At 44.3% G+C, this 102,662-nt stretch overlaps 4 protein-coding genes across 4 annotated transcripts; 2 read left to right on the top strand and 2 right to left on the bottom strand.

Moving 5' to 3' along the window:
- Positions 1–8,640: 8,640 nt before the first annotated feature.
- Positions 8,641–27,329, bottom strand: CHST10 (carbohydrate sulfotransferase 10). The gene is made up of 6 exons (XM_056328316.1): positions 26,953–27,329; positions 21,730–21,864; positions 18,852–18,949; positions 15,979–16,213; positions 13,248–13,353; positions 8,641–11,359 (listed from the first exon to the last, which is right to left on the bottom strand). The coding sequence occupies exons 2-6, from the start codon at positions 21,839–21,841 to the stop codon at positions 10,822–10,824; spliced, it is 1,089 nt and encodes a 362-aa protein (XP_056184291.1). The 5' UTR covers positions 21,842–21,864; positions 26,953–27,329; the 3' UTR covers positions 8,641–10,821.
- Positions 27,330–42,916: 15,587 nt separating this feature from the next.
- Positions 42,917–49,901, top strand: NMS (neuromedin S). The gene is made up of 5 exons (XM_056326951.1): positions 42,917–43,011; positions 43,177–43,232; positions 43,581–43,631; positions 44,744–44,803; positions 47,529–49,901. The coding sequence occupies exons 1-5, from the start codon at positions 42,939–42,941 to the stop codon at positions 47,763–47,765; spliced, it is 477 nt and encodes a 158-aa protein (XP_056182926.1). The 5' UTR covers positions 42,917–42,938; the 3' UTR covers positions 47,766–49,901.
- A 15,209-nt stretch (positions 49,902–65,110) lies between these two features.
- On the bottom strand, positions 65,111–65,509 carry LOC130144859 (histone H2A-beta, sperm-like). The gene has a single exon (XM_056329085.1). The coding sequence runs from the start codon at positions 65,507–65,509 to the stop codon at positions 65,111–65,113; it is 399 nt and encodes a 132-aa protein (XP_056185060.1).
- An 8,615-nt stretch (positions 65,510–74,124) lies between these two features.
- Positions 74,125–82,507, top strand: PDCL3 (phosducin like 3). The gene is made up of 6 exons (XM_056329320.1): positions 74,125–74,361; positions 75,759–75,888; positions 76,570–76,660; positions 77,314–77,457; positions 79,628–79,836; positions 82,078–82,507. Exons 1-6 carry the CDS (start codon positions 74,140–74,142, stop codon positions 82,218–82,220), a joined length of 939 nt encoding a protein of 312 aa, XP_056185295.1. The 5' UTR covers positions 74,125–74,139; the 3' UTR covers positions 82,221–82,507.
- Positions 82,508–102,662: the final 20,155 nt, after the last annotated feature.

The following is a 102,662-nucleotide window of genomic DNA, read 5'->3' as shown; positions in this document are numbered from 1 at the left end:
CCCTAACCTGTCCCCTCACGTCTATGTGTTATGCCTGATTCTCCTCCTCCGTGGCTGGGCAGCTTTTCCATGCTTCGTTTTGTCCTTCAGGTCATGTTTATATCACACTACCCAGAGCAGGACTGAGAAACCCCTCATCTTTTCTATTCCTGTAGAGTTTTCCAGCCAGTAATTATTTGCCTGAAATGCCTGTGAGGTGAAGGAACATGTATTAACCCCAAGTGGAGATGTGGTATACAGAAAGCCTAAGGAAAAAATACCCACCCATTTTGGAGTGTCAGCTGAGGCACCTAAAATCTGATTTAATATTACATTCAGACTACAGCTGAGACACCTAAAACCTGATTTAATATTACATGCGGACTATAGCCTTGACCGATTTCAGTTGCAGCTGCAAACTAACAGGGTTTGTGCAGGTCCTATCCCAAGGCTTGCTGTTAAAGAATGAGGAACTTGTAACCAGTGACATCACTGGTGAGAAACCAGGGTGACATAATTAGCATCACACAAAACTTCCGTGGCAACTGCTGGCAGACTGTAAGATGATCTCTTTTTTTATTCATGCAGTTCTCCCCTCTCTCATACCCACCTTTTATCTTCTGCAAGAGATAACGAAGCAGAACCGCAGGCATCTTACTCTTCTTCAATACCCTGCTCAGGCCAGGAGCCTCCATCATCTCCCGTACAATGAATGAGACATGAATTCTGTGAAAAAATAACATGTGACAATGTAACGAGAATAACTCCTATGCTAAGAAGCATGGGCGAGAATGGCAGGGGGAAGCCCCTAATGTTAGTATTTCCCAGCCTTTTGTACCAGCTGTTGCAAACTCAGAGTTTCCGGAATGTAAATTTCTAGACATAGCCCCCCCCAAAAAGCAAAAAGCAAAGCAAGTCCCATCAGCTCCAGCATCCTTCGCAGGTTCTTAGCGTAAGTCTTCTTGCACAGTCAATCCCTTGCTTCTCCTTTGTCTCCCACCCTGTTGGATTTCAGTCCCATAACTCTTCCCTCCCAAGCTTCCCTGAAGCTTCTCCTTATCCATGCCTACATCCCAGATTACCCCCAAATTATCCTCGTCCTTCCAGTCCCCAGTGGCACACCCCTCAGGTCTAGCACCTGAGGCTGCAGCAGGCTGTTGCAGTGAGGAGCAGTGATTGATGGAAGAGACCTCTTCACCATTTGCAGGCTGGGACAGGTCATACCCCCTATGAAGAATTTAGCCACCAAGCTCTAGGGCTTTTCCCAGTTTGTGTGGCCTGAATTATTCAAAGATTTGTCATTTCTCCAGTGGTTTTACCACACAAACAGCAAAAGGCACATTGCAAACAACAGAGCGACTTCACCTTCTCTCTGAGTTTTAAGTCCTTCATCCCTTGCAAGAGATCAGTGGCGCACACCAAGATTTTTTTCCCATCAAGGGCACACCACAACCTAAGGAAATTTCCTAAAGGGTATTCTCAGAAATGGAATAACCATTTTAGCTCTTAAAAACAGTCAGCAAGATCAGAAGTAATCAAAGCCAGACGTTTATAAAAGAAAGCATTTAGGAAACTTAATTGCAGCTGGCACTATCAGCTCTACATCGTGTAAAAGAAACTACCTCAGCCAAATGCCCTAAGCCGTTTGTAAGCTCCTCCAGGCTGAAGACTAGGTGCTCTAGGATCCAGTCACACTTGCAGAACTCATCTCAAGTACACAGGTGTTAAAGCAAAACTCAAGTAACCCCACGAAAGGCCAGGTTCCCTGACGCTCACCTGCCCCCTCAGGTAGAGCAGAGACTACACTCAATCTTTCTGTGCCTGTAGCTGAAGTGCCTAGCAGAATCAATATGTTTCAGAATAATACATTACAAAGAAAGCCCTCAACTGGATGTTGATGTTTCAGATGGCTAATGAAAGTATCGCTCCCGGTCTGCAGCATGAGGTTGCTGCACCGACTGCAAACACATACACCTCTGACCGTCCGTGTGTCAGGGCAAAATTAAAATAATGTATCACATCAGCTCCTGACAGTATTCGGTGTAACCTGCATTAGCTGTAAGCACTGGCAACCTACATGCTAAGTTCAGTCTGCATGATTGAACCCAGAGGTTACTATTGCCTTTTAAAGGTATCTGCTGACAATAAAGCCATTAATATTTCATTCCTCCTCTGTCCTACAGGAACTTTTCACCTTCTCTAAACGCGTTAAAAATATCTTCAGTACTCCCAGCCTCATAGGAAAAGTTTTGTTTACAGGGCAAAGTCATCAGCAAAGCTTATTTGGTATGTTGCCCCCCAGCAATGGCTTCTCCATGTCTGGCAAATCACCAGTTCCCCTCTGTGGAAAGTGTTTGTTATTCCTCCCTTCAGGGACGGGGATGAAGAGGTGGATTGAAGCTTGGTGATTCATTTTCAGGAGGCAATACTGGCCTGAGTGGGATCTGCCGAGCCTGCAGTGGCAATGCCTTCTAGAGGTCCACCCCAGCAATGACACTGCACAGCCACCTGTGTGCCCTGTGCCACGCTGATGGTCACATCAGTCTGGCCAGTCAGAGGTGGGATACCTGGACTGGAGCAGAAGTCTAGTTTCAGCGTGCTGCCCAGCCTCTCTCTTGGATTATGAAGGGAGGGGGGCTGGGGATCCCCAAAACTTTAAATGAAGAAGTTATTCCATGATACTCTTTACCTTCGCTGTTGTTTTCTACCAAGTCACTTCTGCTTGTGTCAGACATCAGCTTCAAGCACTGACAGAGAGAAGCACTGTAGGCTTTCCACTGAAGAAACAAAGTCTGGGAATTAACTCCACACTCCTGGCTCCTTACAAAATTTGACATTTCTTCAACCATCTCCAAACATGATTAATGTGCGCTGAAGAAGGTAAGGAGGCAGGAGATGGCATCAACACCCCAGCTATAGCCCATCCCTTGGCACACAAGACTTGGCTCTGTGAGACTGGCTCCACCTGTCTCTGCTGATCCTTCTCCTCCCAGCTGGACCACCCAGCACTCACACACCAGCTCTGCTCCGCTGCCCTTGCAGCCACAGCTCACTGGTCTGAGAAAAGACATGGGACCTGAAGGATCAGTTGGGAACTGGGGGTGTTTAGCCTGGAGCAAAGGAGGCTCAGGGGGACCTTATCGCTCCCTACAGCTGCCTGAGAGGAGGCTGTGGGCAGGTGGGGGTCGGTCTCTTCTCCCAGGTAACAAGTGACAGGACAAGAGGAAACGGCCTCTAGTTGTTCCAGGGGAGGTTTAGATCGGGTATTAGGAAAAATTTCTTCACTGAGAGGGTGGTCAAGCACTGGAACAGGCTGCCCAGGGAGGTGGTGGAGTCACAGTCCCTGGAGGTTATTTAAAAGACATGTAGATGTGATGCTTAGGGACATGGTGGTGGACTTGGCAGTGTTAACAGTTGGATTCCACCATCTTAAAGGTCTTTTCCAAGCTAAACAACTCTGATTCCCTGAAGTCGAGACCACACCAGACAGTGGCATAGCAGCCTAGTATTATTTTGCTTCCTTTATATACAACAAAATGACAACACAGGTTAGGAAACCTTTCCTCAGTTTCCAGCCTCAGCTGGCTCCTGGCCAACTCAGACTGCTTTGTCTTTGTGACTGCATTATCTTTTGGTTCCCCTCCTTCTCTGGATGTGAGCTTCTTTCACTCCTTCATTTCCCCCAGTCCAGGTTTAGACAGCAGTTATACCCCATCTCCTTCCTTAGGCTGCTCACTGCCTGGGAGGTGGGCTCTTTGTTCCATTCGAATGCCAGCAGCCCCTCTCTGCATCCCAGCTAAGGTCCCCCTGGTCACAGCTGATGAGAACTGGAGGAAACAGGGTCAAGGTGAGGCCTCTCCACAGCCTTAGTCACCATATTCATATTTATTGGCCATTATTGGAAATATTTAGCTGGATGTGCGCAGAATCAGGTGGTAGCTTTCTCACAGCCATGTTACACGGCGACCTTCCAGTTCTCCCTTACCGCCTTCACACTGTCCTTCTGGTCTACCTCCAGTCCAATTACATACTTTCCAACAAAAAGTGTTTAAACTTGAAACAGTTCCAACTAGAAGCTGCAGAAAAGAGGCTCCAAAATAACAAGAGGTATGAAATCTCTGCCAATACTACTTCAGAACAGGAGAGGAGTGCACAAAGCAAATCTACCATGCTGTATTTTAAGCCCCAAATCCATCAGTAAGAGGATTACAATAAAAAAATATCACTATCTAATGAAGTGATTTCTCTCTGACTGGCAAGCAATCATATGGTAGACCCTTACATGGAGATAGCAGCAATGCGCATAAGTTGTTTTCCATCAGAACGGCATTTCCAATAACCTATTAAGTCAACCCTAAACCCACAGAAACCAATTTACTGCAGTACCTTGCTCTCAGAGAGAGATGTATTTAAACGGTGTGCTCAGATTAAAACCTAATTAAAGCACTGCTGTTATCACTGGTTGGCTTCCAGAAAAGTGAAATTATGTTTATACTGTCTAGTAGTCAAGAAGGGTAAAGGAACAGATGGCCACAGCTTATAAAGTAAGAAAACAGTACCTTTGCTCCATCTTTGCTACACAGTTCTGTAATGTTTGATGGGACAAAGGTCTAGCCTGCAAGAACCTATTCTGATTACACAAGAGAACAGCAAGTGCATGCATGCATGCATGCAACTGAGACAGCAACTAGAAACCCACCTACACTACACGCTACACTTGACCTCATCCAAAAGGCCGAGAACCTAGATCTTAAAGGCAGCCAAACAAGACTATACAGAATGGAGTGAATGGTGTAGAACTGTGAAAGGGGACGTGGAAGCCCCTTCTCATGCTGCTTTTCTTTCTTGCCGCAATTCTGTTCCTTATCTCTTTCCTCTCACACGTTTCTAAATCTGTAATTTTAATCATAAATACAAACCCTGACGGGTTTTACAGCGAAGAGCTAGACTGAAAAGATAATGAAAGGAAAACAGACGCTGGCAGATGAAAGAAGCCTGTGAAGTGGACAGAGGCATACAAATAAAGGCTCGCTTTGGAGTCCTGTTCTCTCCGGAGTACAAATGATACAGCACTGCAAAGAACAGTCAGAAACTGAGGAAACCGAGTGCCAAGAGGCAACTCTTACTCTACAGAATGCTTAGAGTAGAATGTGAGTAAAATAGGTGGATCCGAAGTGAAGCTTTGCAGTATGGTAGATTTCAAATTGTACTTGCTCCAAAATATTACTGGAAGCCGTTTAAAGCATAAGAACAAAGATGCCAAATACAGAACAGAACAGCAATAATTTTTCCCTAAGTGAATTCCTGACCAACACATGAAACATCTAAGAAGTAGCTCATGCAATCTTGATGTTTCACAGTCACCACAAGTCATTTGTGAATGATAACAACTCCCTGAATTTTCTCTTTACATTCCTCAAAATTATGGACAATATTTCGTATTTCCTACAGCCTCTTCTGCCTTTCTGATGAGAAGAATGATGGGTCATACTGTCGTGTATCATCCAAAGACCTCTCAGGACATGAAAAAGAAAACTAAATAAAACAGAAAGGCTGTAGACAGGAGGAGAGAAAGAACTACAAGACAAAACGTTCCTATTTCTTAAATCACAGTAGGTGCACAACACGTAGCTGTTGAAAGAGCTAGTTATTCCACAAGCACTTTTTATTTTCCCTGTATGCTTCCAGCATAGCTATACATTTTTCCTAGATGAGATCCATGTACTTAGGCACAACTGAGAGCCTTGGCTAGGTTCTCAGTCTTAAATTGCGTTCCAGAGCATGTACAGACGCCCTGTGGTCCACATTTACTCTCCTATTTGCAGATTTGCTTTTGTCCCACAAACTGCTCAGAAATGACTTGCAAACATCCAGAGTGGTCAATGTATTTCTGGCAGTTAGGGCGGGTACTGCATTTCCAGGTGGGCAACCTTCAGGATTATTTTTTCATTACTTCCTTTCCACTTCCTTTTTCTTTTTGTTCCTTTCTGCGATTTCAAACAGACACACACAGCAGATGCTCCATGCTTTCAGCCTGCCATGTGCATGCTGTCCCACTGGCAGCTGCTCCTCTGGCATGCACATACACCATACGGGGGAGCATGCCTGCTCCTCTAACACCTCCCATAAAGCCTCAGCAGCTTTTCTTTGACATGGAGTCCAGCATCTCAGGGGACTTTAAAGCAACTGCTCGCAGCTTTTTTCAGTGTTACTCTCCCAGACACTGCCTTGTCTGGGTTCACCAGTCTAGAATCTCTTATCAGAGAGGCTCCTTTTTATGACACAAAGCAAACACACATCTTTTTTTGCCTTTCACTCCTGCCTGGATTAAAAGGGAAAATTACAATTTTATAGCAGCTAGCCCAGAACATCATCGTTTGCGTGCTTACACCAGCCTGTTGCCACCAGCTGCATGGCTGCAGGCCTAATGCTGCTCACTGCATAAGGCAAACGTCTCCTACTTGCATAGCAAAACAGGCTGCAGACCTTTCAAAGCTGCTCTGGTGGTGACAAAATGAAGCACCTCAGGCTACTGCCACATGCAGGAAAGCAAGATGACAGCTCCGCTGCACACAACTGCATTAAAAGCACAAAAATAGAGATTTATAGAAGGCAGCACCGAAGTCGGCTGCGCGCATCAGTGTAAGCCAAACTCCTTCCTCCTCCAGGAAGGAGGCACTCTGCTCACCACCTCAAGCGCTGCAGGCTTTGCTGCCAATAGGATCATTTCCTTCCAAAACCTTCCCCACGGCAGCAGCCCAGGAACATGCACAGCTAACTTAGGCTGAAAGGGAATTTTCCACCACCCACAAGCCTCTTTCCACCTTGCACAGATCTTCTCAAGCACAGGCCACAAAGAAATGGCACCAGCCTCTGCAGATGACATGTAAGAAGCAATTAGCCACAATAAATCTTCAGGGCCCAACGCCTGTGTCAAGTTTCCTTTACACCCTCACATTTAAAATAAGCACATGATGAATTTACACCTCCTTTCAGGTCCCTTCATGTTGTCATAGTAATAGGACGGGAGCTTAGTGTAAATCACGATAAGGCCATTAAGCAGAAAGATCATTCACCCTCTCTCTGTCAATTAAGGGATATCAGATACAGGCAGATACACTGGCAAGACATCCTTTTTCATCTGAGAAAATAAGCTTAAGCAATCCCTATATAATCACTCTTTTCTCAGCAAACTTTCTAGAGCACAGATAAGATCAAAGGCGGCTTTCCCAGCCAACAAAGTTATTAACACCTCAAGGAAAAAGTAATGTTACACAAAAGCCAGAGCTGTCTGATAGCTTCCTTGATCTGAGGACAGAGACAAGTGGTAGCAGAAGGGGGCCGTTGCCCTCAGTACAAACAGGGCAGCATCTGAGCATGAATAGAAAAACAACATGCTTATCTGTGAAAAATATGTATTTTCAGGACATTTTTTAATTGTGACTTCTTTGAAGGAAATAAAAAGCTGCACATATATTTTTAACTACAGGAAAACATCTTCACAGCATGTGATCAGAAAGCATGCTGGTGATAATGCCATGAAGTTAAAAGGGGACAAGGTATTGCCCTTAAAGTCAGTTCACAAGCAAGAGAATTCTGGATCCACTTTCACCACAAGGAAGAAAAAAATCCCAAAGCCCAAGACCTCAAAAAAAAACCCAACCCCAGTCAGCTGATGTCCAGAAGTGCCCTTAATTTTATAAGAAACATGAAGATAACAGACCCACGGAATATATTTTAATTTATGATTTTTGTCTTTGTTAGCTGAGATCAGAGGTCAGACTCAGAGCACTGGGGAAGAGTCCACGAGAAACAAGGAGCTCCAAGACGAGCAGAAACAGTAAAACTCAGTTTCCTGTCTGTAGTTCCCCTAAAGCTAACATACAGGATAGACTCTGTGATGTACAAAGAACATTTTCTCTATTTTCAAGAAGATTACCGCAATTCACTCTCCCCAAGAGCTCGACTTTCCTCTGTAAAATGTGGTTATGATTGGCCACAGGATTCAAAAGCTTCTGAGGAGAGACAACAAAAAGAGACAGAGATGCACAAAATAAGGATGTGAGTTTGTTTTCTGAAGCTGTAATAACAATAAAAAAAGAGGAAGAACAATCCGGGCCAGCAGTTCCCAAAATATGATATAAACGTTACCTGCAGTTTGAAAGCAGTACACAAACGACATCCAAACAGCCAAATGATGTTCATGCACGCCACCAGGACTAAATCTGTACTCTATACAAGGCTTTTACAATCAAGCTAAAACAAACCACAAACATTTAATTCATCATAACTAGCATGGCAAGAGCCCACTCACCAGCACAGTATACTCAGGCCACCCTACCTGCACCGGACCGACATAAGGAGAACCCTACCATACTTTGCCAAGGTCTTTCATGGTATCCAAGTTTCTGCAAGAGTCACGCCAAAATTGCACCATCATTACTTCAGCCACACGAGGAAAAAAACCACACTTCTAGAAGGAAAACATAGCTCAGGAGGGTATCACTAAAAGAGGAAACTTTTTGGTTAAGTTGAATGTTCCAGTCTCAGCCTGAAAAGCATGGAGTTGGGGGAGCAGTACACACCTCTGCCTACGTCAGTTCGTAGCTCTGTTCACATTTGCTGTCAGATGCCCGAGAGAACTCAACGCAGAGAAAGCTATTAGAAAAAAATATTATTACTTAATATTTATGTAGCACTTTCCATCTGGCAACTTTTAAGCAATAGATACATTAAGTAATTTACCAAGAAAAATAAAAACATACATTGGCGTTTTGTGTGATCAATAGCTTATGCTTTCAGAGGAAAACAATTCTACTTCATCTTTATTAGAATTAAACTTTAAGGCCTGAATTTACTATACATTATTCACTGTTACATTTTAAATCAGCAGAGAGGTAATCAATCAGGTCATTAGCTCCAACATTTTGCTAAGTTCCCACATTAAGAAAACCACAGAAAAACCTGGAGCTGTTAACATCTTTTTATCACTGGTTATGGACTAACAAGATAGGGCACTGTAATTGTTGTTTGGGGTTTTTTTAAGGAAAAAAAAAAAAAAACAACCTGAAAAAATCCCATCTTCCAGCTTTGCCACCCTGAGCTATTCTTTTGCCAATGACGCCCAGTTAATGATTCTCCCTTATTTCAACTAGTCTGTTGAGATCTTTCTGAAATCATTTCCAGCTACAACAGAGCTTCCTTTTTGTGGGTAGCAGCACATGTCAGCTTGGCACAGCTTTCCTTTTTCACAAGTGCAAGGCGCTTCCTTGTGTTGATACAGGAAGCTATCAAAAACATACTGTGGCTGGATTTAAGAGCAGATTCCATAGCACTGGCCATCATTAGCATTTCTAGCCAGCAACATTATGCTGATCTGAAAATTAATCTTTTGGGTCTAAAATTTAAAAATACAGTTCACATGCTCACTGTGACAGAGCAATTCCTGTATTTCAGATACACGGTCTCTCTCTCCCATGGCCTGTTGGGATGAGGTGGCGGTGCACTCATTTTTATTGCTGGTGAACTCAAACAAGAGACTGCTCTTTATGAGACACAATGCAAGCACAGGCAAATATGATGGCTGCATTCCGTTCTTGGTTTTGGCTTTTTAATGCACAAAATGGGTACACAAATTTAAGTGACATTCAAACTCCTGGGATGTAGGCAACTCACCCCGTTGGTAAAACAACCGTTGGGCATTTTTGAGTCGACATCATGGCAGTGAATCACTGGAAAAATCAGGGATTCATCCTGTCGCCTTTAGCAGCAGGGAGATGAATTTTCAGAAGGGGGTAAATTTTCTGTTCTCCGAGGTACTGAACATTGAGCAAGACTGGATATAAGAAAAAGGTAGATCATTAATCCAAATAACTCTAGCAGCTCTTTTATAGAACATCTCGCTTTTGTGGCTTCTTTATTAATCTTAACTGTTAGAAGATGAAACAAGTTAAATTGTGTGAGAGCATCTCGTGATTTCTGTATGTGCTCCTGCAAATACAATTAATACTTTATTTTAAATTCATTTTCCTTGAAGTTCCCCTAGCAGGTTCGTATTTCTTCTATGCTCCATTTGCATCTGGTGTTCTCAGATAGCTTACACAACCAGGAGTTAAATAATATCTTGAAAATCAAAAGTAGAATTACGAGGCTCAATAGATCAGTAGTAAGTACAGTAAACACTTGACAAAAATACAAAGACAACTAGGGTCTGGAACCAGTCCCTTTTTTAACACCTCTAAAGCTTCTGTCTAATGACATTCATTTTGTGACAAAACAAGAATGGGATTAGATCAGCATTACTGTTATGATAGCAGCCACATGACAGAACCTAGATGATTTTATTTGTCAAGCTTTTAATCAATTTTTAGTCCTATACTGGCCTGTCATTTTCAAAGCTCACGGGAGACTACATGCCTTTCTCATGAGCATGAATCATCAAGTTCACCCACATTTCAGAGTTAACCTACAGTGAAATTGCCATTGTTATAAATACTTCACAACACTTTAAAAATGGCATTCCATCTGGGAGTAGGAAGATCATAAGCCCATTCGTTCTCCTCCTTTTTTCCTGAAGGGAAGAGGGAAGAAATGGAATTCTGTATTTCAGATAGCAGAGACTTCATTCCTAACAGATTGCAATGTCACATATTGAAAACATGGTCAGTAAACAACAACTATAAGCCCCTACTTGTCCATATGACAAATATTTCACTGAAAAATGGAGCAACATCAAAAAGCTAGAAAACAAATGGTCATTCTCAGCTCTGTCCGTGTTGCAGCTGGTATGCACGCAGTTTTAGATTAATCCATGAGACACTTCTTCAGAGCTTATCCTAAGTGTCAGTTAAGCAAGAAATCCGGCTCCCGATAACCAAAGAGTTTAAAATCGCCTTCAAACCGTGCGTAGAGGCGTCTTATGTCTCTCTTGCTAATTCCTGAAAAATACCGCTCTACTTTTGTTTTGTTGTACACCGTTATGCCTGGTGGAATCGTAGGGTATGATACCAGATGGTCTATGCCGGCTGCTTTCAAGATATATGGAGCATCATCCTCCAGGGTTTCATGGTGTCCAATCACACTATACGTGATTTCACAGGGGGCACAAAGTTCTACATATGTTACCCAATGAATGATGTGGTCACCAAACTGAACATCCAGCCATCGGTGGTTAGGATCACCCAGATAGCGCACAAAATCCTCAAACTGTAGCCCTTTGGTCTCTGTGCGATTCTTTCTATATTTACGAATGATGCCAGGAGCAATTTCATGCCGGTACCAAGGTTCAAACCGAGGATTGTGCACAAACTTGTCCTTAAATGCAGAAATAAGTCTTTCAAATGGATCTCTAACAATAAAAAACTTGAAGTATAAATTCAGTCTAAACAGAGGAAGGAAAAAAAAAAAAAAGAAATTAAATAATTAAAGAAAATGTTTACCAAAGTGTTTAAAGTGCGTTTAGCAAAGTCTTACACAGCAACGTGAATCTTGCACTACTCGCATAGTCTGTCAATATTATAACCAACAGGACAAGAAATACAAGTTCTGTCTTCTTACTAACAGTTTTTATACGCAGTACAAAGTGGAAGTATTTCATTCTAGTTTTCACATTTTATTCAAACTGGAGGAGTCTGAATTTACTGGAGTTTATTCAAACTGGAGAACACAAATGATGCTGAAAGCTCTGAGTCAAAAGATATTTTAAACGTCATGTGATTAAGCTCAAGAAGCAAAATACACAAAGGCATGGAAAAAGTGGCTTGGTGCTGCTAAATGCATACAAAAGGCTGCATTTTTCACTGGCAGGTAGTTAGACAAATCACTTCCTAAGTAAACAAAGAATTCCGGTATTTTATTTGATGTTTTGCCGTGCTTTCAATAATGGCTGAGAACATTATTTTCATGAGACCAGTTTTCAACAGAATTTCACATTTTATTGTGATATTGTAGTATGTAATATTCTGTAGTCAGAGATCATCTGTAGGAGGAATGAATTGAAAACAAAGTTTATTTCAGTAAATAGCTGAGAAAGGACGTTTAGAGCCCAATCCACACTGAAGTAAGTGGCTAGACTCTTTCTAGCCTCAACAGGCACTTGTATCAATCTTCAGGTTCTCCTGACTCACTCCTAATCAGGCAGGGCTAGAGGTCAGCAAACTAGATCAACAGATCCACACCATCCCTCTCTGTACACCTAAGCTCTCTGACAATTTCAGAATTCCCAACCAAACCCATTTTATGCCTCTCCAGCACAACTTTTGTGGTGGGCTGACTGCAACAACCCAAATCATAATGGCATTCAACTTCAAATGCCCTAGCTACTGCTCATCCCCCAGCTGAACAGTTACTTTTTATATAGTGCTGCTCACAGGGACAGGGAATGGATCCATATTCTCAAGAACATAGTGACCATATTTCAACTTGCACGCTATCAACATAATCAAGTGACCCCATTTCCACAGGTACAGCTGTGACAAATGGATTTGTACCACTGAATGTAACAAACCTTGGGACTGAACTCTACTGATAGCTGACACCACATGTATAAGAGGCTGGCTCTTCAGAACGGCTTAATACCCACAAAACCCATGCAAGCACAAGCTTACAAGTGTCCGCTGTCATCTTATGTCCTGGTCTTTCCATGCTGCCACCCCTTACGAGGATTATATATGGCATAGGCTCTAGTAAACATGAGAGCAGACACAGTCAAAAATATAGCCAAAGTAATTTAGAAGGCTCTACTGCGGAGAAGTATTTTTTCTGCTTTGAGAAGAGCAAGAAGCACCCAAACAGGAAGATAAAGTGGTTCAGCTGAACAGACAATACTCCCAGGCTAAGAAGCACTGACCTTTTAAACTTACCCAGTTCAATCCCAATAAGTAAATTTGCCTGCAATGACAATGTTATGTGCAGGCAGTTAGATTTACTATATATACAAGGCACCAGGGTGGACCTTCCAACTAAACCTCCCCTTCTCAAGGTCAGCTATGTAACAGCTAGGCATGCATTGAACTACAGAAACCCTATATCCAGCCAGAGCTGGCTGGCTCACTTAACTATATCACCAGTTACACTGGTCTCCTTCAAAGCCAGCAGGAAGGTAGTGACAGCAACATCTGTGAGGACAATAGAATAGTGCCATAATACAAGCAGTGGAGCAGAAACCCCATTGTCCTCAATTCCAGATGTAGACTTTAGTTGCACTCTTGATTGCTCATAACACCACTGACTCCAAACCCCTCCCACACCCCTGCAAAGCCACCTCTTACCGCTTTTTAATTTCAGAGTCGCTGAAGGAGGACAAGCGTGGAAGGCCATTCTTCTCATGATCGTGCACAATATTTTCTGGGATCTCTTCTATGGAAGAAAAAGCTCCTAGACAAATCAAAAAGGGAGCGCAAGTGAATTTTTCAAGGGAAAAGAAGTGAGTACAAGCAGGTGTGTGTCTTTGGCTGACAGCTTTTTGCTCTACCATTCTCTTTTCTGGATTTTTAGCACTTACAGTTACTATGTTTAAAACTGTTAAATGGCGAGAGATTCTGACTGAGAAGCCAAAAACTGTTAAAATCCTTCAGGGTATGTGACATCAAGGTCCAAGACCAAATGGCCTCAAAACTTTCAGAAAAGCATGTTACACAAATTTCATCAGCAATTATGTCTAAGCCTGTAATTCCCTACCTCACTGTCCCCATTCTCCTTCCCTCTGCCCACACATACAAAAGGAGGAAGACTTTGAGGATTAACTCCAAAGAAGGAACCGGCTTTTTTGCTGACAATCTATCGCCAACAAAAAATAAATGCTGCTGGCTGCTTTTGGAACTGCTTCAACACAAAAGCACTTCGCTGTCAGCATCTATGAAGTTCTTTTAACAACTACACTATGCTAAAACAAAAATTTCAATCATACAATACTACACAGCTTAAAAACCACTAACATTAACAATAAAAAGTCTCCAGATATTAATTTCTGCAAGCACATAAGTTGACAAGAAAAATAACGTCACTAAATTCTGATGCATTTATTTTAAGATCCTGATCCTGGAAGTTTTTACGACCTTGAGAATTATCTCACGTGGGCCCCTTGGGCTTTAGGTGTAAGCCTTCACACAACAGCATCATTTCACGGTATCAACCTGCAACAACAGCAGGGTGCTACAAAAAAAGCTCTTTAGATGAAAGTCTCTTGGCCGTCTCTGTTTCAGAACTGCAGTGAATAATCCACACCATTCAGCAGCTCAGTTTTGTAATTTGTTGGGTTTTTTTTCAGGGGGTGGTGGTGGTTATATTTTATTAATTTGAGTTTTCTAATTATATTTTTTGGTACTTTAGGTGAATTACATGTGGACAACAGATGCCAGAATAGATAGCCTCAGAAACTGAAAACTTGCATCCATCCAGAGCACAGTTCTGTACAAACAGTAGCAGAGTTAGCTGCCCCACAGTGCCACAGCTACGCTTCTCCATCCTGAACCTCCAAATACAACTTAGGTACTCAGACATAAACTATTCTCCCTGAAACATCAGTCCCACCTGCCGCAATTACCCAAAGAGGAGAAAGTCAGGTCAACAGCAGCAGTAGCCTTTGTCAGCAAACACTAGTACACTGGCAGCTCAAGGCAGAAGAGACCAGTGTTTATATGGAAACAACTTTCTGTCATTATCCAACATGCCAGAACTAGGAAGCTCAAGGTGAAAGGTTCCCTGCTGGTAAGACATGAATTATCCTTCACTGCATGCAGCCAACAATTCCTGTCTGTCCTGAGCTATTCTTTGCATGTTATCAATGTTAAATTCTGGTAAGAGCAGGTACTTCTACTATACTCATACAGTTTCATATTTAGTACTTTCTTGCAGTGTGGCTTTCATAGGTATTTAAGACACATGCCCATATCTAGGCATGTGCCTGTCTTTGCTGGATTTTTAGCTCCCGTCCATATATCAAAGTTGAAACTAATATTAAAGTTTTTAAGGACATACTCTTCACTACAAAAGTTTTGCCAATTTGTGACTGTTTCCTTCTGGGTGTGCAAACTACTTCATACAAGGTAAAGAAAATATAAAAAAACACCAGTACAGAGCTGGCTGTTCACAGGGTGCTTCTCATAAGAAAGCTGGGTTTACAATGCTCAGGATTTGTCCGCACCTTGGTGAGTTATGCCATCTGCAAAACCACAGAAGGACCTCAACTGACCTGACTATAAGTAGCAAATTCACAGCCCTAGTGCACAGACAGGAAAGAGGGTCTCATGTCCAACAAGACTGTGTTATGTTAAATATGATCACGTTAAGTTTGTATGTGCAGGTAGTGGTACATTAGAAAACCTTGAGGAAATGCATTATTTGTATTGGCATACCAGGCTACTAGAAGAGGATGGCAGACTACATGCATACAGGCAGCGTTCACCCTGTAGATTGTTTTTCAGACAGACAAATCCCTTTACTCCTTCTTCTACAGTCTAACATACCTTTGTTGACCAAACTATTGCCTTAAGCAACTCAGAATCTTCATAACTCCTATGATGGCTTACTGATAGCACCCACACAAGATTTCAGCAGTAGAAAACAACAGCAGCTGCCAAGTTTTAACTAGCTTTAAGAATCCTAGTTAAAAGTGAGTGGCCTTAAGTCAGAAATTTTATATACTACTGTTTCTTAGGGAATTGTGATACCTTGTAATTCACTTGTTTCAAATTCTACAGATTAGTGCCACCCTTCAAAGATAACAGATATACCTACCACATGCATATGGGTACTCTTTCATGATTCAAATCACTTTTGAGCCAAGTAATAGCAATTATTTATTTTCACAGAAAGAACAGGTGTATTTTCATTAAAAGATGTTTTGAAAGGACTAGAAGCAACCATGAAGAATGAAAAACTGAAATTAAGCATCAGTGTCAGAAAAGCAGAAAGAATCCATTCTTGTGATGTCCCAGTTGGACCAAATTTGTTCTTTCCTCCTCCTCAAAGAAACCCACACACCCACAACAGAGTAGATACCATTTAAAACGATCAAGACTTTTTTCCATTGAGTGTTGCCCACTTTTGGCGTCTGACAAAACAGGATCTTGTGCTTGTCACACACAAATATTCGGTCCAAGACGAATTTGGAAACTGCAGTGTGAGAGAGATCTCTCAATGCAGTGTCTCTGCAGACATTCCTGAGAAGCTCAAGTCTTTCCATATGAACCAGGGGTTGACGGATCAGATTTCCAGAAAAAGCTTTTCCAGTTGGCTTTATGAAATGCAGAGGGGAAAGAAAAAAAAAAAAGTGCAAGAATTTAGTTTTCAGATCAAATTCTAAAGTATAAAAATACCCAAACTGTGCATACTAATGCCTCCCAGATTAATGATTAAAACACTGTTACATATTAACTAAACACGTAGCACACAGTTTCCTTCTGGTGCTGCTGCTGTACACGTTGGTTCAACTCTTAAGTCTTTATGTAGTAGAAAGTAGTAAGAGCTTTTCCATTCAATTTAAGTCTGCTGCAGAGCAGCAGGGTCTTATCTGTGTGGATAAAACTTGCCTTGACCAAATACTGGAACTCCCACGAAGCTTCAACAGCCAGTAAGAAAGCTTCTGAGGAGTTAGGACAGGAAATTAAACAGAAATAAACTTTAATCTCTGAAAAGATGGGGCTTAGAAATGCTGACCCATCTGGCTGGGATAGAAGAATTTCAGATAAAAGTTCTGTGCTGTTTTCTAGCACCTGTATTCATTCACTGTTTCCATTTATCCAAGCTGCAAAAAATTAAGTGGACAAAAATTCACACAATGAGCATCAGTGCTTACTGTGGCAAGTAAGAGAAGCAGGCAAGATTCCCCTCCCCAAAAATGGTTGAACTGTTTGATGTATCTCATTTTTCTGAAACTAAGACAGAAACCATGACCACCTCTGCCTCATGATTAGTGGGGAGAGGAAAAAGGAGCTTGTCTGATTAACAGGTAATGAGAAATTTCTACTGACAAATCTTGCCCCTTGCACTAGTTGATTTACACAGTTAGCAATCCCCAATATCAATACAGACTAGGAGATGTACTGACTGACAGCAGCCCTGCAGAGAGGTACTTGGGGATACCAATGAATGAAAAATTGGATATGTGCCGGCAATGTGCATTTGTAGCCCAGAAAGCCAATCGTATCCTCAGCTGCATAAAAAAGCAATGTGGCCAGCAGATCAAAGGAGGTGATTCTGCCCCTCTGCTCTGCTCTGGACCTAGAGTACTGCACCCAGCTCTGGGGTCCTCAGCCCTGGAAAGACATAGACCTGTTGGAGTGGTCCAGAGGAGGGCCACAAAAATGGTCAGAGGGCCGGAACACCTCTCCTACGAAGAAAGCCCGAGTTAGGGTAGTTCAGCCCAGAGAAGAGAAGGCACTGGGGATTGCGGCCTTTCAATGCTTACAAGGGGGTTATGAGAAAGACTGAGAGAGACTTTTTACTGGGGCCTGTAGTGATAGGACAAGGGATAATGGTTTTCAATTGAAAGAGGGTAGGTTTGGAATAGATAGAAGGAAAAAAAAAATTCCCAAGAGAGTGGTGAGACACTGGAAGAGGTTGCCCAGAGAAGCTGTGGAGTTCCATCATTGGAAGTGTTCAAGGTCAGATTGAATGGAGCTTTGAGCAACCTGATTTAGTGGAAGACGTCCACCCATGGCAGGGGGGTTGAGCTAGATCATCTTTGAAGGTCCCTGCCAACCCAAAACTATTCTGTGATTCTATGATTTTAGGTACAGTATCCAAGCTACACATGAAAAAGGAATGATTTTACTTTTTGTCCCAATCCTCCATAAAGAAAAAAACTCACTCTACTTTTTCTGTTTGTTACTCTTCTTCAGTATCACTTGGTCAGAATGTAATCTGAACCGCCTGACTGATTATTTATCTGTCAGAACAATTCCTTTTGCATGCAACCAGGATTAATATTATTGTTCTGCCTTTCATGCTGTCAGGAAGTCAAGAGGGATAGAATTAGATTCAGAAACCTTATTATCCTCTTCCTACAAGTGAAGGAAGGTATTAAAACTCACTACACCAATCTGCCAGCCTTCCACTGAACAAAGTGTTTCTCTCAAGTATTTTGAGGATAACTTATATTTCATTTTTTTTTACATATGAAAACAAGAAACATCATGTTTTACGGAAACCTACCTTCCATGCTTCACCACAAAAATACTCTAAACATGATGACTTATGTAACCAACAGAAGAAAAAACTGGACTTAGCCCACTGTGCAACTAGTCTCAAATTTACATTTGCGTAAGAGATCTTCAGAATTCCCTTGTAAATTAGCAAGTACCACATTCATTCTGCTTTATTTCTGAAAGCACAGAACTATGCATCGAAAGGATCAACTGATACTGAATACCATTGTGTTCATGTTCTACTTTGGAAAAACACTGAGATGTGAAGCACAAAGAGTACAAAACATGAAAAAGGAATGGAGATTGATAAAAAGAATCGGAGAGATTGGGCAGAGCACTAAGAGAATAAAGACATAGGCTTGCCCTCAAGAACCACAAACCTGATGGCTATGACAAGGCAGAATAAAAGTGATCAAAAATTGGGCCATTATATTAAAAATCTGGCAAAAATTACTGTCTCGACTTGATAAAGGAGTACTGTAACAATTTTCTCCTCAAAATCGAAACACATTAAGTTGAATCACTGGGATGAAACAAGACAGCAGGTTACAGTAACAAACTAGCTTTGTGAAGCTAAAATGAATTCTGCTTGCGCTATCTAAATAGAACAGTCTGAATAAATAATTCCTGTCCAGCAATTTCTTTCAACAATGGGAAGCCCTTACTTAACCTCTTATTTTCTCCCACTCTTTTAATACATGTAACCCTTATCTCAACAGTATGCACCTGGAATTCTTCAGGCCAATGTTTCTCCTCTGGCATATGTACCTCCTCCACTTTTGTCACGGCTGTCAGTATCAATGGTTCTTGCTTGGCACCATAGCCTAAAGAAGGACGAGAGAGAAAAGCATTACAGAAGGTGGGGGGGAAGGCAACTATTTCTGCTTTACTAACACAACTGAACATTACTTTTTGTATTAAGCTTACAAAACATGTTCCCAAATGGGAAGATAACAGATAAGACATGAGACAAACTATGAATATTTTAAAGAATATACTCTGGGGGAATTTTGGATACAACTTCTGTTGAGTTTTATCAAAGAAACATGTCCATAATCTTTTACTTTGGTCTTTTTTAAACAAACTGTGCAGAGAGACATAGAAATCATAAATCCAAGTATCACGACTGACAGACTGAGTATATTATATGGACCTGAGAGTAGGAGATTCTTATTCTTCAATAAACTTTCCAAAGCACATCCAAATAAAAAACTTACTCTATCAGGTTTCTTCCTCCCCTCAGATCAGTACATTTCTTCTGTTGTAAACTCTTAAACATTACCAGAATAAAAGTGTCATTAATGACCACCTTTGATTTCTTTGGTGCTCTAAGTAAACACCTCTACCCAGCAAGAAATACAAGATCTCCTCTTCCTTTATTACTGGACTGATGTCCTTCCTTAGAGACTCCCACAACAAAAGAACAAACTCAGGTGATACTCTTGTTCTTTCTTAATAATTTTAGGGCAGCTAATAGTTAGAGACCAATTAAAGTATGTAAGGGAAGAACCCTTTGCATCTTTTGCAATTGGTATGCCACAGGAAAACTAAAAAAAAAATAACACAAGGCTCTAGCTTTACTTTACATGGTGTGGAAAGATCAAAAATAATTTGAGGCAGCTTTTACTACCTACAAAGCAAAAAAAAAACCCAAAAAAACTTATTTCTTCACTATTTCCATCCACACTGGCCTATTTTCCCCTTTATATAGTTTCTTCTGTGAATAATCTTTCTTTGGCTTCATCCACAGTGGTTTACTGTTTTGTGGTCAAGAAAATGTATGTACTGCCTGTGTCCTTTTCTTAAGGGAGTACTCTACTCTGCCTACACCAGATTTTAACAAAAAGCGTACATGGAAAAGAAAGTTAAAACACGGACTTACTTCACAGTATCCTGTTGTAAAATCAAAGCAATCTGATTCAGTGAAAGAGCAGCTAAAGTATCTTTCATTATTACTAGGTAAAAGCATGCCTGCAGCTGCTACTAGAAATGATGAACTGAAACTTGTTCCTTCTCATTAAGAAGTTCCTATTGCTCACGCACCTGAGACATCCGTAAAAGGCTTAAACAAAAGAACATGGATTCATTGAGCATCTGCTGCTGTTGTTCTAGCTGCTAAGTAGACATATCCGAATAAGGAAAATTTCTGACAAGCCATATTTTATTAAGTCTATAAGAGTTCCTTCAGATCGGCCATCCTGTTTGGACTTTCTCAAAAATTCTGTTGGTATATTCAAATTACTTCCTTTCATTAGTCCCACTACAAACACTGGTATCTCCAACACATACATACACTCAGCCATAGTCATGCCTTTGCAGGACTGGAGCTTAAGAAATTATACCATCTTCTGCTCAGAGACCTATTCAAAGGGGAAGGAAGATTCAGCAAAGGAAAAAAGGAAGAGAAAGGAAAAAAGGAAGAGAAGGGAAAAAAGAAAAAAAAAAAGAAATTGGCAAGCCAAGATAATAAAAAGCAAGTAAATGCAAAGGGTATATTCTTAGCCTTTTTTTTAAACTACACTTTAAACTTCCTGACAAATTCTGATGCAAAGAATCACTCAAAGAACACCTGAGCTGAGAAACAAGAGTTGGCATAGAATGAAGTACTGGAAGATTTAACTACCTAACGTAAGACCAGCTTATTTGCAGATGTACTAGGGCTCAAACACAGCTGGGACCAAGTAAAGCTAAGTTAGCCTACAGTTCTCATCTATAAGATTTGCTGAACAAATCTCCACACAAGAGGTATGCTATTTAAAGAGGTACACCCAATATATTTATCAACTATCAAGTCACTGAAACAAATGGCACTAGTGATGTCAGTACTTCAAAAGTTACACATTTTTTCCATATCTTAAAGAGATCTGTATTTCTGCATCTTCCTACGACTGCAAGTCATGTCATCACCTTCACCCTGAAGTCTCTGTAGGATGGCTTTGTAACAGTAGTTCCTCAGCAGACAGAAAACTGTAACATGCTGTATGGTGTCATCAAATGGCTTAAATTCCTCATCAGCTTACTACCATCTGGGCTACTTAACCTAAGGAAAAGCCTATAAGCTGTTTGTCAGTCAAACAGCAGAGGATAAAACTGAATGCAAGAAGCAGGGCAGAGGTGGCTAGGCTAAGTGCATTGCAAATGAAATAAAACTTTCCACAAGTTTTACATAATACTGCAGCCACAGGACAAGCAGTCACAAGATGACAGAAACTACTGTCATGTGAAATGAACCCTTTTGATTCTTGTGAATCTCCTTTGTCTTTGAAAAGGTAATTGTGCTCTGTGCTTTGCTTGTCACTTCTAGGGGATAAAGGTACTGAAACTGAAGGTATTTGAAAAAGCAGGCCTCACAAGACAGTACTGCCAAACATCATCCCCTCTGTTCTTAACCACCAAAAAAAGACATGATGTTAGTTTTGCAGACTTCTACCAAGACAAGCAGAAATTGAGTATCAGCACTGTCACTTCAAGAAATTTAGTTGCTCTGTTCTCAATTCTACTGAAGAAGTGGTAACATGCCAAGAACTACTTTGCACAGAAAGAGTATTTGCATGAAGCACTATTCATTTTTCTGTTCCATACCAGACATTAAAATTGAACTTACCATCTGGGTCTTTAAAAGTCAATGTGATAAACTTGCTAGCAACCATGAACATGAATATCACCCAAAAGCATGCAGCTAGCAGCAGCCACTGGTGGTGCATGTTGTCAGACATGAGCCATATAAAGCTGTTGCTTCCTGTTTGAAAGAGGAAAGATCGACACATCAGTTATTATTGTTCCAGTTTAGAAAAATACTTTCCATTACAAAAATGACTAAACTCTAATACACGTGTGTCATAAAACATAGCTGCAGATGTCATTTCTTTCTTTTTGGCTGGGTTTTTAACCAATGTTAAGGCTGACGCAATGTAACTGCCAGCTTCCCTCCTCCTTCACCCCTACGTACACATTCCCAGTCCCCTCCCTGTGCTGGAAATAGCACCAGCTGGCTGGCTGCTCACGGAGACAGACAGCAAACCCCCTGATTTTTTTAGTTTATTTTTTTATTTAACTTTGCAAGACAGCTTACTGTAAGAAAGGAAGGGAGAACAAAGAAACCTCCCTTCTCGGTGGTAGCTACTCAGCAGATCAGCCAAACTGTACCATTAACAGTATTCTTAGTTACCCCAGGTCAGGTAACATGTGCTCCTCCCCTGCCCAGCCTACATGAATTACAGGCTGGAAGCCGTCGAGCCAGAACACTAAGCTTAACCTGACAAAATATTTAAATATATTAATGTCCCTTCTCATCTTGTCACTTTTATCAACTGCACTTGTCACTAAGTATCAACCACAGGTACTGGAAGACTTTTTTATTGCCATCATGCTAAGCACTATCTACGTAAAGGGTTCACTTGCAGCAGCGTCTACTACCTGTAGCTGCATCCCAGCAGGTAAGCCTTAAAGATAGGACTTCCCCAGGAGTGCCAGAAGGGTTACCCAAACAACTGAGACCACAGATGTAGCATGCAAAGAAACCACAAGTCTTACTGAATCCAAGCAGACTGAGGATGGTGATACCGCACTGTATTATGAACACATGGTGTCTGCCCTACCTTGCAGTTTGTAAGTTTGCTCTGAACACTTCTTAGCTTCATTTTACGAACTCATCCTAATAAATTGTTCTCTTTTATGGTTAAAAGTTACGACACAATATAAGGAAACCAATTACAAAGACGATTTAAGTCCCCAGCCATTAGAAGAAATAGAAAATTTTAAGCTACATCTTTAGCTGAATTTCCAGCCTCTTGATGGGCAACGCACCCAGGGTAGCACTGGGGCCAACACCAAGTATCTGTGAAAGTTTCACTGCAAAATTTAAGCTTCCATAACTAAAAAAACCCTAAACCAACAAAAAAAACCTAACAGCAAACATCGCTGCCTACCTACCGAAACCTGAGACACCTCACTCTTGAATACTTATCCTGCAAAAATAAAGCATCATTGTGTCAGTTGTTGCTGGAGACGTAAGACAGCCGAGGGCCTGAACTTAGGTGCTGGTAAGTGAATGCTTCCTTTGAAGGATGCATACAACACACTTCAGAACACTTAACAGAAGAGGTTCTAACACAAAAACCTCATACAATGAGATCCTCTCAAAAGTCCTGTGAGGTTTGTTGCTTGTAGCGTCGGGAAGAACAAAAAACCAAAATACCCATGTAACCAGCAACAGGATCAAACTCAGTCCTAAAGTAGACACATGCAACTTCAATGAGAGTCACATCTGCATGATTTGTGATCACACTTCCTATACAGCCACTTCAGTGAATTGCCAGGGAATGAAAGAGATTGCCCTCATTCCCAGCTAAGATGCTAAAAACATGCTAGTTAATACTTCTATGCAAACGTGTTAAGTTTTTCATTCACATACCAAATTCCACCTTCTTCATTCCCACAAAGCTTCAATAACAGAAGTGAGCCTAGTTCTAACATTGTTTCAGCATGTCCACCTGCAACATCATTTCTACTGCTACAGGCGCTGATTGCTTTTCCAACTAGCTTTTGCCTTGCAGCAATGCAAGTGTTTCCAGGAGGGGTTCTCGCTGCAGCTGACAGAACTGAAACATCTTCAGGGTATGCTGAAAGCCTGTGCAGGCAGACAAGCAGCTCCAGAGTTGGGACCCCAAAGACGTATGTGAAATGGGCGAGAAGAAGAAAAGAACGTAATATACCCAATTTAAAAAAAAATCGTAATTTTTAGCTAGGGTGGCAGTGTTGAGGCCTATTTTTATTTTCTCAGTGCAATATTTTTCAGTTTGACTTCTGAGAGGTCCTTTTTTTCCTTCTTTCATGATTCCATTTTTAAGTACTTCTCCTAAAAACACTGCATTTAAGGTAAAAAGATGCAACTGTCTTTTGGACAATTACAGGTGACCTCCATGAAGATTACATTTGTCATCTCCTGTTTTATGCTGCACTTTCTAGCTGCCAACTGAGCATGCAATGTCCGACACACGTTATTCTTCAACATCAAATACGGTTAGCCATGAAGTATACAATATATGCATACAAATAATATGGCATGAATTCCAGAGCACTAACCTCTTTCCAGCTAAGTAGTTCAAAACTTATTCTTATCCTACCATTGCACTAGTACAAAACGTGCCCCAAGTTTCATGCTGAAAATGATGAGGTCCATCTCTCATTTAGAGCACTGACATTTATCACCTTTGTTTTCAGACATCACAATAATTTCAAAAATTTTCCAACTCTCACAAATGAAAGAAACGCAAAATAGATGTTAGGACACAAAAGGTAGCAGTGACCTTTCTACTTTTTGGGTAGCTCTGCTAAAACCGTGAGAACCATTCAACATTGAAAATACAAACAAACCTGTCTTCCAAGGCAGCAGACGGACAGAAGCTTGCAGAGAACATTCTGCAGGAGGAGAACTTCTTTCTAACCACCAGATGCAGGTTTTTCAGAGATATAACGAATGGTATGGGCCAGACCTTTCTGTATAACCCTGTATATTTGTTCTATATAAAGAATGGTAAAAATGGTCTGCAACATTTCTAGCATCCCTGCTAGTCTGCCCACTTTTATAGTGGCGATGGATGCACACCATTCAGTGAGGATTATTGATCTATATTCCCTTACGTAATTCACGTATTGGATTTCTAAGAAGTTGTGTAAAATGACAGGGGGAAAGCAATTTCCACGTCCGCTGACCTGAAAAGCTGTTAGCACACACAGGACCCTGCTGCTAGATCATGTGCTCTAGGGATAGGAGAACAACATTTTAGCCAAAAACACCTACAAGCAGCATTCTACTTACCTCAAGGACTGGACTGAAAGGGGACAGAATTGCAGTCATATCCAAAACAACCACCGCTATTACCCTTCAATATGTCAAAGCTGAGAGGAAAATATTAAGCAGTTTTGTCTTACTCGTTTTTTGATGCACACAACAAATCTGCAACCATACTCCTCAGTGGTAAGAGTCTTGTCAGAGGATCTGTCATAATGTAATTACAATGGCTAGCACTGTTACTTCTAGCACCCTAAACAAAACTACATTTATATCAGCAGCTCATGACTTGTCTCAAGCAGCAGGACTGTTCAAAACTGTATACAGGAGTAACTCAACCATTACACTCCAATGCAATGACTAGTAACATTTTAAAAATAACCTGTGTATGTTGTTTCCCTTTCTCTAGCTTCTTCTTTAATATTTTTACTGTGTTCACATAAGGTAATCACACTTCCTGTTATATCTCCAATCTTACTGCATTTCTGTTGCCTCTCCTCTTACCTTCTAGTGAATATATACTAGCTTCTATTTTTGGGGGATTGTTTTTTTAGCTTCCTTCAGCTCCCAAATATATCTTTTACTTCTTCTTCTCTAAAAATATTTCTTCTTTACAAGCAGAAAACCCAAGAAAGCTGTTGAAGGTTTAGTCCATTTTCTCACAATGAAATACGCAGGGATTCTTAGGTTACTCCTCCTCCCTCTTGTTGCAACGCTTTTTAGGAGCACAAGGTCCCCAAACGCCTTCTCTCCATCCACTCCTCTGTCCTTCCCTCCCTGGGCTACTGACCCCAAAGACAAAATGGCCACATAACCCTCGGGTCAGCCAGATGCCAGTTTTGCCTGAGAAGAAATGGGACTGCAAACACACACACAAACACAAACCAAAGATCAGGACACAGACCACGGCAAGCTTGACCCGTTACCTGGAAAAGGCACCCGTATTTTGCGGTAGACTGCCATCTTCATGTGAATGATGGGACAAAGCAAGAAAATCTAAACAACAGTAAAAGTCGGTGCCCAGCCTCTACTGTGCAGCTTATGCTGCTTGGACAGGGGCTGCCGGGCAGGACAGTCCCTGCATGCACGGTGACCAACAGTGGCACACTGGGAGCCTCAGACCACCAACCACCTACCCATCAGCACACGACTGACTGTGGAATTTGAAATGGAACTGGTAACGAAGGCCAAAGAGCAGCTAGCTGGGATATCTAACCCGTTTTCATCAAGTTCTCCTTTGTGTAATCTTGAAGAGACCTGGACGATTTACTACACTTAAAAAAAATAAAATAATGACTGGGACTAAAATCTATCACACTTTGGTGAGTCGTGTGGTGCCACTGAACGTTATAACAGGCGTTTCTGAGGCCGGTTCTTCCCTGCGGCTCTCCTCACCCCGCTGGCAGGCGCAGGCCCCTCGCCGTGCCCCCCAGCCCCCGCCGGCCGGCGCAGCGCTCCCTCCGCACGCACCACCCACCGGCCAGCGGGGCAGAACCGACTGCGGGAGCAGCCGCGGAACCCGCCCCAGCCGCGGGCAGGCTCCGGCTGCGCCAGCCCCGCGACCCCGAGCGGGAACGGCACCCTGCCTCCCCCCGCCCGACGGGCGCCGGGTCCGCCTCCACAGGGCTCCTCACCGCCGGGAGCGGCCGCGGCTCCCGGGGCTCCCCCAGGGCGCCCCGCGCTGCCCACGGGAGCGGTATAAAGAGGGGGGCCCTCAGAATACGGGACGCAGCCGTGGCCTGGCGGGCAGGGGTGAGCCGAGGCAGAGCCCAGCCCACCAGCCGGGCTCCGGGCGCACGGACCGGGGCTGAGCAGGCGTAAACTTTTCCGTTCCGGCCGAGGAGGCGGGCAGGGCTTCCCCTCGCCCCCGCCAGGCAGAAGCAACAGACGCCCGCAGCACCCCCTGGCTACCTCGCCCGGCCGGCCGGAGGAGCCTCTGCCCGAGGCTGCCGGCCGCCGGGCCTCCCCCCGCGGCCCTCCCCAGCCCCGCCCCAGGGACCGGGCCTCCCTCGCAGCGCCCCCTCCCCTGCTTACCGGCCCTCCAGCGCCGTTCCCCGCAGCCTCGGCCCCCAGCGGCTGGGCGCTGCTCCCGCCGGGGGCCCGCCTCACTCGGCGGCGCGGCCGGCCCGCTCAGGCGGCCCCGGCTGCTGCTGCATCCCCCCCCTCCCGCCCGGCTGCGGGCGGCAGCGACAACGGCGGCGCCTCCCCGCCCGCGCTCAGCCCCTGCTGCCGCCGCCCGGCCCCGCCGCCGCCTCCATTTCCTCCCGCCGCGGGCAGGCCCCGGCCTCGGCCGCCCCCCGAGCCCCGCCGCCGCGGCGGAGAGGAAGGTGAAGGCCGCCGCGGGGACGGCTCGCTTGGGCTCCGAGGAGACGCAGCGCCACACCCGGCCGCCCGGAGGCGGGAGGGAGGGATGGAGGGCGGGCTGCTCTGGGCCGCCCCGCCTCGCCCCGCCTCGCCTCGCCCCGGCGGCAGCGGCCGTCTCAGCCGGCGGCCCGGGCGCGACCCCCGGCGAGGGTGCGGTGGCCGCTTCTGGCCGGCCTCGGCCCTTACCCCGCCGCAGCCCCCGGCCCGGGCCCCCGCGGCCCCCCGGTGGCTTCCAGTTTTCGCAGGGCGGCTGGTGCTTCTCGGCGGGGTCGACGGCCACCGCTCAGCTGGACTCACCTATATACTTGTGTTTGGGGCTTTTTGCTATTAAAAATGTCTTTAATAGGTCCCTAACGTTTGTGTTTCAAAAAAAGAAAGCTGCAAATGCGACTTTTGTGCACCTGCAGGACACCAGTACCCACAAATCCCATCAAAACCAGATGCTGGTGATGGGCCTGTTTTTAACAGCTATTTAAACAACTTTCGGGGATGTATCACAGTGCGTGGCTGTAGGGATGTGTTATAGTGCTGAGGTGGTGGTTCCTAAACTCTGCAGAAATTAAAAATGGTGGCCCAGGGCCCTCTGGATGGTGCCTGGAGCGGAGGGTCATCCTAGAGCGAAGCCACCCCAGTTTAAAGCTCATCGAACGCTGATGGCATGTCTTCTGGTGTGAAATCAGGTGATGGAACGCTACGGACAGGTTTTATCCTCTGACCCCAAAATATGTCCTGTTACCTGACCCAGCACACAAACTGATGTAGTATGTCTTCTTGTGTCTGCCCACCAGAATTAATTTGCCCACTGGGAACTGGTAAATTGGGGGGGAGGGGGGGGGGCACATGGAAATCCCATCTTTCAGGTGAAGAATCCGAATAAACAGCATTCTACAGGCAGTCCTGTTGATCAGTCCAAACTAGTCATACAGGCATGCTGCGTGAGAAGCCCTTGCTTCCAGCCTTCATCTCTTCTTCCCAAGTATGTTGTCTTAAGAAAGACCCATACAAACAGGATCATTTCGAGCTCAGTCATGGGAGAACTGGGAGCCCCAAAATCCACACAAGGAAGAAAACATGACTGAGAAATCTAGCTGGATTTTTAGGCTTTGGGGAATGATCCCTGAATCCCAGGCCACATGGTCTGATGTCCACGCTATGCAGGGTTCACCCCCTCTGCAGTAAACCGCTGCAGTTCATGCTACCCAGCATTTCACCCCAGTTTGTCTGTGAGATTTTGCGTGGAGAATGTGAAACAAAATTGCTAATTATGGGATTGTGTAAATAAGTAAATACCCAAACAACATCTAGTCCTTTGAAGCTGATTTGCCATGGAAGACTTGAACCCTAATAGTCATGCCCTAAACCTTAATGAAGTCTGTAACGGGCACAGGGAAGCTTGCTGCAGGATCAGGGCCAACAGTTCAAGACAGGGCAAATTCAGAAGAGACACAACTGTAGTAGCAGTTTCTGTTTGTGTGTCCAGTTATCAGTTAATGAAAATAATCCAACGGAAGTAGAGTTTAAAATGGTTTCACAGCTAAAAAATATATTGTAAATTTATTAGAGTCCAAATCAAAACTGATAACAAGCAAGTTTAATGCCTCTTCTAGAACAAGGGGGGAGAAGAAACATAGGTTAGGACAGGCAACCTTACTTAAGTACTCACCTCACATACTTTCCAGTCTCTCACTTCATAGTCTGCATGACCGTATGGAGTCTGAGACTCACTGACACACACGCACATGCGACTTGCATGGTTTCCACGTCTGAGTTGCAGGTAGTAGAACTGTGTGCTACATTAGATGCCTCATTGAATGACCAAGAGGCAGCATTCCTCACTGTGAGAGGAGGATTTAGTGCCTCTTATTCATGCCTTTCCAGACTTGACTACCATGGTGCGCTATGCTATGGAGCAGAATGGGCTAATGAAAATGCATTAACAACTGCACGTTCAGTGCTATGCTGACAGCTGCTAGCCACCAGTGAAGAAGCAGAAACATAGATCTCACTGGGAATCAGTGGCCAAACCCCAGTAATCAGAGACCCGAGTTCTCTGCCTGAGTCTATACCAATATCTTGAGACACTGCATGCTTGTGACAGCCTCCCTTCCTCTATCTGTGAAGTAGAAATGGTGATAGTGATAGTTACCTTGTTGGCAAAGCACACTGGAAATCTGTGGCTGTCACCAGTCTGAATCTTGCACAGGTTAGAAAGCTGCTTTTTTCTTCAGGCTTCAGAGTGATGACTACAATTGCAGCCATGCACAGATTTATTAATAAGTGATCTCCAGCTGTGGAACCAATTCCTGCCAGATTATCTGGCTCAACCCAAGTATTTTAACCTTTCAAGCATGTTGTTACTGACATGTATAATAATTAATCCACTATAAAAGGAACCAATTTTCCTAACTAAGCACAGTTAATAAGCTTTGTTGTCAGTAATTGGGCCTGAAAGTGTCTGATGAAGTTGAAGAATGTGCTGCATAGGCAACTGTACCGTTGGATTATACAGTTGCTAGTTCAGGCCAACAGGATTCTTGCTACTAATAATGCTAAACTGTAGTGGGGTTTAGTGCTTTAAATAGGCAGCAAAACCAACATTTGAGCCTGGGTTCTTTTTAATACTAGAGAATTTTTACACTGCCAGAGCAATATAAAGGACAATTGTGCTGGTGAAAAGTTACCCTCCTCTCTCTGGGATGTTCTGAAGTGACTGTGGCTTCCTCAGACATATGCTGCTAAAACTAATGGAAGTGATACACCCATTTTTCTCTGAGGATATGGGCCCAAAGTGGAAGATTTCATCTTAGTAACATGTTCAATGTTTATGCCATTAAAAAAGGTTTTTATGACCTAATAACTCTTGTATAACTTTATTCCAGGTTTCACGTTTCTCCTGGAAGAGTCTTACTTGCAAAAGATCAACATTTGCAGCTTGGCCAGTCAAGAGGACCAGGTGTGGCACTGGACATATGAACTGCAAGAGCAAGAAATTATCTGTCTTGATTGCCCTCAGTATGAATTAATTCTAAATAGCATTTATGCATACTGAAATGTTTAAATGAGTCCCTGTCTTGGACAAGTAATCATCCGTTTATCAGTTTGCATTTTGAACACATCCAACCTAATCACACTGAACACACCTTCGTTTTCCCTGACCTTCCAAGTTCACCCTATTTGGCAGAAGCATGGGCTTGCCCATATTGTTAAACTTATGCTATGTTTATTTTTTGCTCTTTGCTGTTATTTCAGGTTTTAATCCAATGCCAATTATTAGGATTAGTCTTTAGTAGCCCTTTTAGTTATGCTTTGCCTCTGTGAGAGCTGACCTTAAGACAAGTCACCTGTTCAGCATCGAGTACTTGGGAAGAATTTTAAGTCAGCAGAAACACATGCCGTCCCTAGTGTACTGCCATTGTTAGTGAAATCACTGATCTGCTTCATGCCTGCATTTCTGTGGCATGATTGATCACCAAAAGAGATCTCTTATGTACAAGTATCTTGCTTTGTAACTGGGCAGGTGTGACACTTCTGATACGTAGTACATTTATTAGGGTGTGATCTTCATCACTAGATTCTGTCTTTCTGGAACTTGAGCAAGCTGGTTTAAATGTGGGTCTGGTTGATACATGACAGAACTTATGGAATACCTTCTGGCCTCCACAGTCATAAAAGACACTGCAGCAATCAAAAAAAAAGAGGCTGAGGAAAACAGCTTCATACAGATGCAGGATTTACTAGTATGGTCTACATATAATATATAAAGTATTATATATTTCCTGGATTAAACTTTATGTAAAATAACTTTAGCAAGGAGTGACCTATAAAGTGCATGTCTAAAATAGATGGTATATAGGAAAGACTCAGGTATGTGGAGAGATTGGGCAGCTTAGGGCTGATATCTGCAGCAAAATCAGACTGGCTTTAGCAGGGACAAAGTCAGATCCATAAGCAGCAAATAAGACTTGTTTTCGTTTGAAGATTAAGTCCACTTTTTATTCCAGGGTAGAAGCAAGTTTTATCTCATGATAGCTGCCTTGGAAATTGGTAAATCTTTGTATATCATTACAACTATTTGATTGCCTTCTGAGTAGGAGACAAAAAGTTTAGACTGAGGCAAGTAGGTTGTTGGCTGAACTATCTAATTTACCTTGTATTCTTAAGTCATTTAGTCTAAGCTGGTAGCTTGAAAGGGAAAACAGCTTTGTGGAGTTTATTAACAGCAATGAGCTGAACATGTTGCCAGGACTGGCTAGAGTAGCTAAGAACTACATTTAATTATCAAATCAATGTCAATTAAAATTGAACCAAATAATTCAAAATTAATTATATAGGTCATGAAATGAGCGCAGCCAACAAGCAAATTATCATGTCAATGTAGCAGGATAAATCTTTTAAAGATAAGTTTTTTAAACAAAAATCAGAAATAACAATTGAGTTTCAAGTCCCTGTTATGGGTGTTTTCCAAAGTAGAGAAATTAAGACAATTGACTGAATCAATTAGTATGCAAAACAAGTTACTTCAAAGTAACCTGCTACCCTCTTTTAACCCTGCCCTTTCCCCATGGCCTGAATCAGACAGCTGGATTTACTAACTTTTATTTCTCTCTGTGGCTGACAGAGTCAAAGTGGCAAGCAGCTGAGTCTTAAATTCACCTGTTGCATCCGCCAAAGGACAAATTAGTTCCAGACTATTTCCAGGTGACAAAGTTGCTGTGACACTGCAGGTATGGCACTCACCATCGCTGTCATGGGACTGTGAGAAAAGAAAGAGAGGGGTGGAGGGAGAGGCAGAACCCAGGTCTCGTTGGCTAATGAATAGTGTTTTACATTAAATGGAACAGCTTTCACAGGGACACTGAGTGCTTCAAATAATTTATACTTGCTGGTTGGGCTGGCTCTTGGGAGGTGGCAGATGTGGTATCTATCAGGAAGAATTTGAACATTTGTTCCCCATATCCCTGTAGCCCAATAATTAACTAGGAACAGCACCACTCTTGTGAAGGCAAGAAGAAAATGTTCATGCCAGAAATTCTAGGCGATGTAAGTCTAGAGGGGTTGTCCTAAAATGACAGGCATTGCTCTACAATCTGAACTAAGGAAGGCATTCTGTGAGAGCTGGGACTTGACTTCACAGCTCTTGGCATGTCCTCCAGCCAAGGCAGTGCAAAGGCAGTCTGTGCTCTGGCCACAGAGGGTCACTCCCCAGGGCCTGTGGACTCCTGCACAGTGCAGCCCCTGTGCCTTACCCTTGGTGCCTGGTCCTCAGCCAAGAGCAATTTTGGAGCTCTTTATGTCTGACTGTTTCCAATGGAAATTAAGAGCCTATTTTTTTTCACAGAACCTGAAGCCTGGCCCATAATTTCCTTGATTCTTTATTTAAAAAGAAAAAGAGAGACACAAGGTGGAAATTCCTTGTGTTTTTAGGGGATTATTCTGCTGCTTTCCCGAATGTGAGCTGTTAATGCTACCATATGCCCTTGAGCTCACCATGCATGTTCAAATGCTAAAATATGAAAAAGAAAAAAAGGCACAAGGAACTTTCCTGGTCAACTTGTAGACAGAAATAGGCATAGGAGGAAGAGTTAAGAGGGAGAAGTTGAATTGTTTTGAAGAACGTGGTCTTTGGGGCTGCAACACAGTGGTCAGCAGAATTCTTTGGCTACTGAAACTTATGTTGAAGTTTCTTGCCCTTGAAAACAGAGACAACAGGCCCACAAGATATTCTAGCTTTACCTTTATTTTTTGTGGCAAATTTTTGTTTCCTTCAGCTTAATGTTTCCCAAGATATTAGTGCACAGCCAGTCCTGGGCTGCAACAATAAAATCTTGTTCTCACTAAGGTGAGAATACATGGGAGACTGTCTGTTTGAAAGGTCTCATTTTTAAAATAAGCATTGTAAGCAGTTGTGGCAACAACCACCAAGGAGAGCCCTGAAAATATGAGGGGCTTGGTAAATACAGAAAGTTGTATGACACAGCTTTCAGCCTCACTACAAGGAAAAGGCTGGAGAGTGTAAGGTGATTCAACACTTAACATAAAGCTTTGACATCTCCTCAAGTATAACTGATGGTCATCAACAAACTTCTCCATTTATTCAGCTCACCCTAAGAGCAGTTGATGGAACTGCATGACCACCAACCATTCATCAAACCTTATACCAGGACCAGCTGTGATAGCTCCACCATAAGAAGCATGATGGCTTATCCCCAGGAATTTCTTCATCTAAAAAGACGGAGAATGATTTTACATCTTCTTGCTATGCATTCAACTTAAATGAAATAGGGTTAATGAGATAAAATCTGTATTCACAGACAATCTCTTAAAAGTATTTTAAGATACTCAGTTACAAAGCACACAGTTACATGAAGTCATTGTTGCTATTGCAATTGATATTTGATAATTAGCAATATTGAATGTGCCAGTTTTACACTGCAAACAAAGAAAAACATCATTGTTGTTTAATGTATTACACTATGCTTTGTATCCATCACTGTAGTGTTCAAAGAAGTATCAGAATGTGTTTTTTCAGCTGATGCTGATGCTCTAAATTGCAAAATCTACAACTGAACTCAAAATGATGGAATGAATTAAAAAATGACCAAACCAAGCAAAGATGTGGTTTTCAAATACGAAGTAAGTGTTGTCACAAAAAGTGGATTTTTAGTGATCCAGGATACCATCTTGGAGCACAGACCCTACTGACATGACTGTTCTCAGTTCCTTTATAAATATTGTGGATAGCCCAGATCAGCTGTATTAAGCATTCTTCCTCTTGCAATCTAACATCATAAATTCTTATTGAATACAATCTTTTTTGACCATTCAGAGCCAAACTTTTCCCTTTCTTCAGCTGTCAGCTCTTGCTGCAGGGACTAAGTCCTCTGTTCATCTTCAGGCCCTGCTCACAAGAATCTTACAGAATCACAACTATTTCTTTTTTTAGAATAAGGGACACCCCAGCCCTGCATTTGGAAGCATCACACCATTTTAGGCATGTTTCCCCAGAAACACTGTCTTTATTTTAAGTTGTATTCCCAGAAAAGAAGAAGGCTGCCACCCACCCGCCCACTTACCAATTCCCTCTAGACATTCTATCCTTTTATTTTTGACATTATTTAACTAGTAAGCTTTCCCAGGTTTGAAAAAAGCACCAGAGCAGTTAGCATGTGCTTCGTTGCGATATCATTATTGCCTAATTTACATGCAGCTTCCTTGAGCACTTACTTCATTAAGGAAACCATGTCACTGAGCAGTGACATTGATCCAGCCAATGTAAAGAGGGCAGATTTTTTTGTTCTTCAGGAACAATAACAACAGCAACACACTGGGCCTCATTCTCTTGGGTAGCTCGTGGTGCTAGATTGTGCCTAGCACTCTTGCTGCTTAAATGCGCTCCTGTTACAGAAGTTGTTGGGTCATATCCATTTCTGCTCTTTTCTCAGGAATGTTGGTGGAGTTAGAATAGGGAAAATTCATTTTGGCTGTGTTTTCTCTGAACAGAAGGCGGGGAGCTCTGCTTGATTGCTTCTTTCTTTGCTTTATTGTCACACCATAGTCAGTATGAAGTTAACCTTAAGCCACTGCACACAGGTTTCATCTTATCCAACTCTTTCTCCCCAAAGGAAAAATCTCCTTTCTTCACTAGGATTTTACAACTGGATAAGTGAAGCACATTATTGATTCCATGGTGAAAATAAAGCTGCTTTAAAAAAATGTTTGTGAATGGTAGTTTTGATACCACAGTTCCTTTAGCACTGCCTTTCAGAGTTGCAGGGAATATCATGGACCAGAGCAGCAGCATTATTATAGGCCAAAAGCTCAGCAAATGACTAGAACCTGTCAGGCTACACTGTAAAGTGAACATGTAAATTTTTAAATTTAATGATAGCTTGGATTTTGGAAATATATGCAATACACTCTCTAGAATTTGTTTTTTTAAATTTTATTATGCATCATGAAGCATTAATATAGTCTTTAATGGTGTATCCTGCCTGGCTTCTTTAATGTTATACTCATATATCTTACTGTATTTCATCACAGATGGATTGGTTTTTAATGTTACATCCCTCCTCACTCTTCTATTAAACACTGTCTTCTTAGACACTGTATTGCTGGCCAGGAATATGATAACTTTTTCAACAGAAAGAAAATCTAACTTGCATACAATTAATTCTCCTGTCTCAGGACTATTCAACTAAACAAGAACAATGCGATCTCCAGTTTCATATGACTTCGTGAGAATCACATACCTCTAGCCATCTCAAATCTCTGAGGTTAGCATGGTAAACCAAACAGGATTAACCACTTATTACACTATATCTTTTTATACGAAGAAGTGATAAGATGCAGTCTCAACGTATCATCTTTGCTAAAACCTCATCCCTAAGATGTACTTGGGAGAAGGTGGCTGAGGTAACCATTGATGTGGCCACCTGTTTTCTTTCTGAGTTTTGGCTTTTCCTCCTTCTGTAGCAATTAAGTCTTTCCAGGTGAAAACCAGAAGTACTCTGCTTGTTTTTAAGTGTGGTGTCTTACAGCAAATTATACTGTGGAGGAAAGTCTGGCTTCTCCCCTTACATGCAGACAGGAATGCTAGAGAGGCTCCATCCTCTGCTTGTTTCTGGTAGTAGGGCTGAGACAGGCAGGTACTGTGTTTGACAGAATATGAGGACTAGAGTACTCCTTCGCTGAGTTAGAACTTATTTTTCCCTGTGGGTAGTCACTGTAAGAAACCTAGCTCTCCACTCTGTCATTATTTCCCTCAAGTCATGCTTATTCTCTCTCAAATTTTCCCCCTTCTTTTTTGGCTTTGGAGTAATTCCCTCTTTACTTTGGAGACTTCAGAGCCAAGAGGAAGTGCAGCATGCCATTTAAGACGGACAAGATGCATTCTTAAGATGTGTTACTACAAAAGCTCACCTTATTTCATGCACAATGTTGCTAGCATTGGGGGACGCTCAGGTGCATACAGGATGTCCAGGGGAAAACTGTTCATAGTTTAAAACAAACCAAGATTGAAGGGGTTTATTAACAGCATATAATTAATCAGCTATTGGTGAATAAACTACAACACTAGACACTCATAAACTGTTACTGAACTCCTACAAATTTTTGAACGCTTTTCTAATCCCCGAAAGTTCAAATCCTGCACAGGGAGTGGCAAATGCCCATCCCCTTCCCCTGGGTGTGGGGCTCCCCTCCCTGCCCACTTCTGCTTTGGGGGATGTGTCTGCTCTGGCTGTGTGCAAGCCCCCACTGCTCCTGACAACCCCCTGAACCCCCATGCTACTGAGGAAGCCCTGTTGGGCCACAGATGCAGGGTCCCTCTGCACTGCACCCACTGGCTCACCCCCCCACTGAGTGCTGGCTGTGTCCCCCGTTCCATGTGGATGCTGCAGCCTTGGTGCCGGGCAAAGGCTGTGGTGTTGTGGGACCACCCCTGGCACTGCCAAACCCTGCTCTGTTCCCATCACCAGGGCACTACCCTCTGTTACAAATTTTGGTGCATCTTCTGTACTTCTTTCAAGCTCACTCCCTTTTTTCAAAAGACTACAATTCCCTGTTTACTGTTAAATCTTGCTGATGTTCGTCTTCCTCTTTAGCAGCACCAGTTGGGGCAAATGTTCTCTCAGACAGTTTCTGGTGCTCCACTTGTTGACATTCAAGTTCCTTTTTATCAAGGGTGGTCCGCAAAAGCAGTCCCACACACAACATTTTGCTGGCAAGAAATACTTACAAAGAGAAAGTAAATGCAGATGAGGGATAGAAGCTACAAGATGTCTGTAATCCTGCCACCATGTTGTTGTCCCTTATTTGTCTTGTTTGGTCAGTGCATCATAATAGGGGATCTCTTTTTCTAGACGTTTATGTCTAACCACAGCTTTGGTCCCTGTTGAGCTCAGCAGGGGCTCAGCACCCAGTGCAGAGACCAAGTGAGCAGAAGGGCTTGTTTGTGGAGTCCTTCCCTGTGCAGGGAGAGCTCCCTCAGTCCAAGGTTTGGCCTACATGGAACAACTAAACTCAAGAAGATAACTTGTAAACAGGGTATTGATGGAGGAGCCAAATTCTGTAACACAGAGCCCTTATTCTATGCCTATAACAAAAGCCACTGTGCTTCTGCAAATAGACTGAAACTGCCTTCAAATTTATTTGAGGAGGAGATTGAAAGCTTTAAAAAGATATTCACTGTGAAACAGGGAGTCCCCTCCAAAGAAAGTCCACCTTTTTTTGTTTGCCAGTGGCTCTTCTGGCCAGCTGCTTACAGGTAGACCAGGCAGATCTTTGTGATCCTCTGTAGGGAAGGGACATACATGCTCTGTGCACGAAGGGCCTCTGGGACTCAGGTGTGGAGAGGAACAGATACCGAGGGTGAGAAGCCCTTCTCAGTAGAGGCTGTGAGGGAGGCATCACTACTGACAGACAGTTTTGGACCCTAGTCCAAACAGAATAAGCAGACTTATTATTAACGGTGCTTAATTTATTGTTTGTCAATCTCGTCTGATCACTAGACCCTGGAGTGGCTGTTTCCCTGAAACTTACAGTTCCAATATTTTCAGGCTCATAAAATACTTTAAAAGCTGAAAAGTTTTGCTTTTTGCTACAGTAAAGCTTTTGAAGAGTGATATAACCTAATCAGATAAGCAAATACTCAGGCAATGCATGTCCAGGCATAACCACTTTGGCCAAGGGGCAGAATAGAAGTTAGCCCAAGTCTTACAGCTGTCAGGAGTGAGAACATACAAAAGTTCATACAAACAAAATGTAACATGTCAGGGAAGCAATCAGTTAATTGCAATGCTAGTAAAACTCTGTATAAATACATTTGAACTGAAACAGAGTGAGAAAATTAAATTGCTTTCATATTAAATGAGTCAAATTACTTAACAGGAAAAATACAGATATCTTTAGCAATAATTGTAAGTGACATTGAGTGCTTACTCATTTTGGATGGCACTCAACTCGTATCTCTGACAGGAGTAAGTGCTGCTAAATAAGTCTAAGGGAAGCAAACCTTTAAACTCCTTGCTCCTAACTCGGTAGTAAATGCCTAACTTGGAGTGACCAGAGGCCTGAGCTGCCAGTTATTTACACACTCAGCTTCCTAGATGTGTTGGGTTTTGTGTGTGGTCTCGAAGTCAGCCAGATAATAAGCAGTATCACAAACACAGGGTTGGTGGGTCATATGCTACTGACATGGATTAATGTAGTCTGGTGGTTTCTTCTCTCTGGCTGGTGGGTTTAGGGTGAGTGGTGTTTGAGGAAACTTGGTCAGATAGTAAAAATGGTCTGGGATCCGTTGTCCTTGTACCCAGCTCTTGCTGAGACAAACATTTATTTTAACATATTCTCTTCACATGTACTAATGGATTTAGGATTTAGGTATTTGCCAGGAATCTGAGACATGGTACACATGTTAGCCTATATGCTTTACTCTAGTAATCAGTGTAAGGTTTCCATTACCACAGACTGTGGTTATCCCTCAATAAACACAAAATTATGATTTACATATAACTATACTCAAAGAAAATTAAAGCTATGAATTAAATCATTCAGATTTAGGAAGCATGGATGAATGAGTTCTGGCATTATAATTAAGCTACTAAATTCAGATCTGTTCAGCTGGTGATGCTAAGTATGTGTCAGCCACTCCAGTATTTGACTGGGAGACCCCCTGGAAATTTCTGGTAGGGGCACAAGCTAAGAAGCCGGGAACAAATCATTCTGGACAAATCCTTGATGAAAGCTCAACCACAGATACTGATTGAGTTATCCCACCAGTTGCCTAAGCAGAACAGCATACCGCTTCCCTGTCTGACTGGAGAAGCACCAAATAAAATCAAGCCAAGTGGACTTACAGATTGAAGATCTTTCCAAATGCCACAAAGTGTGCTAATTATAATGAACTTTCAGCCCACTTTAGTCCAGTATAGCCCACTGCCACAGTGCTGTTTCTATACAGCACAACCTAGTAGGTGCAAATTGCTTCATTTCAGAGGAATTTCCATATCTCTGGCTGAAAGTAGCAGACATAAAATCATCTTTATCCAAGAAATTATCCAAAAGAATGCAAATGGTCAGACTCCTGGTCTAGTTCTCTAACTTCCCCATTAACACCCATCCTCCATTTTGATGCTTTTGGTTAGCTTCTTGTCTTTGAACTGCTACCCTATGGGGCATGCTTTTACTAGTGCCCTTGAAATATTTACTTGCTGGCCGACTCAACTTTAAGACCATGGCTTTATAGCTGTAAAGTTTAGCAATCCAACTATAAACAAAAGCAAAAAAATTAACTATTCTGTACTTACTTGACATTCTGACAACCAAATCAACACCTATGCTAGATGCCAGTTTTATAAAATGTGATGTGTGCTCGTAAAGCAAAGTTTGGCCCCACAGCCCTGCGTGCTGGGTGAAGCTTTGCCCATGTAAAAACAAAAACGAGACGATCTCTCACTCTTTGGACCCCTTGTCTGTGCTGGGAAGGTAAATTAATGTTAACTAAACCCACATTAAATACAGCCTTGTATTCAGTATAAATAGGCACTGTCATATCTAATAGAAGAAAAGTAGTGGGAGATATCTGCAGGCTTTATGGCAGGTTTGCCTAATAAATACCCTCCAATTTCTGCAGTTTTCCTCATCTTTCCAAATGGGTCATGGGTTAGGTATAGAAAGCGCTCAGAGCAGGATAAGGCTTTATAGCAAGAATTGCCAAGATGCAGAGGGTGAGAAGCATGTGCAAGCAGAAGCGAACCAGTTGGGATGTGCTCAGGAACTGCACAATGGCGATGTTTGGCCAACTCAGTCCTCCTTGTCTGCGATAACCTGCTGATTTCATTGCAGAGATCATTTACAAAAGGGAAGCCAGCCCTTCACCCTTATGCCCACTGAAGCCAATTTTCCTTCTTATTCTTTATTTATCAATTACAGGATGTTTTATTTTACGAGTACCGTGACAGCGGTATTGCTAAATATATGCCAAGCCTCCTGACTCACCATAAAAAATCCTCTGGTTTCTCATTGACTCCCCACTAAAGCTTCATTTTTAACTTGTTTGTGATTCACTGTGGGCACTGAAACTCTTAACCTATTTCTCTCTCTGCATGCAGGAAGGCCAGGACTTTAAAGCAGGAATTTCATTTGTGCAGTAAAAGTATGGCTTATTAATGTGGCTTGGTGCTGATATATCGGAGCTGCACCTTAGCGAACACCTATGAAATGAAATGTGTAGCAGCAAAGAAAGTTCTGATTTAAGGAAGGTGAATGCATTCATATGACACACTCATCTGTTTGAAATTTTATTTTTAAATACTTTTCCCCATTCTTCCGTCATACGGCACAGTCACTGACAAAAATAGTATTTTCAGTTTGGTAATGTGTTGTATTGATGTTTTTTAATGAAGCTTGTATGACTTAATTTTTTGTTTCGTCTTTAAGGATAAATCTCACTTGAAGCAAATTAATAACTCCACAGGCTTCATGGGACAAACACAGGCAAAATTCGCTGAAGGAAAGCACAGGATACATTTAGGGTACTCACTGGGAAAGGGTGAAATATAGCAGCAGATCCTTTATCACGCATGAGAAGGAGGAAGGATAAGTTCAAGTAGCATCCAGTATTTTATGTCAGGGAGTGGTAGATTTTACCCACCCAACGTGATCGCATACCCCTTTCTCTATTGCAAAAAAATTCCCACTCCTAAACCCAGATATATTTAAATACTTTGAAAGGGGCTGTTATTCAACAGGCTGTGTGGGACAGAAGTGGGAATTTAGGCAGGTAATGAGTAGCCTGAGAAAGAAAGCAGCAGACTGAGCCTTTCTCACCAGACAGGGAAAGCCAGAGAACCACGCTCTACTCGAAAATGTAGCAAATCATTAAGATTTAAAAGTATTAGTATCTAATATTCTAGCATTCAAAAAGATAGTAACAAACACTGAATCTACAATGGCTCTCTAGGATCCCACGTTCCTGCAGCATGGGAGTGATTTGGGTGCAAAATCTGCGATAAGCATGGTAACAGAAACACTATTGGTGAACAATAATTTTCAGTTTGGTTGAAGTGCCAAAAGACAGAAAGAAGATCATTAATACAAAACGGTGCAGTCCTTTGGAGTATCTTTACCTTCCGTCATTTTGCTGTCTAACCCTGATGGGCTCAGCTCACACTAGCGTAGCTCTGCTTTCACATTTCTGTGACCACTCTGGCTTAAATGAAATTACACTGAACAGGAACCTGCTTCTTGCTGCTATCAGAAATAAAATGCCATCCTCCTTTTCTGAGAAAATATAACAAGTACTTTCACACTGGGATTGCATGGGCTTGGACAAAAAGCAGGGTTGCTGCAGAAAAGGGGTACAGGCTTCCTGGAACCCTCCATCTCCTCATTACTGAATGCCTGGGAGGGTTTGCTGTGAGAAGTCATCATCACAAAACTCACTGCAATCTTCCATAGCTCCCATAAAGGGTAAAAATTATGCAGTCAGAAGGAATAATCTCTTCAAATACTATCCTGTCTTGAAACTCCAATCTCCAGTTCAGATCAGTAAGAAGCGAAGAGCTGAGTGCCTGCTATAGCAATGCCTGACCTCTCCTGACAGCTCCCCGCTCAGATTATTGCACCCAAGGGGCTGCGATGAGGCGAAGACGGCCGCCTCTCCCAGGGGAAGGAACAAAGGGTGAACTAATGGTGCTGGGGTCACTCAGCTGCTCCTGCACCTCTTTACGTACTCAGGACACACAGCTGTGGAGCTGGCGAAGTCACGTGAAGTCTGGCTCTCCTTTTCCTCGCCGTAAGAAAGCAGGTGCCCCTCCTCTCTGACTGCTCTGAGATGCTGAGATGCTCGCACCAGGAACCCCTTATCCGTGCAAAGCGCAGCGGCGGAGGGACGTTATGAGCTGAGGTGGGCTGCTGTGCCAGCAGTACCTTCTGCAGCTTTTTATGCCTTGTACCTCACATGGCGCCATCGCCTCCCGAACATCTCTACTGCATATGTCAGGAGTTGGATACCTGGATATGTATTGGCTCCAGCAGGCCCAGAATCTATAAAAAAGAGGTTGGGGAGGACTCTGCCTTTCTCAGTCTCAGACCTGATTAGAAAGCGTTGCCCGTAGAACTAGCTCTGGGGAAACCAGGAAGCATTTCCCCATGCAGCGGTGGAATCAGCTAGAACAGAGAATCCCCCTTCGTTAGGGCAGATCCGCGTCTGGCCCACACCGCCTAGGGCGCGAAGGAGGAGGTGGGTGGCTTTCCTCATTTCCCGTGAAGGGAAACACGGTAAGATGGGCCGGGGCTCGTTCGGCACGGGAAGTTCTCACGCGCCCCGTTCCGAAGGCAAGCTGTGCCGCCCCCGCGCCGCGGCGGCCCCGGCGAGCCCCGGCAGGACGTGCGAAAGGGGGACGCCAGCAGCCCCGCCGCTTCCCCCCGCCCAGCCTCACCTCCCCTTCCCGCCTCCCTCCCTGTCGCCTCCTCCAGAAAACCCGCGTCGCCGGCGGTTCCCAAGGGGCGGGGCCGCCCGGCGCAGGACGCCGGCAGCCCGCGGGCGGGGGTCGCGGGGGCGGGGCCGCCCGGTGCCCACTGGCGGGGCGCGGCCCGGGCTCGGCGCGGCCCCATAAAGGCGGCCGTCCCGCCCGCCGCGCGCCCGCCGCCCCGCCATGCCCCCGCTGCCGCCCGCCCTGCCCTGGCTGCTGGCCGCCTGCTGCCTCTGCGCCCTGCCGCGGGGCTCAGGTACGTCCCGCCCCCGGCGGGGACACGCGCACACCGGAGCCCCCCTGCCCCTCCCGCCCCAGCCCAAGCCTTGGGAAGAACCGTCCCCCCCCTTGAGCGGCGCCGTCGGGGCCGGGCTCCGCGGCGTCCCCGCACCAGCCGTGACCCCATCCCGTGTCCCCGCAGGGTTCCCCCAGCCCTTCTCGCGCTACGGGGACGGCGCGGACCTGCCCAAAAGCCAGGTACGTCCCTGTGTGTCCCCCTGCCTTCCCCGACAGCCCGTCTGAAAGCGACGCGCGGTGGAGGGGTAGGACGGGGGCGCGCCAGCCCGGGCTGCCCGGGGCGGGGGTGACCCGCCGGTGACGGGGGGTGCGGTGAGACAGTGGCATCGGACTGGAAATGCGGCGTGGGACCGCTGGGGGTGGTGGGGAGCGTGGGGGGCTGGAGCCCTTTGCAGCCGGGGGAGGGAGGTGGGACAGGTGTGGGCAGGGGTGCGATGTGCGGGGTGGGGTACCCGGGCCGGCAGGAGCTGAGGCGGGTCCCCACGTGTGACAGACTCACTGCCAGTGTCTCGCCCTTACTTTTTAAAGCAACTGGCGCTGTGCTTCAGTCAGTGGATGGAACTGTCTAATCAGCCCCAGGTAAACTGACTTTGGTAACGTGTTTGATCTGCTGGGACTTTCTCTTCCAGACATACTAATTGCCCAGGGCAACCCTGGGCGTCCGTGTCTGCAGGCGGCAGAGCCTCCGCCACAGAGCGAGTGTGCTCGTGGCTGTGCTCTCCTCCCTGCAGAGCTAACTCAGACCTAGAGAAAGGAAAAGGTGGAAGGAAAAAAAAAAAAAGTGCTTTTCATCCCCTCGCGGTGGTAGGCAGCGTGGCAGCAAGAGCTGCTGGTCAGTGCTGTAGGGGATACCGGCAGGGTCCCGCCTGGTCCCAGCTCACTGATGGTGGGTTGGATGGGTTTGCTTCGGGGTGCTTAGAGGAGAGGGGAGCGAGGGGAAGTTTTCACAGGTTGTTTCGGCTGTGGTGTCTCTGGCCCAGACCTTGCAAACAAGTTAAAAAACAGTAGTTTTGAAAGATCAGCCCCACTGCATTAGATAGTGAGCCCAAGGGTCATTCCCTTTTTCTAAGGGGAGAGAAAAATCTTGGCAGGATCAGGAATTATCTGGAAATTTTGAATATTTTGTGCAGACTTTTTTCTTTCTGAAATCTTTGTTTTGTAAACCAAAACTTGTGGGAAATGGCTCCCAGAGCCAGTTGTTCATGTGTCTTAGACTTTACTTCCTTTGGAGCCATAGTTATTTCTCATCTAATGTAATTGCATGCATCGGCAAATCCCTGTCCTGTGGCAGTGAGAGTGGGACAGTGCATTTCAGTATATGGTTAAAGGTTTATAGTATTGATTAACTGAAATGCTTGTAGATTAAAATGAGTGTAGATGCCGAAACCCTAAGTATTTCTAGAACACTTAGCACAGGAAGATGTATTTTAAATATAATAATATATATAAAATTTAGATCTCTTTATAGCACAGGACTGTGACATTAGCAGTATTGTGTGTATTCTCCTCCTACAAAATAGTAGTTTTTAGCTTGTAATAGCGTCAGTAAGTCTTACCTTGCTGTTGAGTGGTTTTAGTGTAACTGTGTTCATTTTAAATTGTGCTGGGATCAGAATCAGGCCTGTTCTATATCCAACAGGGTATACCACAACCCCTCAGTAAATGTATTAAGGTACTGTTTGGCTTTACAGATCTCCAGCACAGTTTTGGATCTCTGTTATTCCATATTCAACAGCATGCATACAAATGAGGTAAGGTGTAACTGCTTCATTTATTTCAAAGCAACCCCTCCAAAAACAACTTTCTGACATTTCTTTCCAAACAGTAATGTATAATCTAATATTCTCATGGTTTATGAGATGTAGGAGAGTATATAAAAGACTGTCTTCTGTCTTCTCATTATTAGTTTGCCTGTAATTCTTAACTCTATTAAACTATATCTGTGAAATTGCTGTTTTTCACCGATTCAGAGCTCAAGAATCAAAACATCTACTTACACCCAGGATCAGTATTTTAACCCTCACTTTTGAATAAAGCAGGGTGGAATATACTAAAAAAAATAGATACATATATAACAGCATACTTAAGGTCATGCTGAACATGGAGGTGTATGAGTTACTTTACTGATTTTAATACTTTATTTGAGCTTTTCTTGTGTTTCTGACTGATCCAAAAAATTAAGTTGAAGAGTCAGTGATTATAGCTCTTCCTCATTGGTGCAGTCATATTGGAATCTATCTCTGAGTAGTTTTGCTTTATATTAATTCTTTATTATTACCAGTTTATTAAGAGCCTTTCCCATAAAATTAACTCTGTGGCTGTGGGTATGTTTAAAAGGCCAGTTTACTTGAGTTTGAGTCCCCTGTTTCCAATCACGAGCAGAGCTTTCAAGACAATAATAGAAAGTATTTTGACATGAATTTCAGTATGTCTTCCTGCTGGTGCCTTTAGCTTGTAATTCCAAGCATGCTTTCCTAAAGCAGCCATAAAACTGCAATACTGTAGTTGATGGTATAAAATTCTATCATTTCAGTTTTAAATAGCTAATAAGTGTTTTTGAGTTCTATATTGACTCCTATGCTTCTGCAGGTTAGCTAATGAAGGGACATCCAGAATCATCGGTAACTTTGAATGGAGCCTTATTCCTGGTTACTATTTCAGTTGCTAATTTTGGAAAAAAAAAAAATCACTTTCTTGTGCATCATCGAGATTGGGACCTGAATCTTGTGCAGTATCCTTTCAAGACATATGACATATCAGCTACATACATGCAATATGGCTTCTAGGTGTGGTCTGATTAAGTGGCAGATCAAATATAAATGTGAGGTATGGGAAAAGAACTAGGCAAAAGTAGCCAAGTTTTACCCTGCTGAGTAAAATTCTTATTACATGAAGTTGTACTTTCTCAGCCCATTCAGAATCTTGAGAAAGTACTGCAAACATGAGTCTGTAGTACACCCAATCAAACGGTTATGAAATCCTACTGATTTTAACTGGACTTCAGCTTTTTACATGATTTTACATTTGCATGGATTTTTTTTAAAAAAAAATTGATTCAGTGTTGCAGACTACATGGAGAAGGTAGATGGTGTTTCAAGAGAGGGAATGGGACCTCAGCACTCTGAAAGGCAAAGTCAATGGCAATTTGGGCATTAATGGGACTTGAATTCCATCTGGGGAACTTAAAATCTTTTGGGAGAACTAATAGACTATTTAACTTCGATGTCTAGTCTTTGGGTAAATCTTGCAGATGGAACTTTCAGAAGAATCAGGAAGAGCTACCTAAACCCAGCTGTATTGCAGTCACCTCCACAAGTTTGAAATTTCCATCCTAAAGTCAAGCTGACACACTGTTTACAAGCTCAGTTTTTACCATGTTTCTTCCACATAGTAAACCCTCACCTGTTATAAATTAGCTAGGATATTTGAAGCTGCAGGTTAAGTCATGAGTCAGTCTCTGTCTTTGGTATGTAATAGTCATCTCTGAGCAAAGCTAGCATTCACACTATCTATTTGCTATAGTCTTCTCCTCTGCATCTTTTAAAGCACCTTGATGGAGCAAGCACTTTTTTCTTCCATAATATTTCATAGTCCTGTAAATCATAGTCTTGAGGCTTGAACCAAGGTATCATCATCTCATACCCTGAATCATGATTTCCTTCTCCTTGCTCGTATATTTTGTAGCCTTAAATTCTTCCTCACCAGTTTCCCATCTACATGCTTTTCCTGTGTTATCATTCCCTGTCTTCATGTCCTTGTTCATTATATGTGCTTGTTTTTTCAAGGCTGTCCCAGGTAACTCAAACCGTTCATGGATATAACCGTGGCTGTGGCACACAGAGCTATCCCATTCCTGGACAGCTGGGACCATGCAGCCTGGAAACTGTGCCATGGGCAGGAGGGCTCCCAAAGCTGGCCAGTGTACCAGGCTGCAGGTTCAGGGCTTTGTTAGACTCCGAGCTTAGCTGGCTTCTGTGAAGTCATGGTGAGAGCTTCTGTTCCTTGATGTAAGGCTGAGTAGAAAAATGAGCAATTTTCGTGAAGCATAAAGGGTGCAGGGGAAGGCTTAAAACCAGCAATCATGCCTGGGTTAAAACAAAGGTCAGTCCGAAAGGCAAAGAGCTACCACATTTTAAAGTAAGAGCTGTCGGTACAATTCAAGCCTGAGGAATGGAGCTGCCACGTTTGCTCCAGGTGGAGCTCTGCTTCAGCCCCCAGAGCATGGCTGTGCTTTGCTGCACAGTGAAGGGGGCATGTTGAATGGTGGTAATGAATGGGTTAACATTGGTTAAGGCAAGGTTTACAGTCAGTCATTAAAAAGATCCATTTGCTGCTGTTCTTACGCTTATCACAGACAGATAAAAGATTATCCCTCTTCTCACACAAGAGTGCAGCAACCTCATCAGTGATGGAGGATTACTGTAACAAACCAAAGAAGTGACAGCATCTTGATTAACTTACATTGTCCACTTGCAGGAATCACAGATTGCTGCTGCCAAGTTTACAAAGAAGGTATGTAAATGTGGAAACAAGTGCGTAGCCCTGGACAGGGAAGTATGGCCCTTCCCCTGCTTTTTTTGCTGCCTTTTTTTTAAGTCAGCTTGGTTTTTTTCCAGTGGTTGGAAAGCCAGTTGTGCTGACCCTGCTTCTGCAAAGCAATCAGCTGTGTGTAAAGCTTTTTTTATACATTTTCTGAAGCCTGTGAATCTTTAATTATGGTAATTTAGTATATTTACACTAGACAGAATGGATAGTTCTTGACAATGCCCTTTGGGGTATTTTTAATCTGCGTTCCAGATGAATGGGTATTGGGGACTATCAGCATCTTGTTAGCAGGGCCTTTTTCAACAGTGTGAATTAATTGCCATTCTGATGGAATGACACCAAAACCTGTCAACAGATCTATGGAACTGAGTTTAAACTATTTTGTTATTGTTTGTGTTTTTATTTTACAGGATAGTCATGGGACTCTGGGACGCCCTTTTTTCCTTTTCAGGGTATCTGAATCTCTTACTACTTATAGATTCTGAACCAGTGTTAGATATCTATAAATGAGCAGCTGTTTGCCTTCACAAGTTCTTGCTGCACTTCTTTTGACTAAAGGCCAAATAACCTTTGCTTGAAAGCTTAGGGAAGTTTGTTTAAAAAGCTCTGGTTCAACTAAGAGATGACGAGACAATGACATGTAGTAATAGATTAAATACTTCTGTATTTGAAGAGGTGACTCTAAATATCTGGCTCTAGATAAAATGTTTGCAAAGACAGAAGTAGCATATGGGTTTTATCTTTGAGGCTGCCAAGGTGTGCTGATGCTAAATGTGTTAGATAAAGTGTGTGTGAGCTGAATGTCTACTTGGTCTGAAAGGTCTGGCCAGTAAGTGAGGCACACTGCATAACAGGATGAAAAGCCAAAGAAAAACTATGGATGTAATTTCTCATGTTTTTCACCCATTGACTTGCTGAACTATGGCACGGTCTAATGCAGAATATGCTGTTTTAGAGACACTCTGATTAACATCAAACTAGTTTTTAGGAACATCTCCAACACATTAACAAAAAAAAAAAAATGTTCTAAAGTAGGTTGTAGCAGGTAACCAGAATCCCAGTTCAGCTGTCAACTTACATTTTAGCTCACTTGAGGTGTGTTTGGCCGGGTATTTTCAGTGCTTGTATTTATATGCTCTTTCTTAGGCATCTACATATAGTACCCCAATGAATTGGGACCAAGACCCTTAACAAGAATAAAGCCAGACTGTTTAGCTCTCTGGACAGAGGCTGAATGAATATTTCTGTTTCAAAGGCAAAACCCACCCTGCATGGATCACCTGGTATTTGACAGGCTGTCCCTTTAAATGAAACATTCTCAGTCTTATGTACTCTGTCTGCATGATGGGAGACTTATTTTGGTGTGCTTATAAATCTGGCATCTAATACTTCTGCACAACCATCTAATTACTTTTTTTTTCAGCCTCGAAATGGAAGAACTATCGAAGGCAGTGGTAAGTAGGCATTCAAAAGTGAAAAGAACTTGTTCTGGTTTTCCTCAATAATGATGATCCTCATGACAGAAGGAGTTACTGAGAAGTATTACAAACCTAGATACCCACATGGATGTTTCATGTAGTCACTAGGAAGTGTCTGGGCAGAAATGCATTTTTCATGCTCAGATATTTACAGTGTATGCTCTTGGCAAAAGGATTGTTTTCTCTTTAAGGTTCAGTAAGGAGGAGCTTTCGTGCTCTGCAAATGATAGAAACAGTACATAAATTATAAAGTTTAAAAACAGGCTGTAAATTGTGCATGGAACACAAAAGCTAGACTGCTTTGTTCCAAGAGAGCTTCAGTCACCTGATCCTGCATGAGACCACTAATACAGGTCTGCATGCAGGTGGAGGAGTCATCCTCACATCAGAATTGGGACCTGTTTTGGGGTAAACATTAACTAGAAAGAGAAGGGGTGGGGATATAAGGAAGGAAGACAATGAGATCTAATAGTATCACTTAGCACTTGTATATCCATCTTTGAAAGTGTTTGTTAAAGGTCTTCTGAGCTTTAGTGGGAAATGAACAATACAGATGTTCCCTCTCCACCAGTATGTGTCCCTCTCCACCAGTCTCTCCTTCCAATATCTCCTTCCCTGCAATAAACAGAAAATGGTGATCTTTTGTAGTATAAAATTACATTACATTCCAGCTGTTGACTGAAAAGGTTGGATATTTTGGGACAGGACAGAAGGATAGGAAAGAAAAACTGCACGCACAAAGAATACCTTTATATATTCAGGAATAAACTGTTTTATAAAAAGAAGGAACCAAAAACTTAGGAGAATATTGCAGAGCGGCATTGTTACTTGCTGGCTCTGGTCTCAGGCCTGCTCTGAGCATCCATTGCTTTTCATGGATGGAAGGAAGATAAGGAGCTATATGGATCATTGTTTTGAGCTGATGCAGCTGTTCTTGTGTTGTTAGATCTGCATGTGTGTGGGAGACATTTCTTAGCCATGAAACCTGTAGGGGCAGGTAGTGCTGCCCAGATCTGTTCAGAGTTACACGGAAGCTTGAGCTGACAACCAACCACTAAGATAAGCCAAACAGGCAGAGAGTCCCTATAGATTTTGGGCAACGCAGTTCAAAAATCAGTTCGAGTAAACTTGCATGAAACTATCCAGAGTACTCTGGAGTTAGCATAACTGCTATGCTATCAAACGAGTCTCGTTGAAGTGCTGGTGTAGAAGCCACTACTCTGTAATCATGCCCTAGCCTCCCATGCAGTGGTAAATCGTATCCACAGCTCAGCCCCCTGAACCAGCCTGGCTGCAAGATGCACACCACGCCTCCGTACTCTAAAAGAAGGACAGTGGAGTTAGGACACGGTGGAGAGACGAGAACTGTACAAGGAGGGAGGATTCATGTTTGAGTAAAAATAACAGCTCTGGGCACTTATTGAAACTTTCAAACTTTCATTCATCTTGGTTTCAAATTCTAGCACCAGAAAATTATTTTATTTCAAACTTTGAGAAGGACTAGACATATGGAACTGAATACTAAGTCATATGCAGATCAACATCTCAACATAAAATATAATACTGTGTTAATTTGTTTCAGAATACCGTGGAATATGATGTTCATGGGTCAATTTACCAGCTTGATGACTTGGTTTACATAAAGAACAGAGACTTCCCATTGCACTGGCTGTCTGTTATGTGACTCAGTTGTCTGGAATTTACTGTTCCATGTAATAAAATCGCAATCATTAACTCATCTTGTTGTCCTTTTTTATTGAAGCAGGTACTGGACTTTGTTGAGCTATGCTGTAGCATTGCCTGGTTCCAACTGTATTCAAAGGAAATAATAATCTGAGTATTGACCATTTTCAAATCCAACAGTGCATTTTATATTTATAATATCATCTTTAATAGGGTCATGAACAGATAAGCTTTCCCTTTTGACTAGATAATACATTTCCCCAGTATCTCAGAACATGCATCCCAAACAGCATGATAATGTTAAAATAATCATAGACATTTCAATGATTTAATTCTTATTTTGAATAACTAAGGGCTTGAGTGTGGTACTTGACGAATCCAAAGCACTCTGAAAGAAAGAGAACAAGTACCACTATTACACAGGGGCACTATTTGATCAGAGGATGTATTTTTTCCAGCCTTGCCTTACTATTGTAAAGCACAAGTCATTTATGACAGAGATTTTGAACCTGCTCTTTTACTGAAGTCATGCATTTAAACTTGTGGTACCGCCAATTGTGTTTGCAGTGTATAGAGTGGGGTGATGTGTTTTGTTAAAAGTTTTCTGCCCACAAATATCTCCACTTAAAGTACTAAGCAGTTACTTCCTTAGGAAGAAAAGAGCACAGTAAAACCCAGGGTCTGGGGATACATACCAGGTTGGTATTCCTCGGCACAGCGTCCCATAGTACAGAGTTCCTCAAGCCCTTTGTTATTCCCCCTTCCCCCTCTGTGGCTACTCTAATCTTAGTGCCAAGGCATGGTACCGTCTCTGTTACGCTGGCACAGCTGTGTGTGAACTGGATTTGGGAACTCCTCTATCCTTAAAAACAAACCCTGAGAAACTGGGTAAGTTCCTGATTTGGGTTGTATTAACAGAAGTTTGGCTGATAGATAAAGTGATGAGTTATTTGGCAATTGTTAGACCACACCTAGGGTAGCGTGTCCAGTTTTGTGCCCCACAGTACAGGAAGGGCATGGTCAAGCTGGAGGAAACTCATGGAAGGCCTTCAAAGTGGTGGGGACTGGGGCACTTGCCCTGTGAGGAGATGCAGGGGCAGCTGGGCTGGTTCAGCCTGGAGGAGGGATGCCCCTCCAGTGCTGTGAGTGGTCATCAAGGAGGCAGTGAAGCTCCTTACAGCAGGTGAGAGGACAAGTAGCAGCAGGCGTGAGTTGAAGCAAGAGAGGCTGAGACATCCAGGTGCTGCAACAGGTTGTCCAGAGAGGTTGTGCCATTCAGTCCTGGGAGGTTTTCAAGACCGGAGTAGACAAAACCTGGTCTGAGTTCCTGCTTGGGATCAGGCTGGAGACCTCCTGAGGTCTCTGCCAGCCTCAGTTATTCTGTGCCATGAGTACCGTTTTGTGCTACCTATTTCAGCCTCTGACAGGGTCAAGCCCTGGCTGAGTTGCAGCTCCTGAGCCTCCACCTGAGCAGAGTGCTGGTGGGGTAGGGGGTCCCCAGGCAGGATGCTCAGGGCAATTAAGGCCGATTTGTGCCCTCAGGGCACCCTGTTGCTGCTGTTCACCATGTTGTCAAATCCTGTTGGAAATGATTAGCCTATAGAAAGACTACCAAAGGGCTGCTGGCTCCTCCGGCTCCTCAGTATTTGGAGCCAGCTGGGGTGCCCCTCTGGAAGAAACAGCTAAGCCAAATGCAAATGGTGGTGATGCACTGTGGTAATGCGAATAAACAGAAGATAATGACACAAAAACAGCAATGGCAATTCTGGCCTGTTTGAATTCAGAGGCCAAAGCTGAACTGTATCCAGTTTTGCTCAGTTCTGCATAAATATTTGTACTGGTTTTGGCTAGGATAGAGTTAATTTTCTTCATAACAGCTTGTGCTGTGTTTTGGATCTGTGACCAAAACTGCACTGGTAACACAGGGATGTTTTAGCTATTGCTGAGCAGCCCTTGCACAGCCTCAATGCGTTTTCTGCTCCCCACCCCACCAGTGAGCAGGCTGGGGGGGGGCATAAGAAACTGGGAGGGGGCACAGCTGGGACAGGTGACTCCAACCAACCGAAGGGGTATCCCGTACCGTATGATGTCATGCTCAGCATATAAAGCTGGGGGAAGAAAGGGAGGACATTTGGAGTGATGGTGTTTGTCTTCCCAAGTCAGTGTTACGCGTGATGGAGCCCGGCTTCCCTGGGGATGGCTGAACACCTGCCTGCCCGTGGGAAGTGGTGAATGAATTGCTTGTTCTGCTTTGCTTTACCTATTAAACTGCCTTTATCTCAACCCATGATTTTTCTCCCTTTTACCCTTCCAGTTCTCTCCCCGATCCTGCTGGGGGGAGTGAGCGAGCGGCTGCGTGAGGCTGAGCTGCCTGCCAGGGTTACCCCACAGCAATGCTGTACCATGGGCAGCCCATGCTGTGTTCGCGCCATCAGCAGTGGCTTCCTCCACCCACAACAGGTTTCAAGAACATCTATTTGGGCCTTGAAACTGGTGAAATGAGACTGACAAATAGGTGGTAATTTGCAGGTTAGGACCTAGCTTATGTTCCTTAGCCATATTTCTGTAGTAAGTGTGTCTCCTCTGTAAAATGCACAGGAGAGCTCTTGTTCACTGCTCAGTGGAAACCTTTGCTCCCTGGAGCAACACAAGTGTCACCTGTGGAATAGGAGAGATTAATAATATTGAAATGTAAAGGTCACCCCTGGCCTGAAAATCTTTCTAAACTCCCCACTGCAGAATCCACAGCAGAAACTGAGGAGTGCAGACACAGGTGACAACAACAATTAGAAGCACAGAAAAAATTCTGCAAGAAAAAGAAGTGAAAGCTCAGTTCCCATTGTCAGCAAGAGAAGAGATAAAGAGTGACATGACAAGGTATACAAAGTAATGAGGGCATTTAGAAGAGTAAATCTGATGCTTATCCATCCTCCAGTAATAAAAAGGAGCAAGGAGGGAGACTCAATTACACTGAGAAGCAATACATTTAAGCTGCAAAGGGAAATTTATTTTCTAACACTTGATCAACTCTTGAAACCAGTTGCCACAGCTTAAAGCACATGGTTAAAGACAGCTTTGCTGGCTCTTGGGAAGGCAGGCATGTTCAGGAGCGCACACCTTAATTGCCTCAAAAATCACTTTAGGCTGGCCCAGGACCTCCTGTTTAAAAACCTGGCCTGCTCGAGCTGGGCTTAGCAAGGCTTTGCTCAGCAGAGTGCACAGCAAGGCACCTGGAAATGGGCTCGCTGGTGGGGGAGTGAGTGCCGCCCAGCCTCACGACATGCTCCTCACCAAAGAGCCAGAGCACGAAGCACAAGAGGAAAACCCTCTTGGTGCTTTACTTCACTCTTTCTGGCTCCTTCATGCTCCTTTGCCTCGGACTGCCTCACTCCCTTCTCAGCTCCCACAGGGAAGAGCACACTTACTCAATCTCCAGGTGATTGCAAACTGGGAGGGACAGCAAGCACTGGAGGACAGAGTCATCATTCAGAAAGGTCTTGGCAAAGATACATCTGGAAAAAATATGTACAGCTCACTGAGGATGAAAGGAAGGTATTGCACATACTGAAGAATAATCTGTTGCAGATTTGCAGCAAAGGGGATGGGTAGCTGCAGGCTGTGAAGTATCACAGTGTTGGGGAGAACACAAAAATATGATGTGGAATGAGTAAGAAGCTGTAGAGACTATGATATGAGATGTGTTGCACTGCTGATTATAAGGAAGACTTAATGTCCAGAGAAGCACTGGAGAAGGAAGAGGGGGCCCAACAGGAGAGAGCCCAGCAGAGAGGAAAGGCAGAGGTCAAGGAAAGTTGGTACCTTGAATGATGAGGGTTTGGTTTGCAAGAAGGGAAGTTTGAAGAGGGGAATGATAAAATGCTTCATCTTAGTTCTCAGCACTCCTGGCGGTATCCACTGTGCCCATGGATGGGTACTGCCGGGAGAGATATACTTAAAATGAGGAGATACATTAAATCTGCCAATCATCGGGAGAATGAAGCACTGACTTACAGGCAGTTACCTTTTCTTGGTCATAAAAATTCTCCCGGGGGACTGACACCTCACTTGGACTTTAAGTTACAAAAGTCCCCGCTCTGAAATAACTGCAAGCAGCATTTTGTCTCTTCAGTGTTACATCATGGTGCAATGTTTATTCCTAACTATGTTCCATTTAATGAAAGACTAGTACCATTGTTTTGTTGAGTATCTAGCATACCTTGCATAGAAGTTGCTCTGGCTGCTTCTGGAGAAGTGGAAGATTCAATCTTAGAGAACCCAGCACTTACACCTTATTTACTTTTGTCTTGTGACAACACTTACCACACTAACAGCTGTGACAAGTGGCACCTGACTCCCAGAGCTGCAGGGCAGCCCTGGAAAGGACATTGTCTTTGCTTCTGGAACACTTGTGCAAAACAAGAGAAAACATCCCAGCATGGAAAAGGAAGCATATGGATTACAGAACAAATGGGGAAGCCCATTTGTGGCCTGCAAACTTAGACTGCACACAAACTGAAGTCCTTTGAAAATGCAATGAGAGGATTCAGATGACTGGCAGTGAGGGCTGACTGATGGCTAGCGAGATAACTGCCGCGTATGCATGACATGAAATACCATCTGGGAACCAAAAACACATCAGCTGACTGCTTGTCTCATCTTCACAATTCTCAGCAGGTGACGACACAGAAGTAGCTGCAGAAATTGCAAATCTACCTGCTGGAGATTTAACACCATTTGCTTAACATAGCTGGTTGGGCAGAAGACAGGCAACTGCTTGACAGGCTGGCCAAATGCTGCCAGTGTTGCATTCCAGGTTTCTTAGTGCATGTAAAGCTGCCAAATTAACTCCTGCTACAAGATGGATATGCTTATTATTCTAAACATAGCAACAAAATACTTATTTCTTTGCTGGGATCTTAAGAGTCAGTGGTGATCTAAGGATCTCTACTGGCATCCAAGAGCGATGCTTATGTGGGGATCGCTCTGAAGGGTTGTCTTACTTCTCTGTTCCAGACAACTCACACATTGCAATTGCCACTTCTCTACCTTATTAAACAGGGTAAAAGCATATGTTTGCCTGGGCTGGACTGCATAAACTGTCTTAACCGATACATCTATCATGCTGATAGATTTCTGCACTGAACAACTAGAAGTAACTGCCAATTCTCTTCCTCCAGTCATTTCTGGATCTACTTTTTCCACACGGCAGGAACAAAAATGTGACTGATCTTATAGCTGCTTATGATTCACCATCTAAAATGTTGACATTTCTTTGGGGTAAAGGACCTTGTACACCAAACACCATCATGTACCTATTAGCCTTAAACCTGCTAGGAGATCAATAGAGGAAGTCTGAAGGAGAACATATGGCAAACTCAAATAAGTTTTGAATATGTTTACCACAAAGCTTATGCACCCAGGGGTTTCTACACAGCAGTTCAAACAGTGCCTGCAGAGTTACTGTGTAGGGGAGATGTGTGCATATAAATGCGTTCTTCTGGAGCAGAGTTATCTAAACATCAGCCAGCAAAACACCTAAATATGAACTAGAACTTCTAACAGAAAAGGCAAAAATGCAGAACACGCACGAACCGACCTCAGAGCGCAAAGGACCGGCAATCACGTGTGACCCACCAGGAAAGTAGCAAAATCCAGGAGCCTCTTTCAGCGTAGGACCAAGCTCTCTCATGACCCTGGAGTGGAAGGAGATGCCACAGCCACCCACCCTGCTGGGCAGTGTGGCCTCTCCGGGCACTACACCAGAGACACTGCTACATAAATAAACACCAAAAATAGATTTTGATTGATTGTAACCTGGTAACCTTATACCACATCTTCCTCATTTCCACAGCTGTGCATAGCCTGTAGAGTTCCACAGACTACGTGTAATTAAGATAACCCAGAGTCACTATTTTATACTGGCTTGCGATAGGGTGCCCCACTCGACTTCCAGGAGGACGAGGATGTTCGACGCTGCAATATTGGGAGCGGTCAGCAGAGGGCACCACCACCGCCAGCTCTGTGGTGCTCGGGGGGGACCCGGCCCCGCGGCCCCGCAGCCCCGCGCTGCGCGGGGTCCGCTCCTCACCCGCCTTGAGGGGCGAGTCCGGAGCTCGCAGCCCTTGCTCGCCTGGACACGGCTCTCCGAGCCCATAACTTGGGATGCTTCCGCTCCTTACAAAGAAAGCGAAAGTGACAGAAGATGGCAAGTTTATAAACACACAAATCTCAGCGCGCAGTGAGCTGCAAGCGCTCCGCACAACTGAAACATCCATCAGCAGCACTGGTCCTCTAGACGGGTAAAAGAAGAAGAGCTTTCCCAGGCGTCATTTCATCTCCACGCTTCCATCTACCCACAGCTTCATTGAATTGTGGAGCACCACGTACAGACATTTTCTAATGGGTATTATTGAAAACATCCATTTTCCTTGACAGACAATTGTGCCATGTCACAATTGAGTTAGGAATGTAACGCTACATTGAGATAAATGTGTTTTGCAGTTTTGGTAACAAGAGAGGTGTCAGAGAGGCCGTGTTTTGAAATTTTTCATTGCTTTGTTTTACAACTAAGTCACGTGCTGGCCTCAGCTACGGGTGGCTAGACCTAAGCTGAAATCTGTAGGATGGGACATGAGAGAACTAGTCATGTGCAAAACTACCATGCAATGAACATCTTATTTTACTAAAGTAAATGAGCATTTCTGTGACCAATAGAACTAGCAGAGTTATTTCTATTAGATTTGTACTTTGAGGAAGTTCTCCTATATACGTATTTAATGGAATATAGTTTGTTACCATTTCATTAGTACAACTTCATGCTGCGGCCCCTGTTTAAGTCCTGGCATACATCAGAGCTCTTTCTTTTACAGAGCAACCTATTTCCATGTAACTGGTAGGAATCAGCTTATGGTTTCAGCTCTCCATCATATTTGCATAGAACGGCTTGGCAGATTCAGAAGTTGATGGATGAGGACAGATAGATAAGCAAGCAATGGTGTACTGCCATAAATGTTTGCTTAGGAGGAAGGCCAAAAAACTGAAGAGAGTAAGGCAGCTGAGTAAGGAGTGCATGAAATGGGGAACTGGGTGTCTGAGCTCTAGTTCTGGCTCTCTTGCTGTGTAACGGTACCCCTACATTTCAGTGAACCACTTAAGGTCATGATTTCCATACTTACCAAGTGCTTACCTGTGGTATGAGGTTAAGCTTGTACACTACCAAGATGGCACCTTTCCACCTGACTCAGATTCCCTCTTTGTGAAACAAGGGTATGGTTACTTTGCCTCAGGTTTGCTATGATACCCTATGATACAGTTCATTTCTGTTCAGAAACAGCCTCAAAATCCTCAAGAATGTCTATTAAACAACCTGGATAAAACCCCAACCTTTCAAGGAAGCCGGACATTGATGTTCTGGGTATTTGTCTGAATTTGTTCCAAATCTCTATGTCTAGAATAAATAGTGACATCAGTTATTGTAATAGATTAGTAATTTTTTTTCACAGAGTTTAACTTACAATCAAATTAGATAATTTATCCTTACATTTAATTTATCCTCAAATAAAAGCTATCATCTTATTACCTTAATGCATCATTATTTATCAGTGTAATTAGCCCTACTCCAGTAAACATTCAAGTACTCCTCAGTGCACATTTTGCAAAACCAGGGGCCAAAACCCAGTTCTGCATTCATCCCGTTCAGACTGGTAACACCATTAATCAAAAAACCCCAACTTTTCTCAATGTTCTATCCCCAGGATTCTGATTATCTATCATTTCTCTGCTGACATGTTGTAAGGCAGCAGTGAAGTGTCATGACAGTGTTTGTTTCCTCTTCAGCAGCAGACGTTTGATGTATTGGTGGCCCCTGCCAGGGCTGCTACAAAGCTTAATGAGCTGCATTCACTTTTAACAAATGCTGTGGAAGGAAGAATATGTCTGGAAAATATCAGTAGTCCTGTTGAGTAGGTAATGGGACTGCAGGTATAAACGCACAGCTAGAACGGCTGGAAAGTACCCTGACATTCATCTTGCTTGACAACCTCCATAGCATAAATGAAAGAACATCACCCAGTAATTCCTGCTACAAAGGGAATTATTCTTTTTTTTTGCTTTGTTCTATCATGAAATGCTACTTCACACAATAAATTTTATGTTCACTTCCTGCTGATATTTATGCTGCTCTTTCCTTCACTGTGTCTATTTTTACAGCATTTTCATCTTCATTCTCCCATTTCATAGTTTCTTGACACTTCAGCACCATTTCTCCCAACAACTTCTACTTTAGCCCTTCCTCCTCTGGTTGCCCTGGTGCCAAGTGTCCTGGTACAGATGAAGGAGGCAATGGATGTGCTCAGAGTAGGAACATGCTTCAAGGCAGGAACCAAAGCAAATTTCCTTTGAGAGGAACTGTAGATTGTTAATGTAGTGAAAGTAAGTTAAAACCCCCTGGATGTGGAAGAGTCACTTTACTTCTTTAAAAGTTACAAAAATTACTAACAAAAAAGAAGTACGGATCCATGGAGGAAAAGCGATGGATTACAGGGCACAGAAGGAGGAGTAGATCCCTTCTTAAGTTCTTAATAACTTGCATACTCACTTGTACCACAGACCAGTACTGAATTTGTAATCTGTGTTAAAAGGGAACAAATGGCTTCATCAGTTTCTGGATCTTTTGCAACGATTTCAGAGGAAGGAAGACTAGTTCTATTTAAAGAGAGAGTGAATTTCAAAAAGAGACAGCTTAAAGACATGAGGAGTCCCAACGCACACATCTTTTAATTTCTCAGAAGAATGCTTCAATTGACAGTACTAAGTGACGATGAAGCACTCAGATTTTGCAAGGATATTATTTTACCAGGATTTAGTGTTGCTGCCATTGTCTTGTCATGGAAGACAGCCCGTTATGCCCATCAGGAGGGTACAAGGGACGTGCTCAGCCAGAAGCAGGCCATGATCCAAATCTCCAAACAGTTTCACACCAGTGTATCTCCACCAATTCAAACAGATTTAAACTAGTCAGAGTGAGAATCGGGCCTGTGTAATAACATGTGGAAAGAAGACCCCAGACTTGTAAATAGGAAGCACACTGAGGCAAGCTTCCCAGGTCTTCTGCTGAACGGTGTCCCAGTGAGCAGGGTACATGTATAGGGTACCCTGGACAAGCTGGGTCCCAGGTATGTTATCTGATCTGTTACAATGACCCTGGTAGGAGGTATCAATAATGGAAAAGTAAATCTGAAAACCTGAAACTTGGGAAGGGAGAGGGACCAGGATATGTGGCAGATGCTTAATGTTTCCTCGACAGATGTATGGGCTGTGTTTGAGTTCCCTTAAAGCAGCGAGCACCTTCCTTGGTGAATTCAGCTGGCGAAGTATGATTTAAGCCTCATCAAGAAACGGCATGATGTTTGAATGAATAGAGAAGCTCATTAAAAATATATCTGTTTCCTATTTCAAGCAGCAATCTTCACTGTTTTCTGGGCATGTTTGAGACTCAGCACTATCTGAGTTTCAAAAGAGAAAGTTGTCCAAGTGCTGTGACAGCTTGACACAGCCCCTCACTGTTTTGCCATTAATTCCAGCTTAACCAGTGCCCTGGATTCAGTGCATGCTGCAAGGAAAAAGAGCCAATTTTCTCCTCTGACCTAGATGAAAGACAGCTATTTTAAGGTTACTAACTCGCACTTCTCTTGTATTCTGCATTACACAAAGTAAGCCTCTTGGCTCTGCCTTTTATCACTGTGTGGTATGATACCTAGAAGCATACTCATGGGCTGAGATCACATCTGGACTAGCCATTGAAATACAAGGGAAAAAGATATGTCAGTACCCCTGCTGAGTTACCTAACCACTGAGTAACAGAGTCACGCTCCCTCTTTCTGTTGCTGTGCTGACTCTGCACGGTACCTTCACTTACCACAAGTCCTTGGTGGAGTCGAGAGCCCTAGGTTCAACACGCAGTGCAAAGCAAGGTGCTGGGATAACGCAGCTCCAGGGCAAGCTGTTAGCAACAGAGCTGGCTAATGCCTTAGGCTGACAGCAGCAAGTCCAAAAGAAAGTACCACTGCCAAATCAAGCCTTAGGCAGCTTCGTGAAAAACCTCCTGGACCGGGGGCATGTGCAGAAAGACACCTGAATTCTGGTGCTTAGGAAGAAGAGAGGTACAGCTTGACCTGGCAACGCCTGAGAACATGTGTGCGCATTCCTTGGCTTGGCAGATCGAAAGCTTGCACTCCGCCAAAGGATGCAGCTAGCAAGTTGATGCAGTGAGTGTTTTTTTCTGAGTCTGCCACTGTGAACAATGCATTCAAAATCTAACTCAGCCTAGTGACCACATCCCCCTTCCCTGCTTTCAAGAGAGATCAGAGCACAGAGTTAACATAGGGTCAGCTTGGGCATTTTGCTGGTTCATTGGTTACGCGTTTCTAAGAGTATGACTGGCTCCTCTCCCCAGCTGCCACGTTGTTGCAGGCATAGTGTTAAAATGGTTGCTAGCCGAGTTTAAATGAACTTGTCTTTTTGGGGGGTAGAATGATTAAGAAACCCCACCATGGCACTGCTGGCAAAAGTATTCTCACAGATGCTGTGTACAGCACTGCAAAGAAAGGCACACAGATAGCTGGAGCAAGCTGGAAAGAATACGCTTTTCATTGCAATGCTGGAAATGGTTGTGCTGTTCTCTCCCACACACTCTTTTCATATAACCCCTTGTTTGGGAGTCTAATGAGCTGCTTGTATAAACAAAACAATAATTTCCAGTAGTTCTAATGCTCAACAGCCTCAAAATAGTCAGTGAACATTAGCTAGTTAATAAGCAATTTGCTCCCTGAAGTATGTAAGTTGTGACACAAAGGAGAGCTGAGGAAGAGAGACCCAGAAAGAAGCGAAGCTGGTAACAGTGGTGGAAACAGGAGCAGTGTGACCCAGCTGCTAGGACAGCCTTCACAAACCACCTGCTTCATGTATTATCAAGGTATTTATTTGGGACAGAGTAATGCACAACCTGATAATGAACAGGGGTGGGGATACACTAGAAGACTGGACGTAGGTTTTATTGTGTATTTAAACTGAGACTGGATTTGTTTAATCAAAGATTAGAAGTGCCCCATTGAAGCATGCATAATGTATCTTCAAAAGAAAGACAAATCAGGCTTCACAGCTGCAGCAGAGAAACAGAACTAGGAGAATTAATGAGTTCCCCAAAACTGATGTCTTAATGTTGGGCATTATCTTTTCAATTGTCTTGAGACTACACAAACCCAAGAAGGAATGCACTGATTGTTCTGCATTTAGAAACAAAACAGAAAAGCTGTAGTCAGTAGTCACGAGCACAGAGAACTAGATAGCCACAGCCAGGCATGTATCAGGAACCAGAATGTCTGTAGGTCAGCTCTAATCCCTAAAGACTGAGCAGAGCTGCATGACAGGAGCTGGGACTGCTGCATGCTCCAGGGATGCTCTTTCTCTGTGGCTCTCCTTGGACCTATCAATGTCCTCTCCTTGTTGCAGTATTCCTCCAGTTTGTTCTCATCTGTTGAGTTTTGCCAAGGAAGTGAGGGTGAGCCACTGCTGAAGGTGATGCCTCTCCCCACCTTGCAGTTTAGCAGACATGGGCTGCAGACCCCAGAGCACCTATTTGGCACTCAGCTGTGACAGGGCACATCTTCCCAAGCTTGCTGCTTCTAGAGCAATGGGATGCCTTGAGCTTGCCAGCCACCCTACAGTCACACTTAAGCCTACGTAAATTTCTGGTAAAGCTAGCTGGGTTTAATACAAGATGTATTGAATTGGTTATTTGGCTACAAAGACAGAGACACGTACCAGCACCATCCCTGATGGTTGATTTCTCTCTGACCAGGTCTCAGACTGAGTCCTGTGCCCTGGGCAGCAGCAGCACCTCTTGGCTAACTTGACCCAGCAAGGCCATACAGCTTCTTGAGATGGGGGCATTCCTTTACACAAGCCAGTGTCAAGCTTTGCTTCTTCTGCAGAAGAGCTGAGACTTGGAAAGAGGTCTCCATTAATTCCTGCCCACCCCACCCCCTTTTCTTTTTGGTAGGATTTCTATAGGCACAGAGGGTTGCTGAAACGTCCTGTTCCATGGGTCATGTCTCAACTCATGAACCTGGTGTGATACAACTTCACTCCAGACAGACACCTTTGAAATTCCCATTAGGCTTCACAGTCACAGCCCACATCATGGAGGCGTCGAAAACAGACTCTCCCTCCGCAGCTCCAGCCATCATCCCACCCTTGGTCTCTTCTTCCTACCCCCACAGAAACTTTCAGGTTGTGCCAACACCACTATGAAGGGTGGGGTTTTGCTTTAAGAAACAAAGGAAAATAAGAACAAGAAAACTGTTAGCACATGAGCCCGGCAGCCTGGTTTGCAGTAGAGGCCATGAGCAGCTGTGTTGGCACAGCGACAAGAGCGGTGTGGCGTGGCAGGAGCCGCACAAGCCCACGCTGCTGCAGGGGCACCCATGCTGTGGGCAGCTGGCTTGGACAGGCCAGGAACAAGCCTCTGAGCCCACACAGACATGAAACATAACTGTCAGCCTGACAGGGGAACAGAGGACTGTTTTTCTTCAAGCACAGCTCATACGGTCAATGTTGATTGAAACTGCTGTAGAAAAACATCCAGCAGCCCCCTAAGGAGCCACTGCTGCTTTCCGAGACAGACACTTGGGTTTGTGGTGCAGCTCAGCAGCGTTTCACCCGCTAGATCTCTAGCCAAAGGTTGCAACGTTCACGCAGATAGCAATGGCTGGTCCTATGACTGCCCCAAACCCCATTGTCTACTACCCACACTACAAACCACCTACCTCCTGTGCTCATAGCAGCCAGTCAGACAGGGACTGACCCAATACCAACAGACTCTCCTCCCTTTCTCTCCTCACAGACTGCATAGTAGGCGTTTGCAGCTTACACACATGCCAGAGGTTTCACACACAGAAAGGTCTGGCTGCAGTCCCACCAGACCTCATTCCTGGCTTCTTGCCTTTCATTTAAATTCCCTAGCCTGCCTATATGAAGAGATGAGGTCTCTGCAGCTCATTCTTCAATAGGTCTCAACTCTTACAAGACCAGAAAACCAGGGAGAGATCTGAATTATGCTAGAGAAAGCAGCAGAAAATATGGATTATTATAAGGCAGATACGGGAGAGAGAGGCTCCCAAGACCTTGAAATAGGTCAGTTTTGAAGCATTTCTCTAAATAACCTTTCTACCTGGATGAATTAATAAATCTGAAGCTGGCGGACACTAGGGCCTTCCCATTCCATGTTATGAATAGAACGATTCAAACACCTGGTAATGCAGTTATAAGCCTCTTAAATTTGAGAGGCATCCTGCTGGTGCAGCTGTCCAACAAAAAAAGTCTGCAGCACAGCAGACATCAATTACTAGCACGTGTCCACCACAACATAGCAATCCAGAGTGCAAATTTAGTAGTGCTTAGGTAGGCTTTCAAGCCGCATAGGTGGATGACAAGAATTTTGGAAGGTCCTGGAAAAGGCCATTTCCTGGATTGCCTTGTAACGCACAGGTTTCCTTGAGCTGGTTCTTAATGGAACAAGCCTCAAAGCAGCTAAGGAGACTCTCAGTACCAGAGAGGTAAAAATTATATTTGGATCCATTCTTAAGAAGAGCTTCTAGAAGACCCTTCATGCTCAAGCGCTGACAAGGTTTATATACTGTCTGCAGAAGACTGCTTGGATCGCAGAATCAATGCAGAAACTCAGAGGATGATTCCAACACAACCTTTGGACCAAGGTGTGTGCAGTGATGCTGAAGTTACAACACAGCTCTACCTCCATATCCAAATGTTAGAGATGATCCATCCATCAGCTTTGCCACCATAAGGCAGTCCAGTTTAAGTTTCTCAGGTGCATCTGCTTACACTGAACAGTTAACTGTGCCCATGACGAAGTCTAAAGCAGTCAGATGAAGCAGACTTTTACACATACTGAATAAGGAGATTCCAGCCATGCACATGGAGACACAAGGTTTAAAAACCATAAAGCAGGTTTCCTTAGGTAAGTGTGCTGCCAACGAAAATCTTCTGCTTGGTGCAACAAATTATTTTATAGAAGGGAATAAGATGGACATGAGTCCTTTGCACATTTGTTTATCCATAGAAGTAGTCTGTTGATTTTTTTTTCTTTTGAAGTACAACTAGGGGGACATAGACAGAGTTGCTAGTTATATTTCCCTGCCTTTAGCAGCTTTCCAGACATGCACACAGGTAGACACACATGAATTGAGACCAAAAAATGCTAACTGGCATGAAAAACTCTAAGCTGTTGAGAAAGCCAGAATCAACACCACCACAAGGTCAGGAGCCTGGTGGCAGCTAGAACTCCTGTGACTGGACATATTTGCTGGGCAGTTTAAGTGACATGGTCTTCTTAGGAAGAAGCTTGGGAAGAACATTAGATAATACCCAGCCTTGAGCAATGGTCACACGGGAGAAAAGCTTGTTCAGCTCATCATCATTTCTCACGGCCAGCTGGGTGTGCCTGGGCAGGATCCTGGCTTTCTTGCTTGCCTGTGCAGCGCTCCCTGCCAGCTCCAGGATCTCCACGCTCAGGTATTCCAGCACCGCAGCCAGGTAGATGGCAGCACCAGGACTGATCCTGTCAGAGTAGCTCCCTCTTTTAAGGAGCCTGGAGACACAAACCACAGGGAACTGCAGACCAGCCTTGTGTGATCTGGTTTTCTTTGGCACGAGGAAGAGCTTTGTGGTTTTCATCGCACATTCAGATATTTTAACATCAAGTCTAGTATAAAATGAGAAAGAATTAAAAAAACCCAAAACACAGAAACCGAGCATTTAAGTCCTTTCTTCCTCCTCATTTCACTGCCTTTCTAATTCTCTTACAAATAGTTTTCACATCTCTGAAAGCTTGCTAGCTGTTCATACTTTTGTCTGAAGGAGCAGATGGGTCAGGCTGCCACTCCAGGAGTGTCTGACAAGTTTCCAGCCAAGAAGCATCTACAAGCTCAGTCAGAGCAGCAGGTCAGCCATCTGCTAGATTTCCAAAATTTTTCAGGAGAGTCAGGTAGAACTTAGGAGCAAAATCTTCTGACCCAGTATCAAAGGAGAGCTGCTATTAAGGAGAAACATTAAGCAAACTAGGCTTCTAGATACTTACAAGTGCTCAGAAACCCTACAGGAAAGCTTCTTTGAACTTACCCCTGGTAGGAACCTACGCAGTTTCTACAATGATGAGCTTGAGAGCACCAGAGCTAGAAGTTTGTATCTGTCTGAAGTAATAACAACAGAAGAGAAATTCACCCACTGGAAACCACTTCAAATGGGTCTTATCTTCCAGAGGTAAGGGGACCTATTGCTGCAGGTAATGGGCCACAAACAGGAACAAAACTTATGGGGAGAAGCTTTGTTTTACGTCAGACACCAAAATTGCTCTGCTTAGCACGCTGTGCACCAGGCTACTACAAGTGCACAAGCACCATCTTCTTGTACAGTATTGCATCCATTCTAACAAGCCCTTTCACTTACTGCTGGCATAAAGTCTCTGGTACTGAGTAGTACCAATGACACTTCAATGCATAACACTAAGCAACTGGAAAACAAACATAGGAAAATGCTGCTCTTGTATATAGAGTTGTTCTTAAGTTTTAATCATTAGTTGTTTTTAAGTAGTGAGAAGCTCTACCAAGATGTGGGGAGGAACTAAATCAGATACCAAGCTGAAGTGCTTAAAAATACAATAAAGAGTTCTTTCAGGAGATTTTTGTGGGCCTTAGAAAGATAAGCTTTTAAAAATACACTACACAAGTAAATTTATAAATAAATACTTAAATATTTATAAAATTATAAAATCATAAAATTTAAAATTATAAAAAAATAAATACAGTATGCACTAAAAATAATTAAAAGCCCCCTTCAGCAGCCTTATACCAAACACAGAACTTTACAACCCCCTTATTTCCCTCAGGAGTTTATCTAACAAAGCGTGCTGTCATTTCTTGACAACAAACTCTCACCTGAAGAAATTATTGACTTCACCTCTTTTTCTAACACCACCACTACCCAATCTCCCAAACCACAGTTCCTGGCAAGAGCTTTCCCCTTTTAAACTCCACAGCGGTAGCCATATAATTACTAGCTCTTGCATCATTTAATGCCACCACAATAAAAAACCATCAAGGCCCTAACACAAGAGCAACTCAGTACACCCCCTGAGAGCACGAGAATTTGCCACTACTCCTTGTGGAGCCACTTAGCACCTGGTTAGCTGATCTCCTCTGGTAACAAGCCTAATATTTACTGTCTCGGAGAACTGCAGTATTGCTGGCTGGCAATTAAATTATTACAGCTGGAAAGGGGGCACACTTCACCTTCCTGTAGTCATCAAGAATTAAACCCACCGACCCATACTGCTGGTCTTTGTGCTGCTAGCAGTGGCCAAACTGTTTTGTGACCATGCTGCAGAGCCTGGGAAAGCTCAGGACCTCTGACGTTGGGTTCTCTCTCTTCTAGGACTTGTTCTCATCTGTCACATGGTGCAGTTTTTTTCTGAAGTCGTGCATAGCTGTGTTGCAAGCTATAATACGTCTTTTCCAGCTTCAAGGGTGTGGTGACAGCTGAATAATTTTTTTCTTCAATATACGAGTGCTGAAAAGTTGAGGTCTGGCCCAACAGGAACTTTTGCTGAGCAGCTGGGTTAGGAGATATGTCCCCTCTGTTGCTGTGAACCAGAGGGGTGAGTCTTCAGATCACTATGCTATCTGGTTAATTTACAAATGGGTTGAACTGTTGACTAGAAGAAAGAGTAATTGTTCTTGATCAGAGAAGTACTTGAAAAATTGACTTTTGATATGGACCATTACTTCGACACAAACTCTGTCTTTAGGTGTAAGTAGAGGTAGGGCCACACAGGTCATTCAGTGCCTTTTAGCATACAGCAAATGGCAGGTGGAGGCATTTCTAGAAGCTACTTAAGCACTGGCAATGCCTTTCAGGGTCTGTTTGGTGTGGTGCAGAGAAGACTCACAAGAGCATCTTGCATCCAGGAGTGGTGTGATGAGACACACAGCTCTCCAGATTAGCCAAGAGTGCTATAAGCACCATGCTTAAAACTGCACAAAATTAGTACCTTGCTCGAGTCTACCATTAGTGCAAACCTTTATACTTTTGCTTGGTCCAAAGAACTAATCATTCCCTTGCCGTGGTCAAATGGAGGAAATAATTTGAGTTTCATGTGTTCATGTCTCATGTACTTCCTTTAAAGCTTTTTTTTTCCATTTACAGGTGTAAATACTTGGCACCAGGCTAGTTACATATAGCACCTTCACTATATGCACAAAGCTTAAGATCTACTCTCAGACATTTTTACTTCTCATTGCTACAGCATCCTCTACTTTTTCTCACTTCACTGGGTAAATTGCAGACCAGTCAAGATCTCATCAAACTGCTCCAGGCAGCATACAAAGTCTGTTCCAGCTGCCCACCACCCCAAAATCGTGGTTTCTGCTCAGTCAGGTATCCTGTCTCCCCATTTCTGTGTAAACACAGCTTGGAGTGAGACATTAACTCAGCTGCATACAGCTCTGACATCTGTCAGCACTGTAAAAGCTGGCCAGGAGGCTCTGACACCCTCGTGCTTTGCGGGGGCAGAGGAGCTAGGTGAAACTCAACAGGACAGGACAATCTTTTTAAAATAAAAATTTTATCCTCCAGCTACAGTTCAGGAAGCTGGCCTAACCAGCACTTCTCTGTGTGAGATGCTATGAAATCAGTGAGATACTGCTGCAGGGGTGGACTGATGCTAATGCAGCTGCAGCAAATCACTGATTTCCAGTTCAACAGCAAGCCTAAGCACCCACTACAAACAGAAAAACCCTGGGTACTTTCCCTGGGGGGGAGACTTTCAGTGACTTGGTCAGCAAAGGCCTGGGGACTGTTTGGATATGGACACTTTTGTTTTTCTGCACTGATAGACAGAAGCAAGACAGTCACATCTACCAACAGCACAAACATTGCACCAGATTTTAAATACACTACCTACAGTTGCTACGACAAGATGGAGAGTATAGACGTTTAGTGTCGTGGTGGAGCAGTCTAAAGAGAGGTAGTTGTTCACTATGGCTTTACAAGCAGTAAGACTTTGAAATACAGGGTTACTAGCTTCTAAAGCAGACTTAAACAACCTCTGAGGCACTGAACTGATTGCACTCTGTGATGGAGTTCATGTGAACAGCAGTGTGTGTCCTGGCTCTGCCTTCTCCACAACAGTTACCTGTAACATGTTTTCAAAAGTAAACATGTACTTGACTTCTAAAAAAAAGTTATTTGGGTGGTATGGTAGACTTTTGACATTTTCTGTGTTCCTGCATCCCTGAAAGGGATGAAAAGAAGAAAAGAAAGGAGGACAGTCTGGCACTCTAAGAACTTTGTTACAATCTTTAAAAATGTATTACAACTAGCAGAAAAAATATTTGACAAAGAAGCAAACACATACAGATTAGTGCTACTGAGTCCCATCATCCATAAGTGCACACACCAGGGAAAGCACGTTTCACTGGTTACCACCTTGTTCCTGAGAAGGAGCAGCATCTCTAACAGTTTTCTTGGGAAGGAGCTGGGAAAGGATATTGGACATAACCCCCCTTGAGCAATGGTCACACGGGAGAAAAGCTTGTTCAGCTCATCATCATTTCTCACGGCCAGCTGGGTGTGCCTGGGCAGGATCCTGGCTTTCTTGCTTGCCTGTGCAGCGCTCCCTGCCAGCTCCAGGATCTCCACGCTCAGGTATTCCAGCACCGCAGCCAGGTAGATGGCAGCACCAGGACTGATCCTGTCAGAGTAGCTCCCTCTTTTAAGGAGCCTGGAGACACAACCCACAGGGAACTGCAGACCAGCCTTGTGTGATCTGGTTTTCTTTGCTGCAGCTCCAGGTTTGCTAGCCTCTGCGTGTTTCTTCCCATGTTCAGACATTGTGGCTGTGAGGAGATACAAAGGGTTGGAGATCTTTAGATTACCTGGGTGCTTGGGCTACAGCTAACTGGTAGCAAGAGGAGACAACAGTGAGGCAAGTTACACTTCCTGCTCTTCCACATCAAGGAGAAAGCTTGTTCTTTTCTTGAGGAAAAAGCACCACACGCCACATTTCATTAATAGCAGAGCTAAGATTTTAACTGCCACGACCATTTTACTGGCTACTTTTTAGGAGAGAGGCCTTGTTTTAAAGCCAGAGTACTTCGGCAACTTGTCCAGAAAGGCTTACGGAAGTAGATATGAAGAGCTCAAAAGAAAAGACACTTTTTTGTGCTACTTGGCATGTATTTGGGATTGAGGCACAGTGGCTCTTCTTCAATAACATTTTCTTAATCACCACAACTGTTACTTCAAAGCTAACTTGAGGTCAAGCCTGCCTCTTTTTCCAAGAGGAATCTGTATTTTAACTTCATCCATTATCAGGTTAGATCTTTCTTTCATTTTAAATCTAACAATTGAAAAATTCCTGCATCCCACAGCATCTTATACCTAGAATACTCCAAGAGGTTTTCATACAAAGTTCTAAGCTAATTCCCCAGGGGATATTCCCTGGCTGCTGTGAGAGTACTGGAGGTCTTCTGCACCAGGAAAAGGAAGAATTGACTTGGATGCCTCAATGCAGACTGAAGAACAGAAATTACCAACTATTTACTTAAGACTAAGGAAATTCAGTCCAGTTACTATACTCTTAGAATTAGGAGTGGCAAAAGTACTTATTTAAATAATGTTTCCAATCTATGGATAAACAGAAGAGTTAGCTTCCAGCACAGTTGTTTGCAATATACAAGAAAATCCATCACTGGATGTAAGGGGGTTGTGTAATTTCTATAGAGAGGCTTAAATAATTAAGAAAAATCAGAATAAGATTTGGGAGGGAGGAACAAAAAGATCCCACCCCATAATATGATCCAAGCAAACCAAGCCATAACTCCTTATTCTTATTATCAATGATTTTCAAATTCTGATTACTCACAGACATACTGTGCTACAAATGCAGCTACCTTACAAAGTAATACAAAGTCCATAATAACCTAAATCTTTCATTATGTCTTATAAATGAAAAATATATCCCATTACCTTCAAAATTTCTTATCTTGGCCTAGCCTGTGCTTTGCTATAGCCTGCTTGCAGAGGCAAGCAAGCTTCATAACGTCATTCTCCCTACCCCTGGGGCAGCACCTTTTTCTTAACATCTTTTTCTCCTCCTCAGTGGGTCACCTAAACAATTAATGAGTCATTATCACATGTGGTTCATCTTTCTTCTAACCCCTGAGTTGAGGGAAAAGGAAGAAATATATTATAGATGCCCAGAAGCAAATTCTTCAGGGTGGGGGGAGAAGCCAGGCTGTCTCCAAGGGCTGAGCCACAGCTGTATTTCAGTCTCGCTGTGACAGGGAGAGCTCTTAGCCCCTCTGGCTGGAGTATTTCTGTCTGTGCAGCATGCACAAAAACAGTCCCCTCTTTCCTGCTGAAGCTTGATTTTAAAAAAGGTACATAGGGGAAATGTGTTTTATAAAGCTGATGTATTTATAGTTGGGTGGGAGGAGGGAAGCTGTGTGTTGTTTTATGTGTGTGCTGGGCAGAGTTATGCTTCATTCACACTGTCTGAGCCCCACCAAGTGATGTGATGGGGCTGCTCCTAAGATCTGGGCTTCTGCCCCCTCTTCTGGTAACTCTCTGCCCTGGATGGGGCTCAGGGTTTACTATAGGAACAGAGAGGTTCTGGTGCCAAGGGTCCTTGGCTGGTTTTTCTCAGTCCACCTGGGCAAAAATCTCACCTAATGCAAATGAGTATTTTTGAGCACCTATTAGAAAACGAGTGCACAGTCTCTGCTCATGCTTCTTCTGTGTTTATTTTCTGGTGTTCAAAGGAGATTCCAACCAGCAACACACAAAAGCCATGTGTGTGAATGGTATTTCAGCCACAAAAGATGACTATTAAACCTGCAGGTCCTACTGAAAGCCCAGGCTCTGACAAAACATTTGTACAGCAAAACTGGCACTGATAGCTAGAACTTTGGTTCTGCATGCTGAGGACTAACTGCAGGTCAGAGCCAAAGGACTTTGGAGCACCTGCAGAGGACCGCAAAATTGTCGTCCTGAAAACTGTAGCTCACATGCTGCGCTGCCAGAAGGCTTCATAACCCTTTACTTTCTGATTTAAAGTTCTCACATTGTCTGCATTTGTGGCTCCATCTATCACTCAGTCACTTTCCCCACAAGGATGAGCATCTAGTCCAAACTGGGTGAGGCTGAGTCTTCCTCAGCCTCAGGGTTCTGAGAGGCAGGTATGGGGCACCCTCTGCACATCCAAATACTCACCGTAAGGATGAGACCCTCTCAAAACGCAGCTCTTTTAAAATTAATTAATTAAATTAATTTGGTTTAATTCAGAGGCAGAAAAGGTGGCTGTGCCTTCTCTTCACTAAATTAAACTTAGGACGGGGTAAGTGCCACAGACACTTCAGGATACATGGGTGTCAATGGGATGTCCGTGATGTTTTAACATGTCATAACGGGGCTTCCGAATTTCCATTCCAGGCCCTTGATGGAGCAGAGGCACAGCTGTTTCTCCACATGCCCAGAACAGACTCTTAAGGCCTGCTGGCAGGTTGCGTGGGGGTGTTTTTCTGGGGATTTGGAAAAGGACTCCCCCCTTCCGGGTGAGCGTGCTGTCCATCAGGCTGGAGCATAAAAGGAGGGGGAGGTGGGAGTGAGCCTCTTCTCCCTTCCTCTCTGCTATGTGTCTTTGAGGAGAAAGTGCAAGGTCTGCTCAGTTCTTTGAAAGGGCAGAGGTGTCCGTTTTTAGGGAATCGGGTGTTGATCCCAAATGGACTGGGTTCACCACACTTGACCCACTCCTCAGTGTTTGCTGAGTGATGCTTTAATAGAGACCCCAAAACAAAATAAAAATAACTATCTAACACAAATTTCTTGTAATGCTAAGTGGCTATGACCTAATCCTAACTGAATCTGAAGTACTGATAATTATGTCTGACAAGAATAGATAATATAGGCTTCACTGTTTTATTTTATTTAACAGAACAGGGAAAGAAAAATGAGGAGAGAAGCCAGTGGAGAAACAAAACAGGGTATGAAATGCAGACAGATGAGGTTCAGTGAAGTGGAAAGGGAAGAGTTACATAAAAAACCCCCAACTAAGGCAGAGGAGAGCCTCAAAACTCACCATCAGTATTTGGATGCACCTAGGGAAGTTTCCCCTATGGCTGACAATTTATTTGGGGTGTTTCCGTGACGGTGCCCGGTTTGGTTTATGGTAGCTCCAGCACGCTGGCTGGTGGGTGAGTGTGAGGAGCTGAGCCATGCCCATCTCAGCATGCTGCCTGGTCGGGATCCCACCACCCCATGGCCACGCTGCTTCCCCTGGGCACCCTGCAGTGGCCCAGCGTCCGGCAAGGCCGGGGGGCAGAGGGACACAGCTCTGCTGCTGCGCTATGGACCCCCTCCAGCAGGGCTGACCCACGGAACACGCACTTAGGAAAGGGGTGCTGGAAGGTGCTGAGGACTTTCTGTTTAACTTCAGAAACACGAGTTTCAGAGTCTGTTACACGTTTTCCAAGCCGACAGCAAATTCCTGGTTTTGCTCCCCGCTGGTGTAGCTCGTTTCCCGGGGTATGTTTAGCAGGCTACTTTTAGAGGACACTGTCCCTGGCCGTGCTGCTAAAACAACGACACAAGCAGAGGGCGAGGCAAGAGCAGAGCCGCACGGCAAACCCGGCTGGGCTGGGGCAGCCGGGGCACAGCCTGGGATGTGGAAAGTCTCTTACAACGTAGTGCCGGCTGCGGGGCTGTGCCACCTGGAAGCCGGGCAGGAATTCCTCTGCCCTCCACGACTCCCATCCCGCGTCGCTTCCGAGCTGCCGTGGGTTGGGGGGGGGGGGGGGGGGGAAGGTACGCGGAGAGGGTAGGTGCACCTCTCCAGATGAACCGGTACGGGGGCCACAGCTCGGCTGCGGTGGGCTGCGGGCGGGGGCGCAGCGGCACGGCGCCTCGCTGGGGCGGGCTCAGGGCGCGTGGAGCCCCGGGCAGGGGCGGCCGCCTGCAGCCCCGGGGGGGCGGGTGTCACCGCGGCTGCTGGGGCACTGGCGGTGCCCGGCAGCGCCGCGCTGCTGCGTGAGGGACCAGCACCCTTCCGAGGGCAGCGGGGCAGGGGAGGCCGGGCGGGCGAGGAAGGAGAGCTCCCGGACCACGCCGGTGCGCCTGCCAGGGCTCCCTGCCCGCGAAACCATAGGGGCAGGGGCCAGACCCGTGCAGATGCAGCGGGAGCTACGGAGAACGGTGAAGAAAAGAGACGAAACCCCCAGCAAGAGCTGAAACCTGTGAGCTCACGTAGCCGGATGGCCCCGGCTGCGCTGCCCCCAAACGCGACACCTCCCCCCAGAGCCACGCTGCCGGGACCGGCCTTATTAGGCCGTACGGGAAGGAGCGGCAGCGGCGCTGCACCGCCCCGCCGGGGAGCACCGCCTCCTCCGGCCGCGCCGCGCACGCCGGGACCGGCCCTGCCCTGCCCTGCCCAGCGCCGCCGCCGATCGGGCCCCGGCCCCGCCGGCAGAATGCAGGTGAGCGGCGGGGCCCAGCGCCCCCGGCCCGTGTGCGGCGGTGCGGCAGGGCGAGCCCGCCCGGGGGAGAGCTGGGGCCGGTCACGGCGCCGGGGCCGCCGGCGGGGAGAGCTGGGGCCGGGCGGGCCCCGCCGCAGCCGTGGGCCGCGCTCACCGGCGGGGCCGGGGCGGGGGAGCCCGGTGGCAGCCCCCTGCCTGGGGCGGGGTGCCCGCCGTGTGGCGGTCCTGCCGAGGAGCTCCGCGGCTTGGCTTTGTGGCGCTTTGTTGCTTATTTTTTCAAATACGGTGTTGATTTCACTACTGTAGGAAGCACATGGGCGGGTGGGTGTTACGGGCACTTCGTCAGTGTGTTGATAAGCAACAGTAGGTGCTGTGAAATGCTGTGTTGAGGGAAAAACGACCACAAAAGACGATTAAAAAAAAAAACCCCAAAACAAACAACCTGGTGTGCAATTGATAGCGCTACTTTTTTCTTGTCCTTATTACACCACCCCACCCCCCACCCGGTAGTGCAGAAGCACAGTGATTTGGTCTAGAGGAGATACGGTCTTGCACGGACCCTAGTGTAAACTATATATAAACTATAGCAGAACAGTAGGTGGTGTGTCCAGTTTTCAAAGTTAATGTAGGCCAAGACAGCAAGGAAGCAAAATCAGCCCATAAGTGCTTACTGCTGAGCTTTCATCTGTTTCATGCAATTAAATAAAAACAGAATTACTGTCTAACTTGGCAAAAGTTAGAGCTTCTCAACAATACCTGGGCACCTGCTGGCCTTGTTTCACAGGAATATTGTGACTATTTCGTGGTAAAGTCTCTTAAACTTTCAGGAAGTGCCTAGGCATAGGTTTAGGTTTGATTCCCTAGCAGTGGGCTTGTCAGGCAGGGACAGTGCTTGCTTCTCTCTAAGCACTTACGCAGCTACGCTGATTTTAATCTACTGAGCAGACTTCCCATATATCCAGAGTCAGGTCTGCAAGGCTGCCAGTGTGTCCTCTCACCGGCACTTCCCGATGCGCTGGTTGCTGGTCTGGTGGCCTGTTGTTCTGCTGAGGCTCTGTACGTGAGTGTGAGCGCTGTGGCCAGCGTGCTTCCCTGTCACCCAGCTGATTTCCTCCCCTTCCATCTCACCTTGTGAGAGCTGCAATGATGGTTACAATGCTTCAGACTTCTGTACACTACCAAGACCTCCTGTATGTGTGGTGAGTGGGTAAAATAAAGTCACTCTTCAGGGTTCTGGTTGAGCTGCGAAGAAGCATCAGGAGAATGCACACTGTGACTTTCTGCTGCCATCTGGACAGTTAGGAGTCTAGCAAGTGTGTCTGGAAAAACTTGCCTGCGTTAAATTCTGGAAGTGGCAGTGTTCACCTTGAATGCATCATCCATTTCTTCTGTTCTAGGACCCGAATAAAGACACGGAGTGGAATGACATCCTGCGCAAGAAAGGTATCCTTCCTCCAAAGGAAAACCTGGAGGAACAGGAGCGTGCAAAGGAAGAGGAACAACTTGCCATCCTCCAGAAGTCTCTTGGTGAGTGACCAGCCAACTTGGACAGCAGCAAGCAGGAGAAGTCTTGGAGTGGCTCCTGGGGATGCTTGTCCAAAGAAATGGCAAGCAGTAACATTTACAGGCCTGCAAGGCAATGTGTCCTTTTCCAAGTTTGTAAGGGATACCAAAGCTGCTTCTCATATAGGGTGGTCATCTGTTAACAATATCAAAAAAATGTGCTCCTGGACACATGGATTCTTCCAGCACAAGAAGAGCTTTGCTCTTGATGTCAGCTCTGAATTTTTATAGAAGTAAATGTTTGAAAACTGAAGAAAGAACAGTACGATGGGAGTTTGCTGCGTGTATGTGCAAGTAAAAGTATCCCATGACATTACCTGTTGTATGCTTCCTCCGTTCTTCAGGCATCCCTGCTGTGTTGCGTGTGTGTTAAGTATGTCTTTGCTGCAACTACCAAACTTGAAAGCTAGTGCAGGTACTCGTGTGCTAGTCTAGACAGCCTTTGGCTCAGGGATTGTCTTTCCATCTATGTCTAAAGTGCATAATATTTTCTAAAAATCCAGTAGCAATAATACCTTAAAGAAAGCCCCTTATTTCCCACAGTTAATCTGTCCTTAAAATCAATCAATTATTGGACTGATAAAAGCCGGTGAGTTTTAATCCTGGAGTAAGGTTTTTGCTGATTTGGTGTTTCTTCCATTCCAGTGAAAACGTACGAGGACATGACTCTGGAAGAGCTGGAAGAGAATGAAGATGAATTTAATGAGGAGGATGAGAAAGCTATTGAAATGTACAGGTCAGAGCAGCATGAAGAATTCTGCTTTAATGAAAACTGGAGTTTTCTTCTTCTGGATACTGTTAGATATTGTTGAAGAGAGGGAGGATGTTGTTAGGCCTAATAGAAAAAGTGGGTTGTGTTTCTGGTCTCTTGTAGAGCTTCTAAGTGTCTTCAGTAGGATAACTGCATTTAAATTCAGTGTCCTTTATCAACAACCTAGTTTTGCAGAGGTAATGTGCACCTGCTGAGTGCATGGCTGTGGATTCTGAGCGCTTTGAAAATTGCCTCCGAGATTTCTCAGTTTTTGCATGAATGAGATTAAGGTGCTGCGGATTTACATCATTACAGTGTTGGTTTTCTAGTCCCTTAACCATCTCTCCTGTTTTTTTGCCATTTAGTTTTGTAGTGTGGTATCTGAAGAAGAAATGGCTGCTGAGGGTAGAAATGAGGAAAAAGAAGTCGTCATGAAACGTAGCTGTACTACTTGCATGTTGGCAGTTTTAACTTGTAATAAGCATCTATTGACTACGTCAGGGTGCTTTTGTTGCTCTGGGGTTTGAAGAAGTTTATAATGTGCCTCTGAATTCTGGGTTTCAGCCAGGTCCTTTAACTGTTGTTCTGTCAAAAATGCATCTATTCACAAGGTCTTTTTCTTCTTCCTTGCTGTTCAGGCAACAAAGATTAGCAGAAATGAAAGCAGCTCAAATGAAGAATAAATTTGGGGAAGTTTTGGAGATTTCAGGAAAAGATTACGTTCAAGAGGTTACAAAAGCTGGAAAAGGAATATGGGTAGTCCTGCACCTCTACAAACAAGGGTAAGAATTTGTTTTTAACCTTTAAGCCTTGTGCTGTCAATAGCTGAAAATACTCTAGACAAATGTGTAGTTATTGTGGAAACTAAGGAACTGATTCTGGACTTCTAAGAAACAAAAACTTAAATTAGTAATTTCATCACTGTTGACTCAAGACTGCTGAACTTAGCTCTAAAATCATGTTACCATGAAGTGGCTTTCTTATAAATCTATACAGCACAGTGTGACTGGTACCGTACAGCTGCCACAGAGGTAGCTGCTGCCACTGGAATATCGAAGCTTTGGAAATTATTCTGGTTAAAGTGTGCAGTATTGTGCATTTTAAGGATCACTGTGTGTCTTTAGCCTGGTTCCTAAAGGCATAAAAATGGAGTGAACAAGGTTTCCAGTCTTGTCAGTGTGATGGAAAAACATGTCAGAAAGGTCAGATAATCACAGAGCAGTTTGGGTTGGAAGGGACCTTAAAAATCATAAAGCCCTTGGTTATGGGCAGGGGCACCTTCCACTAGACCAGGTTGCTCAGAGCCCCATCCAGCCTGGCCTTGAACACTTCCAGGGATGGGGCATCCACAGCTTCTCTGGGAAACCTGTTCCAGTGCCTCACCACCCTCAGAGTGTAGAATTTCTTCCTTTATAGCTAATCTAAATCTACCCTCTTTCAGCTTAAAGCCATTCCCCCTGTCCTAGCACTGCCTGCCCTTGTAAAATGTCCCCCTCCAGCTTTCCTGTAGGCCCCCTCTGGGTACTGGAAGGCTGCTATAAGGTCTCCCTGGAGCTTTGTCTTCTCCAGGCTGAGCAACCCCAACTCTCTCAGCCTGTCTTCATAGGGGAGGTGCTCCAGCCTTCTAACTGTCTTCATGGCTCTCCTCTGGACTTTGTCCAACAGGTCCAGGTCCTTCTTACATTGGGGGCCCCAGAGGTGGATGCAGCACTGCAGGTGGGGTCTCACCAGATCAGAGCAGAGAGGCAGAATCACCCCCCTCGACCTGCTGGCCGAGCGGCTTTTGTTGCAACCCTGAATACAGCTGGCTTTCTGGGCTGCAAGCACGTGTTGCTGGGCCATGTTGAGTTTCTCATCCACCAACACCCCTAAGTTTTTTTTCCTCAGGGCTGCTCTCAATCCATTCTCTGCCCAGCCTGTGTTTGTGCTTGGGATTGTCCCGACCCATGTGCAGGACCTTGCCCTTGGCCTTATTGAACTTCATGAGGTTCACACGGGCCCACCTCTCAAGCCTGTCAGTGTCCCTCTGGATGGCCTCCCTTTCCTCCAGATTGGTGACCGCACCACACTGCTTGGTGGTGTTGGCAAACGTGCTGAGGGTGCCCTCAATCCCAGTGTCCATGTTGCTGACAAAGATGTTGAACAGCACTGGTCCCAGTATGGATCCCTGAGGAATGCTACTCATCAAAATCAAAATACTCAAAAATAAATGTTTCATATTATTTTTCAAGCTTATGAAAAAGTTTCAGTACTGAATTGTTCAGAACTGAATGCATAACATAGCAAAGCAAGTGACAAAGATGTTGAACAGTGTGGATCCCAGAAGAATGCTGCTTGTCACTGGTCTCCACTTGGATGTTGAGCTATTGACTGTAACTCTTTGAGTGTGACCATCCAGCCAATTCCTTATCTATCAAGAAGTCCGTCTGTCAAATCCATGTCTCCAATTTGGAGACAAGGATGTCATGTGGGACAGTGTCAAATGCTTTGCACAAGTCCAGAGAGATGACATCAGTTCCTCATAAGTTGCTGGAATTCTCTGGAAAGGGTTAGAAATACTTGATTTTTGTTTCCTGTCTCTAATTGCCTCACAGGTGTTCATCATCATTTGCATGCATACTTTCTTCCAGGAGCTGCTTTTACTCCTGCTTTGCCCATGCTCCTACAATTTCTAAATATCATGTCTTTGTAAACCAATTTTTCTGTATGATAGAGGGGAAGGTTGTATTGCTGGTATCTTAAAACAAACTCGCCATGCACCAAAACCTCTAGTGATGCTGATTTCCTTTGAATGCTGGAATACTGGACAACAACAGTATTCAGAAGTTGCTTCTGGTACATTTGTCTTTCCATAAATGCTACTTGTCAAGCTGGTATTTCTGACGTTTCTTCTGGAGCGGATTACTGTCTGATTTGTCTTTTTTTCCTTATGTGTATTCCTGTTCTTCACAGAATTCCACTCTGTGCCTTAATAAATCAACATATGAGTGGGCTTGCAAGAAAGTTCAGAGATGTGAAATTCATCAAAGCTATCTCTACCACCTGCATTGCCAACTATCCTGATAAGAACCTGCCTACGATATTCATCTACCTGGAGGGAGACATCAAAGCTCAGTTCATTGGGCCTCTGGTGTTTGGTGGCATGAACCTGACAAGGGATGGTTAGTGTCTGTGTCTCCAGTTTTCCAAAGGAAAAGCAAAACTGCTTTGCTGGGAATGAGAGAAGTGAGGCTTAGGAGAAGGGAGGTACTAAAAATCATATTGGGGTTAAGGTTTGGGTTTTTTTGGTTGTTTTTTTTTTTTTTTTATCCTTATGGTTCATCAGCCTGTGATTAAGGCTGTCGTGTGAAAGTGGCGAGTGGCTGAGTAGGACAACGTATAGAGATTTATCTAATGTGTGTGCAAGTATTTACACCTTGTGTCAGGTGAAACAAACTTTCCTGAATGTATTAAAGGGTAAATACTACCCATGTACATTCTTTGGGGCTCTTGTACCTGCATGACTGACTTTCCCCCCAGTTACTTAATAGCTGGTGCTTGCCTGTTGCACTGTAGGGCTTCTTGTTTCATTTTCAAGCCGATAGCCTGTATTTGTCTGGTTTGCCTTCCTGACACACAGGCTCTGTTCCTCATGAACCTTTAAAGAGAACCCGTCCATTTGTCCAAATGGAGCTGCTAGCCCCAAACTGGGCTGCTTCCTTTCCCTCTTGCCATCTCCTGGAGATGCCAGCACATTAAGCTTCTGTCTCGGGGGTTCAGAGGGCACAGGGCTCCATGGGGAGAGGCTGTTACCTTTTCTGGAGGTTGTGGTTTCCCCTAGACCTATTTCTCCTTGCCCATCTCAGCAGCCTGGAGGCAGCCTTGTCAGCATGACATGCTTCAGGAGATGAGTGGTGATGCAGGTCTTGGAGAGCGCTGTGGCTCTTCATTTTGGAGACAGTTGATCAGGGATTGTATCCTACAGCAGTGCCTGAAGACAGAGGTCAGCAGTGGAAAAGGCTCTTCTCGGAAAGCAAATGCAACTCAGATGTAACCTAGTGGATTTTACTTTGGTTAAAAGAATAACCATCAGGTTTCTGAGTAGGCATATTGGCCTAGATGCATTCAAGCTTTTTCAAGATTTAAGGGAGGGCACCTTTACCTGAACTGAAACACATTTAAACAGCATTTCAAGGTCCCTACTGAATGATGTCACTGCCTATACTGGGGTAGGCTGCAAAGAATTTTTTTGTGGTTTTGTTGTTGGTTTTTTTTTACTAAAACCCTGAAGTTTATAGGATATCTTGAGCATGTGCTGTTGAAAACTCCCCTGCCTTGAACTGTCAGAAGGGGAAAAGCTCACCAATGAGACTGCTGATTTGAGAACAGCTAACTAACTACAGCAGATGCCTAATTATGCACTGAAGTGAGCAGTGGTAGCAGAACCCACAGTGAGCTTTCTCCCATTTTTACTGTATAAGTAACTGATTTTTGGGCAGGTCCAAAGGTGACTGAGCCAGCTTAATTCAGTCATCACAGAAAGCTGGGCACTGAAATTCCACACTTTCTTTTATTTCTTCCTTCCTTCTTCCCTAAGATTAAAGAAAGCGTGAAGTTGTATTCATTACTCTGTGATGTCTGAAGGAAATAAGATTTAATGATAGGGTTGCCAGCAGGACTAGGAGAAAGGTTTCAACTGAATGTGTTCCACTTCTGGGAAGTAATCCAATTTGGGCTTATATAGCAATAGGCCTACTACTGATGGTGGAGTCTCTCTTACTGTCTTGCTAAGGAACTAATAGTGTATTGGAAAAGGGGTGAATTGTGTTTACAGAGTACATCCCTGAAAAATACCTATAATTCAGATGTGTAAATGGAATTGCTGCAATTTTTTTTGCCACTCAACAAGTCTAATCCCTGCCTTTCCTGGCTGTGATGAACTCTGTATATGACAGAAACAGCTGTAATACATGAGCAGTATTCCTGCACTGGGAACAGATGTGCAAACCTGTCTTCTGCCCTTACATGGCTAGAAGGAGGTAGAATTCATTTTCACCAGGAGAGTTGGCATCTAAAGCTGCTGCTCTCTATCCGTTGCCTCTTTGGCATTGGTTGTAAAGGAGTAGGAGGGCACTGGGGATGCCACAGGTGGGCTGCAGAGCAGTACCCCAACCTCTGAGCTCTGTGCTGAAACCTGTGCCAGCAGTAGTGACCGTGAAGGGAGGGCTCAGCTGGAGCTGGGTGTGGGAGACAGGGCAGCAGCTGGGACCTGGGTGTGGAAGAGGAGGGGGAGGAATAGAGCAAGGCCCTGGTGGTGGTGGTGGCGGTGGCAGGGTGATAAGAGAAGTCGGCTGGGAAAGCAAGGTGGGCTTTTTCCAGTTTGCTCCCCTGCATTCATGGCTCTCTTGTTTTGTGCTGCACAGAATTGGAGTGGAAGATTTCAGAGTCGGGTGCCATCAAGACAGACCTGGAGGAGAACCCCAGGAAGCAGATCCAGGACCAGCTCATGTCCTCAATCAGGGCAAGTGTCCCAGCCAGGGGGGAGAGTGACTCAGAGGATGACTAACTCCTGCGATGGCATCAAGACTGACACAGTATGCTTGCAGCCAGTGTTCCCACTTAGAGCCCTGGAGACACTCATCAAGGTCATGCTGAGCCCCAGAAGGGTAGTATTTCAAGACAGCTGTTTATCTAGAAACTTTGAGAAACTAAAAGTTTCTTTAAAAAAAACCAAAAAACAACAAAACCAACCATAACTTATTGCAGCTTCACTTAAGATCCTGAAAGACATTTTATATTCTGAAGCCTGAGTAAATCTTACTCAAAGTTTTAAAATACAGACATCAGTAGAAACAGAGGTCTCCTGTTATTATTTTCTTAAACTGCTGACTTCTTTACAAAATCTGAAATATGAAGTGGCCTTAAGTGCACTGTTTTTGACAAGCTTGTGTAAATCAAATCTAAATAGCTGGTCTTAAACAATTGGTTATAGCACTTGGTTGTGCCTTCTCTTAGCCTGTTGTGTGTAGATGTCTGACAGCCTGGATGTGTGGAGATGACCTGTGATGTGGGTGCTGCTGAAGGTGATGTGTGGTCCTTCGCAGAAGTGTGCTGGCAGGGGGGCCAGCACGAGGCCGTGAGCTGGGACCTCGGGCATCTTGAGAGAGGCCTTGGTGACAGCCAGCGTCTCCTGGGACCCACTGAATCCAGAACCCCCTTTCATTTAGCAGCAATGCTGTGCCTTTTACGGGGGCTGAGCTTAGTGCACAGTTTTATCTGCTAATTGGGAAAGAAAATTAAAGACAGTGGTGCTAGAGTGTGAAACTGCTGACTTCTTCCACAAAAATCAGAAGTTTGCATTACTACAGCAGTGCCATTGCCAAAAGGGAGGGAAAATGGTATTTCAGGACCTGATGCCTTTCTATATTAAAGCCTTCTGTCTTCTAGGTACAGAATAGTATAATAATAGAGACCTTAGAAGAGATTGAACTGAAATACTACCTTAATTATATATCTGCTGACTCTCAGAGCTGCTTGCTTATTTTGGGTTAGATTTAATGTCCACCTACACTTTCAAATTGTCTACGCTTGGGCTAACAAGCTCCAAGAGCTTTTGCTAACGAGGCTGCCCCAAGGGCATTTTGTTATATTGCTGATGGCTTCTGTGGGTGGCTGGTACAGGATGCAACACTCAATAAGCAGCAATTTTTTCTTTAGTTTTCTATCAGTTCATAGTGATTTTTAAGCTTGTTTCCTGCACTCTTGTCTCCTCAGTCAAATCAGTGTGTAGTTCAAACAACAAATAACTTCCTTAAACTTCAGGTGAAGTTTAAGTTCTCCTTTGAGTTCTCTTGATGGAGAGCTTCCTGTTTGAGATTTGAATGGTGATCTGGGTGTCACTTGTCTCCTTTCTTTTCTCTTAGCGTATTTTTGGTTGTTTTTGTTGTTTTGTTGTTTATTTTTGCAAAATAGCAAAGACACTAGCATTGTGCAAGTGAACCAAACGCAGCAGAATGCAAGCTGGCAAGTTCTTAGTACTGTTGTTATATATAGCATCACACTTCTCATGACAGTGGACTATCCAACATGCTATCAGATCTGATGCCTTTCTGTACTTACCAACAACTTCTTACCATCTAGGAAGAGGACAATTCTTTCTTTCCATAGAAGTCTGCACTGTTATTTTGCTTGTCTTTTGCTTGTCCTCATTTATCTGTGCTCTTTGGAGTGACCTCTGAGCACATAGACTCTGTTCCTTTTGGAGGAAACTATGTAGAACAGCCCCCAAAGGGAAAGTTGGTCCAAAGAGTGAGGGTAAAGCTAACCTGAAATAAGACCCTCTGAAATGTGTGTACAGCGGATGTCACATCCTCAGCCTGTCCTTCCAGATCTGCAGTTGAGCTGTCTGGATTGCTGATGCAGACACAGCTGCCATACTCTTCTCAACTTGTTTTTCATTTAGTTTATCAAACCTTCTAGGAAGGAGAGGTGGAATCTGTAATCCATCTTCAATTTGAAATCTAATTTAAAAACTAGGCAATGCTTTGGATACTTTCTTATTTTGTTATTCCCTTTTATTGTCTCCCATGTCGGTGGCTCTGTGGAGGCAGAGTAGTAATGTTGCAGCTGCCCTTTCGCTGTCGTCTTGACCGTTGATGATTCATGGAGCATAGCAAGAGAGGAACTTGAAGCAGGATGACCACTTTATTTGGATAGGGTGGCTGAGGGCTCTGTCCTGCAGGGTCTGGGAAACATCTAGGGGTGAAGACTCCTCAAATTGTCCCAGCACTTGGCTGCCTCCAGGGTATCCCTCTGTTCTTTGTATTCTGCACAGGCAGCAAGACCTTGAGCCAGAATAACTACAGGCAAGGAGTCTGTGGTCCAGAGCTTGATCCAAGGCTCATTGTTCCATGAGGAGAACTGGTGTTTGAAAGACAGACAGACATCCCTAGGATACTAACCATAGACCTGCTGGAGCAAGCCAACAGAGAAAGCTGAAGGACGGAGTGCATCTTGTGACTGAACCATACCAGTTTGCAAAAACTTTGGCCAGTGGCTCCCAGCACAGAGTATGTGGCTTGAACCACCTTCTGGCAGGGGGATGTTCAAGCCCTCTACTCCAGAAACTCTGCAAGTTCCTAAAAAGTGTCCTGCTTGCTCCTATCCACACTTGCACAGCGATTCTTGTTCCCTAATCTGCAAAGTAAGCCATCCTAGATGGGATGGTGTCCCCTCACCAGAAGGGCTCATGCCTGGTGAATGAGGCACTGCTTGGTGCTGGTCTGAGCCCCTCAGGCAGAAGGCAGAAGAATTGAACTGAACTGCTGATGCCCTTGGTGTGTGGTGTGATAAACCCATGGATAAATAAAAGGGCGGGGGTGACTTTGGGTTGTTTCCACCACAGTTTTCTCTTCCAGCAGGGTCTTAAAACCGCAGCTGCCTTCCCCTTTTGTACAGAGTCTAACGGGTTTTGCAGGCTCTGGGACCACCAAGAGAACTGAGCTCCTGTAGAGGACCAAGTCTGTGTATAGGCATCTTGTTGCCCCAGGCTGCTCAGCTGTGGTGAGCCAGATACCCTGTGCTCACGATCGACACTTACGGCACCCCCAGACAGTATATCTTTCCTCTGCAAGAAGGGAACCAGGCCTGCTGAGGGGATTTACTGAGGAGACTAGGTAGGGGAAGGGGAGATGGCCTCTTCTAGCCTGCTCCCTGCTGTCAGGGCTACAGCAGGGGCTGCCTTGCCATTAAAAGGTGATACTGAGCAATGTATAACAGTTCTGGAGAAACGAAGACAGTTTGACTTGTACTGTCTTTTATCCTGAACTGCTTAATGTGCTGACATGTTGGGGGATGCCATTCGAGGATGCTGTGCTGAAAGGGGTAGATGCAAGAATAATGGCAAACCAGAAGAGGCTGAATGTTCTTCCCAGCTGCTGAGACCTGTGCAGAGCATCATTTCAAATTGTGTCTGTGCTTCTCTGTATTTGGCTAAGTGTGAAAACAGCTTCTTGTAATCTTATTCTCTTTCCTGCCAATCATATCACCCTGCTCAAGGCCTTTTGTAGAAATTAGGTCTCTGCAGGAAATGGATAATGAAATCTGTTTAACCTTTCAGCGGAGCAGAAGCTATGGAAGCACACAGTTAAGGGGAACGAGCTTTAGTTTAAAAGGAAGCCGGCTGCTAAATAGCAAACCAAAACAGCCAATTAGTATACATAGCAGAGTGAGGCAACATAATGGGAGAAAATAATTGGAAAGCGTGAACTCTCGTTTGCCAAGATTTGGGGCACTGTTGCTAAATGCACTATCAATATTTTTGCAGCCTGTCAACAGTTTGGTCAGATCAATGCATACTTCTCACTGGTGTGAGAAGGGTCTTTCTGTCAGCTATCATGGAAGAAGTCAGAGGCAGCGATCCTGTAAAGAGTGCTGAGGCTTGTGTGATGACTGTCCTGCGTACTGCTGCGAAAGCATCCTGACTCTTCCCACACCGCAGCGGTGCCAGCAGGCAGGGGCCACAGATTTGGCAGGTGATCTGCCATTAGTGGGCAGTCACTCTGGAGGTTTTTGTGTGAAACGTAAGTGAACCACTAGTAATAACAAGGGGTTTCTTCATGGTATGGGTCTGAAGTTTACTGCCTGCCCAGGTTATGTGAGCAGCCACATTAGGTTCATGGCAAGCTGCCCTGCTCCAGAAGTCACCGCTCTGGTTTTCCTTTACTCAGACCTGCTAGCACTGACAATCTGTAGTCACCAAACTCTGCCTGACCTGGAGGGTGACATTTTGCATCCACCTCACACATAGAGGGAGAGCCAGGTGTCGGCCCTCCATGGCCTTGTCCTGCTTGCACAAGTTAAAACTGCCAGTTCTGCAAGTACCTAAACCAGCCATGGTGAGGGACCTGCAGGCAGAAGTATCTGCAGGACTGCCATCACAGGAGTTGAAATGAAGGAGTGTCCTTTGAATACCTGTGCTGTGCTGTGCTGTACCTGTCTTGGTAAGGTCCTCCTTTCCCAGGGCTCCTCTTTAGGTCTGGTCCTTCACCTCCCTTCCCAATGTGCTCAGGTGGGTACTTGGTTGGCCTTACTGCTGCGAGTAGTTCAACTTGGGTGAGATGATTTGCTATGAGAAAGCTGGGTGCATGCTTCCAGCTCTGCTGGATCAGGGTACAGAATAAGCACGCTATATTAAGCCATAAGTCAGCATGACATCTGAACACTAATATTTGTCTTTTACAGAGTTCATGAAGAAAGTAGCTCTGATCTATGGCAATTCCCATGAAAGTTAGAGTGTACTTTTTGTTCCTGTAATATAAACTCAAGTTCACAATAATTTGTCATTATTCTCTGGAAATCTAGGGAAGTTTCCTATTTCACAAGCTGTGTAGCAATGGAAAATGAGACTTCTAATAGAAACCTCAGTAACTTAATTTGGACTAGCTCTTGTTTTGTGAAGGGAGTGAAAAAAGCACCGTTATATGGAACTTTTGCTGCATATTTGTTGGGATTGGATCATGTCTAAAGAAACTTTGCTGTCACTGAGATCAAAGGGGAATACTTTCCCTTCTCTATTCTTTTAAATCACTGCATTGCTAAAACTAATCTATTCCCTGTCAATTGTTTGGAAGGCAGTTGAACTCATTTCTCATTACAGCCCATTATAAATCACTCCTCATTTCAATCTCATTTAGCAAATTCAGTCATCAAAGGATTGCGGGAGGCATTAAGTATTTTATTGATGCACTTAGCTCTTCACAGAATTATAAAAAGTATTGAACTTCTTAGGTCTGTCTATTTGCAGATGGCTCTTGTGATACAGGGAAAGGCTTCGTTCCCTCCTGTGGAAGGCAGAACCATTAAAAAAGAAAATCCAGCAGCAAAAGACACTCTCTAAGCTTGTGTGAGAGATTGATGAATGATCTGACTTGTTTTCATGTAACATGTTAAAACTTTCATCTCTTGACACCATGCAGAATTTTTCAGGACTTCGCCAAATTAATTTTAATTTACAGAGCTGACTGAAGGATTTGAGGTCTGATAAAAAAAGGCAGGAAAAATATCAAGTAATTTTAAGGTTGTTTCTATTTAACACTTCAAATGTTAAATAAGCAAGGAATTATATGAATCTAAGGCAGAACAGTCCATGTAACAGAGGTTAACGGACAATTAATGAGATGAATGTAATTATGCATATTTGTAAGCCTCTGGTTCAATACATCTACTCTAGGAAGTTGTATTTCTTCCAGTATATTGAACAACTTAAATACAAAGATGCTTCTTGTGGAGGCAAAAGTTACAGCATTTACTAGTGAGAGCAAGTCTTGATTTTTCAGACAGCTGTTGCCTACCCCCAAAGCAACACTGACTCCTGCTATGGCATGTGTCATCCTGATCCCACTCCCCTAAATAGCCAAGGGAACACTTTTAATTTACAAGGAGGGCAGCAGGGCCAGCTGCTGAACTTTTCTTCTTGCCTGATTGCAGTTTATCCTTCTGAGAAATAGTACAGACTGTCTAGGGGTGTTGGAAAACTTCGTTAATTATCTACCCATATGCGGATAATTTCTGTTATGTAAAGCTGAAAGTAGGGATGCCCTGGATCCTTCAAGTTGGCTAGCACTGTCTGTGGTTCAGTTGTTCCTTGCCTCAGGTGATCAGAGGAGCAATGGTGAGGGCCACCTCCATGGCAGGTTGAGACCAGCGATAGACACACACAAGGATCGATCTCTGCCACAGTACCAAGGCATCGACTATTTATTTTTTTTTTTAGCAACAAACTGCTGGTGGTAAAAGGGTGCAAAGTTTGAGGGGTGAAGCAAAACCAGGAGTATATGCAAAATGTGGAGCTGGGTTTCCCATCTGGTAACATCCCAAACTTCTTCAGCTGAGGTGCATTCCCTCTGATTACATCTAGCTAGCAAATTTAATAGTGTTGAGGAATGGGATGTGAACCGGGTCCTGTGGGGTGAACCAAGTCCAGATCAAAGGGCTGATCCTGGAAATGCTTGAAGAATTTCCTTCTTGTCTTCATTCTCATCCAGAGAAGAGAGGGAGAGCCCTCGAGACAGTGGAAAAGGTGAAGGGTAACAGGCACAGGCAGGTAGAAAGGGGCTTGGATGGGAGGCTTAAATGAGAAATCTGTCCATCACTAGAGAAGAAGAGTAGAGATGAAGAAGATAAAGAAAAATTGGAGATCTTGCATTATGATGAAGATTCAGGGATATTTGGTGTTGGGATACACTAGGAGAAGCACTGTTCTTCTCAAAGGATGGGCTTCATGTGTGTAGCTGGGAATTGTGCACTGAGGATAGCAGAGTGGGGCAAGACTGTTAAATTGCAGACCAAGAGGAGAATTTTGGTGCAGACCCATGAAAGCTTCATCCCTGCCTTTAGTATATAGGAAGAAAAAAGCTAGATAAACATGGATGCTCTGATCTGTAGAGAAATGTGAGGGGGTAGACTGCAGGTAAGTGCCACCATTAATGACAGCAGTAATTGGGCAGGTTTTTCAGTAAGTAAAATCGATCTGCAAGACAAAATCATGCGTAATTCAAGCCAGGAAAAGATACTGCTGTATTATTTGCATACTAATAAGCGGTCTTCAGCATAAGCTCAGCAAAAGCGATGAATCTTTCAGGTGAGAGGAGCTGTTTATATCCAGTTTTACAAGACACATTAAGCACTAGTGGCATCATGTCATCTGGCTTATGTTACAGACCCAGCCCCGTGGTTAAGATGGGCTTTCTCTCTACATTAAAATGTCAAATGGTACTTTCAATTTAACAGCACTATGCTGTCATTTGCAAACTTAGCTACTGCCCTGTGCATTTGTGTTATATTATAAAGAGATACCAGGGCAATTTTAAAAACAGTTCAGTAACTATGCCATCACTGGCTTTTTGGTAGCAGTTGCGCTTTGAATGCAGATATAGAAAAAGAAAAGCAGGAAGAAAGAGAAAACATCCTTTTGTCCTTCTGCTGACTAGTATCTGATACTTCAGGCCTTACAACCCTGGGTACTCCTGATGAGAAAATGGAGACCAAAAGCTTTGGTGGCACCTCTGCAAAACACACAAACCGCTGTTCTCCTCTCCTGCTGGTAATAACCAGCAAGCACAGGGACATCCTCCTAGCTAAAACACTGGCATGCTTCCATCAGGGCAAGAGGAAATGGTCTCAAGTTGCACCAGGGGAGGTTTAGATTGGGTATTAGGAAAAATTTATTCACTGAAAGGGTGGTCAAGCACTGGAACAGGCTGCCCAGGGAGGTGGTGGAATCTCTGTGCCTGGAGGTGTTAAAAAAATGTATGGATGCAGCACTTAGGGACATGGTGTAGTGGTGGATTCTTGGCAGTGCTGGGTTAATGGTTGGACTCAATGATCTCTAAGGTCTTTTCTAACCTAAACGATTCCGTGATTCTATGAAAATCTTTAACAACAAATCCACATCAGCCAGCTGTCACTCCAAATCTGCGTGGAGAACATGGGATTTCCTTAGGAAGTCATGCAAGAAACTGGACCTTGCCATATCCCCTGGGTTGTGCCCCATGCACCTTGTTCTGAAATGCAGATAGTGGCCTGGAGATCCTGTATCCAGTGTATCCAGGTGCTCAGCTGGATACAGACAGTACCTGCTTGGAAAGCAGGCAGAGGGAAACTTGAGGTTTTTGCAGACTCAACTTCCATCCATAAAAGCCCCCTCAAAAGGCCAAGCAATTCCCACCCCCAGTGCAAAGGACCCCTTGGAGCAGGGCACCTCCATGCAGTGATACAGAAGAAGTCACATGTTCCCTGTCAGTGCTGGTGGATTTTACTCCATTACCCTGTCAAATGGGGAACACGTGCACATCAGAGCTCATTGTGCCCTGGCAATGGTGCAGTGGTCAGTGCAGGTGGGATCCTGGCTGAAGGTGAGCAGCCGGTGGGATATGCAGGATGGGTGCTCAGGCCCACCAGGATCCAGGGATACTTGGAGCCTCATGTTCACCCCCTGGCTTTGCTGGCAGCAAGACAAAAACTGACCTGGAGCAGAGCTGCCCAGATGCAGATGATGATTAAAAAAGTATGGAAGGAGGCAGCATAGCGTGGAAATCCTGGGAATGGTCTGGATTTCATGGGGAATGGCGTGCCAGGTCTTCTACATACCCCAGTGGGAGGACTCCTGGGCTGCTGTGCTGTGTGTTGCTCTGTGTTTTAGGGAGGATGTGCTCGTGGGCAAGGCATGGAAATGGCATCAGCTGCCCCCCCTATGGCTATGGCAGTTTTTCCTTAGATAAACAACATGGCTTTGCTGGGCGTTGTATTCCTCACCAGGAAAATTCATATTTGTGTTTACTGGCCATGTATTGGTGTTTCAAGGTTTTTGCAATTCATATCTGCTATGAAACACTATAAGGGCAATTGCTACACTAGGGTAGTTGTTGTTGATTTGTCTATTTGCCCACCTTTGCCAGATTTTCCTGTACAGAAAACTCTGCTGCTGCTGTACTTACTGTGTGCCTGCATGGCTGCTGGCACTTGCAGTGTGTGAGTAAACGCTGCTGTTCCACTTGTTAAAGATTAACAGACTTCTGTAGAGCTTTGTTAGCCCTGATTTTCCACTATTTTATTGATGTAATTGTGATACAGCTGGCTTTTTTTTTCATTAAATATATTTAATGAAGCACTTTGCAAGATATAAAGGCAAAGTGTGCTAGTTCAGAGAGCAGTTCAGATCTTGTTATCATTGCTTGGGAACTGGAACAAGCTGATGCTATTTAGGGAGACTTCTCCATTCAAGGGCTTGAATGCTGCTTCAGGCATCCCAGAGTTTTCAGGAGAGGCAGGAAGGATAAAAAACTTCTGCAGTACCATCCAGGCACAAAGTAAATGCGGTTGTGCACAAGGTGGCAATGTTCTCCACAAAAAGGACCTTTACTTCCTTCTTTGCTACAGTCTGCCTATCTACTTTTAGACATAATGCTGGTTTCAGTGAAATATCAATGGCAGCACTTGAGATGCTCCATTCTGCTGTGTCCATGATTGAAGTCTCTGTGAATACATACGGTGAGATATGCACACCAGCGGTATGTTCAAATACGCCTCACTGTGAGCATGTGTAAATCTGTCCCACAGGTTTCTAACAGCTTTAGCTAGTACACCAGACAGCAGCTTGTTTTTCCTGTGTTCTGACCTGACTTGGGCCCCTTGCTACAAGACAGACGTGAAGGTGCTGGAGTGTGTCCAGAGAAGAGCAGCAAAGCTGGTGAAGGGTCTGGAGCCACAAGTCTGATGAGGAGCAGCTGAGGGAACTGGGGGTGTTTAGCCTGGAGCAAAGGAGGCTCAGGGGGACCTTATCACTCCCTACAGCTGCCTGAGAGGAGGCTGTGGGCAGGTGGGGGTCGGTCTCTTCTCCCAGGTAACAAGGGACAGGACAAGAGGAAACAGCCTCAGGTTGCTCCAGGGGAGGTTTAGATTGGATATTAGGAAAAACTTCTTCACTGAAAGAGTTGCCAAACATTGGAAGAGGCTGCCCAGGGAAGTGGCTGAGTCACCATCCCCGCGGTATTCAAAAGACATGTAGATGTGGCACTTAGGGACACGGTTTAGTGGTGGACTTTGCAGTGCTGGGTTAACGGTTGGACTGCATGATCTTAAGGGTCTTTTCCAACCTAAATGATTCTATGATAAATATTGTGTCTATAGCATTAGCTTCACAAGACTATTTTTCAGGAAGAATAAATCTGTCACCATGTTGGTCACAATAACTGGCCATACACACTTCTGATTCACCCATCCTACGGCTCCAGGCGTGTTGTCCACCAAAACATTGCATCTCAATCAGTCTCCAGAAAGAACTTGGATCCAAATCCAGTAAAGGCTGAGGAATGGGCTGAGTCTGTCTGTAGCAGAGCAGTCCCATCCCACCGTGAGATATGTGAAAATCTTCACAGGACTGAAGTGTCATCGTGTCTGAGGTAAGATTCCCATGCCTTTTCCTAGGAGGGCCTACTTCTCTTTTGGAGAAATGTCTACATAAATAGATGGCTTTTAGTGGATGAGCTACTTGGGTTAAGCATTAGGACTGTCCTGATTTAGAGTGTAGAGAGGACCCTGGACCAGGAGCAGACACATCTAGACTGAGAAAATTGTGTTGAGTGAAGAAGCTGATAGCTAGTCAGTGGTGTTAAAAAGGATGCAGAAACTTAGAAACCAGAAAAGTTTTTGGATACTGTATTGATTTGAAAGAAGAATATTGATAAAATATTAATGCAAATTTATTATGCAAATATATGAGAGTCCCTTCACAGACCTTTGATTTTCTGATCGGCCTCAGGAAAGTCCCTGGCTTGGCATTGCAAGTACCAGTCTGGGTGAGGGCTACAACACCAGCAGATACACAGCCTGGGAAGAGGCTCTCATGCCTGTGGACATCTGACCCCTTGGTGGCCACTATTGCAGAGCAGCAGCACTCAGTCTCCTTGTAGCTGAGCCACATGCAAGAATGTCACCGTACAGCTGCCACTGCTGCCTCTCCCTGCTGCAGCTGTGCTCCCTTGTTTATCCTGGCAGAGGCACTGGAGAGGGCTCTTCAGGAGAGCAGCAGAATTTGCTGTCTCCACTAGCAAAACCTAATTTCAAGACTTGGTGAGGGCACATCTAGGTGCAGTCCTGTGTGTTAGTAACTGAGAGTCAAGCATCCCCCACCTAAATGAGTCGTGGTGCGTAATCAGTTGAGGACCTATTCAGTGTGTCCCTCACTGAGCAGACTAGGAGACATTTTATCCCTAGTGAGATACTTCCCATAAGGCTCTTGTCCCACATCTCTGCTACAGGTGGTGATCCAACTTCATCTTCACGGGTTCACCTTCCTCTGTTCTTCCTGAAGACACATTTATGCATGAGAGTATTGCTTGGATACTTTGTTTACAGAGGAAGAAACAATCCAGATCGATCCCCATTTTTCTATGGCCAAAACCCCTGCAACCTCACCATCAGGTATGGTGGTGAGGAAAGGAATATCAATCTGGACAGCTTACAAATCAGAGCTGGACTCTGGATAGACACACAGAGAAATGACCAAAGAGGACCTGCCTAGAACTACTGGTGCACACAGCATCCAGTATACCTGTTAATAATGCAAGTGGCAGGGTGGACATCTGTTCTTACATTCAAGGAGGATGTGTGGTTTCTCAAGTCTTAGGATATAATTCTGTGCTTTGTAAAGCAGTAGTGCAGTTCTGTGAGATTTCAGGATCCTGTGTCTTGGTGATCTACTCATTGCTTGGAATGTGGATAGTCACTTAGAACAGAACAAAAAAATATCTTACCAAGCAATAAGTGAAGTTCCTGGAGATGGACTGGCCACTGGGCAGTTTGCCCTCTTCTTCAGAGCCCTGCCCAGGTGGGATTCTGCAGTTTAGTTTTCTAAGCTTTGCTTTCTAATCTGCAGTAGGCACAACCCACAATTTATGCTTTTCACATGGAGCATAAGAGCTCACCAAGGGCACGTGCAGGGCATGGGTATGCACGGTGGGCCGGGAAATGTCTGGGCTTGGGTACATGCGGTGGCCATATGAGCCTACTGCCTGTGGCCACAGGCAGAGCACCTTGTACATCTCTATTCCTGTACATGACTGACATTCTGTTATTAGAACCTCCATAGAGCTTTTCAAACCTTAAATAACCCAGCCTCATAATCACTCTGGGAGGTAATTAAGCTGCCTGGTTATCAACAGTGGAACTGAAATGTGGAGTTGGGATCTGGGTTTTGGATGAGTTATCCTTTTTTTTTGTAGATTGGGTCACAAAACATTAATACAAGTGGTGTGGACCAGGATTTCTGTTTTTGTCATGGCTCAGCATCGGTACTTGAGTTAGATGTTTAAGAAGCTTCGATTTCCTAGCTCTGTTCTCATAACATCTTCCCATAAGACAGAATCCCAATGTATCTTGTTAGAAAAATGAACAGAACAGGATGTTTCAAAAAATCTAAACTGTACCTAGCTCATGGTACTTTGGAGAACATCACAGGCATGTTTCTCTGTCTTGATGCAATGCTATTGTCTCTCTTTGTATCAGCTTTTAGCCTAATCTGTGATGGACTGAACTTTTTTTTTTTTTTCCTTTCTTCTTTTTACCATGGCAACCTCACTATGGTGATTTCAGGGCTAGGGAGCTTTATATTTATCTTGACCAGCATGAAGAAGTCTGAGCCTCATTAACTGAGGAAGGTGGATGGATAGCATACGGAACACACTGCACACAAGACAGCACTTCCCTTCCCAGGGCAACTGGGTCATTCATATTATCTACACGAGCTGCAAGTTTCCTTTTGGAAATACTGAGTTGCTAACTGTTCTCTCTGTCCCAAAGGAAGAAAATCCAGACAGATGGCTTCAGAGAAACCTTGCATCTTTAAGGGAAGACATCCTCCTGGAGCAATAATTAATGCTGGTGGGATTTTTTTTTTTTTTTTTGAGAAACTTGGAAAGAACTCAGTATCACCAGAGGGCATTAACACAGAGCCTAGCAGAGGACAGACAAAGATAAAGAAGGGAAAAAATAGCTATCACAAAACAGTGATCCTATTAAAATGACATTGAAGAATTCTATTAGTGCTCTTTGCCCCTGTGCCTGCCTGCCTTCGAAGATTCAAGGCGAAACACAAGTGCCTGTCAGTCAGACAAAGCCTGCTAATAATCTCTGCTAAAAGGTGACATTCACACATCGCAGAGGGACACATGGGGCTTTGGGCTGACCACATCGGGAGTCTGCCAGCAGAAAAGCTGCATCTGGCTGGTGCCAGCACTCCTCGCTGCAGGGAAGGGGGGGGGGGCAGATGTGGGCTCGGGCCGCTCACCCACCCCGAGGCTCAGCAGCTCTGCCTGTGTGAGTGGGGCTGAGCTGCTGGAAGAGAGGCAGTGATGCTGTGGCAGCGTTACCTCCACAGGAAAGGAGGCTGGTGCTGTGCAGGCTTTATGTGAGGACTCTCAAGCACTGGGCGAGTGGGGTGCACTTGCATCCTCACTATACCCCAGCTGAAGCGCCTTGCTATGCTGCTATTCAAGGCTTTCTGATAAAACCTCATTCATACTTAAATGCCATTTTTTGAGCTTTGGATGTGCTGATACTTATTGTTGGTGGGACTCATTAGAGACACGTAAGTGTAGGGGAGGAAAATCTAGATCCTAAGCTAGCCTTTTGCAAAAAAACTGTAACTACTGCCTTAGATGTGCTGCTTAGTTTGGTACTGTGTGCTATATCCCAGGGTTCCCCAAAACAGTGGTGATTTTGGGAGCCATGAAAACTAAGACTAAAGATTGCTTTCTACCTAAGATCCCTGGGAAAACGCAAGACCTCTTTCCTCACTAGCAGCTAAACCTTCTTATTTTCACTTCCTGAAATTGTTCTGCCAGTATATTTCAGCAAATGTCTGTTATGTGCAGGAGTATCTAGTGTACCATGCACAGGATTAAGAATGTATTCTTTACTTAAGACACATTCAAAATAAGATTTGAATTCTATTAATTTCTCTCTATCCCAGTTTTTTTAGTAAGAAAACCTATTTGGATCAGGGTGAAAGGGATAATTTATTGCTCTTTGTAGAAAAGCAGATTCTCTTTTACCTTTCGAAGTTACTAAATGTAGCACAGCAAACACACAGCATCTTGTCTGCTTTACTCAGCAGAGATAATGTCTCAGCTGGAATACTTTGTGTAGCGTTGGGTGCCGCATCCCAGAGAGGTATGGACCAGATGAAGTGAATCCAAAGGGAGCTGCAGGAAGGATCAGAGGGTTGGAAATCATGACCTACCAGGAAGAATGACTGCATTGGGGTTGCTTTGCTTAAAGGAAAGAAGATTAAAGGTGGGGGAAGGGAGAATGATAATATTCCTCAAATATGCAAAATGCTGAGAGAAGAGGAAAAATTTCTTCTCCCTGGTGGAAAGCATAAGAAATAATGGGTTCAAATTGCAGCAAGGATAACTTAAGTTAGGCATTATGAGAAAGCTTTCTAACAGGAAGAAAAACGAAGCACTGGGCAGGATTGTCTGAAAAGACATGTTACAGACCCCACTGGGAGTATTTAAAACCAAACTAAGCAACTGTTCCTCTTGGGCAAAGGAAAGGAACAGCTGACCTTGGGAGTTAAAGGGGGTATTGTGACATTTTAGAGGAAACTAATTCACCTGGAAATTCAGCTACTGGTAAAGAGGCAAGCTGGAAAAAAAAAAAAAGAGAAAAAAGTTTTTATTAATGTTTTTCTCTATCTTATGAACTTTTAAAATCATCCTTTCAAGCCTCCTAAGAGGTATGTCAATATTAAAACATTAGAAGGTGACACAAACACAACAAAATGTAAAGGGGAGATGTTTATAGGTTTCAGTACTGGACTGCACTTGGCAGCTCCGAGCCACTGACTTACCCAGGGGCACTTGGAGCAGTATTACTCTCTGGAAAGCTCATCTCTTTCCAGATCATTCAAGTGAGGAAGGTAGATTTCCCTCCTGCCTTCTTCAGGGGTCCTGGTGCGGCCAAAGGTGGTTCAGAGAGTGTTATCATGGCAATCCAGGAAGGAGAATTACACCTGCTCTAAATGGTGGCTAAGCACCAAGCTGGGTATGTAAGAGGATGGAAATGGGAAGAGACGATAAGAAGATTGCCAAGTTGGCCACCACAGCTGAAAACATACTGGCAAGCTTCCTCCCTTGCCTCTCTGCTATGACCTCTCAATCACCCTTGGTACAGCCCTTGTAATGCTCTGCCAAATAGGATTACACTCTGGCAGCGAGAGAATTTACACATTCCATAGGACTTGATGAAATAGCAATTGATAAGGACACGCCACAGTATTAACTGGGAAAAGTCCATATATGGGGGGGATGGGTGGGTGGGAAAAGGAGAGTTACACCCCCCATTTGGTTGGTTTTAAATCCAAGCAACCTTTGCCTGTGTGCAGGGAGTCCTCTCACAAGCCTTGCGCTTGTTAGAATTTAATTGCTTGCTGATTGTGCTGCTGGCGAACTGGTGCAAATAGAGATGATCCCTCATTAATGCAGAAGCTTACATGAGACCAGCTCCAAGGAATGATTTCAATAGTGTCTAAACACTCTCTGGTCCAAGTTTCCTTACACCAGAATGCCATTTTATTAACATATCTGACAGAAAAAGATCAGCAAAAAGTCTGTCTGGGCACTGTCTCCTCACCCTCTAGATGTTTTTAAAAGTAGGTCTGAGAGTTTGTTTTAGAGGGTATTTGTGGCCTGGAATTGCGTGGAAATGCATTCAGAGACACATCACCAGTCCAGAGGTCAGAGGGTTGACAGCCGCTATTAATCGCCTTGCAGCTAGGCAGGAGCCGAAATGCTACCCTTCAGCCTCACTCAGCCGAAGAGAGCATAGCACAGCTGTAAACAGCTGCACAGAGCTGTCAGGGAAGGAGAAAGCTACACCTACCTTTTGCTTTTGGCCTTGGCTGGGAAAAAAAAAAAAAAAAAAAGGAAATGAAAAAAATCAGCATGCGGGAAGCTATGCGCAGATTCCTTGTCTTCCTTTTCTGAAACCAAAGACATCAGTCTTCTTTTGCACAAGATGCAAGCTGTGTGTTGAGACACCCTGTGATTATAAACCCTCCTCAGCAAAATTACTGAGGGTCAAAGAATCGGGGGACTCGTGGGATGATCTGATTGGCAGGACAATTAGGTGTGGGCTGTGTTCTTTCATTTCTGCTGGAAACTCGGTGTAATTACAGCTCCCTGTCTCTGGCCTGTGTGATGCCAGAGGTCGGATGAGGTGATCGGGATACTCCCTCTGGCCGTAAAAATCTATTAACCTCGCTTTGCACCACGTATGGCTCAGGCACACAGAAATTCAATATCTGTCCGCCATCTGAAAGCTTTCTTGTCAAGGAGGAAGAAATAGAAGTACTGAGGTGAGCAGGCTTTCCCTCCAGTATTTCCATTGGAATTGCTGTAGAGAAGCTCCCAGATGAAGGGTTGGGCGTTGAGGCATGGCCGGGTTTTGGGAGCCCTGGGAGGAGCCAGCCCCGCAGCTGTGGGGTGCACTGCAGAGCTGCTCAGCAAGTGATGGACGACCACGGGAGAGGCAAGCCACAGGGTTTCCCGTGCTCACTAAAGGTGTTGCTTTCCTTATTTAAAGTGGGTGGAAAAGGAAAATCTGGTGGAGGCTTGCTACTCCTTCTTATAAAAGGAAAGTTCTTGAGCACAGGAAATTAGGCTGCCCCAGAAACAGGCCAGAAAATCACCGTGCTCCAGAGACTGTAATCTTTATTTTTGGACATACAGGGCAGAAGGATTTTTTGAGTGAGGATCCTACTTATCAGCTTTCTTAGGGGCTAGTTTTTGGAGAAAGGGGCAAGTGGGATCTTCTAGTTAATTTCGTAATCTGCCTTACCGAGCGGGAGATTCATCTGCCTTAAGTTAGGTATCTAAAAGTAAAAATGTCCAAGCCTGAGTCAGCTAGACTTTTACTGCCTCTGTAATTGGTAGGAAAAACAAAAGAGATGGCAAAGGCAGACCGGACTACTCAACCTCCAGCGATGCCCATTTCCCTTCGTCTTCTATACAAGGACCCAGTCTCAGGTGACCACTTCAAGCTTTAACACCTGACTTACAGGAATGCAAAGTTAGGTGAGATTCCCAGCAACCACCAGAGTAAAATCGGAGCGCTTTTCACAGATGATGTAAATGGCATTAGAGGGAAAAAAAATGCCACCTAATAGTCAATCATTAGCTTAATTAGCTCCAAGCTATGAAGTCAGGCAGTTCCAACTGGAGGCCAAATCCAGCCTGTGGGCTGATTCCATCTGGCTTAGCTCTGCTTCTGCTGGGGCTATGTGGTGGGACGAGAGGCGATGGGGAGCAGCTGTTAGCAGCCTGGGTGAAGTCCAGCAGTTCCTAATGCCTCCTACTGTGCTTGCACCCAGCCAAACCCTCAGCCTGGGGAGGTGCTGTGTCCACATGGCTTGCGAGGAGAGTCTCCAAATGGGCATCTGGGCTCCAGGAACACAAAACAAAGCTTGGACTATCCTGTGAATTAAGTCATTCTTCTTGGCCAGAAAGAGACTTAGGAAAGTAAACATCTTGAAGCTTGTATTGCACAGCCCTGCTTTTGAAAGCCCGAATTAAGTGCTTGGATGTGCAGCCTGTGCTGAGAGGTAGCGTTTGTGCAGTTGGGGTTCATGCAATTCCCTTTGGAGGAATTTTCACAAAGAAAAAAGGACTTTGTGTTTTCTGACATTTGCTGTAACTAAAAGGCATTGTGAGGACTTCTACAGAATACCAATTAGACTCACAGGTTAGTAAGCGAGAGCTATGTGCTTCATGTTGGCTGAGGTCACTGCACAGCAGAAAAAAAAAATCAGAGCTATTCACAAACAGCCTATCCCAGAGCTGCAAATCTGATTTCTCCACTTTAGCCAGATGAGGATTGTTAGCAGAAGTAGCGTCTTTCCTTACATCAGCTGATACAGTTAGGAAAGAGTAGACTAGCTGTTGGGCTTTGAGCAAAGTCTGAAACCGAACCTGGCAACCAGAAGAAGGGCTTTTGCTCCCAGGGGTTCGTCTGGGCTTTTCTTTCAGCTACATCAGCCAGTCTAGGAAGAAATATCTCCTCAACTATAAATCATTACTTTTATCTTTGACAATCACAGCTACTGCAACGTTGCTCTTCATTCCTATCACTATTTAACAGTTGCACGGCTTAGGTCCTTCTTAAAATATCCTTGAGATGTTCGGTGCTTTTGTGTTTCTAATCAGCTTTGTTTAAGTTTTACAGGCGCTGCTTGTTAGTGCTGGAGCCACTGGTGCCATGGGGATGACTGTGCTCTCAGGTCACCAGGGAAAACCCAGCTGCCCTGTGTGGGGATCAGAGAGAGCTGGGCACTCCAACAGGTCCAAGTATGGCCCATAGGTGACGTTTTATGGAGGTCCTATATCCCTAGATGGAGCAATCCTATATCCCAAGGAAACCTTTCCCTATCTTGAGAAAGCTGTAGAGCAAAGTGTACCCTGTGTGCTGAAGTTCCTTTCCTCCACAGCTACCACATGGCAAACACACCTGCCTGGTGGGGGACCGACATAGCGCAAAGCAGGAGGACAAGAGGGATTCCCCAAGGCAGAGCCAGGACTCACAAGGAGACAGACACCACGACTTTGAGCTGTAGGAGGGAGAGACCATTCCCTAATGTTGCTGTTCCTGCCTGTCTACAGCTTCTCCATCACTTAAGTGCTCCACAGGCCACCTGTTTCTGGCCAAATGTGAGTTAATCCTCTGGAGCAGGACGCTTCCTTGGGCCACCTAGTCTCGTGGCATCAGGGTGGGAGGAGAGGGGTGAGTGGTGGACTGCTCTCATTTCCCTTGAAGCACAGCTGGAGTTCTTTCATGAACAGCTCCAGAGGCGTGCCCTCCTGGTGGCTTATGACTATTTTCAGAGTGGGCTAGTGAAAACATGCATAAGGAGAAGCACATTGTAATCTTTCTAGCACATTTTCCCAGTGGTGTGGAGCACGAAAACCCTACTTTTCATATGGCAGTAATGAGCAGTGTTTAACAAAAATATGTAAAGTAAAACCGAGGTAAATTGGAACTATTTACACTCATTTTTTACTACTGTTAGTTCTAATCCAGAAGACAGGTTTACTTGCTGTCTCTCTCTGGCATGAAACAAAGGGAATATCTCTAATAGTGATACAGCAGCCAGAACAGAGTTTAGCCACCTACACAGCTTTAATCAGAACATCTTTCACTGCTCATAAGAGGAATTTATCCAAGCAGTATCTTTTAAACTGACCATGCTAGCGTTTCTGGGACAAGATCTCCATCATTTCTCAGCATTTGTCTCTATCTGTCACATTAACCTCCCACTGATTTGTCTCCTAAATGCCAGCTAACCAGGGTCAGAGTCAGTCACAACGTGGCCAGGAGGGCCTTGAGGTAGTGCAGCTCTTTCCTCATTACCTGGCTTGGCACATGTGCATCAGGCAATGTTTATGTGGCAGCTGAGACCGAAGCCCCTGAGAGTCCCCCAGTTAATCTGTCCCTTGGACAGAAGAACAGTGAAAAATGTCATTCTTCTTGATGGATGTAGTCCTTTTACAGCTGGTCTAAGTCCCAGCCCTGTAACTCCTACACCAGTGTGCATCATCGCTTTCTTTAACATTTCTATTGCTCTGCACCGTAATCCTGTAGGCTATGTCTGTGCTGCAAACAGAAGAGGATTAGGTACCGACGCCTGGCCCTAAAGCCAGGTGGCTCATTGCGTACAGCTCCTGTACAAATATACAGTTCCCATGCTGAGAGTGTACTTACCTTCAGTTCGCACAAGCTGAAGGAGAGGGCAGCTGCTGTCTTTTCTAAATTTTAGTCCACGTGGTCCTTAGTCTAAGTAAATTGCTTGAAGAAATAGTTGCTCTCCTCAGGTTGATATGAGGCATAGTGTATAGGTATAGCATATAGTATCAAACTTCTCATTGAACTCATTATTAAAAGAACAGCTTTCAATGCTAGGAAGAGTTCGTCATCAAGTAATGTAATGACAGTGTTGTCTCAAAACAGTATATGGAAAGTACATACAGGCATGTGCAGGCACACACCACCTGGTTCATGACCTGCTCTTAAGTTCTCTGGGCACTACAAGTAAAGTGTAATCCTTATTTCTTTAAATAACTCATTTCTTCCTCTTTCAATGAACTTACTCATGCTCTTTGAACTTCAAGGTAGCAAAATCAAAGGCAGTCACTGTGTCTCTTAGGAGTTCTTGACCTACTTTGTACTGATCAGTTCTCATCTTCTACAGAAATGTGGAAACTGTGTCAGAAGGATTTACACAATAAGCTGTCAAGAATGTTTTTTCTTTTAACTTTATGCATTTCAAGGAAAGGAACCTGAAAGGAATATGCACAAACTTTAGGTACAATTGTAGGAAAAGTGTCTGTGCCAACTGATAATGTAAAAGATACCTCTGTGAGCTCAAGAGGCTACTTGAATGAGTTGTCAAGTATAA

Source organism: Falco biarmicus, chromosome 2, assembly GCF_023638135.1.
Source record: "Falco biarmicus isolate bFalBia1 chromosome 2, bFalBia1.pri, whole genome shotgun sequence".
NCBI lineage: Eukaryota > Metazoa > Chordata > Aves > Falconiformes > Falconidae > Falco > Falco biarmicus.
This window is presented reverse-complemented; position numbering and strand designations above follow the sequence as displayed.

Excerpts from the sequence above, each read along its gene's own strand:
- CHST10 (XM_056328316.1), bottom strand. The coding sequence starts at position 21,841 with ATGTCTGACAACATGCACCACCAGTGGCTGCTGCTAGCTGCATGCTTT. Across the intron at positions 18,950-21,729 it reads GACTTTTAAAGACCCAGATG|GCTATGGTGCCAAGCAAGAA; the intron begins GTAAGTTCAATT and ends GTCCTTCTTTAG. Across the intron at positions 16,214-18,851 it reads ATTGGCCTGAAGAATTCCAG|CCAACTGGAAAAGCTTTTTC; the intron begins GTGCATACTGTT and ends CATTTCATAAAG.
- NMS (XM_056326951.1), top strand. The coding sequence starts at position 42,939 with ATGCCCCCGCTGCCGCCCGCCCTGCCCTGGCTGCTGGCCGCCTGCTGC. Across the intron at positions 43,233-43,580 it reads CGGACCTGCCCAAAAGCCAG|CAACTGGCGCTGTGCTTCAG; the intron begins GTACGTCCCTGT and ends TACTTTTTAAAG. Across the intron at positions 44,804-47,528 it reads ACAGCATGCATACAAATGAG|GAATCACAGATTGCTGCTGC; the intron begins GTAAGGTGTAAC and ends GTCCACTTGCAG.
- PDCL3 (XM_056329320.1), top strand. The coding sequence starts at position 74,140 with ATGGCCCCGGCTGCGCTGCCCCCAAACGCGACACCTCCCCCCAGAGCC. Across the intron at positions 75,889-76,569 it reads CATCCTCCAGAAGTCTCTTG|TGAAAACGTACGAGGACATG; the intron begins GTGAGTGACCAG and ends CTTCCATTCCAG. Across the intron at positions 79,837-82,077 it reads CATGAACCTGACAAGGGATG|AATTGGAGTGGAAGATTTCA; the intron begins GTTAGTGTCTGT and ends TGTGCTGCACAG.
- LOC130144859 (XM_056329085.1), bottom strand. The coding sequence starts at position 65,509 with ATGAAAACCACAAAGCTCTTCCTCGTGCCAAAGAAAACCAGATCACAC.